The sequence below is a fragment of the Myodes glareolus genome, chromosome 23, assembly GCF_982192425.1.
Source record: "Myodes glareolus chromosome 23, mMyoGla1.1, whole genome shotgun sequence".
In the NCBI taxonomy this organism is placed as follows: domain Eukaryota; kingdom Metazoa; phylum Chordata; class Mammalia; order Rodentia; family Cricetidae; genus Myodes; species Myodes glareolus.
Genome location: NC_142048.1, coordinates 36975077 through 37109231, shown reverse-complemented (window position 1 = coordinate 37109231; position 134155 = coordinate 36975077). Strand labels below are relative to the sequence as shown.

The 134155-nt window shown below is 45.8% G+C and overlaps 1 protein-coding gene across 3 annotated transcripts; it reads left to right on the top strand.

Annotated features, from left to right (window-relative positions):
• Positions 1-15411: 15411 nt before the first annotated feature.
• Positions 15412-104114, top strand: Prag1 (PEAK1 related, kinase-activating pseudokinase 1). Of its 3 annotated transcripts, none has more exons than XM_085680199.2 (6): positions 15412-15474; positions 54989-55405; positions 58131-59926; positions 86029-86186; positions 96014-96771; positions 102604-104114. In XM_085680199.2, the coding sequence occupies exons 2-6, from the start codon at positions 55115-55117 to the stop codon at positions 103720-103722; spliced, it is 4122 nt and encodes a 1373-aa protein (XP_085536325.2). In that variant the 5' UTR covers positions 15412-15474; positions 54989-55114; the 3' UTR covers positions 103723-104114. The 3 variants fall into 3 exon arrangements, with proteins under 3 accessions (XP_085536325.2, XP_085536324.2, XP_048312548.3); XM_085680198.2 differs by lacking the exon at positions 15412-15474 and adding an exon at positions 49616-49831; XM_048456591.3 differs by lacking the exon at positions 15412-15474 and adding an exon at positions 50328-50502.
• The last annotated feature ends 30041 nt before the right edge of the window (positions 104115-134155 follow it).

The following is a 134155-nucleotide window of genomic DNA, read 5'->3' as shown; positions in this document are numbered from 1 at the left end:
CTCTGAGATCCCAGGGATGGCTGTAGCCATGGAAATTCAGTTCTGTTTTCTCATAGAAATTAGGAGGATTTCCACGAGGAAAACACAGACAGTCCCAAAATTATTCTCAGAAGCCACAAAAATCTCAATCATCTCAACCACGTACCTTTAGGATACTCAGTTTAACTTGCCGGCACCCGACCACTTTGTGTGTGTGTGTGTGTGTGTGTGTGTGTGTGTGTGTGGTGTGGTGTGTACACAGGCATGTTCATGTGTGTGAGCACAGGTGAACATGTGCCATGGCACACACACGGAGGTCAGAGGACAGCCTCAGGTGTCAGTCTTCTCGTTCTTGTTTGAGAAGGAGTCTTGTGCCTCTCTGTGCACCCGCAAGCTTCCTGCGATTCTCCTGTCTTCCTCCTGGAAGCTGAAGCCCCGGAACAGCAGGTGTTCTACCGTGCCCAGTTGTACATAGATCCAGATGAAAACTTAGACCCTCGTTCTTGTACCTTAACCAAGCACTTAACCCGCTGAGCCATCTCCCCAGGCACCCATGTCGCTGTTTTCAGATGAACAGTTGCAAAGAATGGTACCTTTATATGACCCCACGGGCAAATTTGGTTTGTAGCTCTACTTTTGGCTCCACCGCACTGTACCCACGGGCCAGCGCACTTCGGCTTCCTTCCGGGCCTCCAGCTACAGTTCTTCTCATGGACGATTTCCCTCCGGAGCAGAAAACCCTATAAACACCACGAAGACTAAATGGAATATTTATGGGCATGACTGGGAACCCCACAGCATTTAAGAAGCAAGCACCCAGCCGTGTCGCGAGGGCAGAGTGCTCTCCCAGCGCTTCCCAATGTCACTGTTAGGTATGGCCTGAGATGCTGTCTTTCTGCCGTGGTTTAAGGTGTGCAGGCTGGAAGAGGAGGGCTGCCTCTAGGACTCACTGCTGTAAGAATCATTATGCTGCATCGCGCTCCGCTGGACTCCGGAGTAGGGACCAGGGTGCAGGAGTGCTGTCTCCATATTAAAGCCATTCCGTCTGTTTTCGTTCCCGCTCACGCTTTCCCTCTCATTACACGTGATCCTAAGATCTTCCAAAATGGAGTGCAGCCTGGTATGAAATTAAATTAATCTCTTATTTGTATTGCAACAGAGAGGGTGTATCCCGAGTCTTGGAAGGCTGGAAAGCTATTCTGGTTATTTAAGAGAAAGCAGAAAAGGCTGTGGAGATATTCTATCTATTTGAAAAGGGGAGGAGGAAAAGGCACTCAAATGGAAGATTAGAAAAGAGGAAAAATGCACAGTGTTTTGTGCATTTGAAATCCTCCAATCTCCTTCCTTTGAGACAGGGCATTCTCTCTCTGGATTTGTCCACTTCACTGGTCCTATTTACCATGCCCAACCTGCTAGACGAGAAAACCAGAGCTCTCAAAGAAGTGCCTTGCTCTGCTGGCTTCTGCCGGGCAGGTCCCTTAGCTCATTGTGTCCTTCTACATTACAGTGACTGCATTTCATAAACAAAGCCACCTGCTACCACACATGAGTGACAGGGCTGTCTTTGCGGTATTTGTGCATGCATGTTCATGCCTACGAGTCTGCACTGGGGCTGGAAGACATCATCCTGTGTGTCTCTGTGTAGGGACTGCTTCTGTGGCTGTTCTCCAGGATGCTACATGCTGCAGGCTGGAGAGATCCTTCTAGAGGGGCTACCCTCCAAATGACTGTGTGGAGGAGGAGGCGTGTCCAGGCAGTTCTTATAAGGAAAGGCCAGAAGGCAGCTCATGAAGGCTTATGAGCTAAGAGACATCTGACTTAACAGAGAGGCCACTGTGCTGTGTGGCTTGGAGCGCCTTTGTCTTTCTTAGCGGTGGACATGGGGAAGCATCACATGACTCTAGGGGCTGCATTACTCCTACCCGGAAAAACGAAATATTTTAAATCAGGACATCTCCACCCTGATACTCATTAGACTCTCTTGAGGGGGAAAACCAGGCCTACAGGAGTCTTACCTAAAGACCAAATGCAGCCCACGGGGACAGAGCGTGGAGATGGTGTGCTCTTCCAGTCCCCACATGAGACGCTGTGCAGCCAGGGTCGAGCGCCTCTGAGGGCTCACTCCTTTGACACTGTAGAATCGGTTCCTGCCTCCATTAGGTGCCCTCTCAGCTCTGCTCTGTCTACTTGCCTGACTACACTGCCCAGCTGTTCTCTAATGGAAAAGCCCCTGAGTCTCAGGCTTTAGGCCCATAGCTCCTGTACTGAAACACCTGCAGGCAGCTGGACTGCCCAACCTAAAGGACGGCTGAAGGCTGGCAGCGGGGAGTGGAAGCTCTATTGTTCAAAGGAATCACCAGGGCCCCTAAGAGAACGGCAGGAGGGCAACGGAGCTAGCTCGTTTCTCTCTAGAACCTCTGAGCAGCAAGCTCCTTTGCAGCTGACACTCTGAGATACTTCGCCTCTGCCGCTCCGAGCTGGGCTGCTCAGATAAACTAAATGAATCAATAGCAAAAGCAGCCCTGTCATCGTGTAAGCCTGTCACACAATTTCCCTTTCTAGGGCAGTCACAGACACACTACGCTCTGCCCCATCCTCCTCTCTTCTCTCAGAGCTCTTTGTGTTCTCATTTCTCAGCCTACCCAGTCCTACGTGGTCATCAAATTGTTCATAAATCTACCCCTTTTGCTCTGACCCCAGGCATCTCTTTTACAATCTGCCTCTCTCTCCATCTTTTAGCCTTGTCCCCGTTCTCCTGTCCTGTCCTTTCCAAGACAATATTTCTGGGCCACGGATGGGTGTGAGATATGAAAATCTGAGAAACAGGCATGAATAATAAGTTGGGGAAGGCAGACTGAAGCCGGCAGAACTGAAAACCCTGCTTCAGAAATGAAGCCAAGTCCTTGAAGGAGGCAGTATCGTGTTACTGCAATCCCGGAAGCCCCAGACACACTGCTAATTACGAAAACCCCCACTCTAAGTAGGAATCCAGTCTTCAGATTTGGGCTGAGGGCCGAATTCGTCCCGGCTTCAAGCAAGCTGAAGCCAGGAGCCAGCCACCTGCTCTCCTCACGCTGACCAGTGTGGATCGGCTTGATGACCCGCTGGCTCTTTCATTCCAGGAATATCACTGCCCGGTTTCGGGTGGGGGCAGGGAGCAGCTGGAAGGGGATTGTTAGAGGGGCTGGAACTGGAAATTCCACATAGCAGCCGGGTCAGGAGGCAGGGGAGAGGAATCCAAAGCCTCCACTGCCAGGAGGGAACTAAGCCAGGGGCTTAGACTCCAAGGAGTACAGTCTCATGGCTCTTCTCAGTCAGCTGGAATCAGCCTAGGTACCAGACCTCAGCTCAGATATACCTGATCCTAGATTGCTTGTATCTAGTCTAAGAGGTCCTCTGCACCTACTTCCACAAGCAACAGCGCGTCTGGGATACCCTTAGGCTAACCTAACCTAGAGACCTGCTAGAACTGATTTGAGAGGGAGAAGACTAAAAACAAACCCTTTCTTTTCTTTTTTTATTCCCTTCCCTTTTTTTCTGCTCCTCACTTCCTTGCTTTCATCCCTGGACGCGTTGCCAAGCCTTAGAAAACATAAAGCCACCTACTCCTCAACTGTCCCAAACCGGCCACTAGCTTTTCGGTCAACTACAGAACCGAGGTCAAAGTCTTCATCATGGAAGACCTCCTGTGACTTCCTTGGCTCAACCTTCCGTCTTCAGGCTCACCTCTAGGGACCATCCAGCGATGCTGAATGCCTTGAGCTTCGCACATGCTGTCCCTCATCTGCATACCTTTGCTCAGGGTATCTCCTTAGCAAGAGATGCCTTTCCCACTGCCAGGTCTGGTATAATGAGTTCCCATTTAACCCCCAAGACTTGGCTTAGGAATTCTTCTGGAGCCTCTGGATTGGACTTCCTTTTTGTGACCCCCATGATACCTACTTGTCACCAGGTTTGTTTAACCTGGAACAGACACTTAATAAAGGCCAAGAAAGAAAAATATGCCTGAAATACGGTAGACATGGATTTGTTTGTTGGGTGAACCCTGCCTGGGAAGGAAGGGGGACTCTAGGATAATAGCATCCCAATCTTACCAGCATGCAGATAACCACAGCTAATTCACCCAGAGTCTAGCATGGGACCAATGCTCCGCCTCTTTGCTCCTCCCCATGGAGAGCTCCCAGCACCCACCCTCCCCCATCCTTAGATGGGATCCCATGGAATCAGTTGCTCCCAAGTCCCCAGGCTCTTCTGGTCCGGGTTAGGTCACAACAGGCTGTGCAGACACACCCTGATGACTCCCGTGTTGGTGAACCAAATCCTGCAAGCCAAAGCTTAGGTCATGGTCCCTGAAAGTGGGCCGCGTGTGAGTCAGGAGGAAGCAGGTAGAACAGGTGTGACTTTCCATATGCAGATTCAAAGGTGCTGGGGGTGAGGGGGAATAGAGATGATGGATATGTATCTAGATCTTTTTCTCAACTCATTTTCATGTCTATTTTGGTCTTGTGTTTATTTTGGGAGCCAACCTTTCTTGATTCCTCTCCCTTCTCCACACAGCTGAGCCCCAGGAGAGCCTTGCAGGTTGCAGGAAAATTTATTCTCATCTCTTTTTTTTCCCCTGCCATTTGCTATTATAGCTCTTACTAGGAGTCCCATCTTGTGCAACAACAGTGTCCACCCAGGTGACTGCTGAGAAGGCCTCACTCCCATCCGCCACTTATTCCTAGTGGAGACCCGAAGGCCACGCAAGTGCCAGGTCAAAGAACTCTTCTGTGGGCCCACAGATGCCACATCCACCAAGTCTCATCAGCCCTGGCCACCTCTGCAGCAATGAGGCATGGGGCCACTCTGTCATTTGACTGTCTGAGCTCGGATACGCAGGGCTTGGAGTTGCTTTGGTTCTGGCTCCAGCATCCCTAACACTGAGCACAGGAACCAAGAATAGGAGGTCTGTGTCTCAGAAGCCTACCAATATCTGTGATTTCACAGCATCTCTGTCCCATTTGCTCTCCTCCAGTTGACAGCATCCTGTCCTAGCTAGTGTGCCGTTGGGATAAAGGACAGAATGACTTCCTCTACCCATCTGAAGTGTATCAATCCGTTACTTCAGTCCTGTTTCCATTTCCTAAGAACTTATCTTTAGAGAAATCAAAAGCTTCGGAAGACTTTTCTTCCCTTCTTTTGATCTTTGCGCTCATGTCTCTTCCCTGGCCAATGATCACAGTCTAATCATTGACCAGAGAGAGGGGACAGGGCTAGGGAAAGGGAGCTTGATGAGGGAAACACAGTGAAGAACATAAGTGTGAGCAGGGGAGTCAGCTCTGTCCTGAAGATTTGCAATCATAATCTGCTATGGCCCAGTCGTCCAGTGAGGCGGGTGTTTGGATGGAAGCTTCACCCCCACCCCTGGCATCTATTTATTGAGAGTCTGGAATGTTTGGGTGGAAGCTGCACTCCGAGACCCTTTCCCATCTCTCTCCAAACCCTGCTGCATGCCCACTAAATGGTGATCCCTTCCCCAGAGATGCTAAAATCCTCAGAGATGCTCAAGATGTTTAAATAACACAGGGCATTTAAACTGTTCACTAGAAAACAGACAAATGGTTTTCTGGTCTCCTCTCTGTGGGGGCTGGAAAGCCATCCAGGAGTGTTGTATCCGTTAAACCTGGGCTTTTTCTAATTCGATTTGATTTGGTCTAATGTGGGTTATCGCGCTGGTGGAGAGGCAGCTTTTCAAGAGGAACCGTGATCATCTCATTCTAGAGCAAAGAATCAGGCTAAGCAGAGACCAAGTACAGGAACTGAGACTTCCAGATACAGGAAGCCTGTTTCTCAGCCTGTTAGCTGAAATCCCTTTGGGAGTGTCAAATGACCCTTTCACAGGGGTCATTGCCTAAGACTGTTGGAAAACACAGATATTTACATTATGATTCGTAACGGTAGGAAAATTACAACTGTGAAGTGGTAACAAAAAATTTATGGTTGGGGGCCACCATCAGGAACTGTATTAAAGGGTCACAGTGCTAGGAAGGTTGAGAACCTCTGTTCTAAATTGTGCACCCTCTAAAAATGGCTTTTTATGAACCAATGCTCTTACCCGTTCTTCAGGATATGCAGAAGAAGGCGTGTTTAAAATATTATGATGGAGCCTTCTTATTTCTTCTAAAAGTGCTTATGTTGGGATTTAGTTTTGATGTCTAGGAGACACCTGTCAATCATCTCTTGGCATGTCGAAGGAAAGCAAGAAAGAGGAGAAAATCCTAGAAATATTTCAAAGCGGTGGCTGCCATCACCAACACGGCTGCCACTGCCTTCATTGACCTGGGTTTTTCCTTTGACCTTGCAGAGGTGGGTAACAGTGACAGACCTCTGAAGAGGTCTGCCAGTTCCACATGTCTGACTCTGCAGGCCTTCAGTGTCTCTACCCAGCCTGAGAATTACTTTTGAGCAAAAAGGTATTCAAGACTATTTGTCTCCAGACCAGCCACCATTGGTTTTGTCATGTTCTTGCTGTTTGTTTTTGTTGTTGTTGTTGTTGTTGTTGTTGTTGTTGTGTTCTCAGAACTTTTTGCAGTCTATGGGACACCTCCCGTGGGAAACATACTGTGTAGATCCAAGAATACATACCGTACATACAGTTTCGTTAAACACATTTCTCCGGGCTGTACTCGGAGAATCGAGAAGAGAAGTTGCTCTTCTAACTTCTTTGCCTTCAATACCCAGCAAAGAAGAAACTAACTGAGTTCAGCTCATTTCACCCTGACTCAGCCATGGCCCCTCAGTGATGTCTCTATTATAAAGTAAGAGACAAAATTAGCTGAAAATGTTTGGCCCTAACAAAGGACTCTGTTTCTCGCGCATTTATTACATATTAATAAATGCCTATCACAATACGCATTTGCCTCTGAAAGCCAAGCATGGAGTCCCTAAGAGCTGTTTAGAGGTGGACTCCTCTGGTTCTGGAGACAACTTGGGGTTTAAAAGGATGCCTCTACATGTCTCGTGGGATTCAGGCAGGAAAGCTCAAAGCTCTTATTTCCCGTGTAACTTTCAGAACGCTTCACCCTACGCCTGCAGCACAGGCAGCCCTCTATGGGAATTTTCCCTTTTGAGAAGGGAATTTCACTTCTCAAGTTTTAAAAGAGCTCAAACAAAACAATGGGGTTCCCTGCACCTCTAGAGCAGAAGCTCTTTACATGTAGGCCACAACCCCTTTGCAGATCCATGTGGGTCATGACCCCTGTGGAGGTCTCATGTCAGACATCCTGCATATTAGATATTTATATTACAGTGCACAACAGTAACAAAATTACAGTTGTGATGTGGCAATGAAATAATTTTATGATTGGGGTCAGCACAGCATGGGGAGTTGTATTAAAGGTTTGCTATAGTAGGAAAGGTGAGAACCTCTGCAGCAGAATACCTCAGGACAGCAATTACCTCAGCTTCCCACTTCTCCAAACAGGAAGCAGAGGGAAGGCTTGGGTCAAGGCCAGCCATTACTTGCTCTTTGAAGGAAACACAGAGATGGCTCAGGATAAACTCTGTAAAGAAAAATGCAGAGGCCTCTACAAGAAATTATTGTACCAGCAAGTGCAAACACTGCCTAGATTATCATTTGTGGTTAGTTGGATTCGTGCCACCAGGGCGATTATTAAAAATAAGTAGGGCAAGCCGAGCAGAGACGCCCAGATGATGTTGGGAAAGAGCAAGAGGGCCGTCTTCATTTTTGCTTCCCCTTTTTTTTCCTCTCGTGTTGTGGTAACAAGCTGGACCTTCTTCTTAGTTCCAATTAACGTGCTCTACAGCTGATGGTTTTGCTCCCGTGATCTAGTCCTATTATCAAGTTTTAGGATCTTAACTGTTCGTCGGTTTCTACACGTACCATGGGAAAGGACATCTTGGTTCCTTACAACGTTCTTGAGTCTTAGTGCGGCAACCCATCTTTCAGTAACTTTTGGGTTTTTTTCTTTTGCAATGTTGGGGATCTAATCTGGAGCTTCTTGCATCTTAGCCCAGTACTCTACTACTACTGAGCTGCATCCCCGGACCCTGTGCTATAACCTCCATTATGAGCATATCTATTACTATACAAATTACATCCCTGTAAAATTGTAAGTGCAGACCAACCTTATAGATTATATTTTAACCTATTCTTCAGAGTCAGGAACTGATGGGGTTTGGGGAAGCAATTAAAAAGTGAAGCCCAGCCCTTAAACTTTCCATAAGCTGCTATTTTTTTTTTGTCATGCTGCTGATAACATTACCAAATCTGTTCTCCCACTGGGATTGGCAGAGGGAGATGCTCTATTTGTTTATTTAACTTTTCAAAAATAAAGCTTCTTCCAAATTAACTCATAAGGAAAAAAAATAAATCACCAGACAGTGAAAGCTGACCAAAGAAGAAAAAGTATACTGGCAGCAAAGCCCTGAATTTATGTCCTACACTGGGAATAGCCAAAGCCAAGATTACATTGAGCTTTTGTTTGAAACAACTGTGCAAAATGCGAGAGGCCTGAGACAAAATTTGCATTTCAGGAGGAAAACTCGAGGGAAATCAAGGAATAAAGATGAAGAAGGAAAGGAACCTACAGAAAGGTGTATTTTCAAAGCAGGTCTAGCTGGACACGGTGGTGGACACCTTTCTTTAATCCCAGTTTTTGAGAGGCAAGGACAGATGGATCTCTTTGAGTCAGAGGACAGCCTGGTCTACACAGTGAGTTCTAGGACAGCAAGGACTGTATAGGAAGATCCTGTTCCAAAAACAAAAACAGCAACAAACCAACAACAAAGAACTCCTCTCTCAGACTTGGAGATAGGTCAAAGAGGAAGTACCTCCAATAAAGATTCCAAATAGTGTCCAGTATCCACTTTCAAAATAATGTTCAGATTTGTCTTTAGAAAGTACAACTGACTCAAAAAGCAAACAGACAGTGTACAACTGATTTGAAAATATTCATCGATCGGAAGGGGGTGCCTTCCTTATGTTATCTTCTCACTGAAGAAATTTGTCTTCAACTAAGATCTCAAAACGATAACAGATTACAAATGATCCAAAAGAATATTAAAAATTAAAAAAAAACAATAAACTCGGCCAATCCAGATTACCAAGAAAACAAAGGATATGAAAACAGTACTGGGGGAATGACAGTTCAGCCCAGAAAAAAATTGGGCAGAAAAACAGCTGAAGATTTTAAGGGGCCTGAAGAGATGGCTCAGGGGTTAAGAATGCTCATTGCTCTCTCAGAAAACTGGAGATAAGTTCCCAGCATCTATCCTCCAGCTCCAGGAGAGCTAAAAATCTCTTCTGGACTACTTGGGTACACACACATACGCACACAAACACACACATACATATACACACATATATACAAACACACATGCATATACACACATACGTACACAGACACACACACATATACACAAACACACATACATATACACACATACGTATACAGACACACACACATACATATACACACATATATACAAACACACACATACACACACGTATACAAGCACACATGCAAAGAAATAATCAAAGAAATCACTTTTAAAAACATTAAGAACCTTGTAGTATTAGTGCATTAGTTTCAGAATCAAAAAGTCACAGAAGAATATAATAAAGAGAATTGGGATGAGGTAATAGCCATACTGAAAACGGCTAAGGATTTTGTGTTACTGTGAAAAATCCGATTTTCATATTTCAAAGACTAACAAATTCAAGGAAGATTACATTTCTAAAAATCTACAACTATATTCAACAGCATTATGTAACAGAAAATAATGAGATTTACTTAGAAGTAAGCAAAAAAGAAAAAAATATGTTGTGTGTGTATGTGTATGTGTGGGTATGTGTAAAATTCACACAGGAGTGACAATTAGCCTCAGAGCTGACTGCTTGTTCCAACAATGGAAGTCAGAAAACATTGAAATGAGATTTTTCCATAACTTAAGAAAGCTAACTAGAATTTAATCCCTGTGATGTATTATTCAAAAATAAAACGAGATATATTCTAAAATGAATAACAAATAGTAATGCATCAAATATACCATGTCTATAAAAATTTCTGAATAAACATTCCCTAATGAAAAATATAAACCCCAGTCACAATGTCTGGGATTAAAGGAAAAACATGAGTAAAAAATTAATAGAAGTTCTGGGTAATGTAACCAAATCATAATATGAGTGAGAATGATCATATTGTCTTTCTGTGCCAACAACAAGAAAAGATAATACTGAAAGGTATGCTGGAATAGCTGTACAAATGAAGTAATTGCAGTCTAAGTGTCTATAGCATGTATTATTTAGACAATGGTAAATATATCAATTGCTTTTAGAGTTCTAAGTTTGTAGTCACATTAAAAAAAAATGTCCAGGGCAGTCATTAAGATAATACACACGCAACAAGAGATTTGCACGCATGCACATGACTAAAGCTGTGTCTCTCTATGGGGAGAAAGCAGACAGAGAAGTCCCCTGCCTCTCCCTCCCCTCCTGGGTAATAACAGGACCGTCTAATCCTCTTATTTGCTGTAATTACTAGTGTGAATATTAGCTCTTGCCAGCCTCTGCAACTTAGCCAATTGCACATTTCTTGAGGACCTGACTCAAGTCTATGATTTTCTTTCTAAATCCCATAAACAGGCAGCACTGAGCATTGTATGTATTCGTTGCTTAATTAATCATTGACATATATGAGATATTATGGACTATAATTTTTGTGGGTTTAGAACTGTAACCTATTGACTCATTGGAATCATTAATACATTCTAACGCATAAAACTGAATGTCATGTCTGTGAGTTTGGGAAGGGTTTAAAACTCCAAAGGACCGCTGTTTCTTTTTATCTGAATTTGTTTACTTCCCAGCTTCTAAACTACTTGCTAAACTGAGTATATTAAAGACAGCTTATTTCAGGCATTTTGGAAAGCAGAAATCACACATATACACAGGCTCGCAAAATACAAATGTGTCCTATGAGCAACCATACCAACACGTTTTTAGTGTTTTTCTTCTGTGTGGCTTAAAAGCCAAGCATACGGAATGTATTCTGTGACCATGTTTGTATATGTCAGACTTTGTTTGAAACTAAGAGCTGAGGTGAAGGCCAGGATAGAGTGTTGGATGGAGGCAGGGTCCTGAGCATGCAGCTGAGGGGGAAGCATTGATTTCAATTCCCTGGCCAATACTCATGAGGGCCTTTAGGGAACCAAGAGTTGACATACCAATCGCAGCTAGAGAAGCCAAACTATGTTCTAGTCATTGGGGAAGCAAATGACTGCCTGGAACAGTGGTTCTCAGCCTGTGGGCTGTGACTCCTTTGGAGTCAGATAGCAGATATTTACACTACAACTCATAACAGCAGCAAAATTACAGTTCTGAAGTGACAATGAAATAATTTTATGGTTGCAGGTCACCACAACATGCAGCATTAGGGAGTTTGAGAAACACTGTTCTAGAGCCTGAAGTCAACATAGACAAAATCACTTCCTTGTACATTCATTTTCATATTCGCTAGCCAGATACCATTATTGAAGGTAGGAATGAGAAGGGTCCTTACAAATATGTGTGCTGGAGAGGTTTCTGTTAATAGTGATGGTTAATCTTCGTTGTTGACTCAATTGGATTAAGAGATCCCTAGGGCACTGTGCTGGTTAGTTTTATCTCTCAACTCAAAACAACCGAGAAATACTGCGGAAAAGAATCTTAATGATGAAGCCTTATGTAGGTCAGAGCATGCCTATAAAGTTCTTTAATTATTAGTTGACCAAGGAAGACCCAGCCGATTGTGGGTGGTACCATTGCCTAGGAAGGGATTTTTGTAAAATATAAGAGAGGGGAAAGCTAGCTGAGAGCAGGTAACCAGCAAGGGCTTGTGCATTCTTATTTTTCTACTCTTGACTGTCAGTGTGATGCTTAGGTTTCTGCCTTGACTTCTTGACAATAGTAAATTGCTACCTGGAATTGTAAGCTGAACAAAACAAAACACATTCTTCCTAAGACTTTGTTGTTGCTAATATATTTCATTAAAGCAGCAAAGTGAAACGACAATGGGCATTGGCAAGGCACACTGGGGCAAGTCTGTGAGATTTTTTTCCAGAGTGGTCTAACTCAGGGAAGAAGACTCACACTGAGTGTAGATGGTGTCTTTCCATGGGGTCCTAGACCGAATGAAAAAGGAAAAGAAGAGAAATCCAACTAAGTGTCACCATTGCCATGCTATTGGGTCCCCAAATTGTCAACATGGGAGGTTTTGCATCATCAGGCACCAGCTGACGTGAACTCCGCCCCGCCTTCCCTGCTGTTGTTGTACGAGACCAGCTCAAAACAGGAGCCAGAATAAGCCCTCTTCTCTTAAAGCATTTGTCAGTTATTTTGACAGCAGTGAAAAAATGGTAATATGCTAGCATTTTCTTTGCTTGCCACAGAAGCATCTCTTGGAACGAAAGCATAGAGAGGGACCCTTCGTGGGGGGTGTGAATGGAAAATGACTGGGGCAATTTAGGACACTGAGGCTGACTCTGTTTAGGGTTTCTTAGTCCGTAATGTTCTCAAACTTTCATGTGTAAGAGAACCACCTGGAAGCCCTTGGAAAATGCAAATTCGGGGGCTTGGAAGGCCTTGGAGGAGTTTAAGGATATAAATGTATCAGGCACCCCAAGGTATATGGTGCAAGTCTACAGAGGTGGGAAGGACAATTACTATGAAAGGGGGCCCCACCTCGCGCTAATAACGTGATAGAGCCTGAGACTCTTAGCTCACTCGGCTCCACTGCAATTTTCTCTACACTCCATACACGAGGAGGTAGCCCCAGATCTTATCAGGTTGGTGGAAAGAATTCTAAGAACTTGTTGACTGTAAAGCAGCCCTGGCAATGATGTCGAGCCTAAATTCCACTCTTCCCAAATTATCTGAACGAAAGGAAGCACAGAGGCTTCCTGATGGTGTAGAACGGGGTGGGACACCAGCTGAAGCCCCAAAATAGATGCATCACCCGCCAGGCTTCATCAGGGCATTTCTGCCTGACATTTGGCTTGGTTGGATCTCTGTGAATGCACAGCTGCTTGGGCCATGCAAAACTGCTTCACGGCGAGACAACAGGAACCTTACATGTTGGAAAAGCTGCTGGCTGGTGACACAGCTCTTGACTTGCTGTTCTCTTGTCTAAGAAATGGGCACTGATGGCCAAGACACTCTATGTCTACAGTGGAGCAGGGGAGAGACAGAGTGGAAAATGCATGGACCATTTTCTTAGGTGTGGTCATACGTTACACTTCAGTGTCCACCCTGTCCTTCAAATGTCAAGAATTAGGAGTTATGGCTTCATTTACCCAGATACCTTCATATTGGTTTTTACCTTGGTCAAAATATCTTGGGCTGGGGAGATGATTCTCTGACTAAGGCACTTGCTCCAGCATCTTGAGGACCTCAGTTCAGGTTTGTTAAGATAGGAGGCAAAAACTGAAAAAATCCCCAGAAGCTTTTGGGACAGCTAGCCTGATATACAACCATAGCGGTGACACCAAAGAGTCCCTGCCTCAAACAAGGAGGAAGGTAAAGGCTAACACCCAGGGTTGTCATCTGACCACACACACCATACCATATAAATACACACAGTACTAGCACACAAATAAGCGCACATATAGGCAGACATACAGACACATGAATGCGTACAAGTCAAACACATTTAAGCTTCATGCTTACATTCTGACCGAAAGTTTAAGTCAGAAGTTGAAATTTACATTTGTTCTTCATCTACTGATAACAAAACTTTGTTTTTTTTTCATTTTTCAACTCTTTATACATTTTCAAAACATACCACAGATAGAATAGATCAAGACAATTTTTACTTATTCCCTGAAAATCATAGATTATGCTTCAGTTAATCTACTTTTGGACAAAAAAATGTCACCCTGTTTATCCACTTTCTTAAATAGGCTGACCCTGCCTCTAAAGGTGAGCAAATCCAGGTTGGGCAGGAAAAATATGCCACCCTAAAAGAAGAGATCACCCAGGCTTTGAGGACAATTTCAGATTGATTCTTCAAGGTTCCTTATATTAATATTCAGAAAATGAGAATATCTGTGTGCTCAGAATCTAAACAGTTGAACAAGAAAACTCCATGTAATGGTTTCAGGTATTAGTCATAGTTATTCATCATATGAATCGTTCTATAATACAGGTCATTGCAGAACAAACTCAATGTGTAGAAAGTCTGGCGCCAAACGAGTAGCCATAGAACTTAGGAAAAAAGATCTGGGCCTGGGGCTGGGACTGGGGCTGGGGCTGGGGCTGGGGTTGGGCCTGGGGTTGTAGCTCGGTGGTAGAACCATTGCCCAGCGTGAATAAGGGCCTAAGTTCAATCTTCAATGTTGCCAGCAAAAAAAGAAAGAAAAGAAAAAGAGACTGAACTGGAGAAAAGCTGTTTCTATGTATGTAACTTGAATTCCTAAACAGAAATGAAACAAGTGTGTATTCCACTCCCAGCAAGGCTCAGTGACCATCAAGGAAAAAGGACAAGGGGGTAAGAGTCAGAGACCTGGGAGTTCCAAAGGGAAGCAGTGTCTTGTAGTTGCTGGTTGTTGTTTTCTTTTGTTTGTTGTTGCTGCTGTTGTTGTTTTTCTTTACTCTTTGGGGGGCCTGCCACCCAGTTCCCAAATAAATACATGGAAACTACGAATGCCTGACCTTAGCTTAGCTTGTTTCTAGCCAACTTTTCTAATTTAAACTAGCCTGTTTCTCTTCTTCTACATTTTGCACCTGGACTTTTTACCTTTCTTTATCCTGCATCTCTTTCATCCTTTCTTACTCCGTGACTGGTTGTGTGGCTGGATGACTGACCCCTGGCATCCCCTTCTCCTTCTCCTTTCCTTGCTCCTAGCTCTTCTCTCAAACCTCGGCTTCTTCTTCTATTTATTCCGTCTGCCTGGCAGATCCACTTATCTCTCTCTCCTGCCTAAGCATTGCCTGTTCAGGTCTTTATTGGTCGAATCAGGTGTTGTAGACAGGCAAACTAACATAGCTTTACGGTGTTAAAAAAGATGCAGCATAAAAGAATCCAACACGTCTCTGCATCATTAAGCAAATATTCCCAAGCATAAATGAATGTAACACATATTCAACTAATTCCATAGTGGTGTCTTCTGGACATGATGAGACCACTCCACTCAGGAACTTACAGCAACTGTGGTTGCATGCACAAGACTTGCACAAGGTCAAGCCAGTCATAATTCTAGCATCGAAGGTGTGATACTTTGAATGTAATTGGCCCCGATAAGCTAATAGGGAGTGGCACGATTAGGAAATGTGGCTTTGTTGAAGGAAGTATGTCACTGTGGGGGTGGGTTTTGAGGTCACCTACACTCAAGCTACACCCATTGTGAACACAGGCTCTTTCTGCTGCCTCTGGATCAAGATGTAGAACTTTCAGCTCCTTCTCCAGCACCGTGTCTGCCTACATGTTGATGATAATGGACTAAACCCTCTGAACTGTAAGCCACCCAATTAAATGTCTTTCTTTATAAGAGTTGACAAGGTCATGCTGCCTCTTCCCAGCAACAGAAACCCTAACTAGAATGGCAGGTATAAGAGCTCAAGAGGTACCATACCAGCTAAGGGGCTATCGACAGTTGACGGTCTCTGGGAAAGGGAGAGCAAGTTTTCTTTAAGTATATGACCTCTGCTGGGTAGTTTGGCCATGTTCTTGTGAATAGCCCCATACCCGTGAGAAAATGAGCTATTTAAGAAGGAGGGAGGTTAACTATATAGTTTTAAAAATTAATAAAACACGTCCTTGTCTGGGTTGCCTGAAGCGTCCACAGGCCTCCTGACGTCATGCGACTCAGGCAGGCAAAAGACACCCTTGGGGCAGCCTGGGTCCTCACAATCCAGCTTGCCTGAAGCACCCGTATGCAGGTGCTAGTGGCCGGGTGCCAATACGATCAGCAAGTATATGTGGGGAAATCGGAGAGAACGAGAGGCAGAATGGTTCATGTGCTGTGGTACAAGGCAGTTCTGAAGAAACGAGGGCTGTGAGGAATGGGCTGATGTTGGGGCTGCTGCCTATGGCCACATCTGAGTCTGTGACAGCTGGGGTTTATATTGATACCCATAACCCACATCGCCTCCAAGGCCACAGGGATGCCTAGAGTGTGGGCCACCACCTGTTGCTCAAATGTCATGATGCCACCAGGGTCATGTTAACATCCATGCCCTGGCTGCAGCAAGGGGGCATGTCTGGGTCCATGACCCTACCACAGCCAGGATCTGGGTTGCTATCCGTGACTCCTGATACCCCCTGAAGGCTATACAAATACCTGGGGTCTGGGTCATTACCTAAGGACAAGTGGGATTTGAGGGTCATGCGGCAGCTGTGTCCATACAGATCCAAGTGGCCTGCACTGCCACAAGGTGCCATAGTGACGTCCAGACCCTGGCTGGAGCTGAGGGCCATGTCTAAGTCTGTGACATCTGTGACTCATGATAGCATCGCAGGCCATGCTGAGGCCAGGGGTCTGGGCTGCCACCTGGGGTCATGATGATGGTGATGAAGATGATGGTGATGATGATGACAGTGATGATGATGAGGAAGACAATGGCAAAATGGCAGCGGCAGTGGTTGGCTGTCATCTAGTAGAGGAGCTGTTTAGATTTCTTTCCCGCTTTCCCCAGCTGGCTCCACTGAAACATACAGCAAGTCTTCCTGAGGTTTCTGATGACCTCAGAAGAGACACTACACAGGATGAGCCACTTAGGTTTTGAACTTGCAGATAGAGAGGGAGCACTAATGGCTTCAGAAGTAATGTTCTCCCCATGGTGTGTGGTGATACCTTTTTTGTATCCATAAAACTTGCCTGAAGGTCAGAGGGCAGAGCTGGCCACTAGCTAACCACAGAGATCTGGAGGTCTGTATAGATAGACAGGAAGTGATATGGCTGGGCAGAGAGAGGAAGTGACAAGGTGGGAGGAAACAGGAACTCAGCCTCTTTTCGGCTAGGAAGTTGAGATGTAAGGTAACAGTAGTTTGACTCCTTCCTTTCTTTGATCTCTCAGCATTTCCCCCTATATCTGACTCTGGGCTTTTATTATTAAGACCTGTGAGAACTCGTGCTACAATGGTGAATCTGGGCTGTGAGAGCCTTAACTCCCAGACATAGCATTCCAGCCACAGGCCCCAAGGAAGTTTGGTTTTCCTTCAGTAAATTTTATATAGAAAAAAAAACCCATACATTTATGTCTATTATGAGATCTCAAAATACCATTTTTATCATCAACAAGATTAACATGATCCTTCTATAAGTTAATCGTATTTTATTTGTTTTTGTTGTTGTTTTAGATGCTGGGGATTGAACTGGGGCATGTACTCTACCATCTTTCTATTGAGCTGTATCCCCAGTCCAGATCTTTTTTTTTAAAGAGTGAATTGCGTGGTTGTTAAATAATCAGAATCTGGGGAAGGTGTTTCGAATCCCAGCTTTCCCTGTGTCCTACTGTGTACAGTTAAGAAGAGTAAGATGGCAGGCCACAATTTTCTCTGTTGTAATTGCAATAAAAACATCACATGATAGTTTAAGGGGACGGACTCGGTCTGGCATTGTTGGCGAGCACAGACCTGGGTGATTCCCATGGTGACAAATAGCCTATCTGTCCCTTTTCAACAAGTAAACAGCAGGTACTTCCTCTGTGTCAGACTCTTAGCTGGGTACTCAAAAAAGACACAGAAAGGTTATGAGGGACAGAGTTCTGCCTGCCAAGCATCCAAGTCCTGTGAGTTCATTGAGGGGCAAGCTCTTGTCATGTTGTAAAATGAGTCTGTTGTTTGAGCGTGTCAAATATCAGTGTCTCAACTATCTGTACCCACTTTGCTTCCTCTCGGAGTTTAGAGACCCACGTCATGTATTGGTGTGCAGACCAAGGCCTGTGATAACAAATAAGGAAACTACTGTGGAATAATCTTTTTGTATACTGTGAAGATTTGTCACTCTGATTGGTTTACTAAAAAATGGAGTGGCCAATAGCAAGGCAGGATTTTCAGAGCAGAGAGGATGCTGGAAAAAAGGGTAGAGGTGCAGGGAGTTGCCAGTCACCGATGGAGAAAGAAAGCAGCATGGGCAGTACAGAGTAAAGGTAATTAAGTCACAAGGCAGAAAGTAAATTAGTATAAGTGGGTTAGCTTAAGTTTTAAGAGTTAGTTAAAAATAAGCCTAAGCTATTGGCTGAGCTTTCATAACTAAGTAAGAAGTCTCCATGTTGTTTATTTGGGAGCTGGTTGGTGGGGTAGAGAAAGACTCCCTATAGGGAAAAGAACACATTCTCCCTTGTGCTACTTCTAGAAAGCAAACGGGAGCTGCTGTCTGCCTCATCCTGTGTAATGTGCTGGTGTGTATGCCTTTACCTTGAAACAATACACAGTAGAGAAGAGTGAAAAACACCCAGCCACTCTAATGAGAAAATATCACTCAGGTGAAGTCAAACCTGTTTCATACACATTATGAAGGACATGGTGCTCTATAAATATTTAGCAAGCTTCTACTTTACATGGGGTATCTTTGCTATTTTAGTGAAATTCCAATCAGGGGATTTTTAGAATAGGATAGCATAGGTCCTCCACCTGCAGAGAAAAATCTCTAAAATAAGAGCACATTTATGCGTGTACCTACACATATATTAGGGTCTAGCTAACAGGGATAAAGGGAAGCCTGGCTCCTGTGGTCTGTCATTGGATTAAAATATTTTTGATGTAATTTCTTTTTTTTAAATTGAGTGCTGAATTTGTTCCTGGTGATCAATATCATGCTTTCTTTATAGAAAAGGAATAGAAAAAGTGTCAAGAAGCTGCAGAGCCTCAGTTGCAACCTTTGTGTCTGCGGAATTCCCAAACTATGGTGACGTTCACCTGAAACTCTCTGGGGTCTTTGTACTCCTGCAATATGAATGTGTGAGCCCTTCCTAATTGAGTTGCTGGATTGAGGGCCTCCAGGTGCCCCTTTAATCCTGAACTCCCAGCTATTCTGTGCTTTCCCAAGGTGACATAATGCGTGCTCTCCAGGACAGGTCTGAGTTTATTAATATTTTCTTAGCTTCTCTTGCCACTTAGAAGAGAGCTTGATCACGGCCTCTGCCTCCAGGGACGACAACCAAACGTCGTCCATAGGATGTCTGAAACAGAAATTTCCCAGAGCAGCCTTGGGCACAGCTAAGTCTGCTCACAACTGCTTTTCGAATTTTCATACACACATAATTTCAGGTGGAGCCTCTCCAGGGTTTGACTCATATCACAAGCTGAACGTCACTCTGTCACTTAAGGAAGGAGACTGTCTTCCTCAAAGCCCTTCCCACTCATCTTCTGGGATAACTGAGCGTCCTTTCCTCTAGGTACCCTGCTCCCCAGTGTGTGCACACAAACCTCCAGAACTTGGTCATGCCCATCACAGAAGCCACAAGACTATCCTGAGGGCTGGCATAGCCACCTCCGATCCTGACTCCTATAGGCCCTGGCAGCAGCGAGACTCAAGCGGCAATTCTCTTCTCACTCCCTCCTCCAGTCTGAAGGGAGTTTGGAAAAGTACATCCTTGCTCCTCCTGTCCCTTCCCAGTCTTTCAAAGCAACTGGACAGCGAAGCACACATACCACACACACAGAAATAACTTCTGGGCAGCTTTTAGGGGTAATGCTTTTTCTAGCTCAACTGATAGAGTGTTCTAACTAATCATATCGCTACATACTTCCTCTGGCTTCCAAGTCCCTATAAGCAGAGGACAGTTGTTTGCCTTACTATTAATTATGCTAAAAGGTCCTGCCCAGCAACCCCTCCTACCACAAGGGGAAGCTCAGCTCCAAAGTACTGCCTATGCCCTCAACCCTGCCATGGTCACACATCCAAAGATCCAGCCCTCTGCCCACAGAGCACCCTGTTTCCAAAGGACTGGCTTTAAGTACGACTTTCTTAGAGCTTTTCGGTTCAGTCCCGTACTCTCAGAATATTGATTGCTCTCATCTAGTCTCCAGTCACACCTTCTGTTATAGCATGTGTAGAAACAGATGTTCCTCATACCACCATTGCAGATGTGGCCATCCCCAGAGTGAGGCAAGGTGGAGATTTACAAAGGAAGCATCAGCATCCATAGGAAGGGTCCTTGTTAATTTGCCTAAGGCGACCAGCCCGTTGCTCCACCTCCACTCCCCAAGAGCAGCGGACAGCTGCCTTTTCCTTCTTTAGTGCCATAATTTTGCACATGTAATTTTATTAGCATTTTAGATAATGTGGTTGGTGCAACAAATACAGTTCAGGGGAAAGCAAGCTCGTCATCGGTCGCCTGCAAGGACAGAGGAGCTTAGCTGTTGTTTTCAGTCTTCCCAGATTGACAACTAGGATTCTAATTTAAATTGTGCTGGCGGAGTACATATTAGACAAAAGCTACAGAGCCTTTGATAGTTATTATTCTCCCCTGAAATTTAAATTGCTTTAAAAAAAAACTAAAAGTGAAGGAACAGTAGAAGAAAAATGATCCCAACCTTATGTAAATACCAGCTTCCAAATAGATTAGTTTTGCAGACTCCAGAACCACTGGGAGGGGTTTTACATGGCCAAGGATTGAGAGAATTTCTGAAAGGTGACTGGGATTGCCAAGGTACGGTTTCCAGAGCTTTTAAAATGGAGATGCCTAAGTCTAGATTACCCAAGGGCATAAAGGATCTGGCAAGTGTGAGAGTCCCACCCCCCAGGTGACACTGTCACAGAGTCTTATGTCACAACATAAAGTAGACAGTTGGGAAATGATCACTGAATTAGTAAAGGCCACAGCTTATCAGTTTTATTGGATGCTGAGTGATTTAAAACATTATTTTCCTATTAGAATAAGTCCTTACAAAGAATAAACTGAAACAACAGTATTTTAATTTAATGGTCCAGACAATGTTCCTGGACACCATCCTAAAAGCACAGGCAACGAAAGCAAGAATTGCACACGATGAGATGAAATCAAAACAAAAGGCTTTTGAGCATCAAAGATAATAATCCACAGGATGAAGAGAAAACATTCAAAATGGGAGGGAGTGTTTGTGAAGTACTCAGCCAACACGGAAGTGTGCTGAAGAGGCAAGGCGCTCTAGCCACTGTCTTATTTTAGATATGAAGCGTCCCCTTGAAAGGCTTGGTCCTCCGCTGGTGGATCTGTCCATGGAGAATGACTGGACTGTGGGGCTCTGACTTGTGCTGGTAAAGGAGTCACAGATGATGGAGTTGGCGGGCGGTTGTGGGAGATTCCAGAGGTGGAAAGTTCAAGGCACTCACATGTCCTTGTCTCTGGGGACCATATCTTATTCCAGCATGAGCAGGTTCCCTCTCCTTCTCTCTTTCCCTCTTGTTCACCCCCCTTCCTAGTCACCGCAAAGAGAGAAGCTACTTTCTGGGACCTCACTATGACCAAGGAACCATGAAGTCATGTGACCATGGGCCTGAACCTCTCAAAGTGTACGTCACAAAATTTCCTCTGAGGTGCTTGTCAAAGTGACGAGTAACACCAAGCTCATACAAACTCAACAGTGTTTGGCTCAGCAGCCAAAGAAAAATAAACCCTCCGTCAAAAATGGACAATGACTTCAGTAGATGTTTCTCAAGATGCAAATAGCCAATGAGTGGATGAAAACAAAACATTCAATGGGACTAAATCATTGTGGGGAGGCAGATAAATTAAACCTACAGTGAGATCTCTTCTGACTTCCGTAATATTGCCTATAATAATTCTATTTTAAAACCCCAGTAAAAAATCCTAGAGATAGACATGGGGAAGTAGGAACTTTCAGACACTGCCAAGGGGAATTGTTAATTAGTATAGGCACAATATGATATATATGCCATATATCCCATATACACATATATCATACACGGGTGCACACATATATACATATGCATACACATACACACACATATATATACACACACACACACATATATATATATACATATATATATGGAGAGAAATTCCTCAGAATATCAGAAACAGAACTACCCTATGGTCTAGCAATCCCACTGTAGAGTATATGCAAAGGGAATGAAGTAATTTTGTCAAACACTGCTCCCCCCTATATGTATGGCACTGCATTCATAATAGCTGAGATGTGTGGTTATGGATGTGGATTAAGGAATCATGGGGGATGTTCAAATGGAAGGCTATTCAGATGAAAAAAAAAATACATGTCTGATGTTGGAGGGTCTTCTGTCTATGTGTTGCTTTCATTGGTTAAATAAAGAGACTGCCTTGGCCTTTTGATAGGACAGCAGCTTAGATAGGCGGAGCTGACAGAACAGAATGCTGGGAGAAAGGAGGCAGAGACAGAGAACTGCCATGGAGCTAGCCACCAGGTCAGACATGCTGAATATCTCCCAGTAAGCCACAGTCATGTGGTGATAAACAGATTATTAGATATGGGTTAAAGTAAGACGTGAGAGTCAGCCAAGAAAAGGCTAGAACTAATGGGCCAGGCAGTGTTTAAATGAATACCGTTTCCATGTAATTATTTCGGAGGTAAGTTAGCTGGGAGCAGGCGGTGGGAAGGCAGCCCGCCGCTCCTTTTACAACACTTGTCAGTTCTTGATGGCAACATGGATGGAACCAGAGTAGCGCATGTTATAGTAAATGAGTCAGGCACAGAAAGACATACATGTTCTCACTTCTATGTGGAAGATAAAAATCTGACCCCAAAGATATAGAATAGAATAGTGGTTATGACAGAGCTTGGGAAGGGTGCGGGAGAAGGAAGGAGAGGGAGGCAGCTGAGGAGTTCAGGGGAGCAGCTGGGTAGAAGGAATAGCAGGATAACTATGGCTGACAAAATTTTAATTAGAGTCAGGGTCTTGATGGCTGACCTTAAACACTATATTAAACTGAGGATGACCTTGAACCTCTGACCCTTCTTCCTCTACCTCTTGGGTTCTGGGATTACAGGTGTGTTTGCCACAGGGTCGAATGTAAGCAGCGCTAAAGATGGAACCTAGAGCTTTGATCATTCTAGGCAAGTTTTCTATCAACTGAGCTAAACCCCAGCCCCTGGTGAGCAATAGTTAATTGCCTACTTCAAAGTAGCTACTAGAATGGATTTCAAATGTTGCCGACATGGAGAAGTGATAGATATCTAAAGTGATTGATGTGCCAATCACGCTGATCTGTCCCTGTCCATTGTATATTGACAAGTGTTGAAATATCACATGGTACCTCATAAGTATACTCAACTGCTGTATTTCCATTCAAAATTCTTAAATATATGTCAATCAGTTAGGTCTTTGGAGAATTTGGGGTAGAATGTAGAAAGTGGCCAGAGGGTCTCAGTGCATTGGATGAAGCAACATTCCCGGAGAGAGCAGGGTGAGGTGTTGACCTTACCTCTTGGGACCGAGCACAGTCTACAAGAGCACAAAGAAACTGCACCCAAGCTCTGTGCTCTGGCTGATGGCAAAGCAGTTTTCTGTGGGAGTACCAGCTAACACCACACATGCTGCTGTTATCATGCTGCAGAGTGGAAGTGAGCAGGCAAATGTGTAACATGAGGGGGCCGGCTTGTTGGGGTATCTGTTCCCGCCCGGTACCCCAGAGCAGGCAAGTCCAAGAGAAAATCAATCACACAAAGATCTCTATAAGTTATAAAGCTGATTGGCCCATTAGGTCAGGCTTTTTATTAGCTCTTATAACTTATGTTACCCCATTATCCTTATCTACATTAGGCACATGGGCTCAGTACCTTTCTCAGTGTGACAGCTTACATGTTGCCTCTTCGGTGGTCTGCACAGGAATGCGGGAATCAGCTTCCTCCTCCCTAGAATTCCTCCTGCTCTCCTTGCATCATTTCCACTTCCTGTCTGGTTTTCCCACCTACACCTCCTGCCTGGCCAATCAGCGTTTTATTAAAATATGATTGACAGAATACAGACAATTCTCCCACACCACAAATGAATGGGGAATGGCAGGGGTCAGGCATTCCCTACTGGAATAAAAGTTGACAGATAGGCACCATGAGTTCTTACATTTAAATTGAACCACTCAGTATGACTTTTTTCTTCTGCTTCTCACAGCTACAAATGCATCTGAATGTACTTTGCTTACGTGCAGAGTATTTATAGATGCACTTCTCTGTTCTGCCAATTTGCAGGGACTATGATAAATGGCCGGGAACAAACCTAGTACCCAGATCTTGCTTATAGATGTCGCCTTCCAGTTCTTCAATAGGAGAAATGAGGGTTCATGGAAAGAAAGGCTAATTATTGGCCTGGAGTCAGAGAGGGTCCAGAATCTTAATAGTGCCAGAAAATAAGAATGTATTTCTAAAACCTACAAAAAGGGCCAGGGAAATGGCTCGGTTAGTACAGTGATTGCTATGCGAGACGGAGCATCAGAGGTCCAGCCTCAGAACACATGTGAAAAAGCTGAGCACAATGATTTATGCTTGTGAACCTGACACTGGGAAGGTGGAACCAGGGAGATTGCTGGAATTTGCTGCCTAAACTAGCCTAATTGGCCATCCTTGAGCCACCCAAAAAACAAGGTGGGTGGCTTCTGAAGACTTTGATCTCTGGCCTGTACACATATACACAATGATACACATGGACACACATGCACAATGAAAGGATTTATCAAAGAGGTACAGATGTCACAAAGAATCTCCTCATGCTCCAAGTTAGGACAGTTTGAGCAACAAAACAGAATCGACTTTTGACCTAAAGAAAATAAGAGTCCTTGCCGACACAAGGTATTGATTAGACCTGGCTCTGGAGCCTATTCTAAGCACTATGCACTATCTATCAGGTGTTCGAAAGCCAGTTCTTAGATGATGGCATTGACAGTTTTGGGGACAGGGACTCATCACATGTTTTGTAGAATGTGTCAAAAGTGGGATCCATCCCCTTCTTTCTCATGACTCTATATGTGCTGTGGGACAATGGTCTGTACCCTGTCACTGGTATTGTAAATAAACGCTGATTGGCCAGTAGCCAGGCAGGAAGTATAGGAGGGGGAACCAGGCAGGAAGTAGAGGCAGGACAACAAGAATTCTGGGAAGAAGGAAGTTTCAGTCTGCAGTCATCACCCAGACAGAGAGGAAGTCAGACACAGAGCAAGCAAGATGTAACTGCCTCGCTGAAAAAGGTACCAAGCCTTGTGGTGAACACAGACAAGAATTATGGGCTAATATAAGTTATAAGAGTTAACAAGAAGCCTGAGCTACTAGGCCAGTCAGTTTATGATTAATGTAGACCTCTGTGTGTTTATTTGGGACTAAACAGCTGTGGGACCTGGTGGGACAGAAACCTCGGTCAACACACGTGGAACTCAGGGTTTGAGGAAGAAAAACAAATAAGGGGAAGTAAGTGAGGAAGAGATGTCTGTGCAGAAAAAATTCAAACATCTTAAGTGCATCTCCCTGCTGGAGGCAAGCACAACTCTCTACTTGTTGCGTGTGGGCTGTGCAGAGTGACGTCCTCCAAGAGTGTGCATGGAAAGGAGAGAGAAAGGTGAGTGCACACTGCAGCAACAGAGCGACCCCTCATTTGGAGATCGAGGCCAACAACCATGAACGGTCCCAATTACAACAGATCCAATAGGTGCAATGCAACCTGACTCCTCCTAACTCTGTGTCCTTCCTCCTCAAACCCGAAACCGGTGTAGGGTCAAGAGAAAGAAGGGAGATGATTCCATTTAAGGAACATTCTACCGAACAGGTGATAACTCCTCACTCTCAAAGCTGTCAAAGGCATGGAGGAAGAAGGGGCTTAAGAACACTTGATAATTAGGTGTTACATAGTGCTTAGAATGGGATCCAAAACCAGAATAAAGAAAAACAAAAGTTACTTAAAAACTAAGGAGATGGAATAAATTATGGACTTATGGGGTTTTTGTTGTTGTTGTTTGTTTTGAGACAGGGTTTCTCTGTATAGTCAGGGCTGTCCTAGAAATCTCTTAGTAGACTAGGCTGGCCTCGAACTCAGATCCTCCTGGCTCTGCCACCTGACTGCTGGGCTTAAATTCATATTGATCCGATAATTACAGCAAACAGACCATAATAATATGGGAAACTAGATTCAGGGTTCGTGGAGATTCTCGGTACTATCTATACATTTTTTCCCTTCATAAATCTGTTAACTTGACATCTAGCAGGCAGGCCTTCAGGTACACTTGGTGTGGTATCATTGACCTTAAGGTTAGCTTCTGAAAATGCCTGTGAAAAGCTGTCTTGACATCATTAATTAATGCGGGAAGACCAGTCTAATTGTGGGGGCGCCATTCCCTACTCAGAGGACCCTTGACTGTGTATGAGTAGAGAAAATAAGCCAGCACCAGCAAGCGTTAATTCCCTGGGAGGGTAGAATGTGATGAGCTCTCTCAAGCTTCTGCCACTCTACGATGACAGACTGTAGTTTGGAACTTATGAGCCAAATAAGTCTTTCAATTAACTTTTGTGGAGACTATTTCATCACAACAGCAGTAAAATCCAAAGCTGGTCTAAAATGGAAAGTTTTTTGTTCTCCCTTCCACAGTGTAAACAACCAACTCCTCAGAGAAATGGGTTGGAAGGCAGGGCGAGAGAGGGCTGGGTGCTCGGCTGCAATCAGGGGCTCTTTGGTGGTGAGGCTCGTGCCTTATGGAATGCAACCTTAAACTCTGAACCTTGGCCGCGGTAACTCCAAAGAAGCTCAAGGATTTATGAGCTTGTCGTTTGAGGATCGGAGCAACAAGGAAGGCTTGGAGAGTTCGCTAATGATTAACCCACATGTTTGCCTTGTTCAAGATACAAAAAAGAAAAAGGAAAGTCCTTCATTTCCAAAGAATTCAATCAACCACTTATCAGTAAGGCTTATTGAAATATTTTGTTTACATGACATATAAACATAAGTAAGGAGAGCTTATTTTCATAATAGTTCTTTGTAGACTTTTGAGATCCTTTAGAAGTCTACAGTGACTATGTACTCACCCCAGAAGCTCATTTTAGTGACACTTTACTTTTATGTTTTCTGTTCTGCGTAGCTAATATTCTAGGTCATTCTCGGGGATGATAATTCTCGCCTGTTTAGTTTGTATTTATGGCTTAAAAGCCCTTGGTATTGAACTCATTTTTCATTGCATAAGGCCCATGGTGCCTGATAAATTATAAATTCATATTAATCCTAAGGAAATCTTTCTTGGCTATAAATGTTTTATTCTCCTATTAAATGTTAATGCTTTGTCTTATCAGACTAAGCACACGTTCTATCTCACCCAATGCCTTCATATTCATCTGTGAGCTTATGCCTTCATCCTTCATTTTTCTTCCCTTCCTATTGAGCATGTCCTTTGGTGAGGATTCAGGGAGAGCAACAGAAATGACAGACAACAGATACCAACAGCTCATGGATGCGTAGGAGAAGCAGGTGAGAGTATGGCTAATCAATGTCACTGTGTGAGGATGAGGCCAGAGACTGCAGAGTGTGCTCATGAGCAAACCCTGGACCCTGGCTGCTTCTGAGGATGCTCATGAAGAAATACTGGACCACGGCTATTCCTGAAGATGCCCGTGAGCAAACACTGGCCCACCACTGATTCTGAGCATGCTCATGAGGAAACAATGGACCACAGCTGCTTCTAAGGATGCTCATGAGGAAAAGGTGAACCACAGCTGCCGCTGAGGATGCTCATGAGGAAACACTGGACCATAGCTGCTTCTGAGAATACTCATGAGGAAACATTGGACCACAGCTGATTCTGAGGATGCTCATGAGGAAACAGTGGACCACGGCTGCTCCTGAGGATGCTCATGAGGAAATGCTGACCTAGGCTGCTCCTAAGGATGCTCATGAAGAAATGCTGAACCACAGCTGCTTCTAAGGATGCTTATGAGGAAACACGGGGCCTCGGCTGCTTCTGAGGAGCAGGTCCCTCTTTATGCTTCCTTCCCATGGTCAAAACTTTATGATCATTTCCAGAAGATTTCCTCTGTGCTTTGAAATATATCTGAAAGTTGATTCCTTCAATCAACTTTAAAACACAGCAGATGTAATGAAATCAACCAAACTACTTATGACAACCTGGCCTTCTTTTAGCAACACCTTCTACAAAGACAAAACGAAGCATTTGTGACGAGGCCTTGAACGAGCTCTCTCCTGATCAAACCCCATGGAGCAGAAAGGATTTGTAAAAACTGACAATGACACAACGCTTTTTACAAAATTTAGTCAAATACATCAATGGAAAGTCAGATATTTTAAGGGCTAAGAAAGCTCCTGAGATCATTTTCAATGGTTTTAACCTGGTTTTATCTTGAACATTTGGTCCTAGGGAACTTGATTGAGGGTGTCTGGTTTTTACATCAACCCAAAGTGACAAATAGCTAACGCGTCATAATCGGAGACCAATTACGCTGATCTCCATGACTGTCTTGGGAGAAGAATGTCCTCTTGGTCACCTACAAGGAGTCAAAGTGGGGTCTTGTCAGAGGGTCTTAGTGTCACGCTTCTGCTCCAAAATGTGCTGAGCGCCAGGAGCTTGTGTCATGTTCCTGTGGGAGGCGGTGCCAGCATCAATACACAGAACTATTTTTATAGAGTAGACAGGAGTCCCCTGCAAGTATTAGCAGTGATACTGGACTCAGCATTTGTCCCCTCAGCTCGGTCTACCAACACTTGGCAGTGTAGTGTGCACTCTAAGGGTTTTTTTTTTTTAAAGGGTGAATTGCATTAAAATTCTTATTTTACACAGGAAAGAGACACTTTAAGTATGAACATTCGTGGGAGTTAAAGTTTTTGACGCACAGGCTCAATATGCTCACTCTTCTTTATATTGTAAAGCTATAACCCACAGAAAGGTTCATTAATGCTGAATGTTAATCAGAAATGCTACCCGCGTGACAGCTGACCTCTTCTGCAGGAAAGGTGATGATATCTGGAAGGAAGGGAAGAAAAAGTCTCGAGGTGCTCAGGATACCACCTAGCTTTGATGTGCTGCGGGTGAGAGCCTGGGTAGAGCCGTGGTGTTTTAACAGTTGTTTCATTGAAGACGGAAAGACCTAACGGTGGATGCTTATCTGAACACCCTCCCTGCCAGAAGAGGATGCTCAGTTCCAGTCTCACTCAGTGAGCTATAGCTGGCGCTGCCTGGGTAAGCCAACTCTTCCAGGCATCTGGGATGTACAGAGCGCTGCCTGAAGTACAGGGTTGGGTTTCATGCCTCATTCATCTTCCTCTACACCATCTGCACTCTGGAGATGGGCCATAGGGTGAGACAGAAATCCCATTTGAAAAAAGGCTATCCTGAACTAGCTACTGAGAGCCGGCTCAAGACCTGCCTGCTGCCTGCTTTCTGTAACTCTTCCCGCCTCTTTCCCGCTTTTCTCCTTTACTTTCTTGGGACCAACCATTACTTACCCTGACCTTTAAGAGCCTAATCATGTTCTGCCAGGAAACAGCTCTTGCACCAGAATAGCTTAGACAACATGTGTTTCCATCACATCTGGCAGTGCGGTGAGCCCTCCCCGAATCCCCTTGATGGTGGCATGATCATGGCTTGGACATTTGCCCGCACAGATACCGTGAAGTAAGAGTAGCGATAAGGAAGTGTGCTGGGTCCGTGTTGGGGAGGAAAGTAGCTCGCAAAGTCGCTACTGTCTACTCTGAAATCACCGGCACGGATTTCAGTGCACGAGAGGAGGCAACAATTAATGTTGTCACCCTCAGATGAGAATCGAGACGACTGTGCATCTTGGCAGCAATTCAGGAGAGCTATATCAACAATCATTCCCAACAGGGAAAAGGTTTTGCCTCAAGTGTGTGTCTGTACATGTCCGAGGCCTATGTCCAGCATACACGCTGCTTTGTAAAAGAACATGCCAGCCACCTGGCCTGTGCTTTCCTCTGCCCCTGAGAAAAAAATTCTTGCCTTGCCATGACTGGCACTAATTCAAATGAGATAATCCCAGCAGGATCACTCACCTTGCCGTTCCAAAACCCAGATAACATTTTGTTTTAAAGTAATTATTTCTGTCCTTCTCTCAAAGGTGATTAGGCCGTGGCACTAATTCCCAGAAATAAGGTGGTTGAAGTTTGCCACTCACGATATTGGCCCTTTCAGATCCTACTGAAGAAAACATGAGTGTAGCACAATCATAATTAGTCTCATTAATAAAAACCCAGAGTCAGATATCAGGGGTGAAAGCTGAAAGATCAGAGAAGCAGAGCAGCAGGCAATAGAGAGACTCCTTACCTCTGTCAAATTCCAAAACCGGGAATGGGGCTAGATCCCCTCTCTACAAGTCCTCAGACTGAATACACCTGAGATCCTGTCCCCACCTGCCTTATATTCCTGTCTCCACCTCCCTAGTACTGGGATTAAAGGCCTGAACCTCCACCACCTGACTCTGTTTCTCTTTGAGACCGGATCAATCTCGTAAGCCCAGGGTAGCTTTGAACTCCCGATGGTTCTGCTTTGTCCTCCCAAGTGCTGGGATAAAATGTCTGTGCCCACCACTCCCTAGCCTGTATAGTTAACGAGTGGCTAGCTCTGCCCTCTGATCTTTAGGTAAGCCTTATTTGTCAGAAACAAACAAAAATATAACTACACACAAGGACTAATCTCCATTCCAACATGACCACTTTGGTCACAGAGACCCAACACAATTGTCTGGTGTCTGTAAATCTCCTGAAATCTGACACAAGGCACCAGTCTCAAAATAAACATGGAAGAACACAGTTAAGGACTAAGACCACTGCCTGGTCAAACTGCTTGGGAAAGTTAATTTTCAGAGGTTAGCAAACTTTATAGAAAGTGGCAGGTAGTAAATATGTTCAATTTTGCAAGCAAACTTTGTTTGGTATTGGCTCCGACAGCTCAGCTGTGGAAAGGTGTGGCTTCCCAAGAAGAATCAAGCACTTTGCAGGTTCTCTGTGTTTCTAGCATCTGTTCTGCATATTTTTTTAGGGTGTAATCACACATGATGAAAAAAGGATTCTGGATCTGAACGCTTGCTTTGCCCCTAATAAGCTATGTCACATTAGGCATGTCCTTTGACTTTGTAAGCCTTGATTTCCATATCAATATTGCAACAGATCATTTTGAACTGGGCTGAAGAGTGGGGAAAATAGTAGTTGTCAAGCATGATAACTGTTTAGTGCCTGCATTGTCACCCGCATATGGTGTCCTCAAAAGTCTGCCTTTGTCAACAAGGAAGTCAAGCATTGCTTCCCCGCCTGTAAACTATATGTGTGAACTCTATGCTCTGTAAACTGGTTCCAACCATAATCAAGCTTGTCTCCCTAGAAGTTCCAAATCCTGACTGGCTCTTTCAGGGTCTCATCTAGTGACCCATCATTAAGGATAAATATTCACTCATTGCCTTTAAGCAGGTCCACCTAGGGAAAGAATCCAAGTCCTTTTCCATGCATTTTTAAATCCGTTTAATGGCATCATTTAATTTAATTGCATGAGCTCACATTTTTGTGTTCCCGTCCCTCTCCTCTAGACACAAGGCTTCTTTTGTCTTTGATTTTTCCAATAATTAGCACAGTAGTGATCGCATAGCACACAGTCCGTAGATGTCTTTTGAAGGAATGTTGGCTACAGGATGAAATGGAGACAAGGAACTAATATAAGATCAAAGTGGCAGTCTGAGACTCGCAGGCTGTTTTCTTGGGAACTCTGATTTTCTACCCTGGATGGAGCTTCTTCCAGGGACAGGGCCATTCTCAAAGGGAAGTCTCATTTCGATAGCTTCATTCCAGGGAGGAGCAAACCGATAATGGCATCCATTCTGTATACCCAGTTGAACAAGAGCTATTAGGAAATTTTTCTGTAAACTCAACTAGAATTGTGTTTCATGCTCCTCTGTTCTCTCAGTGAAAGAGGCTTAGTGAGTCTGGTTCATTGCAGCTCCTTTTATTCTTGAACCATGGTGGCATCCGGGCTTCATCTAGTCCTAGAACAATCCCTGTCTGCAGCCCAAGGACCCACCACACTGGCTAGCGCTGGGCATCAGGTATACGGGAGCCAGCGTGTTGTTGTTACCTGCCATCCTGACAGTTCCTGTCATTGTAGTGCCTTTTCTGCCTGTCCCGATCCATCAGGCACACACAGTTGACCCTGTCCTCTCCATCCTGATTCCTTCATGCCCCGGAGCAAGAGGCATTAAAGTCCTAGGTGATTTATGAAAGAAGAGTAAAGGGTATGAGGAAATGAAATGGACACAAGCAGACACATACAAAGGGGGAAAGAAAACCTGGTTAATGGTTCAGAATCCCCCTGCCAAATAGATCATTCAAATTAAGTTGAATGGAGTCAGGGGAATGTGCACCTGTGTACAAACAGCCTGTGAAGTCCTTGGGAAAGAAGCTGCTCGAAGTTACAGAAGACACTGGGAAGTAGAACAACCTTGCTATTTGAAACAAACAAACAATTGAAATGATTAGGGCTGTCCAAAATTGATAGTAGCTGCTTTGGGACCAGCACGTTCCAGGACAGGAAATGCTCAGGTGAGGGTCTCATGCTTGCTTAGATACTACAGAAGAGATGGATGAAGAAGGGCTAGATGATGGTCTTTAATATCATCTGGAATGGGATTCTTTGGGAAGAAGTGTCTGTGTCTGTGTGTGTAGTCACAAAGAACACAGAGGAGGGAAGGAAAGACAGAGATAGAAATGGAGAGAGAGAGAGAGGGGATGGAAGATGAGGGGGAGATGAGAGAAGAGGGAAGAGAAGGGAAAAGGGGAAAAAAGGAGAAGGGAAGAGAAGGGAAGCAGGGAGGGGAGAGGAGAGGAGGAGGAAGGGAAATGAAGAGAAGGGGAGCGGAAGGGAAAGAGGAGGCTCAGTAGACAACCAGCACATGGAATTTTGGAGATGTGGAGGATTGGTTAATGGAGATCTTCAGGGTAGACCAGGAGGCTGGAAACCCAGGGAACTGCAGTTCAGTCCAGAGGTCATCTGTGTGTGGGCAGAACCCCCTCTTGCTCAGAGAAGCCGACTCTTTGATCTACTGAGGCCCCAAGCGCCTGGACAGGACCCACCCGCATTAGAAGGGTAATCTTTATTCCATCTTCTCCAAGAAACACCTTCACAGAAACGCCCAAAAGAATGACCGTCCACATAACTAAGCACTCCAGGACTCAGCCAAGTTGGCACATACAATTAACCCCCACGCCATGGTTCATAGTAACTCGTTCCAGTTTCTGTTGCGTCTCCCACGTCCTGACAATCATGTAATATCAAATGGGTCTGATTGTGCAAACACCTTTTGAGACTCTATGATATGAGGTCCTGTAGAACTGACCGTGTTCTCCACTTCTTTTTTCTCCATCCCCTCCTCCCATTTCTCGTCTTCTGTGGTCCTCCAGTTCTTCCGGGCTCCCCCTCCCTTTTTTTTTAGAAGAGAAAGATGCTGGAGAAAAAAAAATAATTAAAAAATCAGCTTAACTGCAGTGCGTTTATAGGGCGATACCACGGCGTGTTGCAACACTCTTATGCCCGAGGCAAATGTGTGTGAGACAAATTCCTCTTTTAGGTGCACGCCACACATACCTCGGCACTTACTGCGCTTTGCCCTTTGATGTCTCTATATGTATTTTTCTTCTTATTCCGGTAGGGAATTTTCAAAACGAAACAAGTTTAAAGTCCTGGCTCCCAATTTCCTATGGGAAAAGTTTTAAAACCTCTCGCATGCAATAATTTGTGTAAGCTCTATTGCAAAAAGCAGCACAGGGGCGGACACCTGTGGCTGCTCCAGTCTTCGGACCTACAGCTGTTACAGATGTGGACAGGAAATGATGTGCTCTTCCCCACGTGGAGAAACTCAGACCCAGGAGGACAAGGGCAGAGACAATGGTGCCTGTTGGAATGCCTGTGACAAATTGTCATGACCAGCCTCCCCTGGTGAGAATCATATTTCAAGATATAGGCTTCAAACGAAAAGCCAAGGACAGGTCTTTTACTTCACACCAAACTAAGAGTTCAATTGCTGTATAAATAAATTATAAGCCGCTGGGCGGGGCGTGAGTTAAGCCAAGTTAAAAAAGAAAAAAGGGCAAAGAGAAGGATTTTAATGGGCTTTATAGAATAGTACCAAACCTGAGAGATAGCCTAAATATCCATCCATTTACAAATGAATAAATGAATTTAGTAGGTTCTTCTGTAGAATACTACTTAGCAAGAAGAAAGAGGAACGACTGCTATGTGGAATACTGTGAGTAAGCATCAGAGGTGCCATGTTAATGTAAGAAGACTGGCTTGAATTTGCTATATACCGTATGCTCCTATTTGTAAGACGTCTAGGAAAAGGCAAAACTATCGGGACAGAAACAGAAGAGAGTGTTCACAGGTGTGGGGAGACAGGAGGGGGAAGACAATGAAGGAGAGAAATCTGGGGGTATCTTGGCTTGGGTGGGCTCATGACTCTAGTTTTATGTAAATTTTCAGAAAATACTATCTAAGAAGGACGATGGTGCTTTAAGTAAATCATGAAACTATAGCACCTAAAGATGGCTAATTTGGTGTCCATGAAGTACCTCAGCACACGTGACCTTGAAATGGCATGTGTGACAGCCCAGAATCTCAAGGGATGGTCATTCCTGGAAACCAGTCCAATCATTGAGGAAAGACGAAGCCAGGCGACTGGGAGAATCCTGCTGGCCTTTCTTCCCTGCTTACTCTCCCAGAGTTCCAGGCACCCATAAGCACCCAAGCCACTGCCTTTCGCAGAGTTCCAGGTACCTTTCGGGGAACTAGAGTTCCCCTGCCTTTCAGGGAGGACTCGAAACAGCAGGACACAAACCGCACTTCCTGTGCAATTCCGCCAGGTGAGCTTTGCCAGCACCTGGGTTGTTTCTCCCACTCTTTCCTTATGTCTTGGAAGACTGGAAACATGCAAGTCAACATAAAGCTTCTGGGTACTTGCCTGTGAGTAGGGGTGGCTCCCCAGAGAAACCCGCTGCGAGCCTGGCTGGTTTACGATCTGCAGGGATGCTTTCGCTGGGCTCCCACCAAGAAAACAGTTCCTCCTTGAGCTACTTGCTGTTTGAGTGTGGCCTGTTGCTTCCAGACTCCTGTTGGAATTTAACCCACGTGGTGAGATAGTCAGGGATGGAAATGCAACCTAATCCTGCTTAGAGATAGGGCCTCTGGGAGGTGATTACTGTTAGATAAGGGCCTTGGAGCAAAGTCTTTTACTGAGTCCTCCTGTTTGCAAAAGAGAGAAACTGGACACACAAGCACCACTTCCTGACTTCGCCAGCAAGCAAGCCATCGCCGACATGGGTGGGCTCCTAGTCTTGAACCTAAACTCTGAGCCAATAATAAGACTCTTTACAACTTCCCCAGTCTTTAGCATTATGTGATAGCAACAGAAAACAGACTAACGTAGTACCTTCAGACGTTCTGACAAGATGACTGAAAGACAGGATTTTTATTTGCCTTGAAGGATGGAAACAAAGTATATGCAGTTGCTAAGGCAAAGCTATCAAATTTCAGGGCAGTGAGGTGCCGCCTACAGTGCCAGGCAGCATTTCATTTGAACGCTGGGCCATGGGCTGTCAGCCCTAGAAACAGTATAATTGAATCCTAATTGACTGAAGAGGAGGCGGGGTAGAGAAACAGGAGGTTTCACAGGGATGAGAAGAGACAGATGAAAGATAAGCCAAATCAGAGTGAAGTGAGGATTCTCAAATGGCACCCAACAGTGACTTGAACCATGAACCATTCCCAGAGCTTAATTTGCATATCTTCTTGTCTCCCGCGGATTCAGCTGGGTCTAAACTTGTTTACTTCTTGGCTCCACAGGAGCATTTATGCATGCACTGCCGCCTGGCATGCTGCTGACTTGCATGGGCACTGCTGTCCCTCCCTTCCTGTGAGGGCTGCAGAAAAGGCGCATCATTAGCACCATGCGAACTCACCCGCTCAGCCAAGGGTTGGCTGTGCACAGCGGAGCCCAGCCTTCTTGGTGATGTGCATTCTTCCACACCTGAGACCTCTCACGTGCTGCCCTTCCCTGCACCGAAAGTGCACCCTGATTTCAAATGAGATGCTGGCTGGCTCTGTAGGTGGCACATCACCTCCATGAAATGTGATAGCGTTACCTTAGCAACTTCATATACTTGGTTTCAACCCTTCAAGGCAAAAGTCTTCTTTTCTAGGTGATGGAGCGTCTCATATTTTACTATTTCCCAACAACCTGGAGACTCTGGGTTGAGCTGGACTTTCAACTTTGCTTAATAGAAAACTGACTTGGTTTTGGCAACTTATCGGCTTGGTGTTGGCTTTAACACTAACCTATGATAATAAGGATTGCGTTGGTAAACATGAGGCTCCTCGGTCAGAACAGCAGCCATAAGACCCTGGCATGTGTGTCTGGGCATGTGTGTGTGTGTGTGTGTGTGTGTGTGTGTGTGTGTGTCTGTGTGTGTGCGCGAGCGCGCCCACGCAGAGGACCTAAGACCAATGAATATCCTGAAGTCATGCTGTCTATGACAGGAAGACCACTGGGATTGATTAAAAGACAGAGAGAACACAAGAGGATTAGTAAAGAAGGAACAATATTTGGCTATTTCAGCAGACAGAAGTGACTCAGATTCAGGGCACAAGGACACGGGATTCCTAGTCTGCTGCTCCATAAGATCCGCAGGCACTTCATGTATAGCAGATCTTCACCCACCACCGTAGCTCAGGGAACCAAGCCCCCTTCCTGCTTCTTCCTGCTTCTTCCTTTGGGAATGCCTTGGGTCTGTGCTCATAGGAGCACTTGTGTGCTTAGGCAGCAAAACCATCCATCAAGGTCTTTGCTGCAAGACCAAGTTAGAATAAATGCCTTCTTGACCAAGGTTGGCAGGAAAAGTGCCAGACTTCAGAACAGCCACTGCAGGAGGGAATGGGTGTAAAATGGTTGTCAATCAGGAATTCTGACCTCTGCTTTATTGTTTGTTTGTCTGGTTGAGTATTTTGTTGTTGCTATCATTGAGACAAGTAAAATGTCATAAAATATTTAAAAACAACAAAGGTAGGTTTGGAAGTAACGGCTAAAAGAGGCTGGTGGCTGGGAGTTCAGGACAGATTGGAGAAGAGGCAAGAGCTTGAGAGAGTGGGGGAAGACAGGGACCTAGGATGAGCATTGCAAAAACAAACAAGCAAAACCCGGAAAACAGCCTTAGGTTGGGGAGGAGAAAGGGAAAAGGAGGTTTCTAGAGCCTATTAAAATGGAAGTCATGGAAGGAAAAGTCTTTAGAGTCACCTGTCAGTGGTGTGGCGACCCATGAAAGGGGACGGGTCACTTAGGAGACCTTGCACTTGAAAGTTTAGGGAAGACCTGGACAGAGATAACCTGAGAATAATTAGAGATTGTGAACTCCTTCCCGGAGCTCACGTGGGAGAGCAGCTTCACTGCTGGATGTAGGAGACACCAGTTTTGGAGGAACGAAACTGAGCATCTCTTCACTGACTCGTGAGAAACCTTACAAGTTTTCTTTTTAAGACAGGATTTCGGGGGCGAAGGGAGGGGGGTTTGCACAGTTTAAATCCCAACACTTAGGAGGCAGAGGCAGGCAGATCTCTGTGAGTTTTAGGTCAGCAGAGTGAGTGGTCTACAGAGTGAGTTCCAGGAAGGCCAACACTACACAGAGAAACCCTGTCTCAAAAAACCAATAAACCAAACCAAACCAAAGAGACAAACAAAAAGATAGGATCTCAGTTTGTAACCCTGGATAGATTAGAACTAGAGCAGGCTGGCCTCAAGCCCCCGAGGGTCCACCACCCTCTGCCTCTGGAATGCTGGGATTAAAGGTGTGCGCCACCATGCGTCAGAGCACCTCAGCGGTAGTGCCTACTTTTCTTTTTCTTCGTGGGGGGGGGGGTTCTTACTTTGTGTTTGGTAAGGAATGGTTACGTTTCAAGATTTATATATAAAATGGTCAGTGAAATGACTCAGTGGCAAAGGTTCTTGTCACCAAAATTGAGGACGCAAGCAAGTTTGCTCTCCAGTACACGCAGGCACACATGCAGCACTAAATGGAATATAACCTTTTAAAAGAGTTTGAAGCTGCATTAGAACTAGAAAACTTGTCTTTTGTCATGATTCCTTTCTCCTAACAGAAACAGACAGAGATTATTGGATACTTAAACTTCTAATTAACTGGAATACATTTAAATTTTTTTTTCTCAAAGTATAAAGAAAAAAATGAGTGTGTTGAGGCAAACAGGAAGAACACTGCTTATGGTTGCTGTGGCCTGAGGGATTGAAGAGACACTCAAAATGCCTGTTGAGAGAACATATTGGTCTTACACCTGAAATAGCCAAAGAAGAACTGGTATAAATCCCAAAAGGACAGGCTGGGTGGGCACAGTGGTGAATGACTTTAATCACAGCACTTAGGAGACAGAGAGGCAGGAGGATCTCTGAGTTGGAGGCCTGCCTGGTCTATGTAGAGAGAAAAACAAAACAAGCAAAACCAAAAAGCAAAGAAACAATGGCAGGCTCAGAGGTTGAGCATACTGGCTGCATTTCCAGAGGACCCGGGTTCAATTCCCAGCATCCACGGGGCAGCTCCCAGCTGTCTATGACTCCAGTTCTGGAGGTTCTGACACCCTCACACAGACATACATGCAGGCAGAATGCCAATGAGCATAAAATAAAAATAAATAATTAAAAATTGAAAAAAAAATCCAGACAACAACAGCAAAGACCAAGTCGGTTCACCAGGGTGAGATAACTCCCTGCTTTGACCTGTAGGAAGAGGGAAGTGATAAAGGGAGTGAGCCCAGCAGAGGCCTCCAGCACGGCAACTTTTGCATCTCTGAGGATGCTGGAGACAAGGATGAACTGGTTGAATTCTCAGAGGGTTTGTGTCTCTGTGGCTTGCCATAGAACCAGGTTACAGTTGATAGTCTTAGAAGGGCTCTCAACCTTCCTAACGCTGCAACCCTCTGATACAGTTCCTCAGTCTGTGGTGACCCCACCCATAAAATTATTTTTGTTGCTACTTCATGACTGTAATTTTACTACTGTTGTGAATCGTAATGAAAACATCTGATATCTCCGATGGTCTCAGGTGACCCCTGTGAAAGGGTCATTTGACTGTCCTCCTTCTCCGGGTTGCCATCCACAGGTTGAGAATTGCTCCATTAGAGTCACATGGAAACACCTGGAGTCTCTAGGGTTGCTTGCTCGGTAGGACAGGGCAGAAATTTCATTTGGTGATGGCTGTTGGGATGTGGATTTTCACCTTCGGGCAGTCATCAGATTTGGGTGGTCCAGAGTTGAAACTTTAAGATACTTTTTTTCTCTTTGCTCTGTCCTTCCTATGGTTTCCTTCCTTTCTTCCTGTGTTTCCTTGTTCCTGTCTTCTTTCCCTTTTGATGCTAAGGAGACCTCACGTGCATCCTTCATTAATGTTGTTCTCTGGACCTGGAAGGGGGCTTGGCAGTCCTGCTTTCAGCTTCTGTTTTACAGTTCAGAAAAGTGGCCTCGTCCAGAGACCTGGAATTCAAAGGCCTGGATTTTACCCTGAATCTCACCCTGGAGGTATATACTCTGGGTAAAAGTACGATCCTTTGGGACTCCAACTTTCTCATGACCAGAGATGGAATTGGATTGTCCAACCTCCCCGTCCAGGCTCCTGGTACAGTGCTGTATTACCTTACAGTCACCTTCACGTCAGTGATACCCACATGGCTCCCCACAGCCATTCTCCCTGGCCTTGGTAGAACCATCTCCCCGAAAGAACATGGGGATCTAGTTCTTTCTAGTCCACAGGAGTAGATACTCTGATTCTGCAAGAACATGACATTAAATACCAGACCAGAGAGCCTTTTCCACATCCTGGCTCTTGGATCCTTAAACTCTCAGATCCCCATATCTCTGGGTAGGTAGGGAAGTCCTGTTTGGTTCCATGAACCTCAGAGTTCCCAGTCTGTGGTCTTGGAGTGTGGCATCCCTCCAGAGCATAAAATTGGGATCCCTCTGGCTCTGTCCCACTAAGAGGGTCAAGAGGCACCTAGCTGCTACATCATCACACCATTAGAACTTTGAGGAGAGCCTGGCCTGGCAAGGGTCCTCACTGCTATGTAAAAATGGCCTTCCTTGTAGGGTGGTGGTGGCACATGCCTTTGAACCTCACACTTGGGAGGCGGAGGCAGTGGATCTCCGAGTTTGAGACCACCTGGTCTACAGAGTGAGTTCCAGAACAGTCAGGGAATCACACAGCAACCCTGTCTCAAAAAAACAAAGCAAAGCAACAATGAAAATGACCTTCACCATTTGATAGATGCTTTAAAAATATCCGCATTTATTGAAAACGTAATATATACCAAACTCCAAACTAGACACAGTAGGAAACGTAGTGTCCTTAATTTACAAACTACTTGCTTTAAGGGCTAGAGAAATGACTCAGTGATTAAAAACACCTATTATTCTTCCAGAGGACATGGGTTCATCTGCCAGTGCCTTCATGGCAGTTCACAACAGTCTATAACTCTAGACCCAAGGGATCTGATGCCCTTTTCTAGCCTCTACAGGTACCAGACAAGCATGCGGCAAACAGACATACCTGCAAGCAAAACACCCATACACATAAAATAAAATAAAAACAATTTTAAAAATTAAAGTAATCCCCCTGAAGATGTACATACATCCCATTTGATAGGAAATGGAAGTCCGTAGCAGCACCAAGAGGCCATCCAGAGTCAAAGGGATAACAGTGATGGTGTCCTTGTTAAATCCTCCACAGTCTTGCAGGAACTGAACTTAAGAGTTGACTTATCCAGGCCCCCACGTCCCCAGATGGTGGTGGTGCACTCCTTTAATCCCAGCACTTGGGAGGACAAGGCAGGCGGACTCTTTGAGTTTGAGGCCAGCCTGGTCTACAGAGCAAGTTCTAGGACAGCCAGAGCTATACAGAGATAAGGCCATCTGGGATAAATCTTGGCTGAAATGATTGGTTATAGAAGGCATAGAATTTTTATTTTTCCATTCTCCTTCCTTCATGCCACCCAAATGTAGCTCCTTGGGAAACCAGGACTGGGGTTCTTCTATCCCCCCATTAATTACTGAGGCCAGTTTGCAGAGCACAGTTTGCACTGTTGCGAGATGTGACTCTCAGGCCACTCTCTGCAATACAACAGCATTATGGTGTGGGCCACGGGTCAATAAACAAAGCTCGTCTGTGCCCTGATCTGAAAGTCACTTTTCTTTCCCTCTGGACATGAGCTCCGTAGGGCCCGGCGAGTGAAGGCTGCCGTCATCCCGGGCTCAGTCAGCTGAGCTGCGAGAGATTTTTGTGTTTGTTTTATTATTTTTGTGAGGATCTATTTCTGTTTGAAGACGGATTCCTTTGTTATCAAAACCCCTAGCTCCGTGCCATGGCTACGAGTCCTCTCTCGTGACCCGGGGTGAGAATGTTAGATAATGGAAGATTTATTTAAAGGGGAATTAGAGATAACACCCTTCAGTTCCCTCGTGTCCGATGTACATTTTCCTCTGCTTTTATGCCTCTGTGCCGTGTCTTTCTGGAACCTGCTTTCAAATCCACTTCCCCCGACACGCCCCCATCCCTTTACCCCTCTCCAGCCCTCCCAACCCCGAACACTGCCCCCCATACACACACACACACACACACACACACACACACACACACACCCGGGCAAGCCTGTCTGGCAGCTCTGCGGGTGTCCCCTCAGCCTCTGCTCACAAAGCTTACTTGTTAAAGAGCCCATCACGTGACTTTTGACCCCCTTCCTACCCTGCTTTCTCCACGTCTCTTCCAGCCAACCACTGCTACCCCTTCAAAAGGACAAGAAGCCAAACAGCCAGTCAAAAGAGCCATTATCCTAAAGAGTCCTTAGCAAGGCCTAGAGCTTTCCAGTAAATGAGTCCACGCCGCTCTTCCCCTCCCCCTTCTTGACCAGCTGACCCCTGCCCCCCAAACCTTCTCCCATTCCTGGATCACAGCAGAGCTTGCTGTCTATGCTCTGTGGCCACTGGACATTCTAAGGAGCCTCTCGGCCGCCAATGCTGTGGCCTCCCCTCCAGTAATAGCTGGGAATGTCGGACCACATGTTTGCCACCCTCTGACTCTGTGTGAAAGGCAACAGCGGTGATACTGTGCACAGTTATTGGTTTATCTAAATTGGTGATGTGGTAGCTCGAAAGAAATGCCCCGCCAAAGGTCCATAGGGAGTTCATAGGCTTTGTTAGAAGGTGTGGTCTTGTTGGAGTAGGTGTGACCTTGCTGGAGGAAGTGTGTCACTGCGGGGTGGGCTTTGAGGGTTCAGATGCTCAGGTCAGGCCCAGTGTCACTCTCTCGTCCTGCTGTCTGAGGATCTGGATGCTGAACTTTATGCTACTTCTCCGGCACCATGTTTGCGTGCATGATCTCATGCTTCCTGCTGTGCTGATAATGGCTAAACCTCTGAACTACAGCCAGCTACAGGGAAATGCTTTCCTTCCTAAGAGCTGCCGCGGTCACGGTGTCTCTTCACAGCAATAAAAATCCTGAGATAGGAGCCTGGAAAGAAAAATCTATTTTCTACAACTTTCGATGGTGCATTATTGACTGGTCTGGCTGTGCGAGTATCCCACACCTCACTTCATATGAGAGATTCAAATGGGAAGACTATTAATCATACGAGTTATGACTTCAGAAAATGCGGGTGTGTTTGTGGATGTCTTTGCAATTGGTCTAATGGGCTTGGAGAGGACCCTGGCAACTGTGGGCCCGAAACAAAAACAAACTCCTCACACACCCATAGATCCTAGGCTAAAGGTTTCACTTCCTCTCTGTTGCCACCTCCTCTGTCCCTCACAGAAATCAGATAACATGTGTCTCTGAGCTGAATTTTATGCCGTCAGAAACCTGAAAAGAGAGTGGTTAACATCTGTTTTTATTTGGACTGGTTTTACCTTGTGATGTGCCATGCAGAGAAATAAGAGTATGTTTTCTCACTGTTCTGTACCCATCAGGACTGTCCATCTTTAGAACTTAGCATCTTCTAAATCTGCAGCTTGTGCCCATTAAACCAGAAGTCTCCACTCCCCCGCCCCCAGCTCTGGCCAGCCCCATTTTCTGTCCTGCCTGTTTGAAATTGACTGCTCTGTGTATCTCAAATAAACAAAACTGTAAGTGTCATTTTATAACTGGGTTTTACTCGGCACCATCCCTCCGTGTTCATGAGAGTTGGAGCAGGTATCAGAATTTTGCTCTCTTTCCAGCCTGAACATCAGTTCACTGCCTTTCCTCCAGTGAGCAATTTGGCTGATGCACAATTCACATAAAATTAAGATCAGTGATAAATTATAACAAATTGGTCGTGTTGTTCAACCACGGTCAGAAATCTCATTTGAGAACATGTGTAGTATCTCGCCAAGGTCCCTGGTGTCTGTTGACGGCGGGTCCTCCTTCCCTCTATTTCCCTCCACTCTATTCCACCCCAGTCTCCTTCCCATTTCCATAGGCTTTCCTTTTCTGGCTATTCCATACAAATGGAGGATCCCACAAGCAGTTGTCCATGTTTGTTCCGTTTCACTTAGCATAGGGCCCGTGAACTTCTAGAGAAACATCGAATGTTTTAATGTGAACCAACAGTTTCTTCTTCCTTTTCTTCAATTCCTGAATAGTAATTCCATTGCACCAAGTATATCACATATTATTTACTCATTCCCGAACCGAGGGACATGTGAGCTCTTCCCACTCCGGCTGTTATTGGTTCTGTTGTATGACTGTGTGTGTGCAAGCCTTTGGGTGGACATATTTTCTTGTCTCCTGGGCAGATGGTCAGAGTGGGATGCGGGCTCATGTGACAAGCTTACGTAAAACCTGTGAAGAAATTGTGAAATGGTTTCCCATTTAGTCTGTCCATGAGGGAGGTTTCCTTTGGGCAACCTAATAGATCATTCAAAGTGGGTAGGAAGATGCTGTCCTCGGCAATCCCTTCTCGTGTGACGGGCTCTGCTTCACCTGGCTTTGACTACAGTGCAGACAGTAATTCGAGCCCTGAGAGCCACGAGTTTTCATTCCCAAGTTGTCCCCTTGTATGTGTCACTTCACGTTGTCCGAGGCAAGCCATGCACTTTTTCACCTAGACACATGAAAGCTCAATTATGGAATCAGGCCATGCACCCAAGCAGACACCCTAAAACTGGAGAGGGGAGGAACTGTCAATCAAAAACGGGCATCCTCTTTGCCAGTCAAGGAAAGGGGTATAGACGGAATGAAGGGATTGTGAAGTTCCGATTACAAGGTGGCTTTTAGGAACTTGGCTCCGGAATTATAGACTCTTACAAAGTTGGTCTTAGAAAACCATTTATCTTCTCACTGGGAGGGCCTGTCACTCAGTGGAATTTTTTTTTTTATTTTAAGAAATATGTTAGTTTCTTACTGGCTACTCTAAAAAGCATCCAAAACTGGGTAACAAAGTCATACAGATTTTATTCTCACAGTTCTGAAATCTAAAATCTGAGTGTTAACAGGGTCGGGCTCTGTCTTTTGGTCCTAGGAGAGTTCTCTGTAGTCTCTCCTGTGTCTGATATGTGCAGGTAGTCCTTGGCATTCTGTTTCATGGATGCATGACGCCCTCTTTCTCAAATGGTGACTGGGGCTAGAAGACTATCCTTGGCATTCTGTGGCCCCAAAGCATGGTACTACCCATAATGTCTTCTTCCTGTGTGCCGTCATCCTGCCGTCCTTTGTGTGCCTGCTTCTGTCCAAGTTTCCCTCTTCAGAAGGACATCAGCTTCCTCATCACTAGATGAGGACCCACCCTAATGACCTCATTTTACCTTAGTTATACCATAAAGAACTTCCTGCCGAATAAGATCATGTTCTGAGTTCTAGGGGTTATGGTTATAACATAACTTGGGGGGGGCACAACTCAAACAATAGCAACAACATTTTAAAAATTGCTTCTTGTAAAAACATTAATATTTTTTGTTTTGTTCTGTCATGCAATGTACAGCTAATGAAAATTATTATACATGAAAGAGAAAATGTGATGCTTTCCTCCCCAGTATTGACATCTGGGCCATACAAGTGTGTGGACAGGAAGAAAACCCATAAAGACTTGGAAATAAACTTCCAGCTCTCAGTTCCATGTGGCTTGTGTTTCAGACATCTTGCACTGATATTTAAATGCCTTCTAGTTTGGGCAGAAAAAGATAAAAACAACTATCCAGTGCTTAGTATATAACAAATTATTCCAAATGTTAGATCCTGAGTAGAGCAGCCTAGGACCAAAGTTAGAAAAGAATCAGGTGTTGGGCAAGTTTTGCTTATAAAATTAATTTGGGCCAGGTGTGATGGTGCACACCTTCAATCCCAGCACTCAGGAGGCAGAGGTAGGTGGATCTCTGAGTGTGAGGACAGCCTGGTCTACAGAGTGAGTTCCAGGACAGTTAAAGCTACATAGAGAAACCCTCTCTTGAAAAAACAAAACCAAAACAAGACAAAACAACAACAGCATAAACCAAAACAAAATAATTTGGATTTTTCATTTTGAGGTGGAGGTGGATTCTGGCGATCAACTCTTGCACCTTGCACATGCGAGACAAATCCTCTACCACTGACTGTACCTCAGCACAACCTAGAAGTTTAATTTAGCTAAGTTTTGTTTATTTAGTGGTTCGAGATGGGTGTCCTGCATACTGCATCACAAAGTCTGATGTCAAAACCCTGGACCCAAGTAACGCTCCTGCCTCAGCTTCTTAAATAGAATTGTGTCAATAAGCAGTCAATATACACCCTTGTACACACTGAATGAATTAAAAAAATATTTTGACACCCAAGGATAGACTGGTAAAACTTCCTCAGATGAGTTGGAAATAGTTCTGGGTTGGTGGCTAAGACTGAGGGAGGAAAGATGTGGAAGAGCCAGGCTGTGAATGGTTGGCAAGTCACCCTTTCTCCAGTTTGTAAGGAATGTTGCTCACTAGTAGGACAGAAGCACTCAGACGGTATTATTATTATTGTTATCATTATTATTATTATTATTAGTAGTAGTAGCAGTAGTAGTAGTGTGTGTGTGGCGTGTGCGTGTGTGTGTGTACAATTATGAAGATCAGAGGACCACTTTGAGGAGTCAAAGTCAAGTCATTCAGGGTTGTTCAACAAACGTGCTATGAGATCTCGATGCCAGCCCCACCCCGCCGGGATAATTCTTCACAATAACTTTGAGGAAGATCTTTCCCTTCCTGCCTTACTCACTCTCAGTCTCTTCTGTGGCGGTTTTGAGACCCTGAATGTCACCAGCCCGGCCCTGATATCAAACCCAGTTCTCAGGGTGTACCTTGCTGATGGCGTGCTGTTGGTAAATTTCCTAGTCACAAGCCGCTGCCACCTGCCCAATGAGATGCTCTTGTTCTCCCTGTGGGACCCTGTCCAGGCCACCTGTCCACTTGGGTTCTTTCTTCTGTGGTGTCCTTTGCAGCCTTCTCCTGTTAGCCACAACGTAATTAAGAGTTGAAACTTATCTCAACCTCTCCCCCACCTCATGCTAGGGACTAAGCCTGGAACTCCAGTAACCGACAGACAACTCCTCTTCCATGGCTCTCGAGGCTTCAAAGACTTCTCTTCAGAGAGGATTCTCTTCAGTCAGGATTTTCAAAGTCAGGAGGAAATGGGCTGGCATTCGTTTCCGTGGTCTCTTCTAGGCTACCGTGTCCTCCAACCCTCCACTTCTTCATGTCGTTTGTGCTTCCTGTTGACAATATTGACTCTCAGGATTGCAGTACCATCCTCTCCTCTGCCAGGTGACTGCCGGGGATTGCACGCAGGGTCTCCTGCCTGCCAGGCAAGCTTTCTACCACAGAGTTACATTCCCACTGACTTTCTCATCTGTGTCGAGGATACTATCTATCATCCTGTGAGCCCTTAGAGATTAGAGTTCTGCTGGGCATCTTTAATTCTTTTGTCTTCCTTCTTAATGCCTTCCACACGGTCGTTTCTGTGAGGTTTGAATGAGAGAAGCCAAGTAGGTCACTGGGCACGTTCAGCTCGACACAGTCGATGCTTCATTACGTAACCTTTTATTATGTAAACATGGCATCTGATCCGTCTGTAGTGGTCTCCAAGTCTGCCCCTCTCAAAAGCCACGGATACCCATCTTTGCTCTCTTCCTTGCCTTGTCCTTATCAAAGCCCACTGTCTCTCATCTGGCCCCGGGACGGAAACTCTCTGTCATGCCTCTTGTTTCTCATCTCTTTACCCACTTCCTACTCCATCTGGAATGCAAGATCCAAGGAACACTGATGAGAAACTAGCCCAGAAGACCCTGCTACTCAGAAGAGTCCTTATCCTAGAAACCAACCCTTTCTATCCAGTGCCACCTTGCAGTTCTAGCGTGTCCCCTGTCATCACACTCAGGACGGCCTGCCAGAGAAGTCTTGGGCCACTCCCATGTCCATTCCTTTGTAGATACCATTCCTCCAGTCTGGAAACTCCCCATTGTCCCCAAATAACAACCTTTCTTGTCGTGCAAAGGCCCCTTCCTCCATGAAACGACTGCCCGTGTCCCTTTTTCTGTACTGCCTCAACTCACATCTATCCCTTGCTGAGAGTTTCTATTTGTCTTTTACTGCTTTTCCTATAAAATCTCACCCAGTGCTTCCTAAGTAGAAGCAACTCAATAACTATTCACTGACTGGAATTGAATACCTTTCTGATGTTAAGGTGAGGGACATTTCTGTTTCATCCGGATGGAGAAACACCGTGCATGAGAATTCTTTGGTGCGGTCCTCATGCTGTCTGAACCCTCTCAACTATCCCAGCTTGCATTTTTCTCAGGATAATTTAATGAATGGCACACACTTCCCGATTGGGCCTCATTGACTTTCTAGATATAAACTACTTTACCTTACTCCAAGGTATTCCCCCGGCCCCTGTCTTAATCTTGTCTCTCAAGCTCCTAAAATTTAGCCGTTCTCTTGTACAGAACGGTACCTAAGATCTAAAGCACCCCAGAGAATTGCTCTTAGGAAAGAGCTGATTTGTATCAGAGCCCTCAAGCCCTGAGTAGAGAGCATCATGAAAATCAACCAGGAAGTCACCAGATACAAAATGCTGCACATACCCAAATTGTACTGCATTGCAGAGGAAAGGGCACAAGTCCAGGCAGAATGTCCACCACATGCATGGGCTTACTAGCGTCATAGCGGCTACAACGCACTGGCCAGCTGCAGGAGGAACACGGTGCAGGAGGGTGATATTTCCTGCGCATCTCAGGCACTCTTTTGAAGTTTCATTTTTGTTTTTTTGTCTTTTTTTTTAGTCCTTTCATTAGGCAGGCTAAAGCCCTCTTTGCGGCCATGTTGCTGGCATAAAAGAAGAAGCCACGTTATGGATCAGCAGGAACGGTATTGTGCACTCATCTCCTGTGGGTACAGCAAACCATCTGAGAACAGTTTATTGAGCAGAAGAAACTCCAAATTAACCCCTCACTTACCGTGGCATGCTATAGAGCCAGCAGCCTTGCTGTGTTGCAAATTTGGCGTCTTCTAATTGTGTCCCTTAGGTTATCTGTGCGTTAAGGATAAATGAGGTAGAGGCAGTAACAAGTGTGAAGGTGTCCCCTGTGCATTTGCTGTGACCTTAATTTATCCCTCTAGGTGGGTGTGCCCCTTGGAGAGGGCTTTACAGAGAAAGAACTAAATGGTTTGTGGAGCTTGGATCCTAAAAACCATGAATGTCTCAAAAGTCCCCTATGAGGACCCAGTGTCACTGGACTGCCAGCATCTGCTGCCAAGATTGTGTGTACCTGACATTGTATACCCACCTGTGGTTGGTACCTTTCTCTCTGGCATCTTTGTAAGTGGGCAAAATCCTTCATTAGAACCGAACGCCACTGGAGTTCAACCAGTTTCCCTTATGTGTTTGTGGAACTGATTTCCCCTCCTGTTAAGAAGAGTAATAGGGCAGAACTGCCTGTGTCTGGTAGGCTAACACGGTAGATGATCAGCAGAGTCAAGAGGTTCTTGATTCCAATCTCAATGCTGCCACTTTTCACCTGAGGAACCATGGAAATTATATGACCTTCCAGGCCGGTTCCATGCTGTGGAAAAGGGGCTAACCAGGTCCTGTGAGGTTGCCTAGCACGAAGTAGGTTCTTTCTGAATGCTAGTACTACTCCCAACAGTCCATACCTTCCTTCCATTCTACCCCGTATTCTTAGGACTAACGAGGGGGGGGGCATTGAGTGAGAGTAAAAATATTCCTTATGGTCCCTTTCAACACAGATGCTACCCATATCTCTCCCTTTCATCTTTTATATAGTCCCGCTGTGTTAATACCCAGATAGAGAGGATGAGAACATGGAGTTCTGGAGTGGTACCTTCCTTCTCTCGGCGGACTCACCCTGATTAAGGACCCAAGTAGGAGTTACACCAAGCTGCCTCTCGGTGAAGCAAAGGGGCAGAGGAAGGCACCCAGTTGAGTTTGTGGGGACCTTTCTGCTTTCACTCGGGCCTGGCACTTGAAGCAGCTTCTGTGTCTGGGTGCTTAGGGAACACCCAGGTCAAGGTGCAAGTCTGTCCTACTCAGGCAGCTGGAGGAAGGGAGGGGACTGGCTGGTTCATAGGCTGTCCTCCTCCTGGGAGTTAAGAGATTTTTCGCCTGAGGAACAATATCTCGAACTCGTTGTATCTGGGCGAGTGACTCACGCAACTGAAAACGGTGTAAACACAGGTGGAGGACGGGGTGCCCCAGCATGACTGAAGGCCAGTCCCCTAGGCCAGCTCTTGCATTCCATTGCTAAACGCTAAAGTTCAAAGAGGTGTGCTGAGCCATTTGCTGAAGGCCTGAACACGAGGGGCTGAGCGGGACCTGGAAGATCAGTATTGCCAGCCCTGCACCAGTCAACTTAAGGTTCTCCAGGATAACAGTAAGTGGCGGTGACGATGACCACGCCCCTTTCACAACCCACCGCCCTTGATCTCGTGTTGCACTCCGACCCCTCGCTTCCGCGTTTTCTTGCTCCCCGCCAGGGTCTCCCAGGGTCGGCTGGATGGAGAGATACGGAATGCATCTACCCCGACACACCTATGGTGTGCACTTGGGTTAAGGACGGCTGGGAGGACGAGAGCTCATTCAAGCCGAACTGCGCTGAGCAGGAATTGAGCTGGGGACGCTCCCGGGGGCTCAGCACCAGGTCTAGGGGCGCCAGGGCTCGGGCTGGGGGCGGAGCCTCGGGGTGGCGAGCGAGAGGGCGGGGCGCGGTGCGGAGTTCCAAGGGACCCGGGCAGGGACGGCCGCCCTCCTGGCTGGTCTGGGAACGAGTGGAGTGGCGGGACGCGCAGGCCCGGTGGGAACGCCGGGCACGGCCGAGGACTGCGGGGGTGCGGCGGGAGCCGGGCGGGCGGCGTCACCCGAGGCGGAGGGGGCGGAGCCGCGATCGCAGCTGCCACCCGGCCGCCGGGCCCAGGCAGAAGACAGCCGCCCGCGGCCGGGCAAGCTCTGCGCCCAGACACGCTACAAGACAATGCTCAGAGGCGCCCGGAGGGGCAGCGGACGACTGGGCCACCGACGGCAAGGCTTCGGGAGTGCAGCCCCGAGGTGAGCCCACCACGCTCTCTCCAGATCCCCTTGCTTTTTGTCTGGCGAACGTGGCGGCCCAGGGGCTTTCGCGGGGTCGCTGCGGGGGCCAGGCGGGCCAGCCCGTGCTGGCGTCCCCCGGGGTGACAGGCGACAGATCCGAGCGCGTGGAGAGTCCGGACCGCGTGCGCTGGGTTGTGTCTTCGGTGCAGGCGCCGAGCCGGGAAGGCTGGGGAGTCGGAGGGGGTGTTTTCAATTCATTCGAGAAACGCTCGCTTTGAAGCGGGGAAACTTTTCCTTGGAGTTCCGGGCAGGGGGGAATCGACTGCTGTGATCGTTTTACTGGTCTCGCTGGTCTGGCCACGCTGTTTTGTTTCTTTGGGACTGCTTTTCGCCGTGAGTATTGTCAAAGGAGCAGTGGGACAGAGGCCATCCGGGCTGCTCCGACCAGACCCGAGGGTGACGATTTAGGGGTTCAGAGAAAACACCTCTCACCTCTAGGCAGCAGCGGATCTCCAAAGGAAGGTGATGATGTCCTTTTGCCGAACCTTGGTGAGCATTCCATACCTGGAACTGGCTCGCAACCTTTGCTTGTACTGCCCCCTCTCCAGCCGGGCACACACACCCACATGAACCCACATGCACACGCATGCACGCTTGCACTTGGAAAATAGAATCTCCACTTGTGAGTCCTGGGAACGGGAATGGAGGAGGTTGATCATTTCCATTCCACAGCGCTCTTTCACTGTGTCAGTTCTCCCAGGTAAAGCTCTACAATGGTTTTGAAAAGCCAATTGCAGAGCCCAAAGGTCTAAGGGTGAAGAGTTTTGCAATGAATTCAGTCCAGAGTCAGGCTGCGAAGGTTTAACTGATCTGCAGCTCTTAACTATCTCTTATAGCTCTTTCTGAGGACATTTGACAGGAAGCCCCGAGGAAAGCAAGTTGGCTTTCGTGGGGTCCTTCAGAACTTTGCTCCCCTTATTGGTTCAGACTGTAGAGGCTGCAAATCCATATTCTTCCTGCTTAGTTAGATTGCTTAGCAGTGGAGAAAGCAAAAAATAAATAAATAAATAAAGTTATGTAAATGTCATAATTTACCCTCAGTGTCTGGGGGTGGGGTGTTAGGGTGGTCACCTTCTGCTTTCTGCCTGAACCACTCTGGCCAATGGAACATAATGCAATCTAGATACTTTTCATGCATACCTTCTTGGGTGTTGCATTGATTTAATTCTCAAAATTTACATTAATTAATGTTCATTACTTTGCAAAAATATAATAGAATTATTACGATGAGAATTTTCTGGAATTCTATCGGGGTAAGGCATAAGCAAATTTGGATGCAAATATGAGGGGTATTTGGAACCAAAATACTTAGTTTAATGGGTTTGGCCACCCTGATTCTTCAGATTCTTTTAGAGATGGGGTGGGAGTGTATCTGACAGCTCAGCCTTGTAAACTGTAGCCGCAAAGCTAGTGCAGAAGTTTGCAGAGGCAAAGCAATTTTATCATGACTTGGATCACAAAGAATGCTGAGACCTTTTTCTAATCTTACACGGCAGCCTCCCACTGAGAAATGGGAGAATTTGCATAATTCTGGGGGCCCGCCTACCCTCTGAGGTAGGAATGTGAGCCAGAAAGGTACCCTTCCCAGGCTTTGGAGAACTGGCACTACCCAGGGCTCTCTGCTCCTGCTTTGTGAGGTGTCGCTTGCATGTTTCACCATCATTTTACTGAAAGCAAATAGGAGGCCGGTCCAGGCGCAGAAGTGCAGCCCAAAGAGGCTCTTCTAGCTCCGTAGACAAGGTGGGAATTTCTGCGTGCAGAGACCAAGAAACCAGCTTGACATAGTGAATCAGTGATGGTGGGGAGCCCAGGGTTTCCTTTGTTTATTTGATTCCCCTTAAGATTCTCTGTATTTCAGGGCGGTTGTGATCAGGTCCATGTTGTGATCAGCCTGCAGGAAAAGTCAGAGTTGAGGGAGAGAGCAAAGGAGTACTCAGAATTTAGTGAAGGGTCTCAGGGTAGCTTCTGGCAAGATTTATGGTAATCAGGAGCCCACTGAACTCTCTGGGCTGTCAGAGGCTAATGGCTACCAAGAAAAGGGGGGGGGGAACCTTAGAAAGTGGGGTGTCTGGGTGTTCTGGATTGACTGTTGAAGAGGAAATGAGCCGTGGTCACCGAAACTGCTTCTGTCTGAATGTGTGGCAGCCTCTGAGGAAGTGGTTGGATGCCAGCCTCCTCTGCTCCCCCAGCCTGACCAGGAAGCAGAGGAACCCCATGGAGCTACTGTCCATGCTCTCTTCCCAAAGTCCACTGAGGGGCACTGGAACCTTGTCTACAGTGGACACGGGCCAGGCCATGGCTTTCCTGTGACTTGGCAGGTCTAGTCGGCATCAGAGTCCCTAGAATATCAAACTCAACTTCTCTGAAGACCAAAAAATTTCCTCCTCCCACGTTTTGCCACCCCTACCCCTGCACCCCTTAGAAAATTTAGCAACAAACCTGCAGCTCTATGGGGCTGGTGACTGTAGGGGAGAGACACAATGTGGTCATGGTCCTCTGCCTTGCTGAAAGCCTGTGACCTCTTCTTGGAGATTTGGTAGGGAAAGAACCTGCTGTTTGGTGTACTGGGAGGAGAAGCCTGCATCGTTAAAGCCCCTACAGTGACAGCAGAAACATTCAGATTTCAGAGTGTTCATTTAGCTTAACAATGAAGCCGTTTCCTCGTTAGTTGGCTGGAATAGGGGTACATCTGGCTCCTATACTCCTTGAATAAGCACCTTGCCCATGAGTGTGGGAGAGGAGGGAAGGAGTTCTTCCCACAAGGAGTCTGGAATGATCTTTGGAGCTCCCGGTGATTCTATCTGGCTAGTCTGGCTGTTGATTGTTTAGAGAGAATTAACCTCGGGCAAATTCTCACCAGCTGAAATGGAGTCTCACCCCCAAGGGCAGTGCTTTCCCTGTTTAAGGAGAATCTCTTCATCTCAGGAACAGCCACAAGAGTTTCCATCGGGAGCAGGCCCCTCAAGGATGCCAGTTTATCCTTAGTAAAGGACATGAGCTATGGGCAACAAGCACATAATGGCAAGCTACTTGGCATCCTGAACAAGGTGAAGGTGAGGTGGGGCGGTCCAGGCAGTTGCTTTATCTTCCTAGACCAGCACACTTAGCACCGATGGCCAGGTTCCAGGCTTTGTCGTTGCTGTAAGATCTGCACCTGTAGAATAGGATTCGCAGCTACCTTATAGGATGCTACTTGGATCATCTGGGTGACGGTTTTAGATCATCATCCAAATGGCCACAGCCCTTTGAGCTCTTCCTAAGGACTATGGGGGAAAATTGAGCTGTTATGTTTATTTTCAGAACCAAGGAACTGTTTCGACAAGGTGATCACCTCTCTCCACAGATACAATAGGGAAAACCTATTGAATAATAACCCCGCCCGGTCACTCTTAGGCCAGGACTGCGGAGTTAGGCATTTCTGTCTTCTGTTTCCAACTTGGCACATAGCGCCCTGTTTTGTTTTTCTCAGCACAGAATAGAGTGGTGTGGAGTAAGAAAGGGATGGGGGCAGAACTAGCGTGATGCCAAACATCCTGACGAGGTGCCCCTAGGGACAGGCTAGCACCATACTGCTGTCCCTTTTCACAACTTGTCAGAAGTATGGATATCAGCTTCAATTTCAGAGTCCCTGTCTGTTTCTGTTCTGTTCCCATTTAGTTCTTGTTCACAACCTTCATTATTACCTATCAACCCTAGATTTTATATGTGGCACTCCTTCGTGGTTTTGTTCTTGGGCTGTGCCTCAGACTTTGGACACCTCAATTTCTGGAAGAATGTATGGACTAGGTACAGGCTTCTTATATCAAACCCTAAAACACCCAGTGTTTGAGAAACTGAATTGTTGCACGTGTGTGTGCCTGCATGCGTGTATTTGTGTGTATATACATACACACACCTATACATATGAATGTGGAGGCCAGACATTGACATTTGGTGCCTTCACCTATGGTTGTACAGTTTTTATTTTGAGACAGGATTACTCATTAAACCTGGAGCTCGCTGATTGTCTAGACTGCTTGGCCATCAAGAGCCTGGGGTCTTCCTGTTGCTACTGCCCAGTTCTGGAATTACACATGTGCAATGTACCATCGTGCCCAGCTTTTCAGTGGGTGCTGGGGATCTGAACCCAGATCCTCACGCTCACACAGCAAGCATTTTTACCTACTGAGTCCTCTTCACAGGGCCCGGAATGTCTTCTGTGTGGTCTATTTGAGAAATGGGGCAATGATAATTTGCATAGTTTCAGATAAATCTGCCTGACTCAGGAATATCGAAGAGCTTATGACAGCTGAGCGCAGGCCCCGGAAAACAAGGTCGATTCCCCTTAGGTCGTCATTACTCCTTACTTTCTCCTGCTTCATCTCCGGTTTCATAGTTGTCTCTTATTGCTCCACACATCTTCTGGTGGGGTAGACTCCTAATCAGACAATGATCTTCCTTCCAGGGAGCTGATCTGGAACCCATCTCTGCCTCCAACCAGACTACATCAGAGAGCCGGGCCCAAGATGAACCCACATCCTATCGGCTCACAGTGCTCCAGACCATTCGACTGAACCCCGAGAGCCCAAAGATGTCTGCGTGCAGTGACTTTGTGGAGCACATCTGGAAACCTGGGTCTTGCAAGAACTGCTTCTGCCTGCGGAGCGACCACCAGCTAGCAACTGGCTTTCCCAAGGCTAGAGCAAGCAGCCTCCCCGCTGTAAGTCGCCTGCCTGCCAGGCCTGAGAACTGCCGCCTGGAGGATGAAGGTGTGAATGGCTTGGCCTACTCAAAGCCCACCATTGCTGTCAAGCCCACCATGATGAGTTCTGAGTCCTCCGACTTGTGGACTGAGGCCAGCCTGAGCGCTGAAGTCCCTAAGGTGAGGCTGACTAACCCCGCTGGTATTTTTACAGGGGCTGTTCCTCGTCTAACACATGGTGGCTGGCTGCTAGCCAGGGAGGGCTGTTGAAGCAAGAATTCTGCAGGATAGTTGCCTCTTAGCTTGCCCTGAGGTTACCGCCTCCCTACAGCTGCTCTTTGGCCATTCCCATCTGCCTTTCTAGGTCTTCCTTTAGGCTAATAGCCATTAGTCCGGTACTGTAGGATTTTCTATCGATTTGGAGACTTACAAATAAAAAGCAAAACAAAGAAAAACAAAAGTTTGGCATTTCTGGGTATAACTTTAGATATTTACAGAAGCTGCAGCCATTGCTGAGTGCCTTCCATGCACCCAGCACCCTTCCCCAGTGAGCTTCTGCCCATGACCAGTGTCGTTATCACCACTGTCTCCACCCACTTCCCTTCCCTGTGCATTGCAGAGGAATCGTAAGCACTTATATTTAAAAGATAAAGCCTTAAAAGATACAGCCACAATGCACAATCCCCTCTAAAATAGCAAATTAATTCCTTAGAATCATTTGCTATTCAGCCATTGTTCATGCTTACAGTTTTTTTTTGAAACTGTATGTGTACGTGTAGGCACATGTATGTGGGGTATGTGTATGTATGTACCTGTGTGTGTGCCAGAGGTCCATTTCTCTTTCCCTTCTTATTCATTTGTTTGTTTAGTTTCAAAGCTTTCATTTATTTATTTGTGTGTTTGTTTTTTTATGTGTGTGAATATTTTGCTTGCATATGTGTATACCATGTACATGTCTGGTGCCTGCAGAGGCCAGAACAAGCTTTCAGATCTCCTGAAACTGGAATTGCAGATGGTTGTTGGTTGCCATGTGGGTGCTGGGAACCATCAAAACCCAGGTCCTCTGGAAGAGCAGCGAGTATTCTTAACCCCTGGCTGGCCCTCCTGCCCCCTCAACATTTCTCGGCTGAATTGACTGCCCACTGAGTCCCCAGCATCTGCCTGTCTCTGCCCACTCCCCCAGCCCTGGTGTTAGTAGTTTGTAACACCACACCCAGCCTCTTAGGAGAGTTCTGGGCATCTGTATCACAGATGCATCTTTGCATAGCAAGTGCTCTCTTTATCCATCGAGCCTTCTCCCTGGCCCTTGTACTTCCAGTTTGGAAGTATAGGGTTAGTCAGCTCTATTTAGGACCACTAAACATTTATATCGCTAGAGGTTAGACTTTTCTTCATCTCCTGAAAGGAAGCTTTCGAAAGGTGTAATTATGGAGAGGGTGTGTGGGCCAGGGCTCTGGAGGCTGCTGTCTGTGGACGTGTCTCAGAGACGATACGCCTAAGATGGCCTGAGAACTCCTGCTCCACAATGACCTCTTCTAGTGTCCTGGGTTTCTCCAGCCCGTGTGGTACACAGATCAGGAAGGGTGTGTGCGTGTCTGTGAAAGCAAAGGTCAGTTTTAGATCTAGAGCGGTTTCTGTGAAGAGAGGCATTTCCTGGGGTGGCAGCCAGCCCCGTGTCCCTCTTAGAGCTGTTCCGTTTTCCGTGAGCTGGCTCTACCCATTCACCCAGCCAGTCTTGACACCTTCAACTTTCACCTACATAAGCCAGAGACTCTGGAGTCTGAATGCCGTGGGTGAGGAGCCCCAGACAAGCCCTGCTTTGAGACTATCTGTACAATTGGGAGTGATGAAGAAGGGAAGGAAAAGGGACAGTAACTTCATTGATGGGCATGAGCAGGTCACACACATCTCTGTCTTGTTGCCCAACTTGTCCAGCCGCTTAAGCCAGTGGGAGTGGAGCTCACATGGCGATAAGCTGGCAGAAAGGCAGCCGTGTGGCATGGCTCAAAGGGAAGCCGGGACCCAGCTCAGAAGCCATCTCTTTGCCTCCTAGTCTGCACCTACTTCTCATATGCGGTGCATTTAAAAATTATTCAGGAGCCGGGCAGTGGTGGTGTGCACTTAATCCCGGTACTTGGGAAGCAGACACAGGCAGGTCTCTGAGTTCAAGGCCAGCCTGGTCTACAAAGTGAGTTCCAGGTAGCCAGAGCTGTTACATAGAGAATCCCCTGTCTTAAAAACAAACAAACAAACGAACAAAAATCATACAGGAACCTGGAGAGATGACTGCTCTTCCAGAGGACCCAGGCTTAATTCCCAGTGCCCACATGTGTACTTACAATAGTCTGTGAGTCCAATTCCAGGAAATCTGATGCCTTCTTCTGTCCTCCTTGGGCACCAGGTACTCACGCGTGGTGCTCAAACATACATGCAGCCAAAACACCCATACACCCAGAATAATAGAATCATTTTTTTTTAAAGAAGAGAAAGGAAAATAATCACTGTGGCTTGTTTCTTCAGGAATGTTCCATAGCCAGGCTTATCCAGTGACCAGTCAGCAGAAGGGAATACTAAACGAAGTTTCAAACCATTTCCAATCTAGTGGAATTCATTTCCCTAGCTATTGGGAATTTTCACTCTTTTTCGGTTTCGGATTTTGATCTTTCTTACGTAGCACAGACATGAGACGAAAACATTATAATTCCTAGGTGGGATGCATAGCTCAGTATCTAGAAAGACAGATGGCTCACTGGGTACCCTAATCATGATCATTCCACCGGGGAGGTCAAAGGTTAGCATGGGCAGGTGACAACGATATTGCCTGCTTTTAACTTTTTCTCTTCTCCCTTCTCTGCTAAAGGGTAATGTGTTTCTTTTTTCTTTTTTTAACCCGGGGGCTGTGTAGGTCAACTGGAGAAGAGCCCCAGGCAAGCTCCCAGTCCCGAGACAGGAAGATGGGCCGATAGTTTACCTAGGCAGCTTCCGAGGAATGCAGAAGCCTGCCGGTGCGCTGGCCTGCACAGATGGCGACTCTTGTTGTCCCCCGGCCTACGCCATGGTCGGCCTGCACAGCCTAGAGGCCCGAGTGGAGAAGAACACTGCCTTCCAACCAGTAAACCTCCAGGAAGAGAAGGCTGGGAGGGAAGAGCTGCCCTCGGCTCAGGAGAGCTTCCGCCAGAAGCTAGCTGCCTTCGCGGGGCTGACATCCAGCTGTCCCAAGGGCCCCAGGCCCTGCCCTTCTCCCCAGCCCCTGCGGGAGTCCCTGCCCTCAGAGGATGACAGCGATCAGAGGTGCTCACCCTCTGGAGACAGTGAAGATGGAGAGTATTGCTCTATTCTGGACTGTTGTCCAGAATCCAAGGATGCTGTGCACAGCTCTGAGAGCCCTGGCAGACGGGCAGGGGACTGCTCACCCGTGTGCTGGGAGCGGAGGACATGCGCAAGACCGACAGACGAGGAAAAACGGGTTCTGAACTTGCCCAGAGAGTGTTGTGGCCAAGGATCCACCGCGAACCCACCCCGTCTGGGCCCCAAGAAGCCATCCCTTAATTCGGAGGCTGCCAGCTCTTCAGACGGCCTGTCCTGTGGCAGCGGCAGCAGCGGGGCCAGTAGCCCCTTTGCTCCCCACCTTGAGAATGACTACTGCTCCCTTGTGAAGGAACCAGGCCCAGGAAAGCAGCAGGACTCTGGTTGCCATGTCATTACCTCTGGCAAATGTGTGGGGCAAGCTGGGGAGCTCCAGCCGCCAGCCCTGCCTCGGGAGGCTGTGCAACCTGAACCCATCTATGCGGAAAGTACGAAGAGGAAGAAGGCAGTGCCGGTGCCCTCGAGGTCCGAGACCAAGGCGGAGCAGGTCGCCACTGACCACAGCCAGGGCCAAGTATGGACGGGCGGCGACACCTGGGCTCAGAAGACATCCTCTGGCTGGAGCCAGGACAAGGAAGGCGCAAGCATGGCTCCTCAGGTGGCAACCACCATCACTGTCATTGCTGCTCACTCAGAAGAGGACCATAGGACGATCTACCTGAGCAGTCCTGATTCTGCCGTGGGGGTGCAGTGGCCACATGGGTCTTTGAACCAGGACATACAGGCTGGCGAAGAGGAAGCTTCGGTTGTGCTAAGCTCAAGAGAGAGCCATCTACATAATGTGACTGAGAACATGCCCAAAGAGAAACCCGCCATTCCTCCCAAGCTGTCCAAAAGCAGCCCAGGAGGGTCCCCAGCATCACCGGCAGCTTCCCCTCTGACTGACCACAATGATGGGAACGCTGGCTGCAGTAGCGTTGGACCCCAGCTTTTGTCTAGAGTTCCTACTAACCGAACTTCTTCCTGCCAGACCAATGGCGTTGCCACTGGGGACCCGGCCAAGTGTCCCCCACCAGCCACCTCCTCGTCAGCCTTGGACCAGAGACGGCCAAGATACCAGACTGGTGCTTGGAGCCGCCAGTGTCGGATAGAGGAAGAGAAGGAGGTCGGGCAGGAATTGTTGAGTCAAAGTTGGGGGAAAGACGTGGAAAATGGTACCACAGACCATTCAAACTCCTCTACCTGGCACCGGCTCCATCCCACGGACGGCTCCTCTGGCCATTACAACAAAGCTAGCACTGGGATGAGCAAATCGGCTTCCTTCGCCTTTGAGTTCCCCAAGGACAGAAGCAGGATGGAGGCCTTCTCGCCACCTCCCCCGCCTCCAAAGTCAAGGTGAGTACCACTGCCTGTGTGGCAACAGTCCTAAGAAAAAGCAGCAGTCTGTAGGGCCTTTCCCAGAAGCCATTGCTTTCCCAGAAGCCTTTGCTTTCCCAGAAGCCTTTGCTTTTGCCGCCTCTCTGGAAAGCCTAGGGTCCATCCTCGAGTGCTACCTGCCAGCGCCATTGTCTGCCCAAAGACCATTGTGCATTATGTAAATTTCCCAGAGCCCCAGCTCAGCCTTGAGAAAGCAGGAACTCTTGCTTGCTGTGTGTGCTCGGCAAACAAGACAAGAAGCCGTGTGTGGACCGGCTATTTATAATGAATCTTACAGAGCAAAGAAGCACCAGGGGGCTGGGGATATAGTTCAGTGGCAGAGCGCTTGTAGAAGATGCGAGACTGTGCGCGTTTTGATCTTTAGCGCTGTAAAAATGCTTGGGGCTGTGGGCCAGCTCGATGACAGAGCCCATGCTTAGCCCTGCGAGGCCTGGGGTTGGCTCACCAACATCACAAAGCCAAAGAAAATAACGCTACTAAGTTGTTGCTCCTTTGGCTACTTTTTAAAAAGCCCACCCCTTCTCCAGTCTCTAAGTATCTTCCATAGTGCTTTCTTGAAAAGCTCGGAAATTTCATCTGTTGCAACATTGAAAAGCGGTCTAAGGGGGCTCACACTACAGGAGTTAGGTAGGTGAAGTCAAGAATGTGGTCCATAAACTATACAGCTATATTGTATCTCGAGGAACATTTTTTTTTAAAAGGAAGCTTTGCACATGGTTAAACACCCCTGATGTGGGTTTTTCAAAGGGGAAGAAAAGCGTAGAGTTTGGGGTCGGCGTGCTGCAACCCACAGCCCTCTCCATCGCCTCGTTCTTCCTCTGCTAGTTTAACCCGCCTTTCAAGAGCTCCGGGGAGATAAATGTCTTCTCTAAGCTATTGAACTGTGAATGGAATTTAAATTCTGGGGAATTTTCCTCCACTCTTCGTGAAAGCAAGCGAGACTGATTTTGATGGCGGAAGGAACAACCTGCTGTTAACAAAAGCCAGGCTTTCCAAATGGTCCCTCTAGATCTGTGGCTACCGGGGTTCCGTTTGAGCAGCAACCTCTAGGTTTGAGCGCAGACAGAAGCCGCTGTGACATTTGGCTTTGAACATCAAGGCGTTTTAGCCTGTGATGTGATCTAACATGGGCTTGCCCTCATGGCCGCTGCTCTGTGTCAGTATCCCATTGGCTATCCACCACACTGTATTGGCACCTTCTAGAGTCTTATGTGATTGTAGACTCAGTCGGGTCCCTCAGCTTCACTTTTAACTCCCTGAAGGAATGAATGGTTCAGTAGCTGAGTTCGCATGATAGGACACTTACTGTGGGGGTAGCATGGATTTTGGTTTTCAGACACAAGACATAATAACGCATTTGATTCTTGGATTAGACCCCCGAGACATGAATTACCAGTCACAGTCGACAGATCACAAAACGGACTGAGAACTGTAGGAATCAGTCCCTGACAGCCTTACCACAACTTGTAGCTCAGCTCCTAACCCTACCATACACATCCAGGCATATAGGACCAGAGCAGGGTGTGGGAGCAGAACAGTCCTGGGTGCCGGAGGAACACCAGATTCAACGTCACAACATCAACCTATGCCGTCTCGTGTTTATCGGTTGAGCAAGCTACACGCTGTCTCCCAGAGTCTCCGAAATGGGATGCTGTACTTGTCTGACATACAACGTTTTCTACACTTATTTCTGTGTATGTGCCCATGCCCACGTGACATGTGTTGTGGCCAGAGGACAATTTGCAGAAATCAGTTCTCTCCTTCTACCATATCTGTTCCTGTGGGGTCGGGCTTCTCACTGAGCTCCGTTACCAGCTGAACCAGCTCCGGCTCTCACCCCGTGTTTGAAATGGAATGGACAGAGTTCACTGAGGACGGTAGTTATTACTCAGGTAAAAGGTGCCATAGGGTTTCAGGTGTGGCAGTGGCATTCCTATCTTGGAGGAATCAGCCTGACCCAATCCTGGAAATACCAGCCAAGTCTTAGAAAAGTAACTCAAACTTCTCGCTTAAGAGTCGTCGGACTTGGAGAAGTCCTGGTCACCATAGCAACATGACTCAGGAAGGGTTTTAATTAGCATCTCGGGTGAGTTGAGAAACTCTAGGTCCAATATGCTATGACGAAGCCTTTGGATTATATGTAGCTCAAATAAGGTAGGAACCTCAGAGGTTCTGGGTTCCATTTTTTTCAAGAACAAACAAACAAAAATCGCAAAACCATGGCATTCAGTTTAGAGTAAGTCAAACCTGCTCGTTTACAAAGCATTCTCATTTTCCTGTGCTGCCGGCATCGTCTTTGGAGTCTTTGCATCTCTCCTGTGAGTAGGTAGACGGCAGGTTTGGGACTATAAGCTGTCTTTGAAATCTGGAACTCAGTATGCATTGAATTCTTTTAAGGAAGCCAGCAAAGGGATTGCAAAGTATTCTGAGCTCAGAAATCAAGGTGGAAGGTAAATGAGACATCAAGAGCCACACAGCCCCAGCTGAGTCAATACCAGTCATACCAGCCCATCGGTAATTAGGGAAGATGCTATCAGTTTTCCAAGATGGAAATTGTGGAGCGTCTTCAGGCAACGTGGACAGTTAATCTGATTTCCATGCATAGGGCTAGGCTTTGTTTCTAACAATCAGCTTCATTATGTGTGCTATGTATATGGACCTGGACAAAGGTTGCTTTTTGCAAGGGCTGCGTTCTGTTCTATTTACATAGTGTGGAGAAACAGAAACAGATTCACCTGCTTCCTGACCCCTATCTTGAAGGGAGTGGCTTGGCTTTCTCTGGTCCTCTGGGTGAATGTGGAGTTGCTTATCTGTCTTTGAGATACTTAACCTCTTGCTGTAATGTTTTGCAAGACAACTCTCCAAGTCTATTTCATGTGCCTTTCTTGGCTGAGTCTGGACTCTTTCTTACTGACGGCTGCCAAGGCAACTGCCTACATCCTCACAACTGCCTACATCCTCACAACTGCCTACAAGCTCACACCGCTTAGGATGACGGACCTTAGGTTTCTGGGTCACCTTGTCCCAGTTCAGGGCAGGAGTATAAGATAAGTACTGTTGGTTGTTGGCTAGGAAACAGAAAACTGCAGGCGAGAAGTGTGGGCCGTGCACGCGCGCATGCATGCCCGCTTCCCCTTCAAGTCTTGAGGCAGTTAAATGAGAGCGGCAGCACCTGGGGAAACAATTAAGATGCACAAGAATCCCATTTCTTTCTGCCTTTTGTTTCTGGGCGGACGCAAATCTAGTGTGACTTGACTTACGACTTTGGGGAGACAAGGTCAGCCGGAGGCGATTCTTCTGATTAGGACCAGCAGGCGAGCAGTTCACAGAGGGACCCAAGTTAGAAGAAGGGTAGGTCTGGGCTCAGAGGTGGCGGTGATAGTGGAACCAGAACACAGGTGGGTTCGTGTTTCTGTACAGTCTGGGTGGGTCCAGGGCAAGCTAATTCAGAGAAAAGTTTCCCATGGAAGGCGGAGATTTTTGTTTGTTTGTTTGTTTCAATGTTACCAGTTTTCTATTTAATCCACTCCATGCTGTGTTATTCTTTCTGTTTGGAGGATACTGGGAGGCAATGCTCTTCCTTGTTCAGTTGCCTCCTGTGGCAGAGGACAACGTCCCTGGCAGAGTTATTTTCTGTCTGCAGCCACTTTGCTAGCAGGAGGAAGTGACACATCTTCATTGTGTGGTCTCCCCCAAAACGCGGTCACACAGTATGGCCCCAAGGACAGGAAGGGCGTGAGTAAGATGACCATTTGATCTCAGCCTCCATACCCAATCTGATTTCAATCTAACACTTGATTTCAGCCCCATTTTGTACTGTAGTGAATTATAGGGGTGACACCAATCCCTAGGAAGTCTCGAGACTTCATGGACTCACCTGGGTGGCGATTTGAAAAACCAGTTTTTATTAAGAAGCACTGTGTATACAGAACCTTTTCTGACCGTGTGTAGCCTTCCTGATCATGTTTAAGTAAGAGGTGGAATGGGGTGAGGGAGAATGCATACTGGGCACAGTCCGTGGGAGAAACTCCATGCCCTCCACACACAGTTTAGCAAGTGGAGCAAGGTACATGTGTCAACAATGAAGTGTATACTCCGCTATGCCACAGACAAGTCAGCAATTGGCCCCTTCCCATGAGCTTGTAGGCAGAATCTGGAAACAGGGCATCTCAAACGCCATAAGCAGGAAGTATTAAAGTTAATTCTCTCTTCTTGTTCTCTTGTTCTATAATTTTTAAAATAATTTTTGACTTGGTGGAGGAGGTACATATGTCTCCATCATTGGATATATATATATATGTGTGTGTGTGTGTGTATATATATATGTATATATATATAATTTTTAAGGAACTTCTATGCAATTTTGAGCACATCCTTGACTGTCTAGAAGTTAGATATCTTTAAATCATTGAACATCTACTAATGACCTGCTTTTTTATTGAACTGTGTGCAAGACCCTTAGAGTCTAGTCATAACGGTTTTTCCTCTTAGGTTCTCAGGATTTCATCAATGTGAAGAGCTGTAGGGATTTTCTTCTCGTAGGGTCTGAGGATTCATCAGTGTGAATTAAATGAGCAGGCCTGTAGTCTGACTACCGAAGGCCCACCCTGCTTTGGTCCAACACCTCCTCTGACCTCCATACACATCCAGTACATAATATATGCAGGCCCGCATAGATACACATAAAATTACATAAATAGACATTAAACAGTTATTGTTGGGTGTGGTGTGTGTGGGCATATGTGCCAGGCTATGTGTGTAAAGGTCAGAGAACAACGTTGTGGAGCCTGTTGCACCTTCGTGAGGGTTCTGGGGATAGAACTCAGGGCACTAGACCTGTTCAGATGCCCTTACCTGCTGAGCCATCTCACCCGCCCAGAACTTTTAATTTTTAAGAAGGCCATAGCACACTATGGATTAAACAACTTTTCATCGGACTTTTCAACGGATACCCATTGTAATTCCGTGGCTTTCTCTGCTCAATAGAATGTTGCCACCTTGGGTTAAATAAGCTGAGGTTAATCATTGTCCCTGCTTCAAGGTGGGCAAACAGGGTGGGGGACAAAGCATTCTTTCATGGATTAATCACTCTCCAGCGATTGTCCATTTTAGTCTTGCAAGTGGCCTCTGCTACTTAGCTTTGTTTTTTTTGTTGTTGTTGTTGGGTTTTTTGTATTTTTTTTAAAGCCAAACAGGTGTGTGGAGCCAGTCCCCTCTTGCCACAAGAATGTTCCTTTCAGATAGTAATCACCTAGAATATTCTTTCCCCAGCAGTGAATTATAAAAATTCTAGGGTGACGTTGCTTCTCTGAGCATGATTTTTTCGTTTTTTTCTGAGTGAGGTTGGTTAGGAAACACAGGTTAAGGTCTCTGTGTGACAGGGACCTTCCCGTCTGTGTGTAGTAACCAAAGGGACTTGATTGCTGGGGTGACCCGACGGCTTTGAGACATGGAAGTAACCAACTGGTAGACAGTTTTCTCGTTGGTGCCCCAAAACTTGTTTTGTTACGTGGTGATAATGGATTTGATGAGCACTAATCCCTTCTTTCGTGATTGGTAGTTGCACAACAGAGAGGCCTGGCTGCCCTTCGTGCAGGCAGCAAGCACGTTTCTGATTTTAAACATCTTCCGTCTGTGTGTTTGAAATCGTTCTAAGGGCTGTGGGCAGATCCCAGGAAATGTTAGGTGTTCAGCATGTTCATACTCTTCTCATGCAGAGTTGTCAAATTCCCTGCTTCACCTAGCTTCTGCCCAGAGTCCTAGATTATTCTCTCTCTCTCTCTCTCTCTCTCTCTCTCTCTCTCTCTCTGTGTGTGTGTGTGTGTGTGTGTGTGTGTGGTGTGTGAGATAAATGCATGCACATGTATGCAGGTATGTAGCTCTGTGAGGGTGCACCTCAGTTTTGGAGACAAACTCTCTCACTGAACCTGCAGCCACCATTTCTACTAGATTGGCCAGCAAGCTTCTCAGCCGCCACATACACCGTCCTTCCCCCAGCATTAGAGTCGCGGGCCTGCGTCACCATTGTCCAGTGTTTAAGGTGGGTGCTGGGGATCCCCACCCAGGACTTCATTCTTGGTCCACAAATGTTACCCGGCGAGCCATCGCCTCAGTCCAGTGGGCTTTCTTGTTACTCAGGTGTTGTTTCTGACGCTATCAGATGACCCTGACTTACCTGGAGTTTGGCTCGCAGCCATTTACCCGTTTACCTACATGTTTTCAAAACCTCTCTAAAAGTTTAGAACCAAGCTAGACCGTCGGATGTCACAGCGTGCTCTCAAACTGTCGGAAACTCATCAAGACGGCTGGGAGTTCCATGTCAGTAGTCAAGGTGAATGGGAATAAAAACATGCTACATAAATACAAGAATCGTTGAGATCAGTGGACTTAGCAGTAAGTAACATAAACTTGAAGACAGGTCAGGGAACAGAGTCTGGAATTTTAAAATAAGTCATCATTTAATATAATTCCTCCTCAAATGTGTCAGTCAGAGCACAAGTAAGCCTTTGTAGCCTAGTGTCCTTGAATCATCTATCTATGCCAGCTCAGATCCGTTAGAATACTTCCCTGGAGCTTTATGTGAGAACCTAGCCTGTGAGAAAGTTTGCCGCAATTGATTAGTGCTGTCTGCAGGGTGTGCAGAGATGGAAGTTCTGACACATGTGGTAGTTATTTGTAAAATCAGCATAAAAACCTAAAATTTACCATCTCAGATGCAAAAAAGGCTGATGCTCCATAACCATTCTCTATGGTAACTTAGTAATTCAGTAGTGCCTTTGTTTTGGAGATGGGGATCTTTATTCTGTCTAGCCTAGAGTTCCTAAATTGAGTATTAGTAGAAAATGTAACCTTTGATTTCTGGCTGGCAAGCCAAAAAATCTTGTTCCCTTTCAATGAGTGATTTAGATGATCCATGAATCATCACTAAGTGACTACCTATCCCTTAAGGGGGTACTTCTTTTTATAGACCTTAAACTAATTTTTTTCAGTCTTTAAACCTGTTAAACAGAGTGTGTTCAACGCTTTCCTTTTTGGCTTGTCCCTTGGGCGGATATGGGAAATGTGTCAGAATCCTGAGTACGGTGAGTCGGGACGTGGAAATGAAATGTTCTGAATTTGAATTAGACAAACAGAACAAAACTGATTTTCCTAACACATGCTGATAAAAGATCATCTTTTATAAAAAGATGGTTTCTGGGGACAAGGCCTATCTCTAAGAGTCGATGTGCCGAAGTGTTACGTTTCCTTGATCTTATGGCTTGGGTCTAGAATGTCCCCATGTATTTGAATACCTTGTCCTCGGTCATTTCTGTAGGGGCAACATTTAGGAGGAGGGAGATGTCTAGCTGAAGGAAGTGGATCGCTAAGTGTAGACAAAAGTTTCTGCCCCACCCAGTCCCACAGCATTCACTTCCAAATAAATACAGAGGTTCAGATTAATTATGAACCGTTTGGTCTATTATGTCAAGCTTATTATTAACGAGCTCTTACAGCTTAAATTAACCCATAATTCTCATCCATGCTTAGCCACATGGCTTGGTACCTTTTCTAAGTAAGGTAAGACATTCCTATCTTGCTTCTTCTGTATCTGACTTGTGACTGTGTCTCTGCCTTTCCTCTTCCCAGAATTCTCCTAGTCTTGTTGACCTGCCTATACTTCCTGCCTGGCTACTGACCAATCGAGTTTTATTAAACCAATACCAGTGACAAATCTTTACAATGGACAAGAGCATTATCTCGTAGCAACTAGGGACTGAGCCTTGAGATTTATAGAACCATTCAATTTCCTGTCTCCTCTGCTCCTGGCAGACCATGGATGTAACCAGCTGCCTCATGCTCCTACTGCTATAGACACAGAATATCTCACCAGTACCTATGGCTTGCCAATTGGTCCAGGCCAGCTGACCACTAAGCCCCATGCCCCCACCTCCCCAGTTCTAGGGTTATTATTTGCCTCTAGTCGTAACTTTTGGTGTGGATGTTAGGGATCAAACCCAGGCCTCCATGCTTACACAGAAGCGCTCACTGAGCTATTCCCTCGGCCTCAGTTACTACTTTTTAAAAATGTCCTTTATCTATGTACGCTACCCCCAAATTTTACAATACAGAAATTTTTTGTAAATTCTAGACGCATACCCTCCATCCTCTGCTGATACTGCTCTCAAAGCTTGTCCCTATTTCCTCCAAAAGTGTAAAGAAAGTTCTTGAGTGCCTTCTATGTATAGTAAACCAGACCCTTGTAGTTCGGGGTCGGTGGCTTCTTTTATGTTGATGTTTATTTAATCCCTATATAGTGAGGACCAGGTCTGAGTAGGGCCTGGACCATGTACTAGTGGGGAAAGTATGGATCGTTTCTTAGATGATTTTAGCAAACTAGTTTATCATACGGAAAAAAATGAAAATAAACCCATACTGAAAGCCTGCTTTATATCATCATGTATAACGATGGATTGCACTGGAATAATGACGGTGCGAGAGAGAAAAGACTGGGAAATATTCGCCCTAACATATAAGCTGTAGACAATTGGGAGATTCCTATTGAATGAGGGTACCACACGTAGGGAGCTATTGAGTAAGAGATGGAAAGGCGGCAAAAGACAGATACAGAGGGTGTCAGATGGTCACAGTGCACCTGGGACACATGAGGAAACCAGTAGCTAAGGGGGCAAGAGATGTGGGTAGACCATGCGGGAAAAACAAAATGTATGGGGGCGGTGGAGTTCTTTCATCTTATTGATACTCAAAGGAAGACGGTGGGGAGTTGGCTCAGTGGGTAAAGCGTTTGCTGCACAGGTATGAGGTCTTGAGCTCAGATCCTTAGATCCACAGAAAGTCAGATGCTGTAGTACGCGTGTGTAATCCCAGCATTCCTATGGTGAGATGGGAGGCAGACATAGGAAAATTCCTAGAAGCTTGGGGGATGGCTAGCCTGCTGCTGTGTGCCATGGACAGGAGACTCTGTCTCAGTGAAAATAGAAAGCTAGGATTGAGACCTGAGGCTGTTCCCAAACCTCAACTTGCACACCACTTGCATACCTGTGCACGCACACAGATACACACACACACACACACACACACACACACACAAAGATGAAAAAGTATGGCAATAGCAATAAAGAGAAGTGAAATTAAGAAACAACAAGCTTGCCACACTCCAGATTTATACATCAGGTATTACCAAATTTTAGTAAAGGGGAATAAAGCTGTCTATGCCCTGGTGGTAAAAGTTGAGGCTGAAGTGACTTTTATTTTCGTAAATAGTATGATGTTATCTCATAAAATTAACTATTAGAGTATATACCATATCCACACAATCTTCATTCCTGAGAAGTACACCCAGGGGTCAGTAAAGGGACATACACAAGGAAAACCATTGCAGTATTGTTTATAATAGCAGGAAGTTTGAACAATCCCAGATATTTATCTCTCAAGAAACAGGTAAGTGAAATGTCATTGAGTATAAAATAAAACTGCTTAATGTAAGCCCAAAACAGTAAAGGAAAAAAATGTGTCCAGACACATAGATGGACCTATGGAAAGACTGAGGACGCATTGCAGAATGCAGTGAATATACATTAATGCAGGCACAAAGTAGCAGTGTCTATCTATCAAAGTAGCAGAGGCCTTATCTCTCTGGGCTGTGGGAAGGTTTCCAGCAAGGGAACCCAGGGACTGGCACCTGCTAAGCCAGTGCTCTACCACTGAACTACATGCCCAGGCCTTTCTTAAAGCTTGCTGGGATTACAGGTCTGCATCTCCAGGCCCAGCTTCCCTTCCCAAAAAAAGGAGAGATATTTTCTTACCTTTTTAGGTGATTTTTTTAAGCTGGGGTGAATTACACCGAGCTCAGAATTTGCAATCCTAAACCAATTTTACATGTAAAGATGAGTAGTCAGTACTCCTCCATATCCATAGGAAATGAATTCTACCCAAGGATTCTAACCTCCCAGGATACTCAGGTCTCTTGTCACACACCTTAGCCTTTGCATATGACCTATCTCACCCCCACCCCCAGTTACCCTAAATCATCGGTAGAGTTATCTAAACAACCCACACAGTGTAAATGGTTTGTCAATAGTTGTAGTACTGGAGTGTGTGGAAAACAATGGTAGGAAACAAAGTTGTGAATATTCCCAACAGAAACCATGGTTTCTTAAATGCCGTCTCCCCGTAGCTGACTAGGCCCCTGCAGAAACGGAACCTGTGAGTTGAGAGTTGACTACACATTCACATAGCTGTACAGTTAATCTCCAGAATTCTTTTCATCTTGCAAAGCTGAAACTGTACATCAAACAATAACCCACCACTTTCCCTTACCCCTGGCCCTGACAGCAACCATTCAATTTCCTGCTTCTGATTCTGCGTTAGATATAACTTCATGTAAGTGGGGTGCTAGATGTCTTTTTTTGACGGGCTGTTGCCCTTGGCACAACATCTTCAAGTTTTTGTCCGTGTCATGCTTTGACAGAATTTTCTCTTAAGGCTTAATATTCTGCTGTGTCCTGTACCTTGTCCATTCCTCTGTTAATGGACACTTGGATGGCGTCCATTTTTATAGCAGTTGTGAATAATGTTGCTTCGTTCGCAGCCTCCTGTGCCCTGCCTTTGATTTGGGGGGTGGTGGGGGAGAGTATATAGCAGGAGTTAGAATAGCTGAATCATTTTATATCTGATTAAAAAAAATCGTTTTGGAGTAGCTGCCACCCAGTGATGTCTTACAATTCTTGCGCCACCATTATTTCCACTGGTGGTAAACAAGGGCTCGGATTTCCCCACATTCTCTCTAAAACTTGTTACTTCCTGGGGATTGTTTGATTAATATATATATATATATATATATATATATATATGTTAATTATATATGTGTTAAATATATATATAATATATCAGCTCTTATGAGCATGAAGTAGCCCTTCATCGTGATTTTGATTACAATTTCTTTCATGACTCATGATTCATGATTACTGATTTTTTTTTTAAAAAAAAAATCTTTCCATGTGTTTCCTGGCTATTCTACACTTTGGAGGAATGTCTGTTTGAGGTCTTCCATTGTTGTTACTATTGTCGTAGTTACTGAGCTGTGGAAGCCTATGTGTGTTGAATCCTTATTAGACGTAGTGTTTGCAAATGTATTTATCCTCTCCCCCTACGTTGAGTGTGCCCCCTGATGTTTGAAAGTTTTTCATTTTGATGCAGTCGAACTTACCGTTTTCTCCTGTGCATTCCTTGGTTCGATTCCCAGAAGTCAATGCCAAATGCAATGTCATGAAGCTTTGGTCCCATGTCCTTTCTAGCAATGTGATGGCTTTAGGCTTTACGTTTGGGTCTTTGATCCATATTGGGTTAGTTTTCATTGGTTAGGGTCCAAATCCATTCAGTGTTCTAATCTAATACCACTTATTGGAAAGACTGTCCTTTTCAATCAAATGATCTTGCTGCCTTGGTGAATACATATGTGTTCAAATGAGTTCCACTGTCTCAATCACCACCGTTTTGTAAAAACTTTTTAAATTAAAAAACCTGAGATTTCCTGTATGGCTCCGCCTTGACGACATCATTTCGTCTATTTGTTGTGGCTCAAGAATTCGTATCAACCTTAGGGTGAAATCTCAGTTCCTGGGGGGATCTATCATGAATCAATGGTGGCCCTAGCTGATTGCTGCATTTTTCTAGAAAAGTACTTGGCAGAAGCAAAAATGGCAGGTGTTTGGAGTAATCCAAACTGAGGCGGTTGTAGCCAAGGCTGAAGGTAGGGAAATGGAACTATTGAGGAAAGAGAGTGTTGAGGAGATAACTGACCAGGGGGTGTCACAAGAGCCTGTGAGTAGTTCTGACCCTTCTTGGATAGCAGCCTGGAGCAGCATGAAAAAGGGGAAGGATTCATCCTATCAGCTTTGCTCCAAGCAGCCTTCCAAGCGAGGGTGGTAGAAACAGGGTCTGCTAGAAAGAGACACTGGTTTCTTCAGACCGATCGCTGATGGGGACAGGTGCATCATCAGGAAAGTGGCCTTGAACTATTTGTCAGCCAAAGACAGGAGTCTGAGAGTTCTGAAACCAGACTCACCAAAGCCAATAGCTCAGGAAGCAAAATACTACCGCCAGGCCTAGGGAATCTTCGCAGGTGGATAGGTGATTAATGCTCCAACCAAAGTGACTCACATAGTGACAGGAGGTTGAGTCAGCCACTAGAAGTATTTGCTGGCTAATGAGGACGTGATGTGCCGAGGATGATTTTTGTCCTTGGGAGCCTGAGGTAGTCGAAGGAGCTACTCATCTGCAAACAATAGGATAATACAGTAAGGGCTGCTCTTTTCCTACAGATTCCTATGCTGAAAGCCAGGCAATGAGTCGAGGAACCTGATTGGCTGGGGATAATGAGTTAAGTAATCTGGTTGGCTGAGGGCAATGAGTTGAGTAGCTTGTTTGGCGGGGGGGGGGGGGGGGGGGGGACAATGAGTTGTGTCACTTGATTGGCTGGGGACAATGAGTTGAGTAACTTGATTGGCTGGGAGCTGTGTTAATGTCTCCATCTGGAGCTATGCTCTAAGTGATCCAAATGTCTAACACATAGATTCAAAACGAGGTCTGAACCAGTGTCGACTTGGTTATCCTTTCTCCTTTAGACTCCCTGAAATGCCACAATGAGAACCGAAGCAGAAAGGTGGAATGAACCCACTCACCCTTCTGATTTTGTAGTGGCGAAGACACTGCTGGATTTACTGGAGACCGCTGATGTCATTCTTCTGTTCTCTCTCCATTTGCCCACCCTGTCTTCTGTTCCTCTGTCTATCCATCCATCCAACTTGCACTTTCTGTATGCACGGATTATTTGTAGAACTTTGTAAATACTAACCCTAGCACCTCCCCAGCATCCTTAAAGACAAATGTTCATTTTTTACATTATAAATGGGAAGATAAAGCAAAGAAACCAAGTACATTTTTTTCCTAAGCCATAGCTAGTAATCTTGGGAAATCCCCATGTTCGGACAAAGCTACCACACGGGTGGCCTGTGAGGTGACCCAGAAACCCATTCAGGAGGTTAATCAATTGCTTGCATGACTGTTCTCCCACAGGCTCCCGAAGGCCCAGCCTATGCACAGGGCAGCTCATGGGAGTTCCCTCTGTGACTGGCAGTTGCTTGTTTTTAACGGCCTTAATCTCTCTCCCCAGCCACCCCTCTTGTGTGAACAGAAGGGTGAAGCCTCCTTCTTTCTTACAAACTTTCCAGACTGTGGGCTGGAACACGTGTTCTTAGTGGAGTTCTTCAGCACTTACCACTCGTGCCTCAGCTGCCGTGCCTCCATCTTCCATCTTCCCTTAAATCTCATCCCAGGAGGCTCCAGGTACCTGGCAGCCCAGCACATCTACGAGAAAGCACACACTTGAGGCATAAACACAAGACTGCTTCTTGGAAACCCAAATGATCCATCTTTAACGAATGTTGTGTCTTTTAGCAGCGGAGTGCAGAGTCAGGGCAGATACCTGCAAATTTCTGTTGACCAATCTCAGCGTTTTGATCATTGGCTAAACACAACTGTTAACCCAAACACTGTGTGCGTGTGTGTGTGTGTGTGTGTGTGTGTGTGTGTGTGTGTGTGTTCCTCGGAGACTAGCGGTATGCTAGCCAGCTTACTGTCAATGACAAAATACCTCAGAGAAGAACTCAGCAGAGGGAGGGTAGGAGGATTCATTTTGGCTCATGGTTCAGAAGATTCTGAAGATGGTCAGCTAGCTCCTTTGCTCTGGGCCTGAAGTAATTCAGAATGGCCCAACAGATTAGCCTGCTCACCCCTGTCAGCTAAGAAGCAGGGTGATGGTGGGGAAGGGGCTGTGATCAAGCATACCCTTTTGCTACATCTGCTAAACTTTCCATTCATTGTCTCACAGTAATGACTCAGGTGAAGCCCTTCCCCCGCCCCCCAATGCGAGTGGGTTAGTACCACAAGCCAGTCTTTGGACACGGTTGTGCTGGGTCCTCAGCATATGAGTTTATGGGGAGCATTGAGTCTGTGGGCGAGATTCCAGATGCAAAGTATAGCAATAGGAAAAACCAGTCTCGCTTGGTCTAACACGCTCACTCAGCGATACACACAGAAGGCTTCTCTAATCAATTACATGGGCCCTTTTGCACACATGAAGAAGGTAGTTATGCAGAGAACTGTAGCGAGGTGTCTTCTAATTCAGCCCTGTCCTGTCACTTTCTTGCCTGGAGACAGCATCAGCTTCCGTGGTTTAAGGTTGGAGTCCCTGGTTGCGTCTGCCCTCTTTCGGATCCTGATGACAAGCCCCGGGTTGTTTTTTACCCGTGATTCTGACTGAGCTGTGCATTGGGCTCCCATAATTCCTTCCCTAGGCTTGATTGATTTGCTGGATCAACTCGGGAAATAGGTCCATTTACAGGTTTGTTATAAAGTTCTCCCAAAGGCTTCTGATGACTACCAGGTGGAGTAACAATAGGTCAAGGTGTATGGCCAGGGTGCAGAGCTTCCGTGTCCTTTCTGGTCACCACTCCCAGGAAACAGATGTGTTCAGTTCCCTGGAAGCTCCTTAAGCCCCGGCCCTTGGATTTATGACACAGTCATGATTGATTAAAGCATTCCCTATTAGTGATCAATTTAACCTTCAGCCCTCTCCAGTCCTGGGAGCTTGGGAAATGGGGCTAAAAGTCCCAACCCTCTGATCCTGCTGTGGTCTTCCTTCCTGTGACCACCTTCCACCCTAGGACCCCCGTAGATGCTGTCAGCCGTCAGCTAACTCATTGGTGTATAAAAGATCCTTAGCATTTTAAAGAGTCTAAGAACTTCAGGAGTTGTGTGTCAAAGAAACTAGGGCAAAGATTAAATAGACATTTTACGTTACCACAGTTTCTCTTGAATTGATTATGGCTTTGTTTCCATTTTTATTTTATTTAAAAGATGGATTCTTACTTTTAAATGGTTTGCACTAAATGCAAAATTGAGCCCAAAGGGCCTTTTAAGGCTGTAAAATCTGATCAGAATGGAGAGGCATTGGTTGTACATGCAAATGAATAAGCCTCCATGGTGGGAACCAGAGAGGTCATCTGACCGCAGAGGAAACTGGTTTTTCTATACTTATTCGTGCAAACAAATGAGTGGGGAAAGTACCACAGAGCAGTCTGTTCCTTTTAGTCTGTTCAAGTGGCATTGGGGCCCTTGCAAAATAGCTCTTAGAACATCTTCACCAAACAACGCGAATAGGGCAAGTTCAGGGTCATCACAAGCTGAAAGTCAGCTAGGAACACACGAGACCCTGTCTTTAAACAATAAATAAATAAAGAGGCCTGGGATTGATGCCTCATGCCTTTAATCCCAGAAGCAGATGCAGAAGCAGGTGGATCTCTGAGTTCTAGGCCAGCCTGGCCTACAGAGACCTGTTTCAGGACAGCCAAGGCTACACAGAGAAACCCTGTCTCAACAAAAAACAAACAAACAAACAAAGCAAACAAACAAGAAAAAATTTTAAACAATCACCAAAGACAGTAATAAGAATAATAATAAATTCTTGTTAGGTTTGTTTCCAGCCTAATTTCATATTCTCCAAAAAGACTATACAATGTATTGAAATGTAAGTTATTTTAAGACCATTGTATTTTGTAGATAACAGTTTCATTCAAACAAAAGTTGCTCAGCATTCCTGCCCTTTGCATGTTTTGCTAAGCGAGGGTAATTCTTTCTTAAGGAAAACATTCTTCTACCAGATGCCAGGGAGATATTGAAACAGAGGCAGATAAACTGAATCAAGAAGTACTTCCTAATCACTCTGTTCCAGCATGCCCTGCCTACGACACAGCTCTGCAACCATGCCTGTATTAAATATTTGAGACCTTTTGGTTTCTTTTTAGTAGATTCAATAATCTACCCTTTTATTCTATCTTTTTTTTATAATATATCCCCCCTTTTCACTTCAGAAAGAGATCCCTACATCTAATCTTCTTGGTTTAGTTATTTTCCATGACCATGAACAACAACTTGCAACCAACTCCTAAACAATGGTAAACATCCATAATACATTAAACAACTAAAAAACATCCATCCCAAACATCAAATGTCAGCATTGTGTTCTCTAGACTGCTTCCTGTTTCCTGAGGGCAATCACATCTTTAGGTGACCCTGAGAAAATTGGGATATTGGTCAAATACTAGAAGAGCTGGTTGTATTATTTTTTGTTGTTGTTGTTTGGTGTAGGAGGTCTTTCAGTATTTGTGTTGCTTTCATTGGTTAATCAATAAAGAAACTGCTTGGCCTGATAGGGCGGAACTTAGATAGGCAGAGAAGACCAAACTGTATTCTGGAAGGAAGGAAGCAGCAGATCGAGTCAAGCCACCATGAAGCTGCCAGGTCATACATGCTGAGTCTTTCCTGGTAAGCCACGACCTTGTGGTGACATACAGATTATTAGAAATGGGTTGAATCAAGATGTGAGAGTTAGCCAATAAGAGGCTAGAGCTTATGGGCCAAGTAGTAATTTAATTAATGCAATTTCTGTGTGGTTATTTCGGGGATTAAGCTAGCCGGGACTACCAAAGGGCCCGCTCCCTCCACAAAAGTTGTTTGATCTCTGTGTAATGGGAAAGTATAGGACTTATCTGAAGCATGGGCCGGATAGTCTGTGGGGCTGGACCATCTCAGCTGGCAGCTTTGAAGTTGTTCTAGATGCAGAATTTTTGAGGAAATTGCAGCAGATGCATTCTGAGAGGCTACTTGTCTTCATTGGTGTCTGGTTCTTTTGTTCTGAAAATACATAAACTTTTAAAGGTAGTATTTATCTGCATTAACATAAGTGTGGAATATACAGTGTACACAAGTCGGCTAAAGATTTTTGTTGTTGTTGTTGAATGTTTGAGCAGATAAAGGGCATTTGTTAATTTTATAAATCGTTTTGGACTGTATAACCAAACCATAAATTTCTGTCCATGTCATGAAATGATGGCAGGTAATGATAAGTCATGAGGACTCTGTAGACAAGATTTATTTTGTCTCATCCAGTCTCAGAGCTGTTCCCATGCAGAAGGATAAGCATACACATCACCTGTCTGGTAGTTTTTCTGACTTCCTCTCTCATGTCTGCAGCCAAGATTCTCAGACGGTCTCCGCTGGTCAAATCTGATCTCTGTTAACTTTGAAGGAATCCAAAGTTGTTTGTTTCCTGTGGAAGTAAAGGCATAACCTCTCCTCCAGTGCAACACATGTTTCGACTTCCATTTTGAAGCCAAGATATCTCTAAAGTATCTAGGCTGGTTTAATTCAGCAGTCCCTTGCATGATCCAGTGTCTTTCAGCAGCTGTTGGTCACTCATCAGCACTCAAAAAGTTCAAAGTCAACAAAGCAGCCTACATGATCCAGATTCCCTGTGCATTGCCCGTGTTTATGTGGCTTTTTAAAAAATTGTTTTACTCTTTCTTTAAAAACTTCACTCTATTATTTTATTCTGGCGGGTATGAATGGGAACCACGTTCACCACCCCAGCTCTGGGAAGTTGCTGAGTCCGGTCTGCAGCAGCCAACTCTTGTGAGTGCAGCTGCTGTGTATGGAGCCTGCTGGCTCCTCTTCTCTGTCCTTGTGACTATGCCACATGTTGGAGTGTCAAATGCAGTTGGATGTTTCTTTGTGGCACCAACTCACAAGTAATGACGTGGAGACTTATTAGTTATGAAAGTTCAGCCTATAGCTTAGGCTTGTTCTTAAGCAGTTTTTATCATTTAAATTAACCCATTTCTATTAATCTAATCTATCACTTTCTGTCTCTTCCATCTTGCACCTCCTGTGTCCTCTCCAGGTCTCCTGGCTTCTCTGACATGCCTAGATTCCTCCTCCTCTTCCTTTTTCTCCCTGGAAATCCTGCCTATACCTCCCACCTTAGTGTGATAAAAAGCTGAATGACCAATAGCTGGTCAGGAGTTTCAAATATGCCACAACATTTGTATGTGTGTGGGGAGGGGGGAAGTGTGTGTATATAGGAATGTTTGTATGTGTGTTGGGAGTTGGGTAGATGGGTGTGTGTGTGTGTGTGTGTGTGTATGTATGTATGTAGGGAGAATGTGCATATGTGTATGTGTATAGGAGGCCAGGGTTTAATACTAGGAGTCTTCTTCCACTCTCCACTTTATTATTATTATTATTACTATTATTATTATTATCATTATTATTATCATCATCATCATTATTATATTTTGAGACAGTTTATCCCTGAACCTAGAACTTACTATATTTGCTACTTTTCTGTTGTCGTGTTAAAACACTACGACCAAGGCAACTTGTAGAAAAAAAAGTTAAAAAAAAAAGAAAAAGAAAAGTTTATTTTAGCTTATGGTTCCAGAGGGTTAGAGTCTATCATGGCAGGTGTGAAAGCAGGGGCAGCAGGCTTGGTGGCAGGAGCAGGCAGTCAAGGGCTCTCATCTTGAACCCCAAACATGTAGCAGAGAAAGCTAACTGGAAAGGGTTTGGGTCTTTAGACTCTCAAAGCCTGCTTCCGGGTTGTACTTCTTCAAACCAGCCCACACCCTCTAAATCTTCCCCAACATCTTTGCCACCCGAGGATCAAGTGTTTAAAAGGATGAGCAGGTCAGGGGACATTGACATTAATGAGTTCAAAGCACATTATCCCTTCAGCTACATCACCGGTTCTCAACTGGGTCCCATATCAGATATTCTGCAAGTCAGATATTTACATTACAATTCATAACAGTAGCAAAGTTACAGTTATGAAGTAACCGTGAAATAATTTTATGGTTGACGGTGACCACAACATGAGAAGCTGTATATTAAAGGGTCACAGTGTTAGGAAGGTTGAGGACCACTGGTCTAGATGGTCTTCAGCTCTGGGACCCACTTTCCACCCCACCCCTGCCCAGCACCGTGGTTGCAGATACGTTCCAGCCTGCCCAGCTCTCCCTCCTAGCGAGGATTTTTAAGGTGCATGTAGATACCAGAGGAGAATATTTCAAAATGAGATTGTCAAGGAAAGTATGTGATTTGGTTTTCTATCACAAACAAGTGACAGAAATATGGCAAACAAGAGAAAGGATCCCTGTGGGCACAGTGTGTCGGATTCTGCATTCAGTTGTCGCAAAGATAGCATCAATCCGTAAAAAGAGTTTGAGCCAGGATTGCAAGACTTTATGAGGACGTGGCTTACATTCTCCCTAAAAGAGCTTAAATATTTCCTTACCCATTTGCAGGTTTGAAGCCCAGGGATTGTGTCAATTCCTCTCACCGTTACATCTCCCAGCCCCTAACACAACGTTCAGCACAGAGCAGACAATGTGTATGTAGTGTCAGGGGTCCTAGGACAGCTACTGCCGCTAGACAGCAAGGAGTACGGGGTGCAATGAACATGGACGTGTGGGATAAATTCAAAGAGGGGTGTTCGCCCTAGTCCTCAAGCCAATATGAATCTCTTAATGAACTTTCAGAGAGAGGCTCGGTACTAGAAAGTAAGGAGAGAAATGTCATGTATTTTTAGAGCCGGCCCAAATGAGACAATTGGTGATTAAAGGCGCGAGTCAGAGGCCGTGCCGTCCCTGCTTTCCTGTGCTCCTGCAGGAAGTGCATTTTATAGAAAAGTCGGAGAGGAACTGAGGGAGGCACAGAGCCCGGAGCTGGGGACCCACAGCTGTGTAAGGAGGCACTCTGGACCGCCTCTGGAGCTGGCCCTTCACCTCGGTTTGCTCCATGCAACCCCGAAATCACTGGCTGGCCAGTCAAGGGGCTCAAGAGGCCACCGTGATGAGGACGGCACCTCGAGCAGGAGGCTAGAATGGTAAGAGCTCTTCGTTGTTCCTAGGGGCATTTGCTAACCGTTTGAATCTGAAAGAAGTGCTTGACCTCAGATTAGTGATCAGAAAAGGTGTGTAGAAGCGTTCAGTGGGTTTCCACTTCTGGAGGGAGTCCTGAAGTTTTTACATTTGGTCGTCTCCACGTTATCACTGAACTTATTATTAGAGGTGATGGTTTACGACACTTGTGTGGTGCGTTTATCAAAATTGAAAGAGTTCACTTCTAACTCCGATGCAGGTGTTGTTTGTATTCTCAGATCTTTAGCTGCAGAGGCAGGAAGCTCTTCTGTAAGTGTCTCGGAGCTGAACTAAATCCAGCCCAGAGGATGACAGTGTGCTTCCTGTCACCAACCGGTTCCCGCAGCCGTGTGCAACGGGAGATGTGGCCTCAAGCCGCACATGGGCCCATGGCCTCCATGAAGGATTGCAGCCATTCGGAAAGCTCCCATTCTGGAGGCTCTGGGGGGTATTTTTAGATGAGGCTTCTTCCTATGAATGAGGAAGTCTGGCAGATGGCACTTCCGGCTGGTCCTCCCCCTCCACCCCACCCCCCAGCTTTCTTCTAGTGTAGCCAAAGCGACCACTTCTGTGAAACCTCACTCTCTCAGGACAATGGAGGGAAAAGCCATTCTAAAAGCACCCGGTAGCAGCTGCAGAGCGAGGTGTGGAAAGACGTCGTGCCGCTGTGTGGTGTGTTTCACACAGATCTCCTGTGACCCTGCACACAATCAACAGTGGGCAGCAGGAAAGGAAGTCTAAGCAAGAATAGGTCGTGTGTCACAGGACAGAGCAGACATCATGGGATCTGTTTACCCACCGAAGAGAAAAGGCTAAATGTATGGGGGTTTTGTCCATTGAAGTTACTTCCTTAAGGCATAGGATGTCAGATTTCATTTTATAGAGGGTTTGCACCGGCTCTGAAAAACAAAACAAATTGACTTGTCGTTATAAGTATAGCCTTGTGATACAGCGTTAGATTTCTCCTGTTGTCACTTGGCCCTACATCTGACAGAACGCTCCACTGAGGTTCAGAGGCCACCTTTGGGATTTTAAGCCCTTCTCAGAGAGTCTTAAGAAGTCTGTTGCACACACAGACCAAAGAATCTAAACCATCTTGATTGTAAGTCTGGGCTTTGATGGCAAGCTTGCCTTTCATTTTAAAATTTGATGTGGTTTTGGCTTGTTCCCTGATTAAAATGACAATCCTCAAAGAGGGCAGATGGCCCAGGTTTCCAGGGTGGAAGTTGTGGATGCTGTTCCGTGAGAGCCTTCACTTCTGGGATTCGGCTGCTGGTTTTATGATTGGCAGCAGTGAGGATGAAACTCAGGGCCTCATGTACGCTTTACCTGTGCGTTCCTGACCCTTCCTAACATTTTGCTGTTTTTTTTTAATGGATCCTCCCCCTGCCAGTGTATGTCAGAAAGTATGTCCTTATGTATATCCAGACACTCCCAAGGCCTCTTGAATTTTTTATGGGAATCCAACTGCCTGAGATTCACCAGTAGGAAGCAATATTCTGAGCTTCAGAAGTCATGAATTTTGCTTGTGCCTCAGATGTGAATACTTGCCCAGTCTCCAGTTGGGTATCTCTGTCCTTCCCCAAGTGCGTGTCCACATGTACACTGAGAATTTATTCCGAAACCACAAAAAGATGTGCTCTGTGTCCATGGGTGAGACTCTACAGAGATGGCTTCCGCATCATATGGCACAGATTCACAAGGACTAAGATCTGAGAAGCACCACTTTCCATCCACAGACTCTCTTGAGGGGGAACCAATAATCTCTGAGCCTGTGGTTTCCTCAGGGAGTTGGATGGATGATGCTTCTCCAGGTCAGACCAGGTCCTTGCCTTCCATTCAGGCTCCAATGGGTGCTATCACCCCCACACACCCAAAGGAGACATATTCATTTTCCATGGATCATATATTTTAAGCATACAGTGAAATTCAAGTAGTAATTTAACTGATACTCCGGTGTCTTCCCTAGGTGACGGTGGTGGTATATGTCTGTGTACTAATCTATGGTCCCACCTCCTATATCTTCAAACAATACCTGTGATTGCTAATCCTTCAGAATGAAGGGAGAGCTTGTTTGGTTTACAGACTTTTTACTTAGTGAGACTGACCATCATTTTGTGCATTGACTGACTTCCTGAGTCTTGTTTGATGAACTGTTTGTTCATTTCTATTGTCTCAAAAAAAAAAATTGAAACGTACTGAGTCCATGTGTATGGGCCTGTGCCTGCCATGGCATGCATGTGGAGGTCACACGACAGCTGTGGGAGCCAGTTTTCTCCTTCTGCCTTGTGAGTTCTAGGAAGGCTTGGTTGCACTCACCCCTACCCTCTGAGCCATCCTACTGCCCTCTACCACAGTGGAGTCGCTGGCCATTTTCATTAGGCCTTCTTTGGATATCCTGGAACCAACTTACGGCGTGTGCGGTGGGGGGCAGATCTGTAGCTTGTTCACCCCAAGACTTGGCTTTTCACTTTCTGTACCGCACCTTCCCTCACTCAGAAGTTTGAAATTTCAAAGCCCTGGAAATTATCTAGCCATTCATCTACATTTCGTTTTCTTTCCTTTCCTATTTAAGTCATACTTTCTTGCCTAAGGTCAGAAACGTTTTCCTTGATAGCTTCCGCTTATAGATTTAAAGATACCCCGTTTTATTTTTAAGCACCCAAAAAATCATGCTTTAAGCACAGTTCGAGACACTGCTTTACTGTCCGTACCCATCATAGCCGGTTGTTTGAAGTTTCAGACTCGCTTGCCCTCTTCCCGTCACTCCAGTGCGGTGGGTCACACATGGCAAGTTCTGACACCTGTGAAACTCACGTCACATCTTGGTCCTGTGATCACCAGAGCGCACTCTTTACAGATGTCATTTGCACTGCAAGGCCTCGGGGACTGTGTGGGAAGTTCCAGTGACCTTTCAAGAATCGCTTAAGCCTTATAAAAATGACTCCAGATAATTGAAAAAGAAAAAAAAAATGACTCGGTTCATTCTGTGCTTCTGATTTAACCTTTACAAAGAGACAAAAAAGAGAAATTGTGGGCTGGCCTCTAAATGAATATAAATATGAAACCCCTAAATTACATGTCAATAAAATTCAGCAATGGGTGATAAATTGTAAATACAAAGTGTCTGCCAGAGCCCACAACAAGCTCATGTTTCGTGTTGAAGCATTCTTGGTCCTGATTTCTAATAAGCATCATTAGTCCTGCTTTGGATAGAAGCATCCTTTGTTCTGCTTTAGTAAGAAGATTGGCATCCAGTACCTAAGTGCTCCCTTTTCTTTCAAATTTGGCACACCTGCATATGTGTGTGTTCACACATAGGTGAATTTGTGAGTCTCTTAAATTTGTTTATTTACACACAAGTGTTTCCTCAGTGTGTGGAGTAGGCACAGTGCCAGCTCCAGAATCTGGGTGCTCAAGTTTCTGCCTTAGTGATTCTCTCTCTCCCTTTCTCCTTCTCTCTCTCCCCCACCTCTCTTTTTTGCTTTTTCAAGATGGAATCTCTCTTGTAGCCCCAACTGTCCTGGAACTTGATTTGTGGACCAGGCTGGCCTCAAGGTCACAGAGATTCACCTGCCCCTGTCTCCCGAGTGCTGGGATTAAAGATGTGCACCACCACCGCCCTGCTCTCTCGCTCTTTGTGAATATCTCTGTGAGTGTGTGTGTGTGTGTAGGTACAAGTGCCCACTTAGTCATGCAGAGGCCCAAGGAAGCCAGTTTTCTTCTTCTATTGCTTTCTGCCTTACTCCTCAAGATGGAGTGTTGTAAGGGGAGGGGCTGCTTGTTGGTCCTGTCTGCCCGGCTAGCTTACACCCAAAATAACCACACAGAAACTATGCTAATTAAAACACTGCTTGGCCATTAGCTCTAACTTCTTATTAGCTAACTCTTACATATTAGTTTAACCCATCTCCATTAATCTGTGTATCACCATGTGACAGTGGCTTACAGGAAATTCTAACCTAACCAGCGTCCATCTCTGGTGGAGGATCCATGGCTTCTCTGACTCTGCCCTTCTTCCTCCCAGCATTCAGTTCTGTTTTCTCCGCCTACCTAAGTTCCGCCCTATCAACTAGGCCGAGGCAGTTTCTTTATTCATTAACCAATGAAAGCAACACACAAACAGAAGGAAGTCCTACACCCTCAGAGTCTCTCACTAAAGCAGAAGCTCCCACTTTCACTGGGCTATATAACCAGCAAGCTTGCAGGATCCCCCTTCTCTGCCTTCCACAGTGACACCTGCCTTTTATGGAGGTGATAAGAATTCAAACTCAAGTCCTCATCCTTGCAGATCAAGTGCTCTTACCCACTGAACCATCTCCCTCGTCCCTGATTGTCTAGGTCTGGGGACTGGGCACATCTAGAGAACACTTTGGGGTCAGCCTCTCTCCTTCACGGAGCTGTCCTTGTCAAAGCTTCATCTTGTGACTTCTGAGAAAACCATTTCTGTTCACATCCCATCACAGTGACTAAATACTTGAGAAAACCAACTTGAAGGAGGAAAGGCTTTAGTCCCTGATGACTTGGATCCATTGTTTCTGGGTCCGGGGCAAGGCAGTTCATTTTGGTTGGTGTCAGGAGGGAAGGCAGAGTGATGTTTCACTTCATGGCAGCCTGGGGACAGAAGGCTAAAAGGAGAGAGGCCTGGGTATAAAACATACCTTTCAAGGACGTGTCCCCCATGGCCTGCTTCCTTCAGCCAGACTTCATCTCCTAAGTGCTCCACTGCCTCGCCAAACCCCATTAGGATCTGAATTTATAAATGTATTAAATCCATCCATGATATCAGAGACCCAAAGCCACCAGTCACCTCCCAAAGTCTCTACTTTGACACTCTGCTACACAATGGGCCAAAGCCTTCAGCAGACAAGCTTTGGAGGCTGCTTATGCTCGATGAACCAGGATGTTGCTGCTGAAGTATCTGATGAGGAAAATATATTACTAATCTCACCAAAGCTTAAATAAAGACCATTACTCCCATAGCATGAAGACGTCGTTGTTATTTCACTGTTTTTGTTTTCTTTTATTTCTTGGTTGGTCTTGTCTTATTTTCCAGATCTTGACATGGTTCTCAAATGTTAAGATCTACTCTTCCCATTACTGTCATGGTAACAATATTTGAAGGCTTTAAAACAAATGTTAATACAGGTCTCAAGGATTTCCAGTGAGCATTTGCTATGATTGCACACAAGCTTTCTCTAAACCTTTCGAATAAAAGCAAGACAATCCCGCCACAAAAAAAAAAAAAGCATCTTTCAATGCCTGACTGTAAGTTTGTGGATATTAAGTAGGGCAGTTAGTTCTGCTGCCTAATCAATACCGCACTGAGTGTTTCCTACAGCAGACACTGCAGTGTGGGTCTACCATAGTAAGACAGAGAAGCCGCCAAGAAGCATCCTCCATTCAGGCCAATGGGGAAGAACTGGACTGATGGTGGGTCTGTCTGACTTCACAGTGCAACTGTCAGGTGACAAGTGACTTGTCATGTGTCTCTTAAGGAAGGAAGGGGGGTTCAGTGACCAGAACACTCGACCTGGTACTGCTTGTTTTGAGGCAAGGGCTTTGTTCCTACAGTTGGAATTCCCGTTTCTTATATGTCGGTAATGCTATCTACATAGAACAAACTGTCTCATAGGAAGTCAAAGGGCAGTTTGGGCTTAAGGGGTAGTTTGATTCCATTTAAGCATTTCACGGGAAGTCTGGTTAAAATTTAAATAAGCTTTTCCCTGGGTCCAAGGAGCAGACCACCGAAGCTACGGCAGAAGGGCACCTGCAAACAAAGGCTGCCCATAGTTTTAGGCCTAGTTTGCAGTTCAGCCCAGGGCTTGCAAAAGCATCCAGTTTCTGCAACTCTCTCTACAATCTCTGTGCGTCACTCCGAAGTGAACTGGGTGCCGTTGCTCCCAGTTTTCCTTTTTAAAGCCCCATTTCCCAGAATATATTAGATGGCATCCATGGCCGATGGGATCAGATGTAACGCCAGCTTCCCCTCAAGATGGGACATTGGAGCTTGTCTGAATTCATTTACTCTTCCCCCAGACCATCTCAGCAAGCACTATTCCTGTGCATAATATTTCATAAGAACCCCTGTTCTTGTTCCCCCCAGATTATTTTGTGTATACCTTCCTGGTGCTGGGCAATTTTTGAGAGCATGGGAGACTTGTGACCCATCAGCAGGGTCTGTCAGTGGAAACCAACTGAATCATATCCTCATGTCCTCACGTCCATTGTTTGCTCCCTCCCTAGGCACCTGTTAAAAATGAACAAGAGCAGCTCTGACTTGGAAAAAGCGAGCCAGAGTTCTGCAGAAAGCCTCAGCCCGTCCTTCAGGGGGGCCCACGTCAGCTTCACCACGGGCTCCACGGACAGCCTCGCCTCTGACTCCAGGACCTGCAGCGATGGAGGTAATACAGCAGTCCTCCACAAACGGGCTTCCCATTTACAGAGTCTGCAAACCAGACCCGAGTCAGTTGCCAGGATTTGAAAGGCTCAAGCAAGGCCTTTAGTCCTAGGACTGCTTTGTGCTAGAAGGAGACCCTTCCCAGGGGCTGGTGAAGTTTGTCCCTTGTGAACATGACAAGCTACCTCCTTGTATCACCCTCTGCAGTTAGAAGTGCACTGGCTTGGGGACAGGGTAGAAGGAGGCTACATTCAAACATGTGTTGAGGGTTGACCAGATGGCTCTGCTCATGAAGTACTTGCAATACTAGCATAAAGGCTTGGGTTTCAATCCTGGCCACTAGGGAGGCAAAGATCAGAGGATCTCTGAGGCTTGCTAGCTAGCCAGTCCAACTGATTGAGCTAACACATGTGTGTGAACACAAACATCCCCCCCATACACACACACACACACACACACACACACACACAAAGTTTGTTGAAAGGCTCCTGATTCTCTGAGTAATGAGTTACAAGTTATATATTTATTTTCTTCCCATCCACAGGGGTCCCTGGAATGTCAGATATCTTGGTGTCTCATTTACATGCATACACATGTATGCATACATGAACACAGTAGATGTTTGCGCAAATGTTTACTAATTAAAACATGAGGGAAGGCAGTCATTGTGCGCCCCTATTCCATATTAACTGTTGAACTATAATATGTGGATGTGTCCTGTTAGGCATGTTCCCAAAAAGGAGCTTGAGGTCTTCTGCCCTTGTGGATGTCATGGTAGTGTTTATGATCTTTCACCCTTTGGGCATGCTCTGTGAGCATCCTCTCCTGCTCTTCTCCTAGGCTGCTTTACCATGTTAGGGTTACACCTCAGCTGGTGTTACATCCTCATTCTATGAAAGTACTTCTTCTTGGGGTAGAGAACCCCATGGCAAATGTGGATTATAACTTTTCTAATGAGAACGCTCTGCTAGCTCTCACTCAAAAATAGGAAATGTATTTGTCTGGATTTGGGGGAAATGTGCAAAAGCAAGATTGTCTTTTTCTTTTTCCATAGCTCCTCTGGACTCATATCTCCTTCCTTTTCCTATCCCACTGTGCAAAATTTCAATGAGGCAGATTATTCCCTAAAGGCCTGGATGTCTGAGCCATGCTCCCATGCCAGCCAGTTATCCTTCACTCTCTTGAGGACCATGGATGAGTTCTAAGAGGCTATCAACAATGCACCCCGCCCTCAGTCACCACAAGACTGGTACCGTGAGAACTGAACTAAATCCTAAATCCTGATGTCTGTTCTCAGCGCTGGGAAAGATAAGATTAAAACATGCGTGACCCATGGGTGGGTGGGCTAAGACAAAAAGTCAGGCTGCCCCTGAACGCTAGAACATCTAGAATGAGTATGGAGGGAGGGTTCCAGAAAGCCTTTTTTGAGAAGACAGGTATGGTTAAACACGAGGACGTAGGAGAGGAGGAACAAGGATTTTCCAGAGTACTAAATCGGTCAAGAGGAGCCAAAGGTGCAGGGGAGCGTTGCATCCTGGGAAAAGGAGAGCTACTTGATGTGCTATTCTGAGCATGCTGGGAAAGCGGAACAGCTTGATGTGCTATTCTGGGTGCAGGTAAGGGGAGCTGTGCTGCTGGGAGCTGGGTGCAGCGCATTTAGAAGCTGTGCAGACTAGGGCACAGAGAGCCACCTGCATCTTGTGAGGACAGGGGTGGCACTCAAGAAAGGCATTTTTCTCACGTTAATTTCCGAATAGCAGGAGTCAAAATGAATGTATTCCCATAGTCATTGCTTTAGCACAAGTGAGATATTCAGCAGGCAAGACCCTTCAAACGTAGGTTTCTCCCCAACCAAGCATGCTGACCCCTCCCACACCGACTTCTGCTCTTTCCTATGGGTCTGGACCAGAGCTGAGTTTTGAAGCTGGCAAGAGAAATCCTTCTTTCTGTCTCTCACCACAGCTCAGGGCCCCTCGCTTTCAGATCCTTTTGTTTTGTTTGTTTGTTTTGTTTTTGAGATAAGATTTCTTTCAGTAGCCCTGGCTGTCCTGGGACTCACCTGTAGATCAGATTGGCCTCAGACCCAGAGATCCACCTGCCTCTGCCTCCCGAGTGCTGGGATTGAAGGAATGGGCCAACACTGCCAGCTTGCCCTCAAGTTCATATCTGCCTTTATCTTACCACGCGAACACTTGTGCTTCTTAACTTCTTGACATTTAGGACAGTGAGGCAGCGAATCAGAAGGGACGAGACATCTGTTCAAGCTGAAGTTGTATGAGATGAAAATTAGTGTCAGCCTCTCTGGAGTCTTAAGGACAGTCAAAAGAAATCATTGGAAAAAAACAAAAATAATAATAATAATAATAATAATAATAATAATAGTAAAAGATTTAATTGAAAAAAAAAGAAATCATTGGGTTATGCGTTTCTCCGCAGCAAGAATTCGCTGGAGAAGCAATGCGTCTCGCTTGGTTTTTGCATCTATGATGTGGCCTGTGTTAAGGAAAAAGTCTTTCCAGAATATTCCATCACAGCAGTAGCTTATGGAAAGTTGTTAGGAATTTATCATGGTTGGTGGCCAAAATAGGAGATCTTCTGTCCAGGTTTCATAGCAAAAGAAATACTTTAATTTAAATTATATGAGAATATAAGGCCTGGTGGTAGCACACACCTCTAATCTCAGCGTTTGAAAGCAGAGGCAGGTGGATCTTTGAGTTGAAGGCCAGCCTGGTCTACAGAGTGAGTTCCAAGCAGTCAGGGACACACAGAGAAACCCTGTCTAGAAAAAAAAAAACCAACCCCTCCCCATATATATATTTCAAACCCGTTAAATTTTTTAAGTAGGCGTTTGTCGAAACTCTAAAGTAACAAAATGGTATTTTTATATCATTGTAAAAATTTTCACTTTCTACCTTTATCAGATCTTGTATCCCTCCTAGTACATCTTTTAGGACATTTTGTCTGTGCGGGCAGTGTGCTAAGCCGACAGTCACCTGAGTAGAAGGACAGAGTGGTCTCAGCAGCTGAAGGACAAATGCGGTTGTAGTGGGGTCTGTTGTGGAGAGCCGGTGGGTGGCTGTGAGGGGGACGTCATCAGCTAAATGGCCAGCTTATGCTTGAAGTGGCCACCTGGAACTATACAAACCTAAAGCCGAGGGTGGTGGTTCAGACCTGCAGTCCTAGTGCGTGGCTGGGGGGGAGGCAAGAACACTGGGCGTGCCAAGTCATCCTCCGCAGTGTGATCGGAATCCAGGCCAGCCTCCTGTAAAGAGAGGCTGACTCAAAACAACGACAAAACCGCAAATAAATACAGACTTGCTGTCCTATTATGATCACTTCCCCCTTTTAACTGAGTGATTCAACAGACATAGGTTAGGATTTGCTGTTGAAAAGAGGCAGCCAGCGTCGGCAACGGAACAGGGCAGAGAGCTCTGCCCATGCAGGGAACAGTAGAACCTCGCCCCATACAGGAGCCAGATGCCCTGCTGAGCCTTATTTTATAGCTAGCCAGCCAGAGCTAGAGCAACGTAACTAAACACTGTGGCCTCAATCAGCTTGTTTTTTCCTCCTCAGCAACGCCGATAGGTTTTAAAATAATACATACATATGTGTGGGGTGGGGGTGTTCGCATACACGCTCTGTCATTCGTTTGGCAGCTGTTTGTCATCAGCTATGGGCTGGGTATGACTCCAGATGCCGAAGACCCAGAAATGACTGCCAGTCCCTTTCTTCGGAGGGCATATGGCTAGTTCCACATGTTTAGTAAGCGCTGTGGAGAGAGAACAAGCCAGGAAGGGGGTGGGAACGGGTAGGAATGCCTGTCAAGGAGAGAGACAGGAAGTCCACAAAGATTAGACTGTAGTCAGAATGAGTGACAGCGTGACCTTCAGCAGGCCCTTGTTCCCCTTCCCGACGGTCTCCTCCAGCTCTGCAGAAGAGGTCACATTTTTCAAAAAGATCCTCCGGCAACTGTCTGCCTAAATTGAATGTGTGGTATGCTCTATTAGATTAGATGGACTTATTAGATCGTTCAATCTTAAATCCATAGATTCAGTCCAATATATTATATAAGTAACTGTCCTAACACTGTATATACCCCCAGCCCATCAGGAACTCAGTCGGGCATTCTGTCCTCGGAAATGTTACGGAAGGACAGGGGTTTGTCCCAGAGGAAAATATATTCTATTTCAATACTCTCTTTCAGTATCCTGAGCTACCCTGTCAGCAAAGAGGCGCCATCTTAAATGGGTTTCTTTAAATTGAGTCTTAAACTATTACTTCAGTAAGGTCGTATGTGTCTATGATTAAATGTCAACCAAGGCAGGGAGATAAGCGGTGAAAGGTCTCTCTCCGACACCCCATCTTGTTCTCTACTTCATTATGAATCTCTCGGGTGACCTAAAATTCACTTGTGTACGTTTTTGTACTTGAAGTCTTTCAGTCAGAACCTTTAGTGTAACTCAGTTTTTAAAGTCGCTGTTCATTGTGACCTTCATTTAAACCCTCACTTACCAATACTTATTCAAGCTGTTCTGCTAGAAAACTAACGTGGATCCTGGGGAGATTTGGTGAGAACATTTGAGATAAATTCTTAGGAGAAATGGAGTTGGTGCGTTAACATGTGGGTGTCCTTCAAGCAGTCGTCCTCAGTTTGTCCCCTAAAAATATCAGCTTACCTGTCTCCCAATGATGAAAAGTGATTTGAGTGAAATTTCAGTTTCACTACCCAAGAAAAAAGTTTCATTGGCTGTGTCCGGGCAAGAGACAAAAGGCCCCGACTCCAGAGCCACAATGGGACGCTGGCTGGCACAGGAAACTCAGGAACTGTCTTCCAAATGAAGAGTTTTTGCTCCCTGCAAACTATCTTGTTGCTTGCAGGGATGAGCGGACGGTCCGGAGAGATTCCTCCCAAACGCCACATTTTCCGTCCAGCTGCAAAACGCTAATAACATGCTTCCAACTCGAACCATGTTTATCTTCCTGAAAAAGCCAGGCGTTCCTCTGAAAGGACTACTCTGCTTTGTCCCTTTACTTTGTTTGACATGTGATGTGGAGATTCTGGAGCCAAATGAGAAGTTTGCACAACTTCCCTTTGGAAAATCACGAGGCTAGAGAACCCCTGAACCCCTACCTTACCCATTGGTTGGCAGAAACCTCTCTGGCTGCCTCTTCGTGCCTACCAAGGTGCCAACACAGGTGGTTTGGCTGTACCTTCCTCATCTCTAATGAGGGATCAAACTGCCCCAGGGTTTAGGGAGAGTTTTTCCCACTTGATTCGTTTCTAATGTCTCACATTTAGTAGATGCTTAAGAAACATTAACTGATGGGCGAGAAATCTCTAAGGCTGTTTGCCTGGCTATACTTGGTTGTCAAGTATCAATCTGTAGAATATTCCAAGTTTTGCACACAAGCACACGTGCGCGCACAAGCACGCACGCGGCGCGCAAGCGCGCACACACACACACACACACATTCAGTTGGCTTTTCCTCACGCATGTATAGGGTAGGGACTAACATACATGTACAGAGCTTGGAGATCTTGGTAGGGGCTGTGCCTTCTGCCTCAGTGCTTGCTCCAGCCTGGCTACAGGCAGGCAATGGTGCAGAGAAGAGCTCCAAACAGGGCTGACCACTTCCTTTGTAAGGCCAGCTCTGTTTTGGCTGTCGAGACAGTGGAAGTACCTATTAAACCCAGCAAGAAGAGAAGACTATCATAAGGTAGACCTCCCGCTACCACATTTGAACTTTTGCCCTGCCTTCTAAATGGAGACGAACCTGTTTTTCCCAACCATTGAAATCCTGACTCCTTCTTTGCTCCTAAATATAAAGATATCAGACCTGTATACATCTTTTCTCCACTTTCGGGAGACCCACCCAGCATGCCACAGGTGATGCTGGAGCCTTCTCTTGTCAGAAGCATGCGCACTGAAAGGGTGCTGGGTGTTCATCTCTAACTGGGTATGCTGTGTGTGGCCCTGGAGACTGGAAGGAAAACTTGGGAAATGGTGTTCGGAACCCTTAGTCTTAGTTCACAGGCAGAATAACTCAACTGAGAAATTAGCTCAACATTAGAGCATTTGCCCAGCTCCCAGAAATTTTGCTTCGCCTTTCCTACTGTTCATTGTAGTCAGAATTTGGAGACAGCTGCCCAGTGCCACATATAACCAGGATATAGTAGAATTAAGTTTTGGTTGCCATTGAATTTGAGTCTTTCTGGCCATTGGCCAAAGTCATTCAGGTTGTCTTTTTAGGCCTGGACCAATGGCTTCCCTGTGAATTATGAAAACATTTTGGGTGTCAGAAGAGGCATGTCTTCTTCAGGCTTTACTAAGTGCAGCCTGTAGTGTCTGCTGTAAATAGAAACTTAGCCCAACACAGCATTCGAAGGCTGTTTGCTCCAGGGCAGTGCCGAAGGACGGTTCTCTAAGGAAAAAAATCAAGAAAATGCCATCATATGCTAGAAAAGTCGGTTCTGCGTAGACGGTCACATTTTGGCATCCGTTTCCAGGTAGCTCGAGTCTATCCACACTGGAGATGCGATAGGAGCTTTAGGAGTGTACAGCTGTCTTCTCACAGGCCTGTGGTTCGTAGTATGCCTGGTTGCACAGGTACAGGCATGTGCATATGTGTGCGCATATGTGTAAAGATCACGGGGCAGACTCAAGTGTCATCCACATTTCGTTGTTGTTGTTTTAAGATTTAAGGCATAGTCTCATTGACCTGAAACTGACCAAGTAGTTTAGATGGGCAAGCCCTGGGGAGTCTGCCTGCCTCCCCTCCTCAAGACTAGTGAGGGAATTTCAAACTTGTACCGCCATGCCTTTCTTTTTACATGGGTTCGGGAGCTCAAACGCAGGTCTCTTTACTACCTACGCTGTCTCTCCAGATGCATTTGTATTTAAAAAAAATGAAACTCTTTATCTACGTATGTAATGCCCAGTTGGATACATGAAGGCTACACTTCAAGTGAATCAACCATCACTGATAAGCTTTTTGTGACTTCATGCTTTTCCCTCTGCTGGGCAGGTGTGTGATGCAGGAGCATTTCTGCATTGGCTCCTTCCATTAGCTGGAACATCATGGTATACATTCACAACATCTTAGAAATTAAATGTATTTGACTAGCCTATATGCTAATCCTTGGAGCTGCACCTGCTTCTGAATACCTAACCTCCTTACCAGGTTTCCCAAGCAGCTATAGACTTTAGATCCAATCAAAACTTCCCACCAACTCAGTTCCTACAGGATTGCCATGGGAACACAGAACAGGGTTGGGCGTTCTTCCTCTCACCGGCCTGAACACGGGTTCTGCATGGGGCCTATAACTGACATTTTGATTCTCCTTGGCCATCTCGGGGAGGTGCGTGGGATGGACTAGGGTACCCCCATTGTTCCTCATTGGAAAGGTGACCAGCCTCCAGTGTAGGGACTAGAGATGGAGAAAGGAATGACAGAAGCAAGAGAGCCGTCTGCCTAGAGATTGTTTTGGGGTTTCTGGGATGACTTTCAGACAAAATGCATGTTCAGGATCATTAGTGGTAGAATTCCAAATGGCACAATCCTCTCTCTCTCTCTCTCTCTCTCTCTCTCTCTACCTTCCTTCTTCATCCTTCTTCTCCTCCTCTTCCTCCTCTTCCTTCTTCTTTTTAAATGGAGGTGACTCAACTGGATATGACTAGTTTATTCCTGTCATTTTCCCTCAATCCCAAGTAGAAGCAAAGTAAAGGGACATGTTGGTGACATTCAGACAGTTGACAGTAAAGATGAGGACAAAATCAGTCCAGCTTGGGAAATTAGAACAGAGCTCAAAGAGCAGACGGCCCCTAGACAATGACTTGGTGGCAGCCCCACTAGCATCTTGAACTTGGGATGGGAAAAGAACCCTGTCCCTGGGCCTCTGACCCTAGAGGCACTGATTCGGGCCCTAACCAAGTGTTCAGATTTCACTCCACTTTGAACCTTCACTTCCAGCCCTTGCCCCGGTGGTAATACACTGGCTGTTTTCTGGTACCCAAGAGGCAAATTGATGAGGACATAGATGTATCTAAAAGCTCCTGCCTTCTTGCTCCTGAGCCCAAGGATTCACTCACTAGCAGAGGCTTTCTGGGCTCAGGGAGCCTCATAGGCAGGTATCATGTCCCTGGCTTTTCTAATCCAGGGTATGAGGAAACAACCCTCCTCCCCCCTCCACTTCTCCTGCTAGCGCTGAGAGGAAATGAATCATCTGTAAACTTTGTCCCCATTCCTGACCCAGTCCATGGGAGCAGGGGCACTTTCCTGGGACAGGAGACCCGAGGACTTCAGGTTTGCAGAGTCCGGTGTGGTCTCCCTGCTGCACGCTGGCTGGTTCTGAATCACTGTCTGCTGAGACTACAAGGGGAGAATTCCCAGACACGGAAGGCCTGCTGGTCCGCACTGTGCCTCTCTCTTGTTATTAACCTGAGAGTCCTGGAAGAAACATAAATCATTCACTTAGTCTTACTGGCAGGAACACCCAACGCTCCCTCCCTAACTGAGCCTGCCTGTCGTCGTTAGCTGAGCAAGGCCATGTGGGAAGGACAGCTGCAGTGACCCTGATAAGCTGTGTGTATGATCAACCAGGAATCAAGAGCAAAAGCCACTTCAGGCTGGAAGAAGGCAAGGAGGACTATGTGCCATCCCCATGTCTTACTGTTTGGTTTTCTCTTTTTGCCTTGAGATAGGGCCTTGTGTAGCCCTGACTAGCCTTGATTGAACTCAGTACGCAATTAAAGATGATTTTGAATTTCTGATCTTTCTGATTTCTAAACTTTCTGCAGACTTGATATTCTCTGACACCAGAAAGGTACTCGTGACATCCCAAAGAACTACACAGTAAACACAGAGATCTGTGCTAAAGAGATGGCACCGTCATTAAGTGTTTGCTATGCTGTGCAAGCCTAGAGACCTGGGTTTCAGAGCCCATGCTAAAGTGTGTGTGTGTGTGTGTGTGTATCAGGTGTGACAACACCATCTATGATTCCAGTACTGGGGAAACAGATATAGTTTCAACCCTAGGGCTTTTTGCCCAGCTTGCTGGCCTCATGGGTAAGCCTCCTGCCAACCGGAGACCCTTTCTCAAAAAATAGGTTGGGTGGCACCTGAGAAATGACATCCAAGGTTGACCTCTGGGTTCCACATTCATACACACACGTGTATAATCCATACACATCCATGTATAAACACATGCGCACATCACAGAAACACATACCTCAAAGATGGGGAAGAACCACATTTACTCTAGTAGATAATACTTCCTTAAACTTGACTTTTCAGGAAGTGGGCTCAAGTCACGTAAGTCCTGTGCGTTCAGGTTTACTGTTGCTGTAACAGTGTGGTTTGCGAAGCTTTACAATCGCCTGAGTGTCTATCAGGAGACTGCTAGTTAGACCGTGATACTTACCTCCAATAATATATTACGACACCACTATTCAGAAGACTGAAGTAGATGAACTCTACCCAAGGCGTGAAAGAAAAGCAGTATTCCAAAGAACGGATGTTGTTTGCGCCTACACATGCAGATTTATTTGGGTTATTAGAACAATGCGTGAGAAATTGCTGACAGAGAAGGCCTCTGATCAAAGGGACCTAGTGCTAAGGGAAGAAGCTCAAGGGAGACTTAACTGTCAGTCTGTACCATTTGTGTAGTTTGCATTTTGCCCACGGTGCACCACCATTTGAAGAAATAGAAAAGGAATACAATAAAATGATTGCTTTGACCAAATCCTACAATCCTACAGCGCCTGGGTCAGTGGCATTGGTCTCTAACCTGATGCTTTCTTCTTCATCTACTTCTTTTTTTTTTTTTTTAAGGTCCATCATATGAGCCCGCCCACTCACCCACCATCAGTGGGAAAAAACTGTTTGCTCCTGTCCCTTTTCCGTCCGGCTCCACCGAGGATGTGTCCCCCAGTGATCCCGCACAGCCTCCTCCTCTGCCCCAGAAAAAGATAGTGAGCCGTGCAGCCTCATCCCCTGATGGCTTCTTCTGGACCCAGGGCTCCCCTAAGCCACGAACGGCAAGCCCCAAGCTGAACCTAAGCCACTCGGATACCAATGTTTGTGTCCACGATGAACCTCCTTTTAGCTATTCCTTAAACTCTGGAGACCATCCCCACCCTGTCTTCTCCTCTTCTGAGCCTCTGGAGAAAGCTTTCAAAGGCAGTGCCCCCTGGGGTCCAGCCCTGGGGCTGGCAGGCAGCAAAGGGAGCTGTGGGAGACCCAGTCTCCCGTGCCGAGCCGCCGCCTCCTCTTCCTCCTCCCAGCTCAGCGTGTCCAGCCAGGCCTCCTCCGGCAGTACCCAGCTCCAGCTGCACAGCCTGCTGAGTAGCATCAGCAGCAAGGAGGGCACCTACGCCAAGCTGGGGGGCCTCTACACACAGTCGCTGGCCCGCTTAGTGACCAAGTGTGAAGACCTCTTCATGGGTGGCCAGAAGAAAGAACTGCGCTTCAATGAGAATAACTGGTCGCTCTTCAAGCTGACGTGCAACAAGCCTTGTTGCGACTCGGGGGATGCAATTTACTACTGCGCCACCTGCTCCGAGGACCCTGGCAGCACCTATGCTGTGAAGGTCGGTACCACCCCCGCCCCTCCCATTCTGTGCCCTGACTAGCGGATCCTGGCCTGTCATTCCACCTCTCCAATGTTTTGGAAGTGTAGATAAGCAAGCTGCCTTTTATACTTGGTACTTGGTGCCCTCGCTCTCTGCCTGGCCCTGGGAAGTAGCGCCGTGAGATTCTTAGCATCAGCATAAGATGTGGGCAACTCTTAGGGTTGTGGTCCAGTTGCAATTGGAAAAGAGCTTTCAGTGCAGCAGAGTTCAGGCAAATATTCTGCGGGTTTTTACTCTCTGCTAGGTATTTCCCAAAGATTTGAAGGTAGAGGTATGGACGTGAGATCCCTTGTGGAGTTTATAATCCGGTAAAAGAAACGGATCGTTAAGGTGCCTGCTCTCAAGTGTTGGAGGCGGGAGCGTTAGACTTAGGCATTGCCCTGAACCGTGTAAGTGATGGTAACATTTGCTCAGTATGTACTGTTACAGTTAAGATTCTTGGCTGGTGGGTTAGTTACCAATGCCAGTGGAGTGAATCTTAAGATTTTTCTTTGGAGAAACTTGTGATCCCACCAGAAAAGACAGATCGAGAGCCCTGGCGAGTCAGTTCAAGGGAGTTCTGTACACTTAGAAGCCACCCCTCTATAAAGAGGGTACCGTGGGTGCACAGAGCCCACGGTCTGGGCTCAAGGTCAATCTGCGTAAGTCAACCAGACTGTCTTACAATAAAAAAGGAGTTTGAGGGTGTAATGCAGTAGTAAAGCACTTGCTTAGTGTATGTGAGGACCCTGCTTTAATCACCGAGCCCACAGGAAATTAAGAGAGAGGAGGGAGGGAAGGGGAGGAAGAAGGTGAATGTCCCAAGGGAGCGTCTATGGTTTTAGTTCTTGGACTTCATTGGCACTTCATGTCTGAACGTAGAAGCTGCCTTCTTGGTAAACTAAACTTCATGTCCCATTCCCCCCCCCCCCCCACCGCCCTAACTGAAGTTAAAAGATAAGGGCTCATAGTTTCTTTTTCTGTTAGGATGCTGTATCCAGTAAATTTTCTTCTTGATTTATGCTGAAGCTCTGTCCCCAAGTACGCATTATAAGTTGCAAGATGTGGGAAGTTGAAAATGCAGTCTAAAGTCTAGTTCAGCAGCTCAGCCAGCATGGCGTCACCATTGTTTCCCACTGTGACGAGAAATGTTTCTTACTGCCCCTGCCCCAGCCCAAGGAAGAGTCTCCCTGCATCTTGCCAACCGAGGGAAAGTTCAATTCACAACCGTGGAGCACAATGGCTACTGAATTTGTCTTTCTGCCTGGGCACCATCACGAAGTAGAGCAGACAGTCATATATGTAACTGTTTGCAATTGGGGAGCATCTTAAGGGCAGAGGGTGACTGGGAAGGGATCCGAGCAAGATGAACTGAATGCCCCTATGTTGCCATGCGGGCTCCCTGAGTGGACAGGTTGGACAGACGTTTAAAGGTCTGTGAATGTGAGAACTTGGCATGTGGCTTGTCCTCCAGACCATGACCCTGTCTTGTGCTCATGAGCTTCCGTTACTGTCACCTTGCTTCCTCATGCTGAACCTGGAGATGTCATGTAAACAGAAACTGGGCATTGGTTTCCTGGCTGCCTAGGCCTGATTAATCACACAGAAACTATACTAATTACAGCACTGTTTGGCCAGTGGCTCAGGCATATTCCTAGCTAGCTCTTTCTTCTTAAATTAACCCATTTCTATTAATCTGTGAATTGCCATGAGGCTGTGGCTTACCAGTAAGGTTCTGATGTCCTTCTCCTTCGGCAGCAACATACTATCTGCCTGACTCTGCCTTCTTTCTCCCTGCATTCAGTTTAGTTTTCTGCCTACCTATATTCTGCCCTGTCATAGACCGAAGCAGATTCTTTATTAACCAATGGTAATAAAACATATTCATAGCATACAGAAAGGAATCCCACATCAGTCTCATGCAGTCTTGAAGAAATTTAATTCAAAGAAAGTGATGGGATTACATGGCAAGAACCAAGGGAGGGCCTAGCACTTGGGCAGAGACTCTTACCCTACCTATGAGTGATTGTGCCAAGTAGCTTGAAATCTACAGCCAATGTTCCCCAATACATAGCAAAAAGTTCAGCCTCCCCGGAGGATGGCAGGGCAAGTGTTACCCCTTATTGCATTAGGAGTTTAAACCTGGAGGAATCTTGAAGATTAGCCTTGATCTCCGATGGGGATAGGGTCCCAGAGGGTTCCTACTTGACTCTCCCGGAGAAGTGGTTGTTCATTGAACCTCCTGTAAAACAAAGTTCAGAGAACGGTATCACATGCGCATGATACGATTCTGTAATTGGGAAAGGCATGATGACTTCGTCAGTGTGCCTGGTGTGGCGGTGGGGGGCAGGGAGCTGCAAGCATCATTTGGCACGTGCAGCTGTTCCACTTCATTAGCTCTGCAGTCTAGACGGAATACAGTCATCTGAGAGCCCACGGGAGGGGGAGCTGGGCTCCTTCCCAGCCGCCTGTGTGTGTGTGTGTGTCCCTGAGCTCAGTTCATCTATGCATGTTAAGCATGGAGCTGACACCGAAATGTAATGCAGTGTTGCTCCTGAATCCCAGTGAACAATGGCAGACAGGCACCTGCTTGCACCTGACTCTGGAACCTCCAATCACAGGCTCATTGACCTGCAACATCAAGACATAAACCGGCTCTTAGAGCCTGACTCCCTGAATATGTGCCAGAGAGAAGGAGAAAAATCACAAGGTCTTCGGAGTTGGGGGTTGAAGCTGTTTCTCCGCCATGTAGAGATACAGTTCATCATTAGGGACCAATGAGGCTTTGGATCTTTTTTTCTTTTATTTCTTTTTTTTTTATTTATAAATTGCTTAACAGACCTGAACTAGTCCAGATTTTCACCCATCAATGACGGTCAAAGCTTAAGGCATACCAAAGTTTGCAACCTGAGCCGATCCCAAGGTCTTTGGAAAGTTCCAGAGCTAAAGCCAAGGACAGGGTCCCCTGGAAATGAGTCGGGTGGCAGAGGAGGAAGAGATGAAGATGACTGTCACTTCTCCATTTTTCAGTCCTCCTGGCACGCTGTAGGATGCCCCACCCAGGGCTGGGAGGGCATGCTGTTCCTAGAGCAAGTCACTCCAGTGGAGGGGGTGGTTGTGGTGTGAGCCTTTCTTGAAGCCCTGCTCACTGATTTTATAATGCTTCCAGCCAGTTACTATTTACCCTGCTCCTTCATTTACATCTCTGTGCAAAATGTCAGTGGCTCAGCTGGGGCTCCAGGCCCCTGCTTGTGCTGGGCTGGAGCCTTTTATACCCTGAAGGAAAGAGGGCTATGGAAGCCCGGTCCCAGGCCCTGGCAGCTGCTCCGGTAAGGGTTGTAGAGAACTTGCAAACCGGCTCTGGATAGCTCTGCCCCACCACATGGCTACAGACATAATGGCAGGAGTGGTCACCATAGCAACCCTTTCAGTGCAGGCTCACCATGGGCCAGGCTTGGTGCCCAAAGCCATACCTGTATCATTTAAGCTAATCCTCAGGAGCCTCCACTGTCCCAGTTAAAAGCACAAAGAAAACAGAATGAGAGATAAATGCCGTGGAGTCTCAGCATTGTCACTTCTATATATGGAGCATAATCTGCCCGCTGAAATTTATTTGTAACCCATAGATCAGTACTCAAAGCATTTTCCCATCCTTTGCAGACATGTGCAGGACAGAAGAAAACGGGGGATGGCCCAGTGTGCATTTTTCCAGCTGATGGGGAATTAGAATACGCTCAGCATCTGCTTTCTGCTCCAACCAAAAGCATGTGGGTTTTTTTTTTTTAGTATACTCCGCGCCTCCCTTTTTCACTATTTTTATACTTTGCATTGTTGCTGTTGTTCATGAGTTTGATATTTAACCCCTTCCCCCCTCAAGTGTAATGCTAAGGGATTGTTAGTGTTCCTACACAGGGAGCCCGTGATCGGACTTACTGAGAATATATGAGTTACATAGTGTGTTGGTTGTGCATTCACTGTTGACAATATAGATTAAATAAGGCCACTCTAAACAGAAATGTGCACAAGACAGTCACATAGCCATCAGTGACAAGAATCATTGAAACCTTGCCCTGTATTTGCTGGAGGCTGCATTGTTCCATATTTTTCAATTCCATATTTGAAGCTTCTCAATAGACCACAACCGCTTCAGAAAAGAATCGCCTGGGACTTGTCGAAGGTTGCCGAGTTGACATTTAAACCCAGAGCTTGGGCATTTGAGTTAGAGAACGCTTCCCAGGGGCCTGGTCGGGTAGTTTCAACTTCCAAAGCCGCGGTTTCCTCGCTGTTCGAGCACCTACTGCTCTGAGCTTTGCAGGATTTAAGGAGACATCTCCTGAGTCCCGCATGGGTGACACGGTGCCCAGCACATGCAAGGGTCCAGTGTGTATCTGCTGTGGATGCAGAGTGACGTCCTCCACCTGCCCTCCGCGAGCTTGACAGACAGTAGCTGGGCAGTCACTGGATATTTATAGGCAAGGTTTTCTCGGGGACCTGTCCCCACCAACTTCCGTTCATTTAAAAGCGTTCCAAGGCCAAAGAGCTGGAACCATTTGCTGTGCAAGTCTCAACGTGAGTCTGAGCCCCAGAACTCACTGTGGAAGGAGGGAACCAATCGGGAAGTTGTCCTTTGATACCCTCCACCTCTTCCACAATCCACAGCTCACATTCATGTACAGCGTCCCCCTCTCCTTGCACACACATATCATCTTCATAATAAAAATGATAAATATAGCGTTGCACTTAATAAATAAAAGGATTCCAGGGAAATGTCGTTTAAAAGCGGTATGGTTGGATATGTTGCAGTAAGATCCCGAGGCAAGCTCCTTTCCGTGGATTCCAAATCAGTTTTATTAATATACTAGGGAACAATGTCTGGGTAGACATACTTCCCTTTTCTTGCAAGTCTTCCTCCACAATGAAGAGATTAGTGCATTAATGTGTTACCCACTCCCTGGTTAGCTTTGTAAAAGAAAAAAAAACTTTATTCAGAGACTGAATGAACTCTTTGATTCAGAGTTCCATGCTGTATGGTTTATATGGCTGCAACAGAAGTAAATGGCATGAAAGGTCTAGGCAACGGAACTTCAGGACGTCCTGTGTCCCTTCATAAACACCATTGTGATCAGCCCTCGCCTGCTGGCTATGGCTTGGGGTAGAGTACAGCTTCCCTGTACAGCAGCTACCCCTTCAGCCCTTAGGTTGTTTCAGAGAGCAGGCATTGCATGTCTGCCTAGATCTAGGAAGCAAGGCGACTTGGAGAAACATGACCAAACCCTAAAGATGCGGGAATACCCTGATTGCTGAAATCCCCTCACAGCCCCACCCTGCTTTCACACGAAAGGATGGGGAGTGAGCCTGAGTTCTGTGGAAACTGGTCTGCTTTGTTGAGACTCCATCCTGGCCACTCTGTGGACGAGAGCCATCTTTCTCTTGTTCCTCAGTGCCCCTGAAGCAACAGGGGGTTGGATTATTTTCTTCTGTGGCCCACACCTCCAGTGTGGCAGAAAGAAATAGAGGAAAGAGTAAGGGAGGGAGGGAGGAAGAAGAGGGGGAGAGAGAGAGAGAAGGGAAAGAAAATGCTGCTTAAATTGAAGTCTCAGAAATGCTGTCATATATTTCTTCCATATTTTTCTAAAATTTGAATGCTTTAGAACTAACTCTTAAGTCTTGGTGAGCCCTTTGAGTGATTTTTTTAATGTATGATATGACGTAAGGAGTTGTCCACCTCATGGTACTATACTGAATAGCCTGGCATTTGTTTCAGAGAACCGCGAATCCCATTCCTCACCTCATTTTTCCATCTCTCCACAGATCTGCAAAACCCCGGAGCCCAAATCAGCCTCGTACTGCAGCCCATCTGTGCCCGTGCACTTCAACATCCAACAAGACTGCGGCCATTTTGTGGCCTCTGTGCCCTCCAGCATGCTTGCTTCCCCCGACACATCCAGCAAGGACCCTGCTGTGCCTGCCGCACCCTCGCATCCCCCTGCCCAGGAGCAGGACTGCGTGGTGGTCATCACCCGAGAGGTGCCGCACCAGACGGCCTCCGACTTCGTGCGGGACTCTACGGCCAGCCATCGCGCAGAGCCTGAGGTTTACGAGCGGCGGGTGTGCTTCCTGCTTCTGCAGCTCTGCAATGGGCTGGAGCACCTGAAGGAGCACGGGATCATCCACCGGGACCTGTGTTTGGAGAATCTGCTGCTGGCTCATTGTTGCCCACAGGGTTCGCCGGGACCCTCTGCCGCTCCCACCGCGCCCACCACCACATCCCGGTGCCCCTCAGCCACACCCACAGCCACCACTGCCTGCCAGGGAGGACCTGGTGAGAAGCACCTGCCCCGGCTCATCATCAGCAACTTCCTGAAGGCCAAGCAGAAGCCAGGCGGCACCACCAACCTGCAACAGAAGAAGAGCCAGGCCCGGCTGGCCCCCGAGATCGTGTCTGCCTCCCAGTACCGCAAGTTTGATGAGTTCCAGACGGGCATCCTCATCTATGAGCTGCTCCACCAGCCCAACCCATTCGAGGTGCGGGCCCAGCTGCGGGAGCGTGATTACCGACGGGAGGACCTACCCCCGCTGCCCACACTGTCCCTCTACTCTCCTGGCCTACAGCAGCTGGCTCACCTGCTGCTCGAGGCCGACCCCATCAAGCGCATCCGCATAGGTGAGGCTAAACGGGTGCTGCAGTGTCTGCTGTGGGGGCCCCGGCGGGAGCTAGTGGAGCAGCCGTGCACCTCAGAGGAGGTGTTGTGTAGCACTCTGCACAACTGGATCGACATGAAGCGAGCCCTGATGATGATGAAGTTTGCAGAGAAGGCGGTGGACCGGAGGCGGGGTGTGGAGCTGGAGGACTGGCTCTGCTGCCAGTACCTGGCCTCGGCAGAGCCGGGGGCCCTCTTACAGTCCCTGAAGCTCCTGCAGCTTCTCTGAGCCTCCAGTCAGGCGCTTCCACCGCCTCCTTCCACACCCGCCCCATGCTCTTTCCTTGCCTGCATCCGGGTTACCCTGGGAAATGGTACAAATGACTGTCGTCCTTGGATGTAATATTTTTATATACATATATAATATAAATATGAAAGATCGAGGATGTCATTTCACATACTCCAGCCCCCTCTCCTTACAGAGCCCCCATCCCTCCACCTCCACCACCTCTGTAATTATGTACAGTTCTAGCTTCGCGCAAGGTCCTGAGGACAGTTCCACGGGCAGAATGAAGCTTAGATTCCTGCCTCAATACCCCATTACGGAGTCTCCTTTCCCTTTTTGCAAATTGTTATTTAAAAAAAAAAAAAACCTCCACAATAAAAAAGAAAGAAAGAAAATGTCTTACAGAATTATTAGTAGTAGTATTAGTATTTTAGATTGAGTCACGAACAAAGCCCTTTTACCTCCGAATGCCTGAGTGCACTATACTCATTGATGAGTAGAATCTCTTATTCACTGCAGAGGCGGCAGAGGAGTGAACTGGCTGGCACCGCCCTTGTCTTACATCTCTCACCAGGTATAGCAGCAATCCACAGAAATCCGGGTGTGTTGGTGTGGGTCAGTATTGCAGCCAACGGGCTGCAAGGAAGAAAACTTGGGTGGCATCCCAGGTGTTTGAAATTTAACCCTACTACTGCTCCAAACCCATCTCCAGTTTGCCAAGTCTGTCACCATTGTATCTCTGAGAGACCTGGCTGCAAACAAAATCCACCAGCCGAGTTCGAAGGAAAGACCCTTACAGTCTTCTTAGAAAGTGTGTGGGTCATTAAAAGAACACACAAAAGCAAGCACAGGACACAGGACGTGCACGGGAGGTGTTTACTGTGGGGCTTCTGCAAGCCGAGATGGAAGGGTAGAATTTCCTGGTGCATCCGTTTCCTTCCTGCCACCCCCAGGCTCATCTGACCGTAAGGGAGCTTGGGTGATGCCACTGACAGCGTCAGTCTCCCCAGGCAGGAAGAAGGAAAGGGGTGCCAAGTAGCAAGCAGCATACTTCCCTGCCAGACAAGACCAGTGCAAGGATATAACTCTAGGGTCTAGATGCCAGCGGGAGATCTCCATTCTAAACCCACTTGCGAATCTTTTGCTTTAGAAAAAAAAAAAATCATTGAACAGCTGACCACAGTAATCCCAGAAATTGAGAGGCAGAGATAGTTGGATCTCCCTGAGCTGGAGATCTACATAGCAAATTCCAGGTAAGCCTGGGCTACCTAGTGAAGGCCTATCGACAAAAACAAAACTCACCAAACTCATTTAACATGCATCAGTACTTGTTCTGTACTGAAGCTAATATTATTGGTATGTCTTTTTTTTAATGCACAGAATTAAGAGGCAGTAGATCTAATTAAGAAAATTAGAATCTAATTAGGAGAGTTAGGTCCTTCCTCCTAAAACCAGATGCACACACTGATGACTTAAGGTGAAGTATCTCCCAGGCCCTTGTATTTCTGCCTGAGGATCATCTTCCTGCTACCAAACCCACTGGTTTCCCGTTTCTTGTTAACAACTCTGACAGTTTTTAAGTACACATAAAGACGGTAATAGTATAGATGTCTGGGAAATCTGGGGGTGTGATTAGCAGCCCAGCAGCCTGTCCCTTTTAACACATTTACTTCGCTGCCTTGGCAGTTCCGTCCTCTGACACGATGTTCCCCTCCCGCCAGCGATGGAAGAAGCACCGGGGGCATCTTTTTTTTTTTTTTTCATTGAGGAAAGAACTAGCTCAAACCAGCTCTTACTGTGTCCATGGAAGGTCTTGGAACTTAGGACATGGAAATCATGATTCTCTGTAGGTTCTGTCTAAATGGACGGAGCCGTGTTTGCCTGCTGTGGTTTGTCGCTGGGAATTTTTCAGGCAAAACCTCGGTCCTTGACGCTGTCTTTTGTTTTCCTGTCCTTTCTCTCTTGAAATAAGTAAACAATGGAGAGGGAAGAAAGGAGCATTCTGCCCGGGAACTATAGGGTCAGCTGGAAGCACGAACGTTTCTGGAGGCATATTTCTAATCTCCGAGTTAATTGGATCTTTTGAATGTGCCACCCACCTTAGGCAAAGAAAAGAGTTGAATTTGTGAGAATGATTTTAGTAACCAAATAAAGAGGGAAGGGGAGGGTGTGAAAGAAGAAACAGTGGCAACAAATTCTAGTTGAGAGGAATGAGACCAATTAACTTACTTTTGGACCACTCGCCAGCCTCACGTAGAAGAAGGAAAGAAGAAAGTCCCCTCTGGCAGAATTCTGTCTCGTGTAATTTTAAGGAACTATTCACCAGGGGGAGCGAACCTTTACCCAGCCCTTAGTTCTAGAGGGAATTTGTCTAGGATCCTTCACTTGAAGACATGGAATAATTAATATCCTAGTAGCTGTTTTGAAAGGGAAAGAAAAAAAGGGCATTTTTCTAAGACAGGGCAATTTCTTATAACCACCACGAACAAAGCCAAAGCGTGTGGGGTTCAAGCCTTTTCCCATCAAGGCTTGTCCCTGAGTCGTTGCGACATCCAGCTACAAAGAGCGGTTTGGCGAATAGCTTCGGGCACGCTACATTCAGAGGGTCAATAAATAAAAATAAAAGTGGTTTTATTCATTCTGAATTCACCTGGGTATACTGCTTCATCCGGCCTGAAGCTCCCGCTCTAAACCCAACCAGAAGCAACAGGTTTTTTTTTGTTGTAGGGCTGTAGGACAGAAATGCCCAGGGTGTGAGGACTTGGTACAGCACCTAGCTGGTTAATACTTCCTCTGGGGCTGAGGGTGCTGCTTGGTGCTTGGTGCAAGAGGACAAGCTTAAGTATTATGAGGCCCTTGGTTCACTCACCATCATAAAATATTTTTTTTTCAATACAGTGAACCAAAGATTTAAAAAAAACTTAAAACTACTGTGTGCTCACCTCCTTCGTTCCTCTTGGCTTGAAAACTAAGTACTGGTCTTTTTCTTCTCGAGTTCTGAGTCAGGTCGCCCCCATATCCTTTGCCCATATGCAATTTTTGTTGTTTGTGGGCCTTTCCTAGTTTTGTGCTAAGGCGTGGAATCGTTTTCTCTTTACCCAAATTCCTTCTGTAGGAGTTCCGCCGCCTCACAGCTGAATCCCGAACACCCCTGCCAAAAGCAAGACAGGCACTTGGGGGGTTGTTTGTTTATCATAACACATGGCTCAGCTCTAAAAAGCCCAGCTCTGTGGAGAGCTCCAGTTACCACTTGATATAACACTTACTGGTTTCCAAGAGCCAAGGGTTGGAGGAAACTCGTGTGATGTACACATGCACACAAAATATTGTGAGCATTTGGAAGAGCGAACATACATGTTACTCCAATGACTTCTCTGAAATCTGTGCTTTAACAGCATTGCCAGTGGGGCGGGGGAGGGGGCTCAGTGAATGAAGTACTCACTATGAACACATTAAAACCTGAGTTTGGGTCTCTACCAACAGAGTAAAAGCCAGCCAGGCCAGCACACATTGCTAACCCCAGTTTTTAGTGGGGCAAAATAAGCTAATCCCAAGGACTCGCTTGCCAGCCAGTCTAGATACAATGGTAAACTACAGATTTTTTTAAGCAATAATCCTTAGAAGACAACAAATGTCAACCTCTATCCTCCTCACACACATCCACAGATGAGCACCCCCACCCCAATACACATACCAAAACACACTTACAAGATAGTCGGTAAGCTAGCCAAACCCTCTTCCCTCTGCTACCATCTAAGAATCTTTCAAAATCTAAAGATAAACCTGGTACATCTCACTAAAAGCAGTAGGTTTCTAATTTTCTTTCTGGCTGTCCTAGAACTAGCTCTTGTAGACCAAACTGGACTCGAACTCACAGAGATCCGCCTGTCTCTGCCTCCCAAGTGTTGGAATTAAAGGTGTGCATCACCACCACCGGGCTTTCTTGCTATTTTTAATAAAGGGTGATGGGAATGAATTGATTCAACAGAGCCCAAAATGTGGGGCTGTGGGGAATCAGTCAGTTGGTAAAGTGCTTGCCAACTGCCAAGTGCAAGCATGAGAATTTGAGATTGATTCCCCAGAACCCATCTTATAAAAGACCAAACAAAAAAGCCAGGCACACTGAGGAGCTCCGCCCCTTGATAGGGTACCATCATTTTAGCTTTTTTTCTAAATGTGTATCATATATATGCATTTCTTAGGGAGCTTCTACAGTAGTAGATTTCCATGTGGTTTTCACAAAAGTCTTCAGTGTTAGTTATCCCTCCCCATATGGACACTACATATTAGCACATAAAAACCCCAGTACCAGGAATTACTTATCTCTTTTCAGCTGTTGGACAGTAAAGGTCCCGACGACAACACCACCACCACCACCACCAAACAATATAGGTTGTTGCCATTGATCTTGGTTATCATCCAGAACTAACAATAAGACTGTATTACTGAAGAAACCACACCCTGAGTTACAAATCATATAGAAATTAAGTGAATACTGATCTGGGAGTTTCATCCCTAGTGACTAGCTTTCATGATGCTCAAAGATACTGTTATGGAATGAGAGAAGAAAAGTACTCACCAGTCTTAGCCAGCTAGAAACGCTATGAGCTACAATGGTGACTGTCCTGGCAAGTATATTGTCAGGTTTGAACTCACATAGGTCACAACCGCCATGTTCATGTATGCAACTGCCTAGGGAGTCTAGAAAGCATCATTCTTTGTAATCACCCACCAGTGCAATCGTGGACTTAGCTTTGTGTTGATAACCAACCAGTATCTGGTTGGGCTTAAGGCCTGCTCCATGAGATGGAACCAATAGCTTACACCATTTTCAAGGCCAAGAACCTGAGACTAGATGGGTCATGAGACCTAGCGGTGAACTCTATAATATTAAAACAATTCCTAATGACTTATTGCTTCACCCATTGATTAGTACATCTCTGGATATCACCAGAGAAACTTCTACTTGCAGTAGATAGCAATTAATTCAGAGACTCACAGTTGGTAGCATGCACAGAATAAGAGATTGGAAGTGTTCAGCCCTAAGTGAGACATCTCCATCATACCTCCTCCTCCCAAGCCCCAGGACTCATCACAGAAGATAAATTGCTCAGTGATAAGAGTCAGAGGTGGTGGGTAGCTACAAAGAATGCTTTCTAGGCTCCCCAGGGCAGTTGCCTATATGAACTCACAGCGGTTGTGACCTATGCGAGCTCAAACCTTGCAAAATCCCAGCATAAAGAGGGGAAATCCCACCCTAAGCCAAGGAGGTACTGCCATTTGATACCTGCTGGAAGAAGGAGAGGTGGTTGGGAATCCCCTCTGTATGCTATAAATAAAGAAGCTGCTTTGGCCTATAGTGGGGCAGAATATAGCTAGGTGGAAAGTCCAAACAAAGATACAGAAAGAAGGCAGAGTCAGTGAGATGCCATGTAGCTGCCAAAGGAGAAGGACACTAGAACGTTACCAGTAAGCCACAGCCTTATGAGGATACACAGATTAATAGAAATGGGTTAATTTAAGATGTAAGAGCTAGCTAGGAATATGTCTAAGCTAGTGGCCAAACAGTGTTGTAATTAATATAGTCTCTGTGGCATTCAGGTCTGGGCAGCTGGGAAACCAATGCACAGCCTCTGTTTACAGAAAGACAGCTTTCTTTAAGGTAGTGACCCCTGGTAAGTCATCAGCGTTCCAGGGCAGGGTAGACCCACATCTGAGAGTATTATAGCAACACAAATTGAACGCACTAATGGGGAGAGAGTGACAGAGAAAGAGAGAGAGGCAGAGAGAGAGTACATTCAGTGGCTCGGGAGGTGGTAATGAATCTGGAAACAGTTGGGAGAGGAGAATAAATATGATAAAATGCATTGCAGAAGATTCTCAATTAATAAAAATATTATTGCAAAAAACTAAAAGCCAGGCATGATGGCATGCTTTGTAATCCCAGTGCAAGGGCTATGAAGACATGCAGATCCCTGAAGCTTTCTGCACAACTTGATAAATAAATTCCAGGCTAATGAGAAGCCATGTCTCAAGTTTACAAGGTGGGTAGCATAGAGGAATGACAACTTAAGTTGACCTCTGGCTTCTACTTAATTTAACAGGTATACATACTCACACTCAACATGCTAACACGCACATGCACACACTCATAAAAACTTAAATTGCAATCTAGTTTATGTCATTGCTTTAAAAAAATAAATTTATTTCAGGTGCTGGGGATGAATGCCAAGCCAAGTTTCTCTCCTTTGTTCTAGTACAAATTAATATAGGTAAAGGGGCAGCCAGTGTGTAACAAACAATTGTCGTAGAAACAGAACTTACATCCCAGAAAAGGGGAGGTAGCTTGCTGGGTTTCATGGTTTCAGAAAAACATTTCCACACTAAATTATGAATAATCTCATCAATGCAGGTAAAAATGAGATTGGGCCATTACTCAATGAATCCTTACCAGATCTGGGGGATACAGCCTTCTCTGTCCCCAACTCCCAGGATCTTATTTATCCCAACTTGAAGGATTCAGGGGACCAAAGTCAAATCAACTTCGGTTTTTTCCGTTCTATCACAATGAGCACTTGAGTATACACACTGGTTACATATCCTAATGCTGGTGTGAAGTAATGAAGATACCAGCTCTTTACCCCCGGGAAATAATTATGGTCATTTCTTTTCTTGTTTGTTTATTTATTAGTTTTGCTTTTTGAACCAGGGTGTAACTTAGACCCAAATTTTGAAGTCAGGATATCTTTATGTTGCTTTAACTTAGCACCCCCCAGAATTAAATGTCTCTCTGAAGCCAAAAAATTCAAAGAAAACACAATAATATACATAGTCCAGACTCTCTGTGTGTATTCCATCTTTACATGACTTATTTTTCTTTACTCTTTTTATCTATGACTCTCTGTGATCTTTTTATTACCTTTACCGTCTTTTATAAAAATTTTGTTTTATTTTTTAAAACTATTTCTTTTTATAACTGCCTATACTCTTTTTCTTCTCCCACCCAAGCCTACGTACATTTTTAAAACATACTATGACCTGTTCAGAGGTTTATTTTTGTCTGAATCTGTCTTTATTGCATATCCGTAATCATTTTCTGACCAGGAGCACCTTTTTTTTTTATTTTTAATGTTAAGCAGGCATGGTTAGGACCAACTCTGCAGCCCTGTCTGTTGGTGTCTCTCTGTCCAACATGGTGGAGGCATAGTCACTGCCTCTGAAGGCCATGCTCACTGCCCCAGCTCCAGGGGTCTAAGTTGCCATTAAGCAACTTGTAAAATGCTGCTCACAGACCCCATTTAAGGGCTCCAGAACAGGACCAGCACGAACCAGGAAGCTGAATCTTAAAGGAGCCATACAGTTTTTGCTGCTAACGCTGAATCAGGAAGCCATCTCTTAAAGGAATTGTGCCTCAGCTTGCCTCTAACAAACAGAGCCTACCTAAGAAAATGCTGCTACCAAGAAGCTGTGCTTAACTCTGTTCTTTTGTGTCTAGAATTCCTTCCTAAACTCTCTTAGGTTTTATGTGGATATAGTTGCCCCATGTTGGGTGCTCTTATGTAAGCAGAGACTGCTTGTTCATTTCCCAGCTGCTCTGACCCAAATAATCACACAGAAACTACATCAATTACAACACTGTTTGGTCAATGGTTCAAGCATATTTTTAGCTAGCTTTTGTATCTTAAATCAACTTATTTCTGTTTATCTGTGTATCGCCACAAGGCTATGGTTTACCCAGTAAAGTTCTGAATGTCTGTTTTCCTTCTGTAACTAAATGGCATCTCCCTGACTCTGCCTTCTTTCTCTCCATATCTCTTCCAGCCTGGCTATATTCTGCCCTGCCATAGGCCAAAGCAGCTTTATTCATTAACCAATAAGAGCAACACATATACAGAAGGATATTCCATATCACCAGGGTTACTCTGTGTAGCCCTAGCTGTCCTGGAACTTGCTCTGTAGACCAGGCTGACTTGAACTCACAGAGATCTGCCTGCCTCTGCCTCTCAAGTGCTTGGATTAAAGGTGTGCACCACCACTGCCAACCCTATGGTCATTTCTTAAAAGGCTCTTCTTAGACTCTGTTCTTCCTTCTCAATGATAACCAGAGATAGAGATAGGTGGAAAAGTTGAACGTGGAAAAGAAAGACTAAAATGAGAGTACAAGATGACAAGACAGGCCGCCACATTCCCACATGCTTACATCCAGCCCCTTTACTGTCCCAGCAACCCTAGAAGGCCATTTGTGTCTGCCTGCCAGTTACTGGGATCATAAACACACTTGTTTGTCCGTGCTCTTCTTACACATCTGAAAGAAGGAGGAAGCTATGCTTGTTTTCCCTTTTCTAGATTGTGGGGAGTTTGGTTTCCAAACTGGCAGTCCTGGATTCCTTAAAGATTAAAAGAGTAAGAGTCTGCCCCTCTGTGGAATTCAGGATTGGGCATGCTCAGCTAGCCCCACACTATCCCTCAGCCTAGAGGTGGTGTCACTTCCGTTGTGTCCACAATTGGTACTTTCTGACACTGTGAGGATGTACACAAGACTGCTCTCCTAAATGAGCAATGGGATTCACTCCCCTTTCCTCCTCAACTCACTGGGTTTTTGTTTGTTAACTAAACTATAGATGGCAAAGGAAAGTTAAAGATTTTCCAAACAGTAAACCCAGAGAAATAACTTTCCCCCATGTTTCCAGTCTGTTCTTATTCCTCCCTCCTTCCTTCTGCTCCGTAGCCACTCTCTAGAGTAGCCAAACTGCCCGATCCCTGCCTTAGCCTCCCTGTTTGCACCGCCGAGCCAGACACCAGTGGTTCTGTGCACGCAGAATCACCCAACCAGAGATTATGAATATTCATGAAAGACTTGCACCTGTACTGAACACACAAAGGCATTTTTCTTCTCATTATTCCCTAAGCAGTACTGTGTAGCAACATTGCGTTAGGCATCATAAGCAGCCTAATACTATTTAAAGTATAAAGGAGGATTGCATAAGCTATATGCAAACACGATTCTGCTTTATTATATAAAGGGCTTGAGTATCCAAGGTGCTGGGTGTTCATGGGCTGAGGTGGGGGTGGGGGGTGTGTTCAGGACCATGGAGGGATAATCATGTCTTCTTTCTTTTGCTGAATTAGCATAGTAGGCAGGTGAATGCATTTGGCTTCCCTCCCATCACAGTACCTCATCAGGAATAGTCCTAAAAAAGCAAGCATCACTGTCTCGCCATTCTGTCAGATTAAGTCTCGCCTGTCACCTCTCTGCAGGCTTGGACAGTCCCAACTCAGCAAATTTAAGTATGTCATCTGGTCTTGCCTCTTGGGTTTGGTTCCCTCGGGAAATTAAAGATTGATTTCTTCCCATACGAAAATCTTCCGATGTACCCTAACCCACAGTTGGCATCGACAGTGGACTCCTAAATTCAATGATAAAATTCAACCGGACATCCATGTTAGTGCCCGGAGCAACACTGCTAGTGTTTGCATTTGAACCTCGACTTCAAAAACATGGCTTTGATCTTTCGCAGCAAACCCAGCCTGATGAGAGCGGCCAGTTCTCTGGGGAAAGCAGTTGAGTATAAACTTCCAGACGGGTGTCTAAGGAAGAATGAGGCTCTATGACCCTGTGCCCTGGCTTTTTGGTGACTCCACTGTGGTCATCTCTTTCCATGACTTTAGAGCACTTCAATGTACGCTTCAACAAGGGCTCCACTCATCAAAATCATTTATGAAACTTGGACCAAAAAAAGTCTGGTGTCATTAGTTTTGGCTGACTCCGTCTAGGAGTCACTGTTTCAAGCACCTGATGGAACATGGACAGAATGAAGCTGGCTGGGTGTGAACCAATGGGAACTGTTCCCTGTAGGGACAAGCTTCGGAGAGGGACGTGAGGGCACCCACAGCAAAGGGCACAGAGCTGCGGCAGCGGCCTTCTCTGAGCCCCTGCAGCTGGGCTTGGCAGGCTCCTCCCGGCTATGAATCACACATTTGATAGCAGCCAAGACCCGGCCAGCTGCTGGGTTCTGGCTTATCACCCCACAGCCCCTTTTGTTTCAATTCTGAAAAGGCAATAATAGCCCACTGGGGACAGCGTTGGAATGACAAAAACCAAGGGCATTGTTCAGGGGAGACGGAGGCCATTTGTGTCCTTTTGGTAGGATAACCATTTCTAAGCAACACCCAGCTCCTAAGTGTCCCTACAAAGGAGCTTTATACTGGGGCTCAGGCCTGGGGGTGGGTGTTGCTCTGCTGGGGTGGGGGGGGTATTATCACATTCCAGGGGACAGACCCTGTGAGGTCTGGAATTTCTCTTTTGTGGACAATTCTCTGAAGGGGCAAAAAAAGGAGGTAGAGAAAGACACTTAATATTCCGAGAGAGTGATGTTGCTGAGAGCATGCAGGGAGCCCTGGGAAAGAATGCTTACGACTGGGCTCTGTGTGGTGTCTGTGCATCTGTAGACAGCACTTCCCTTGGTGACCAGAAACTGGCCGGACATTCAGGTCTTCTGTCCAGCTTTCAAGTCAAACACCCTTGTCTGTGGGGCAAGACAGTTATTCGTTAATACCGGGGGCCTATTATGGTTGCATGAGAAGAGGGTTTAGTGTAGTGTCTGTTGTAAATACTGGAAAATTATGAATGGTGTAATAATGGCCTCTTTGTTTACCTGCCTTCTCTATTCCAGAAGACTTACGCGAGTCTTGATATTTGAAATATTATTCTACCTCCTTTCAACATTTCTCTGCTTTATGGGGAAATCTGGACAGGTAAGCCAGAGTTTAACAGAAGCTTAATATTTACATACATGAAAGAAGGGTATGTTCAAGGCTAGAGTCTGACCGGGGTGCTTTGCTATTTCTGCTAAGCTAAGCACCTATATACCGTATGGGTTATTAAATGTCTACTACATAGAGAGTCTTCAATGTTTTAGCATTCCTTCAACATTCAGTTCAAGTCATCCTGGCTCAAGGCAGTAATGCTTCTTTCTCTCTGAACACATTTCACTTCCAGATCATTCTTGATCTGGGAGATCCATCCTTTTGTTCCATCATAAACACATTCTTTTTCATTAAGTAGACCTCGTAAGCCATTTGACAGAACTGACAATGTCCCGGACACCTTCCCATCTCCCTAGTCTCTTGTATTGTATACAGTAAATATTAAGCCAACACCACTTTTTTCACCACTGTGAAACAATTTAGAGGGGAAAAGATGTCTTTTGGTTCACTGTTTCCTAGAAGTTTCAGTTCCTGCCTTAGCTGCAGAATCCATCAGCCCCAGGAACAGCGTCAAGTACAACCTTCAAAGGCCCGCTAGTGACTCACTTCTGCTAGTCCAGTTGTACCTTCCAAAACCCCACAGTCCTCAAATGTCAGATGAGGACCAAGAACTCAAAACTTGAGCCCAAGAAGGACATTAGATTCAAACCATAACAAATCTGTTATGACATCTCTGATGGTTGCTTGGCTACAGGTGATGATTGACAAACCAATGATTCCCCGCAAGCTGTGCCAGGTTCATAGCGGGGAGAATGCTTTCACGTGTCCTGTCTCCCTACAGCTCTCTAGGGTCACACAGCATCCCTGTAGGGCAGCAGGACAACAAGCCTCAAAGAGAATGAACTGCCAGAGCGTCCTGTGACTCAGAAGAGGCAGGGCGCAGCCAGAGCGGAGGGCTTCTATATTCAGAGCCAGTGTTCTTTTCACCATCGTATACTGTCATCCTTGTTTCTGGAAAAGGCGGACAGGCCACTGCCCAAGGACCTGCAGACCTCTGCCCTTCATGCTAACGCTGATCATTCTTTTTTCTTGTCTTAGGCAGCTTCCACCACAAGAGTGACAGCATAGTACGCCATTAGCATTAAAGTCAGCCAGGTGTGATGCCACACACCTGTAAACTGGCATTTGGAGAGTTGAGGTAGGAGGGTTACCATGAGTTCGAAGCCAGTCTAGACCATAAAAGAAGGCCCTATCTCAAAGTGACAACAGACTATTAAGCTCAAGCAAGCATTTTCTGCTTTGTTAGGCATGCCATGCAATACTGTCTGCCTTTCTGGAGCAGGAAGCAATGAGATGAAGAGAGAGATAACACATCAGGGAAAGCTTCTTTTGAAGGACAAAGTCTTGCTATATAGCCCAGGCTAGCCTGGGGCCCATGATCTCCTGCCTCAGCTCCTACGCAATGAGAACACAGAAATGCTCTACCATGCCCAGTCCACACGCTACTGTTATTAGAACCATTTTCCGTTGAATGATCCTAATTGCATTGGTGACATTCCCTCTCGTATCTTGAAAAAAGACAATTCTCTCTTGGATCAACTCCTCCATCCAAGCCCATGTTCTGCTCCAAATGCCAGCTTCTTGTCCTGAGACCTTGTGTTTCCTTGTGAGATGGGTGAGGTACCTACCTAGCCCATACCAACCTGCTGCACATGGCTTCTGTATTTCCCACACCCCTGGCAGCAAACCTGCATTTGAACTACTGGGAGGTTACGGTCAAGTTCCTGAGGTTATTTCTGCCCATCAGATTTCTCAGTGTTCAACTCCAACTTGATGAGAGACCATGTGGTGTCTTTGCCAGGCGTGTATGAAATCCCCAATTTTCTTGCCTACCAAATGGGCTACCTGGACAGAGAGGGAGCAAGAGTCTATGGGTTTCCTTAGCTGCCTGCTTTGTGCTCTAGAAATCGTTGTGTTATTATGATCTGTTTAGAAATCTTTGTGTTATTACAAGGTCAACTTGTTTGGTGCTCATTTTGTGTTAACTAAGGCTGTCCCAGCACTCCTAAATAAAACTCTTCCAGTGCCACTAAGCGTTAAGTGGGCTCAGAATACACAACTCTATGCTGAGAGTCACAGAGATAAAACCTTTAAATATTGTCATTATAAAGGAATACTGTCTCAGTTCCAGAAAGGAAAAAAAAACAAACAATCCATTGATGAATTTCCCCAAATGTGGATTTACATTAAAGGATACATTTCTATTTCTTGGCAGTGGCTCGTGGTGCTTTCATTCAGAGCTGCCTCCCACTGTTCTGTTTTTACAACAGGAATTTGGTTCTCCTAAATAATTTCTCTGGCCTCCTGGGACTCAGGAATCTGATGAAGCCGCCCCAGTACCCTTGCACTGCGCTTGGTGGATTCAGACTTTGCCTGATGCTGTTCCCATTTCTGGTCTGAAGGTCTGTCGAAATAAGCTAAACCCCAAACAAATAATTTCACGGGTCCTCCTGAAGCCATGTCAGAGCTATGGCAGGAAGAACGTGGCTTTAGAAACTACTTTTCAGGTGCCAAGGGAATTAATCTCCTCCGGTCCTGGGCCCTGACGATCGTTTTGTCGGAAGTGTGGATATGATAGCTCGGTCCCCTGCACACAAGCTCCTTCCTCCCTTTCCTGCTTCCAAATAAATAGCTTTCTGGGGCAGTGATGTCTACATCAAAAGCGACTTGTCACTCAGTGGGCTACCCAGATGGGAAAGTGTTTATTTTGGCAGAGAATGACAATTTTCTCGCATCCGGAGTGGAACCATGGGGGAGGGGAGAGGGGTGGGGACTGGTGGCAATGACTCTTGCTGGCTGTAGCAGGGTAAGCTTGCAGCTACTGGCTCCTCCCAGCTGCCATCATTCAGAAAGGTCAGAGGAAGTGAAGACAATAAAAGGCAGGCTTCCCCAGCTCATACACACACACCACACCACACCACACACATACACACACACACACACACACACACACACACAGAGAGAGAGAGAGAGAGAGAGAGAGAGAGAGAGAGGCATATATGCATACACCAGCAGGAACTGGAGACCAGCAATCAGAACCTGCTGAGTGAGAAGGCCTCAGACCTTATCTCTGGAGTGTAGCTAGCAACACCCAATGCTTGGCAAACTCTGAGACCTTGATAGAGATCTACATTATCTTTTAATTAGAATAGACATATTAATGTGTGTGCATACAGGTGCATTTGTTCCAGGGCACACATCTGGAAGTCAGAGGCCAATTTGTGAGGAGCCCGTGCTTGCCTATTTTTCCAAGGCAAGGTCTTGTGTCTGTCATGGAGCAGGGTACTCCAGGCTGGCTCAAAGCCTCTGGGTGAGTCTCTTGTTTGCACCTCCCTTATGGATGTAGGAGGGATGGGATAACAGAAACCTGTCATTACAGCCAACCTTTTAGGTAGGTTGTAAGGTCTGAACTCTGGTATGTAGGCCATCTCCCCAACCCTGAAATTATTTAAAAAAATTAAAAAGACACTCAAGAGATAAAATATGCAAATCTTAACAATTTAACTAGTTCTTGCATCCAGAAGATTCCCAAGGAAATTTATCTCCACTCAAACATTTGTGGAACATGTCACAAATTGAAATCCAGGAGTATGTCATGTCTTTCCTTTGTCAATCCATGCACTGTGATGAAATCATTGTTTGATATTCTCTGAGGCCTTAGCAGCCACTGCTTTTTTGATGGATAGAAATTGGAGCTATGTTACTTTATTAAGAGCTGTAATAATCTTGGTAAGTTATCTTAAATCCCTTAGGAACCTTAGGACAAAGGTTTCATCTCATGGAGTGGGCTTTAAATCTAATCCGATAGTGGTTGGTTACTCCCTCAGGGTTTGTACCACTATGGCACCAGCGTATCATACAGACAGGACACCTTTGTAGATCAAAAGGTTTGTAGCTGGCTTGGTGTTAACTTTTCCCTTCTGGTAGCACGAAGAGTGCCTTCCAAGAGCATGAATGTTAGCAGGGGTGAAGGCTCCAGTCAAGCACCAGCAACTTCTTTGTGTTCAATGAGGTATGTTAGCATTGTCTTCAGCATTACAACTTTACCATCAGTTTTTGGAGGACAACTCCAAAAAGGGCAATGAGCCTTGGCAATAGCCTAAGGTGTTTAGAAGTGGGGTGATGGGGAGGGGTCCATGGGGCTCCTTAGGCCAACAACTCAATTAGTTGTAACCCATTCCTGGCACCAGAAGTTTCATTTGTTGCCAAAAGATGTCCAGTTGGGGCTTTGTCTCCCCCATTATTCGATGATTTCATCTATATTTCTTTCATGTATGTATGTGTTTTAAGAAGCTTCTATAGTAATAAGTTTCCATATGACCCTTTTCATCTCTCTCTCTCTAAGACTGAGTTATGTATTAAATTTTTGTTTGTTTTGTTTTTCGAGACAGGGTTTCTCTATGGCTTTGGAGCCTGTCCTGGAACTAGCTCTTGTAGACCAGGCTGACCTCGAACTCACAGAGATCCACCTGCCTCTGCCTCCCGAGTGTTGGGATTAAAGGTGTACGCCACCACCGCCTGACATGCATTACATTTTAAAAGCTGTAAGAGTCTGCACTTTCCAGTGGATACCCACGCCCGACCCAGGCTGCGCGCTTTCCCGAACTCGGGCCCACGAGAATGGACGATTGTCCTGAGGGTTGAAAAAGAGACACACACACAAAAGAGACCTTTGCTCATTTACCAGAGTAAATGGCAACTTTATTAAACTCAAGTCGGGTATATATACCAGTGGGCTAGAGGGATCGAAAATGCAAGGCCTCCTCCCATCCAGGAGCAGGAGGAGAAGATTAAAGTCTTCCCGGCGCCTGGAGCAGGATCAGCTGGGGAGCCAGGCTATGGGCCCACTGCTAAGACCTTGAATACAAGTGGAATCAGCATAACAAAGAGAACCAGGTTCTTCCTAAATTATCCCCTCAAGCCAGAGCTAGTACAGAGTCTCCAGGGAGCCGGAGGTCACACGGCCCTGCGAATAGTCAGGAGAGAAGGGAAGAAACCTTGGTAGCTACAAAAAGCATTTGTATGCTGACTTCATAGAAAACAAAGCCAGCTGTATCCTTTTAGAACATAAGGAAGCTGAGATCTACATTGTTGCCTTGCCTATGGAGTAGTAGAATATCTAATCACTCTGTATTTTGGCTTTCAGTTTCATTGTATTGGTAGCGCACCAATAAGAAAACAATACTTCAAAACTGCCCATTTCCACTGATGTCTGAGGGCAGTTGGAAGGAGTGACTTTTTAAAAAGGTAATAATACAGAAACTAAGTCCAAGACAGTGGCTTCTACTTCTCAGCCTTCCTCTCACTAGCATGCTCTTCGAGCTGTGTGGGTCCCCCTGATTTCTACCAGGCAAGACAGACATAGGCTTAAAGAGTCATTTGCCACTAGTTGAATGTCAGCTTTCTGCATGCCTTTCTAGCTATCTGTGGTCCTTAAGGTGCTGGCCAGGCAAACTTTAGGGTGCTCTTTATATCACAAACCTTTGTTAGAACCTTAACGGTAATGGAAATAGCAATAGAAATGGTGACACGCAGAAGAGCTACAAACATGAACATACATGTGCGCTAGAATGGAGATGCTTCTGTGTGCATAGACAATGTATAAGAGCAAAAAGATTTTGCCTTATGTGGTGGGTGAAGAGAAGCATGAGAAGCATCACAGATAAAGTGATACTGGAAGCATACGCTGAGTATGTATGTCCAATCTATCATTTGGACAAGGGTGGGATGGAAGTTTTATTTTTAACATATTTTGGGGTATAATTGTAACATGATCGTTGACTTGTTGGGGGTTCCTGTCCCACCTGGTACCCCACAGCTGTTTAGCCCCAAAGAAAATCACACAGAGGACTCCGTAAGTTATAAAGCTGATTGGCCCATTAGGTCAGGCTACTTATTAGCTCTTGTAGCTTATATTAACCCATTATTCTGATCTATTTTTGCCATATGGCTCAGCACCTTTTTCAGTAGGGCAGATCACATCCTGCTGCTTCAGTGATCTGGGAGGGAGTCGAAGCAATGAGCTTCCTCCTTCCCAGATATAATATATATAATGCAATAGACTTCTCCACATACATCTGTATATAAACATACATATCCCCATGAGATCAATGCCATGATTGAAATAATGAATATATTCACTTGGAAATGTTTCTTATGATTCCCTATAACCCACCCCTTTGCTGTTGCTCCCACTGACCACAGGTAATCTGTGTTTTTTTGTGAGTTTCATGCAATAGAATCATAGAATGTGGATCTTCTGGTCCTTCATCTAGTATTAAACATCCTGAGATGGAGCCACATTACTATGTGTGTTCATACCTTATTCCTTCCAGTTGCTGAGTGACATCTCCATTGTATGAATACAAAACAGTTTGCAGTGCTCCTTAACTTTTTCTTTTTTAATCTGGTAGACAAAGAGCATCAAAATTGTGCCCATTACTAGGGTACCATGGATTATCTGGTACATGTGCACATCGGGCAGAGTTCAAGTAAGGTTAAAGAGATGCTTATCTTGTTAAATACTTGATATTTCCCAATGGAAGAACATTCAAAATATTTTCTTATAGTTTTCTTTTTTAATAATATATGGTATATGACTGTTATTGATAGTATCAGGTACAATCATCATCATCTTTCGATGAGACTGTGATGCTTCCAGTGTGGTGTTACAACAGGTAAGATGGCCAGGAGCACTCATAGGGAGCACTCACATACACACACTCATAGGGAGCACTCACGTATACACACTTACTGACATATGCTTTCTTTTATCCCGGTAAAAATGTAAGGGTAAGAGGCTTCCAGAGTGGCTGTTAGAGGAGTATTTTTGGGTTTTCTAAAATAATGTATCTCACACGCAGCATATTGAAGTTCTAGTTCCTCCGTATAAGCAGGCAAGGGTAGTCTTTTTCATTTTAACTTTATCCATCTGTGTCTGCGTCGGGTGTGTGTAGAAGCGGGTAATTTCTGGTGATTCCCGTAAGAGACAATCATAGACATGAGATGAGCATTTTCAGCTCCCTGTTCTGTGTCACAAATTATCTTTATAAATAACATTCACCCAAACTAATTCACCTTCCTAGCGAAGGTTTTGTTTTGCTGAGCTTCACAACTCCAAATTCTCTTGTTATTGTGTTCATTGGCCTCTGCTATGATCCCCAGCTCTTTCGTGAATCTCTCTGGAAAACGAGGTAAAGGAAGCCGGTGAGGTAGGGAGTCAGGAGCTGCAGCCTGGGGTGACTATGGAGAGGAGCTGTCAAAAGCACCCAGGACCCGGTTCCAGACTTTGGCTGAAGCTTCTGCCCAAGCATAGGGCTTACTTATAGCTATTTACAGTCTGATTTAAAAAACAGATTTATTTTTTTCTATCTTATAAACCACTTATTTGTAATTATGTGAATATGCCCAACTTTTATAATCATTCTGCTTTAAAAAAAATTAGCTCCGAAGTTACATTAGAAGGTAATTGCTAATATAATTTCCAGTTACATAGTTTTCTCAGGACTATTTTAGAAGTACCACTTATTTCTTTCTCTTTCTTTCTTCCCTTCCCTCCTCCCTTCTTTCTTCTTCTTCTTCTTCTTCTTCTTCTTCTTCTTCTTCTTCTTCTTCTTCTTCTTCTTCTTCTTCTTCTTCTCTTTCTCCTTCTCCTTCTCCTTCTCCTTCTCCTTCTCCTTCTTCTTCTTTTCCTGAGACAGGGTTTCTCTGTGTAGCCCTGGCTGTAATGGAACGCACATTGTAGACCAGGCTGGCCTCGAACTCCTGTCTCTGCCTCCCAAGTGCTGGGATGAAAGGTGTGTGTCACCACTGCCCAGTCACTTCTGTCTTTCTAGCAGTGGACTCTCCTTTCATAAATGCTGAAGGACTACATCATGAGTACAATCACTGGAGCGGACGAGATGGCTCAGCAGCTATGAGCACTCACTGTTCTTTCAGGAGACTTGGGTTGGGTTCCTAGCACCAACACAGTGGCTTACAATCATCCCTAACTCCATTTCCCGGGAATCTGATCTCTTCTTTTGACCCCTTCAGGTCCCAGACATGCATGTGGTGCACATATATACAGACACTGTCAAATGAACCACATCCACACCTGAAATTAGCTAGAACTGAACAGTGGGACAACAGAGGAACTTTTGTTTAATTTGAAGTGGGAAGATGCACTTCTAACCTGGATCTTCGAGATGGGAAAACAATACAGATCTTCGGAGATGGGAAAACCCACCTCTAACCTCAGCCACGCCTTCTGCTGGAAGCCTATAGGACTTGTAAGAAGGAAGCTTTTGCTGTTTTGCCTGCTTGCCCTCACCTTGCTAGCAAGGTCCTGTCCAGATGGCCAGCTCTTCCGAAAGTAGCTCAATTCCTTGACTGGCATTAGAGCCTACTTCTTTGAGGATCCATTGTAAACTGAAAGTCAGCAGAGACACCCAGCCTCACTGACTGAAGGACTCCTTGATTCTTGGACCTTTCTTTCCTAGGTATCCACTGTTGAATTAGCTGAATCACAGCCTATAAGTCATTCAAATAAATCCTCTATTATAATAAACAGCCCCTAAGTCATTCTAATAAATTTCCTTTATATATATATATATATATATATATATATATATATATATATATACACACACACACACACAGAGAGAGATTTTATTCTGTAAGTTTTATTACTCTAGAGAACCCTGGTTAATACAGAGGTAAAAGACTCACACACATAAAAATAGAGCTTTAAAAATAAGGTTTTAAAAATGAATACGATCCCATCATTTTGCATTACTGCTAAGTCTGGGAATTCAGTCCTGTCCTACCCTGGAGAGGAACTGGGCATCATGGCTCCTGTCATAAAACAATCAGCCCCAGTGGAGGTCCAGGGGCACAAGATGTATCATCCCATGGACTCTAGGCAGGGGCTGGTTCTCTGATGCGGCCATTTGTTTTGGTAGTGTTTGGGGACATTCTAGTGGCATGGCCTGTGTTTGTGGTCACCTCGGAGGCCCTGTCTTGGGGCACATGGGGGGCGTTGGCATAGGCAGCTGCAACTGGATGCAGTCAGTCTTACGGGCTATTCCGAGCCTCCACCTTCACCATTAATAATGGCGGGCATTAAAGAAGACTGTCTTCCCACCGTGTTTTTCTTACCATCATTCTCCTGAAATGTCTCCTGGGAATTGCTGCGTCCAGCTTATGCTTTTTTTCTGTACAAAGTCAAGACCATTTGGGGATGCTCAAGCCGCCTTTTAGCAGGACTTTGCCCCTGACTCCCCCAACTCACAAGCAACTTCCTTTCCCCCCTTTTCTCCTCACGCTACCCTTCCCTTGCTCTCTCTGGCTTCCCTGGGTTCTCTCCCACCTTGTGCCCACGGGAAAGCATTTCCATGAATTGAAAGACTCCCAGAGAATTTCCCCCACTCAGAGGGATTTCCCAGTGGAGTCCTCAGCCCTGTCCAGGTGGCCAGCTCTTCCGGAAGTAGTACATTTCCTTTCTGAGTCTGTCCACCTCCCAAAGCAGAGCTGTGGATCCAAGATACTAACCCATCCGCTAGCAATGGGAGGGGGAATTTCTTCCCACACTTGGTCTTTCCAAGTCCTGTTCTGGCTGAGTAGAGATTGTTGATTTTTTTCTGACCACACTGCCACTACTGTTTAAGCGTTTGTTGATCCCATGTCCTTTGGATATGCCTGGAGACAGATACCATCAACTCTGTTTAAAATCAGGGGAGGATGGGACCAAAGCCAAAGACTGCATCACTGGGTCCCACGATGACTCGGAGGCCACTGATGACCCAGATTCTCATGATCTTATTTGAATTATCATCTGAATCAGCAGAACTCAATGTGGCCTTTGACTTTATCCAGTCTTTTTCTGTTTTTTGGAGGGATGCTTCCAAATATGTATGGGGATTTATGGGATGGACTCATGAATATGGAGAAGAGACCATTAATCATTCTTTTCCCACAGCTAGCAAGCCTTCCTGGGACTCTTCAAGGCCCCTTAGCAGCCCCTTTCCACTCCATACATGGCTGTGATGGAGGAAATGTTCTATGTTCTGTGGTCCAGCAGCCCTAGAGTCCTGTTTGGGTGAGCTCTCTTTCTCCCATCCAGATGCCTCTGCTTAAGGTTGCTCAGTGCTCTATAGCTATCTTGCCCCCATATGGAAATGCTCAGGCATCTGAAAAGGTGTCATTTGCAGAGTTCCCAGTAAAACTGTTTTCTCCCAGGACAGGTCTGTGAAAGGGGAGGTGGCAAGCCAACAGTGGTCATGGTCAAAGTGCCCTGTGGGTGAGGCGGTGGTGACTGCGGCAGTCAACTCAATGGAATGTTATGGGCGTCACTCCTTCCAGTCAAGGTTGAAGATGAGGTCTGTGAGTCAGAAGCAAGAGAGGAGCCCTGGTAGACATATGCAAAGCTGCACGCCATGGGCAAAGAAAAAAAAGGAGGAGGTTTGTGCTGTCCCCAACAGAGGGGCAGAGGAGTACTTGGCTGTTGCCAGAACCCAGGATTGGGCGCAACTCAAGTCCCATCCAGTTAGACTGGCACATTCTCGTCTAACAAACTGAAACTCTCTGCTCCTTCCTGAATGACTTGGGTCTTTGCTTGATGACTTGGGAGCAACCGGTCTCCACCAGCTGCTGCCATAAGGAAGAGGGGAAATCTTAAACTATGCAGCAGACAAGGTGGTATGCTTTTCTTATACACGATAAGGAACCTACACCTGTTGGCTCACTGAGTTGAACATAGGAAGGTCTGCGTTTACTCCGAGTCCCAGAACTCCCTCCTTTAAGCCCACACTGAGTCATCTTTTCTTGAAGGAAAGACCGAAGGGGAAAATTCACTGTCCCAGAGCCAGCCCTGGTGGGTGCAGCACTTGGAAAGATGAAAACCCGGCAGCTGAGAGAGTGAGACAAGACTACAGTGGCCCTGGTAGTGAGATACGGCCTACAGTCACTCCCCAGATACAACCTCCCCACACACCATTATATTGGTTCTGTATTTCTAGATCCATTCATCTTTAGATTAAACATGCAGGGGGAAGAAAAGAATTATGTCTACATGAAGCATGTGCAGACTTTTTCTACCATTTTCTCTTAAACAATAGAGTATAGCCTGGAATTTAGGTTGTACTGTGTTTTCTAAGTGTTAGAAGAAGGTTTCAAGTGTGCAGCAGATTCACAGAGGTTATATGTAAATACTACATTGTTTCATACAGGGGAATGTTTGCATCTGTGGATTTGGATATCCATTAGGGGAAGGGGTATGACTGGATCCCTTTTCCTGAGGATTCCAAATGACAACTCATCTCTAACTGTATCATGGGCCTTACTGAGACGACTACCTACCTAGGTCGAACCAGGATGAGTCTGGTGAGGCTCCACACTGCAGTTGGGTAGCTATGTCACTTGGAGCATGGGTTTGGCGTTCTAGGTTCTGAAGTGCTCTAAAAGTCACAGTTGCAGTAGGTCTGAGCATAAAGGACATGGTAGCAAAAAACCCTGTGGCAGATGAGGTAGTGAACTGGTTTTGCTAGGCTTTGATGCTCAGTACACGCCTGATGTGTTTTGGAGCTGGATCTGGTCCCAGCATCTCTCATTACTCTGGGAGCAGCCTTTTGCACAATCAAGGAGTGAACGGAAGGTAGTGAACTTGACCTCATATCCAGTCAATCAACAGTGAGTGGGCACAGACCTTCAGCTGGAGCAGCCGGGCAGACAGGGTCAAACTCAATCAAGTGCCTCATTTACAGGACAGAAAATCCTATATTCTTCCTTATAATTGTTTCCTCTCACTCTGGCTTCTCCAGACATGGTGATCTCTGTCTACGCAGGCTTTAAAGGGAGTCCACCGCCTCCCTCTTTCTCAGTAACTCTTCCCTCTCCTGTCAGTGCTGCTCAGTAACCCTTTCTCCTTTTCACTCTGCTGTGTAAGGAATGACTGAGTAGTTACCATGTGCTACACCCCTTTCCATACATGTGTGTGCAAGGCCCCAGCCTTCCTTCTAGAGGGTGTAACCTATACCTTCAGGAGGACCTATGGTAATTCACTGCTGGTTGGGAGAGGTAAACCAAATGAGTCCCTAGCACAGATCTGTTGTCAAGATACGAGAGGGAGGATTCTCAATGGGCAGACAAGCCCCAGATTCAGGCTGGGTCTTGACAGATGGAGGGCTGCTCAATCAGCCCAAGACCTGAGCATCATGTCGCATCTCAGGAAGCAGCAGCAGTCGGCCATGTCAGAATTTACAGCAGCTTGCCCGGGCTGAGAAACCCTAATGTGAAAGCCTGCCATCTGAAATGCTCTAGAACCCAAGCCTTCTGGAGGGCACCAAGGATGCCACAACTGGAAAATCCTGTATCTCTTCTCGTTCATGCAGAAACTACTGCACAGCATCGCTTTCTGGCTGTGACGTAAATGCGTGTGAAACCCAGATGAACTCTGTGGGTCTTGAGCTCCGCTCCGTCTCTGAGATAGCTCACGGCGTCTGGGTGTCTGGGTGTGATGGCCACTCTTTGGCTGTGAACTTGACTGTATCTAGAACTAAACTAAAACCCAAGCAGCTGGGGGTACACCTGTGAGGGATTTCTCTTAATTAAATTATTGAAGTGGGAAGACCCATCCTTAGTCTGGATCTTTTGAGTTAGGAAGACCCACCTCTAATTTGGATCACACCTTCTGGTGCAGTCTATATATAAAGGCATGGACGACGGAGGTCTTTGCCTGCTCATTCTTGCTCTTACCGGCAAGTCCATTTCTTTACTGTCATTGGAGCCGACTTCTTCAGATTCCAGCATATACTGAAGACCAATTAAGATCTCCAGTCTCATGGGACTGAACTACTACTGGGTTCTTGAGATTTCAAGAACGGTACACAGCCGTTGTTGGAGTACCTATAAGATAGTCTAATAAATCATGTGTGTGTGTATATGTATTCATTCCATTAGTTCTATTCCTCTAGAGAACCCTGACTAATACAGTATGTAAATAGTCTTAACTTTTAAAAGATGCCCAATCCAAAAAGACTGTTACTATCTAGAGGTCTTGATAGGGTTTGTTTTCTCTGACACTTAAAAGAATCAAAAGGTGGGGGAAAACCTTGTGTGACAGTTCGGAGCAGGAAAAATCTCACGCATGCAAACACACACACACACACACACACACACACACACACAGAGAGCAAGTCCACAAAGAAGAAAAGATGCTCGGCAAAGCAGACAGGGAATTCAGAAATCTGAAAATTCAGTTTCATCAGGGGTTGAAGGTTTGAGGGGATGGAGGGATCTTCCTCCGCTAATTTAGGACTGGTCAATTTCATCAAAGAAACAGGGTGGCGATTGGCCCACAACTTTGGTAAAAACAGATCCTGATCTGACCTTGAACTTGTCAGAGCATGTCCATCAACAGAGGGCCCTACCGGGGGTTGGCGGACATGGGGTAGATTGTCACAGACTAGCCAGGACGTTGTTTTAGGCCACCAGGTATTTGTCTCAGGTTGGGAGAGTGAGGCAGAAGTCAGCCATCTTAGAATTTGCCACCTTTACCACCTAGTCAAGGCCCTTCTCCCCATCTGCCTGCCTGCCTACCAGGAAACCTGTCTTAGTCTTAGTCTCTCCCTTCCGGTTTCAAGCATTTTGAACGAACAATAATAAACCTGTATATACAGGGAAAGTTAGGCAGAGGCAAGGCTGGACTTCTAATCCCTGACTGTCACCATGAAAAACTCATGCAGCGTCTGAATTTAGACATCTGAGAGGAGTAGTGAAAACATACCTCCTTCTGGATCATTCGTTGCTAGATGACTGTCACCCAGATCTGACACTTTCCCTATCAATAATGCATTATTTGCTTGGTGCATAGAGGGGGAAAAACATCATGAATCTAACAAGTGAAGGAACAGAGAAACCAACCACGACAGGACTCCCAGCAAAGATGACAGACAAGCCCTGTGTAGCGAACAGTACCTGTCTAATCCCGCATCCAGGGAGGCAGAGGAAGGGGTATGGAGAGTTTGAGGCCAGCCTGGGGCGATGTAGTGAGAGTGTCTGGGGGGGGGGAAGGGGCTACACAAAGACAGGAAGGATGTTTCAAAGGAAAAATCCTCACACAGGAAGTAAGAAGGCAAAAATAAAAGTGAGACAGAGACAAACAACTTAAGTCACCTGTGGAAACCGCTGCGTGAGCTCCTGAGACACGGGAGATGACGACATCGATAGAAAGGGAAATTATAATAATAGCTGAGATTTAAATAGCAGTGTCTGCATAAGCGTTTTTAAAAGCATGAAATATTGATTAATTTATTTAACTCTCCTGACTGAGGTGACTGAGGCATCAAAGAAATAATCTGTGGTTGTAGACTGTGGGTAAGAACGGATGCTGGGAGGTAGAAGTAGTTTTGTGATCTAGCGTTCGCCTAGCATCTATTAGACGGCAGTACTGACAGAGAGAGAGAGAGAGAGAGAGAGAGAGAGAGAGAGAGAGAGAGACAGAGAGACTCTGTCACCTGAGTATCGCATCATGTAAGTATACAAGGAATAAATTCAGTTGTGAAGTTTGGGATCAGTGTCCCTCCTTCTCTTCTCATGTAACATGTTTCCTGGTCCTCACCAAGCAAGACTGCATATATTAATACCATTATCCATTGTCATGGCAGCTCAGACCTCAGCTATGTCCTTCTCTGGCACTGACACACAGCAAGGGAAACTAACTAGCTGTTTCTCTCCATGAAGACCCAAGGGCCCTGAGAAAGGAGACCCCACACCTATGTACAAGTGGTCCTAAGAGAAGGAGGGCCCGACTGGTGTCTGTAAAGTCTTGTAAAACCTAAAGATTCAGAGAGCCAAGAAAGGGATAGGTGTGTCTGCCCCCTCAGATTTGTCCCCTGGTACAGAGCATGGACTCATGTAGGGTTAGGACCTCAGTCTTAGTGGAATGTTCTTGAAGTACAGTAAGCAAAAATGAAAAGGATGGTTTCTCAAAGCACTTGTGTGCAAGCTGGATAGAAGTTAGTGGAACCCACTAAAAGTGGATCTGTTGTCTAGGTTTTCACCAGCCTGCAAGTTCAATGTCTCGGGGTTTGCTACGTGGGCGCCAGGCTGCGGGAGGCAGTGGTCGTAGGGTGGCAGAGGCATGTGGTCGACACCCAGCAACTTGTAGTGCTCAGCCTCATGCCTAGCATCCAGGAAAGGCAGAATGCCCTGCAAGAGTCAATGGAAATACAGATCTGAAAAGAAGCTGCCACAGTGTCTAGAAGCAATGGTGGGACCTGCCACTCACAGAAATATGGAGCGAAGTGATGGCTAAACTGAAAGCCGGGAAGAAACAGAAAAACGTATTATTCACAAATAGATCAAAGAACAACTCCCAAAGAGTCCCTGAAAACAAAATACAAGGCAGGACTAATAAACAAGTGAGGACCGTAAATGTCTCTAACCCCCAATGAGAAGGAAACCCAGTCAGCCTTGTGGAAATAGTAAAGAGATTTTCACTTCAATTTAGGCATTAGGTAAGATCTGTGATTTAGCAGAAAAATGTGTTCATGCACAATTATTTTCCTTGGAAGAAAAAAAAAAACTGTTGGCCTGGAAGGAGACCTAGTCATTACAGGTCTAAGTGTTAAATGTTCCAAGGAGTTCATGTGCCTTTTCATTTTTCCCTTGGATTTTTTTTTCTATTTGTCACTGAGTCTTTCCCAGTGTTTGGATAATCCCAGAGTGTTTCTGTAGACAGGATCCAAGGCTTAAGAATACAGAAGTTGCTGTATTCCTTTAATCCCAGCACTCGGAAGGCAGAGGCAGGCAGATCTCTGAGTTGGAGGGCAGCCTGGTCTACAAAGCAAGTTCTAGGCAGTTAGGGCTACACAGAGAAACTCTGTCTTGGGGGAAGAAAATACAGAGGACGTTCCATGGCATTTGGGTCAAGATTTTCAATACTAGCCTCATTTAGTTGCTACTGTTTTCAGTTTGACCTTATCTATTCATCTGAGTGACATTTCATTCCCTGAAAAGGGCAAGACTCTGAATAGCAGAATCTAAGATAAAATATTCATCTCTTTAGCCCATGTACATTCCCATGCCCCTTTATCTCGGAGGGTTTGTGTATAGACAGTGTACTTAACTATCCCCCACAGCAATTGCCCCGGTTCCACCCCATACAGCAGAAACTGTTCAACTTGAACAAAACAAGAATTTTATACTGTCTGGCTTGTTCTTAATTCTTCCCTAAGGGCCTATTTGGTTTACCATCAAATACTAGATTAAGAGACTAAACTTTAGCTGAACAGCCACTCAAGGGATTTAAGCATGATCTCTTTACACAAAGGGGGTTAGTGCACACCTGACATCCCGGGCACAGGGAATACGTGTTTAAACACAAAACTAATCTTTTGCCGAATGTTGACTGTTTATCAAAAGCAAACTGGAAAAAAAAATTACCATCCATCAAACTGACCTAGGCCAGTTGTGGAAACGGTTGAGTCAGAATCGCCTGTCTCTGCTTACACTGAATAAAATCAAAGCAAAGGAAGCTCAGAGCTTTGAATACGCATGGCTGTCCTGCACAGGTGTGTTTTGAGCCTCTGTGCTCCCCTAGGCACGTTTGCCTCTCTCCTAAATGTGAGCGGCGCGATGCAATAGGTAAACACGAAAAGACCTCGCAGCAGGTGAAGTGAGTTGTCCCAGGCTTTACTTAAGCCTTGAAAAGCATTCAGACTTTGATCATCCGACACCCAACTCAATGCACCAAACAGAAGCGGCAGTGTATTGCTCCGTTCTGTAATCAAATTATAACAGAAACATGCAAGGAAGAGAAGAGGAAAATGGAGGGTAGTCCTGCAGGTATTTTTTGTATGGTGAGCCTTCGTACACCGTTTTTTCCCATGTGTTAAATGTCATCTTAACAGTTTTAAAGAGACCATATATGGCACATATCATATAAGGTGTGTATATATATGTATTTGTATGTACATGAGATACATAATATATATACTACATGTATATGTACAATAATACCATATGGGTGTATGATATATGCCACATACACATATACCATGTGTGTGATGTGTGTGATGTATATGATGTATATATTCCACACGTATGGTATATGTACACCCTATATATCCACATTGTGTGTATATTTTATACACCACATATATGGTATTCATATACTTTCTTCCTCTACTATATTTATTTATTTATAACCTAAATAGCCTGAATACTTACATCATTGCATCTAAAAATAGAACTTTACATATGCTTAGCACATGCATACCATATATGGAACATAAAGCTACATTTTTTAGATGCCATGTTGTAAGAACTCAGGCTATTTAGGCTCTTAGATGTCTTTGATTCTCCAAGGTTCTAAGTTTTCTACAAAGGGAACCATAGTAGTAGGCATTGGTGTGACCTCCTGTTCAGCCGGTGCGTCAGTTCTTCTGCCAAGCAGACCTCTTGCCTGGGGAGAGAGGATGGTGAGATAGCAACAGCATCCAAATGAAAGATTAGGTGCTCTCGGGGAAGAGCCGTTACTCATAGCTCCCCACACATCCTGCCAGCCATCCTGCCCTGATGAATAGTATGTGACCGGAAACAAGGAAGTGATAAACAGTCTGGCATGGCCACATCTCCTGGCAGGAGAAGGTGGGACAACTGAGTGATTTCACACACACGCAGGAGGGGAGGGAGAGAGGTCCGCTCACCCCACGGCCTGCTGAAACAGCTTCCGAGATTCAGCTCTAAACAGAGCCGGCCGACAAACTGCCAAAGAATGTCAGGTCTCAAACTGTGTGTAGAGGGCACATGAGGCAAGAAATGCAGGAACCAGGGGTAAAGCTTTCTTAGGAAATGTATCTTTGTTCATTTACCCTTTCCAAACACAGAAATAACATGACTTAATTAATATATTATGCGTTTAATTATTCTTTTGGTATTTTTGGTTGCCAGGGATTAAATCCAATCCCTTGCTCACATTAAGCATACATTCTGATGCCGACCTACATGCCCAGCTCACTACGGGTCTATTTTCCATCTCCCTAAGTATGTCACTAGGCAGCAGCTTCCCTTTAGAGTGACAGACTCGGAACTGCAGGTAGCCCGCTGGCCTCCCAGCTGAAGTCTCATGGATGGAGGAGACTCCCTCTGTGGATAGTGACATAGAGCAGCTATTCCTGTGACATCACTAGTATTTTGAACACATCATGGCCCAACTAGACATGTCATTGTAGCTGCAAGCATGCCTAATTATCACCAAGTCCTTGGGGGATAATATGGGGCTAGGACTGGATTCCAGGGGAAGTTGGCATCTCCATTGCTGAGTAACTATGTGCTCAAAAGGATACCATGGCAAGGGCGGGGGCTCCTTACAGAACAGAAGGAAGGGACAGAATATACGTGCTCAGGATTTCTTCTTGCTCTTTGTTCTGAATCAGTCTCTTGTGGAAATAGGAACTAAAGGCCAGACAATGAAACACGGAGCACAGGCGTGCTTCTGAGGAACCCAATGACCATCTGAGGTAGTAAGAGCCGGGAGGCATTCCTTTAAAGGTCTCTAGAATCCAACACTGGCAATGCCATTTAATGTGGGTGGCTTTGGGACTACTGGGCAAGGGCTTTGCATAGATTCTCATCCTTCTTTGAGGCTGTCCTGAGAATGACCAAGTGTCTTTGTAGGCAGCAGACGTGGCATAGGAAGAGACAAGCAGGAAACAAGGAATGGAGCAGATTGGGGACACTAGTGTGGTTAGTCTGGGATGGAAACACATGCGAATATTTGGAAATTCTCAAAAATATTGTGCTTGGGGGGAGGGGATACAATGTTTGGTGTCTAGAAATGCCTGTGCGTGGCAGCATGGGTGAAATGCGCTCCTCTCATTTCTGGTGTTACAGATGCCAGGCTGGCTAGCAGCATTTGGGCTACATTTATGTCACACCTCAGTCAGTCCCTTTGCAAGAGAGTCTAGCTAAATGACTGACTCTTGGAACAGGGCTTTCCACCCAAGTTATGAACTGCTGTTGTCAGTAGGAGTAACTTTCCACTTCTGCTTTTGACCGTAGGAAGCAGGGTACAGGCTAAGGCCATCCGAGCAGTGAGAGAAGCTACATTGCAGTTAAATGTCACAGAAAGCAAGATGCATAATCTATTATTCAAATATGGGGATTTTGAGAGTGGAAGGGGGCCGTCACTATTTATTAGGCTGGAAAAACGGACAATAATCAAGCTTACTCTGAGTCAATGGGGAAATCACAAAAGGCAACCTTCTTTTTAAAAATTATCTTAGATTTATTTGCTGGATCTGGGTGTTTTTTGCTGCATGTTTGAGTGTGCCTGGTATCCCGGGAGGGCAGTGGAGCTTCTAGAACTGCAATTATGGATGGCTGAAAATCACCATGTGGGTGCTGGGAATTGGATCCCAGTCCTCTGCAATAATATATGCTCTTAATCCAGCCCCAAGGTTTTCTTCTTCTTCTTGGCTAGGACTGAGGATTAAACCAACAGCCCTGCACGTTCCAGACAACCGCTTTCACACAGAGCCGCATAACCAGCCAAAGGTGGTTGGTTATTGGTATCACAGGCACTGTGAAATTACGTGGCAACTCTTTACTTTTACAATGTGGACTGCAGCCCAAATGTACCTGGACCGCCTTAAAGCCAACCTCTGCCCTATGATGCTAACCTTTCCTG

Bases quoted from the DNA above. Each gene is read 5' to 3' on its own strand.
- Prag1 (XM_085680199.2), top strand. From the start codon at position 55,115: ATGTCTGCGTGCAGTGACTTTGTGGAGCACATCTGGAAACCTGGGTCT. The intron at 59,927-86,028 runs GTGAGTACCACT...CTCCCTCCCTAG, and splicing joins CCCCCGCCTCCAAAGTCAAG to GCACCTGTTAAAAATGAACA. The intron at 86,187-96,013 runs GTAATACAGCAG...TTTTTTTTTAAG, and splicing joins CAGGACCTGCAGCGATGGAG to GTCCATCATATGAGCCCGCC.